The 123211-nt window shown below is 36.3% G+C and overlaps 1 protein-coding gene across 2 annotated transcripts; it reads right to left on the bottom strand.

Annotated features, from left to right (window-relative positions):
• Positions 1–2134: 2134 nt before the first annotated feature.
• Ugt8 (UDP glycosyltransferase 8) lies at positions 2135–74217 on the bottom strand. Of its 2 annotated transcripts, none has more exons than XM_020153350.2 (6): positions 73696–74217; positions 51052–51875; positions 13097–13239; positions 11818–11894; positions 9052–9271; positions 2135–4630 (listed from the first exon to the last, which is right to left on the bottom strand). In XM_020153350.2, the coding sequence occupies exons 2-6, from the start codon at positions 51871–51873 to the stop codon at positions 4267–4269; spliced, it is 1626 nt and encodes a 541-aa protein (XP_020008939.1). In that variant the 5' UTR covers positions 51874–51875; positions 73696–74217; the 3' UTR covers positions 2135–4266. The 2 variants fall into 2 exon arrangements, with proteins under 2 accessions (XP_020008939.1, XP_073897691.1); XM_074041590.1 differs by lacking the exon at positions 73696–74217 and adding an exon at positions 72972–73111.
• Between the last annotated feature and the right edge of the window lie 48994 nt (positions 74218–123211).

Below are 123211 nucleotides of genomic sequence, written 5' to 3'. Positions count from 1 at the left end.
TGGAATATGGACCTTAAATAAAGCAATATTATGAAAAACACAGTCACACCAAGGGAAGGTCATGTATGAGAGAGGGAGGGTAAAAGAAGAAAGTTAAGAAGGTGAAAATGGTTGATGAGAATGTAGAATTTTTAAACCTGTTGAAATCACCTAAGGGGACTAACGTAGAAAGGAGAAAAATAGAGGGGATGAACCAATTCGGGTTTTAATAAATATATACATGGAAATGTTACACGGAAACACCCTGTACAGCTATCTTAACCAAACAAAAATGCCATTTTTAAAATAAAAACAGGTCCTTTCTGGGGGATGTGTATCAGGAGTGGGAAGGATATAAGGAAAGGGGGTCAGAAGGTGAATAGGTAGAAACAGTCTGTACACATATATGTAAATGGAAAAACGAGACCTGTTCAAACTATTCCAGGAAGAGGGGATAAATGAAAATGATGGAGGGGGTGAATTTAACTAGGATATACTATAAGAAATTTTGTAAATGTCACAATGTAGCTCCAGTACAACAATAATAAAAAAACATATAGAAAAAAGAAATTATCTTTTGGAAGTATGGGTAACTATACTGACTCAATGAAACACAAATTAATTCTCTTTGCGATAAGGCATCATCACTTATTAATACGATTACTGAAAAAGCTAAAATTAATTGTAGAAGCTAACACAGGAATATCATACTTTTAATTCTGTAAAATTCAGTGAGATTGAGGTTTTATAGGTTAATAAACAAAAATGGTTTGTAATATCTGAGATATTTTACCAGCATCCCCACCTTAGTAATCCAAGTACCCAAGTCATTGGAAACCTGTAACATTTTGCAGGATTTGTAGAAAAATTACAATATGAGTATTTTAATTATGTGGATTTGTAAGTACTTTCTACTAAAATTTGTCAGAAAAAAAATGCTGTTGCTATCTGCCCAAAATATCAATAGTATCTTTGCATTAAATATATGGCTCTAAAAACTAGCTAACACTCTTACCACCTCAGAAGCAGCAAGAAGTTCTTTAATTCATATTCTGGAGAAGCTTCAACAGAATTCTGAAATTCTCAAAGTTCATCACGTAAGATTGAAAAGTTTTCTACTTCAATTCTCCAAGTTTTCTACTACTCAATTTCTGCTTCAGTTCTTGAAGTTCATTGTGTAACATTTAAAAGTTTTCTACTTAAATTCGATCTACTTTGATTATACAAATTACAAATAAACATTCTCAAACGTAACTCTACACTTATAAACTAGACGAATAACTTAGCAGCAAGAATGAAAATCAAATTAATTGTAGTTTCAATAAAATAGAGCACTGAATTATTGCTGGAAGTTGTTTTTCAACTTATTTTGATTGGGCTTTTTTTTGGGGGGGCGGTGGTGGGAAGTATCCTGGGGACCAGTCCCAAGGCCTTATGATGAACAAAATACCCAGCTTCATGGTTCTCTCATTTTTAAACCTTTCATTTTCAGAGGGGAGTCATTCCATTTTAGTAGCATTTGGGGACTTGGTGAGAAGCTGAGCTCTGAAGAGAGCTTCCAACTTTCTCCAATTACAATTATAAGCCACTTCTTCAACCCAAACATTAGCTCTCTCTAATTCTAGACATCCCAATCCTGTCCCTAATGACTCTTGGTGGGATATTAGAAGTTCCTGTGCTACAGAAATAATATCTCAGTTCTCATTTGTGTTTAACATGATAATGATTAGTTATGGAAATATTTAAGTAGTTTCAGAGACTCTTTCTAAAAATAAGTAAATAAATACCTTCTTGAAAACTTTTCTTTATTAGAGAATCTACCCCAAGTGTTGAAAATTTGAAATCACTCTATTTACCAAAACTGGCTAACAAGAAGCTTCATAAAACATCAAGAAACAAACAAACAAAAACAACAACAATCATTAAACACCTACACTTAACATTCTTAATTATGGGGCAGAATTTTAAGAACTATGTTGATGCCCTTATAAAGTAAATCCCTTTCTTCAATGATAAAAACACATTCTCACATTTAACACATTGTTTTCATACTCTATATATACACATACAAAAGTTGGAAGGCCTGTCTTAAAGCATGTCTATAATGAATAATATTGCACAATAAAATCTGAGTAAAAATTTTATTCCAACAACATTTCTCTATTTTAAATCATGTTTATTGTTTAAGTTTTTGTCACAGTGGAGATTAACTTATTTTTAATCATCCAGTCAGTGCTTCCTGTCAACTCCATCAAATTCCAAAAAAAGGAAAATCAACTCATTCATACACTCTAAGTACTGTTACCATCCCACCATTCATTGCCTGTGTCTTTTTCCCCTTTTAACGGCAATATTGTGGTAAGATTGTGAAAAGGTATAACTAATAGGCTTATATGTATAATACCATTTCTTCAAGTATTCAGAGAGCAGTGCATTTGTCTGTACATAAGAAAACTATTGTGACATTTGAGAGTGGCTCCTGGTGGGAGTGTAATGAAGTTGTATGTCATAGTGTATGACAAGGATTTATAGCATTCTAGAATTTTCACAACTCTTTCATATTAGTGAATGACATTAACTAAATGTTGTCTTTTTATACTCTCAGCTGTCAGACATGGGATTTCCAAATATAAATAAATAAAGCATACACTCAACATGTGTAGTGCAAATGCTAGGTAAACAGAATGACATGAAATAAACTTATAGTTGCCACTGAGGGAATGGTTCAGCAGAGAGGACCTGATTTTACAATGACTGTTCAACATGAAAACTGTAACTTTTCCATGTCAGCCACAATGACTAGGAAAGGTTGCTGAGTTGGGGCTGAAGGAGTGAGAAGGGAAACAGGAACTCATTCATACAAGCAGAAGGAGCAATTTCTCTGTCACTTCTGTATTTCTTGAAAAGTCTGATTTGTTAACAGAACCTCAAACCTTTGCAGACAAAACAGATACCAATAAAGAGAACCAGAAATGTTCCATTTGGAAGAATTAAATGTTGGCACCTATGTACTGTAGACTGTGTGTCATGGACCATACAAGGGACGAAAAGGATGATGTTTTAAGATTAAAATTTCAAAATTTACAGCATGGGAAAACCAATAAACAGTTACAGAAACATTTAAGCCACAGCCCTGTTTAAAAATGCCACATAACCAATAATCTTTAGTCCTGTGAACAAAAGTCAGAGCTTTGTTGCTTTGTCTTAATGTTTGCATTTGCATTTAACATAATGTCACTTGGTAAAATAAAGGAGGAAAAACTACAAAATCCTTCCAGAGGAAAATTATTGGTAGGGGGGAAACAAAAAATGTCATAACCAATTTATACATTTACTTAAGTGTTTTCCACTAGAAGTGTCCACAGTCTGTAAGAAACGGACAACAAAGACAAAAAACAAAACAACTATAATAAATCAAAGTACAAAATCTTTGCCATTCATCTTTTCATTTCTTCCTCTGCATTCAGTGTTGAAGGAAATATTGTTTCATGGTAATGCTCTGAGTTCATACATGTTAAATGCCAGAAGAGAAACATTTGGATCCTGTCTCTCTCCTTCATTCCTGAATGTGTTACACCCTCAACAAATATAACAAGCAACCAGTGAAAATTCTCTAGAGTAGGAGATACATAGTCAAACACACACACACACACACACACACACACACACACACACAATCTTATTAAGACAAAAAAAAATAGTACCAGTGTGTGTGGGGAGTATAGGGAAGGGGTGAATGAAGATGAATAAGGTAGAAATATAATGTACTCATGTATGGAAATGAAAAAATGAAACCTGCTGAAAATAGTCTAACAATGGGAAGGAGGGGGATAAAGGAGTATGATGAAGGGGGTGATTTTGACTAAGATATATTGTAAGCACTTTAGTAAATGTCACAAGGTACCCCCAGTAGAACAATCTGAATTTTCAAAAATTCTTAAAATGATAAAAAAAAAAAAAGAAAAGAAACCATTCCTTATCTGAGACACATACACATATCAAGACTTAAAACTAAAGTCTGACACGGTCCCTTAATTGTTTTAAATAATTAAGGCTTCTAAAATTCAGTGTCAACTCTGCATCAGTATTTGAATAAAATACATTTTTGCATTTTAGGTTTGTGCTTTTTACAGCCATCTTAATTCCAAAGAATTTCATTAGTAAGATCTGATAAGGGAGTGTTAAAATTGCTTACTAACATTTTACTTTTAGTAGCTGTTAGACTAAATTAGAGTGATCCAAATTCAGTGACTGAAGGGGTTTGTTTCCATTCTCTCGGCTGTTGGCTCATTTCACCTTCTTCTCATGTTTGATATGGCCATTTCTTTTGTATTGGCCATTCAGGATCCCATTGTGGTAATGTCCATTAACTGTGCTAGGCTGATTTCTAGACCACAGACTTTTGATTTTTCTGTAGATAAATTTTGTCACGCAGGACAGGAGGAAGTAAAACAATGCAGCACTGAGCAAAAGCACAAAGGCAATATCCAGTAAAAAATACTGACAGAAAGATATTTGATGGACAGCGGCACGGAGGTGATGGGCTCCGTTGTGGCGAAGAATGTAATCTATCCAATAGATAGTTCGATTGACAGGGTGGCCAGGTTGATCCTTGTGAATTTCCGACAGCTTCTGAGCCCTCTGCCGGTAGCTATGGAGTGGGGGCCAACACAAAAAGATCATGAGTGTATAAGGTTTCTGTATTTGTGGGCGTCTCAATTTAACAATGGGGAAAACAATAATAAACAACTATCTTTTATTAAGCATCCAGTATGTTCCAGGCACTAGAACTGTTACTGCTTCAAACATACGGTTTTAACCCAATAAAATACACTTCAAACTGGTGAGGAAAACCAAAAGCAGAGATACTAAGTAACCTGAACATGGCAACAAGGGTCATATTCAGATTCAAGTTCTTCTGATTGCAAATCTTATGCTATTTGCACAACATATCACACATAGCCCTTCTCTCCAGAAGCTATTAAACACTATTAATCAATGAGACTCAACCAGGAAGGGAAATACATTTTTTAGATTCTAAAACAAAAGGATAGAAAAAAAAATGTAGAATTTTGTCCCAACACTGTTTTTTAAAGCCATGGCATTTATTTTTTAATTTAAAGCAACATTAAATAATGGTGTGAGGATATCAGATGAAAGGGGTTGAGAATCACTACTATGAAATCACATACATATTACATGTAACATCATGTAACACATACATACATATAGACGAGTATATCACTGTATACAAATGTACAAAGAAAATGCTTTCTTACATGGTTAATTTTTAAAAAGACAAAGTGGTAAATATAATGTAAACATTTTATTTTAATTTAAAAAGATGTAACTGCACATTTTGGGACAATCTTTGGCAATCGGCCAGAACCCTTTTGAGCCTAGTTCTTGGATTGAAGTTTACATTGTTTCGATGTAAGAAATAGGTTCAGCCTGGAGAGATTATAAACTATATCATGGAGGATATGGTTTCTGAGTTGTAATTTACAGAGGAACAAAAGTAGTGGTAAAAACCTGGCAGGCTAAGGGAAAAGTGTGAAGTAATCCATAACAAAGGGAAAGCAAGAACATGCCCAATCTGTAGTACAAGGGATGTTTGGCTAAATTGGATGGGATGTAAGTGAATCTCGAGGGTGTTCTGAGTGACAAAATATGTAGCTTAAATCTCAGGACAAAGGAACCATGAGACCAGAGACATTGGTTGTTAAACTAGAAAGGAAGATACTGGCAGCGGGAAGACCATGCAGAAGGCTACATTAATGTCCCCATGATGGTAGTGAAATCAGCCAGATAGGAAAATGGTGCAATGAAAGAGGTGGCAGGAATGGGTGAGACCCCAGGTTAAATGTCAAAGGAAAAGGGTCAGAAGTAATGTAACATTTCCAACTTGGATGACTTACATAGTAGAGTCAAATAAAAAGATACAGGAACAGAACATAAGTCATACAAGGGGAATCAAGGATAACTTGTTTAGACCTATACACGAATCTTTTAATAAATACGACTGAACAGCTGAAAATGAGCAGAGGGCTGTCAGGACTCACAGAAAGAGCAAGCCATGTCTACCACTTGCAGGTTCTTTCTACAGATATCTAGGATGAGAGAAGGCAACTTTTAAAAGCCACATTTTCTCTCTCATCAATGCTTCACATCAACATTACTGCTATGTAAACATTCCACATACTAGAACAGTATAAAATCTCACCCAAATATTAAGGGGCCATCCTCACCTTGCTTTGTAATTTATCATGGTTTCTAATAGATGGCAAAATGGAAATGAGAAACTTTCTACTTCTTTATGTTACAAAAAATCCTTACGGGATAAAAGGGCATCTTAAAAATACAAAAATGAAACATACTGTCTTAGAAAATAAAACTCAGCCTTCTGTTTCTAACAAAGGTGAAAGAGGATAAAAACAATTTTTGTCTTCAGGTGCCTTAATTTCATTGTGTATATGATCTTTCCCTAGGGATGACGAAGCAGATTACATCTGATAAGGATTCTTTTGTGGGGAATCTGATTATTTGTACTGTTGAGTAAATGCCCACTTCAAAGATTCATTTGGTCTTTGATCACTACTTATCACAAGAGCCCTTGACCATCTCCCTTAGCTTATCTGAGTACAGAATGAAGATGCTCATCAACCAGATCCCTGCTCCTTTTAAGGAGCAAAGCCACAAAGTGGATGCTTACTAGTCAGTCTGAGTTTGTCTGATGTTTCTATTCTGAGGTCCCTGGTTCAACTGGAAAGAAACTGGAGACTTTGCAGGTAGATGTTTGAAGGGAAGATTATTTTCTATAGCTGGAAATGTTAAGTGGCACTTTTAGAATAGTTTGCTTACAGTGCAAAATCCTTACCAGAAAAAATATGAGACCAGGAGCTGATGGATCACATTTATAATCCTAGCTACTCGGGAGGCAGAGATAAGGAAGATCATGGTTTGAAAACAGCCTGGGCAAATAGTTCATGAGAACCTACATTGAAAAAACCCATCGCTAAAAAGGGCTGGTGGAGTGGCTAAAGGTGTAGGTCCTGAGTTCAAGTCCCAGTATCGAAAAAAAACATGAAGATTGCAAAATGTAAAAAAGTCAATAGTGTGATTTAAATGATCATTCATACCACCTTTAAACTATCCCAAGGAATCTCTTAGAGAAGCCTCCTTGTAATAACAACAATTACCTTGTAAGAGGCAATTACAGCACATTACATTTTTAAAAAGTATGACTTCTAGTGAGAGTTGATCTCAGGTTAGGTATGTGATGTTTCGATCACCAAATTCTCATCTTTCTTCATAACTTGCCTTAAAATAATAACATCTTCAGACTCTAAAGAATTCTCTCAAAGTAAGAAGAGTAATGGGCTTTCATTAAATAAACCCAAAGGATGAATAAGGGAAGAAGTAAGATATGTAATATTATTTAAGTAGTGGATTTACAACTAAGAAATACTTCTTTAGAAGTATTGGTTACTTGGCTTAAACTAGAATATCTTGGAAGGCAGCCACGCTCACTATTATACCAATGCCTCCCAAGTAGACTATCTTGGATACAATGTTAGTGAAGCCAATTATGCTTTCTAAATTAATTATTAAATGTGAAACATTACCAAATTTAAAACAAAAATAGCTTCAGTTTATAAAATGACTTTTAGCAAACAACATACTACACAAGACATTGTCTTTTCTACATTGAGTAAGACAACTTTCTATCTAGCTATACTTCAAGACTCTGCAGCCGGGATTTATTTAATTACTATGTAATCTAATGCCTGATCCCTCCCTTGATTCAGCCTGGCCCATAACTCAGAGAACCCAGCTAGATTAGTCTGAGTGTGTAGCTCAATGGTACAGTGCTTATGTCACATGTGCAAAGTCCTGAGTTTTATTTCCAGCACCACGAGAAGAACAAAAAAAAAACCTAGCCGAACTAACTTTGTATAAATACCCAGATTTTTTTTTCTTTTCTATATAACAGCAATTTTCCCACCCAAAAAACTCTCCTTCAAGATTTTAGAAACTTACATTATATTATATATATATTTTTCCCCTAGGAACAATATTTTGAGATGTGCTAGACCTAAAATGGAAAACTACAGATCATAGAAGAGGGATAAACTCAGGCACCAAGGGTCACAGAACATATTGCTCCAAGTACCAGAGCTGTGACCAAGACCTGTGGTCATTTCAGGGGCCAGAGCATGAAGGCCACCTCTGAGCCCATATTAAAGGCAGCATTACAAAACTTAGTTGAATCCAAAATTTTTTTATGCAAGCTGCATCATTTGATATAAAATATTTTTTCTTTTTGTTGGTGTTCCTTAGAATTTAGCAGTGTTTCTCAACCCAGAATTCAGCTATATGCCTGGGGTATAAACAGAAGAATTTACTCTTCTCTTCAATGTTATTTGAAATGCATGATAAATTAAACATTATGTCTTAAAATGGGGATGACTGCTGCTTTGTTTTAAAGCCACACAGACCAGCTCTCTACCCTTGGAGACTCATTTGCAAAGCGGGTTAACTCAGGACACATCAGAATCTAAAAGGCACAATAAAGAGTTTGATCAGTCATTCATGTAACCAAATAAATCTTAGCATTTCAGCAGCACCAGTGACAGGGAAAGCCAGTAGCACCAGGTTTACCATGCAGTACAAAGGGATCTAGCTTGGGGACCAGACAATTCTGGCTTCACATTTTTCTTTAATAGCTGTGTGACTGTGGGCAAATTACCAAAGCTGAGTTCCAAGTGCTTCATTTCTGTAACATAAATAATGAAACTATGATATGTGGCTGTGATGAATATTAAAATGAAATAAAAGACAATGTTTGATACACTGGAGGGACCTAATGATTGTTCCCACTGCTGTTTCTCCCTCAGTTTGAAGATTAGAGAAAGCATATGAAAGGCTTTATCACCAGAATCTGAAGGATGCTCATATGATGGGTTTATTAACAATTATTAACAACTGCCTGCTGATTATACTGTGGTGGTGGTATGTATGCATGTTGGTATATTTAATGTTTCATCTGCCTTCATATTAATTGAACCTTACCTGGGATTATTGATAACTTTCACCAGTGCTTCATACAGCTCTCCTTCAGTAACTGTCTTCCATTCTAGCAATATCCCCATGCCTTTTGCCTGTACCCGGGTCATAGTATCATAATGGTCTCCAAAGAGTGGGATTCCCACTACAGGTACACCATGATACATAGTTTCAAAAATACTGTTCAAACCACCATGGCTCAGGAAGGCTTTGATATTTGAATGCCCTAAAGAAAGATAAAAAAGAAAAAATATTATCACTTCAGATTTTTCAAGAAATGTCTTTAAAAAAGTAAACATATAGCGGCCAAATATTCTAGACATAAGATTTTTAAAGGCCTAATTGTACTGATTCCTCTCTACAGTAATGTATGTAACCTTATATATATAGGTTACATACATAATTATCTGACTTACGTATAATTAATAAAGGTATTTTTAGGTAATTGAAATGTATAGCACTAATCAAGAAAATATATTACAACTTCCTCTGAGACACAAACATCACTTGACTAGCAAAACATATTTAAATGGTCAAAAATGAATAGGAAGCCAATGAAAGCAAGAAAGAACAATCAATCCCAGTATAAGAGATCAACTTTCTGGCTATCAAGCATCATTTATCTTTATTAGGATCATTTAGCAAAAGAAAATGTAAAAATGTAAGACTGGATTTCAGGAGCCAGCAGAAAAATTTAATGCTTATCCAAGGAGGAATGGTGTATAGTAGCCACCATTTACAATTCAAGTTCTATCAGCATCCATGTTTCACAATTTTAGGGTTCAGTTTCACCTTTTAGGCCCACAAACAAGTAAAGACAAATACTCATAAAAATAATTTGTAGGAGATGGGAAACCATATAACAATTAGTTGCCACAAGATTAAAAGAAATAACTTTTCAAAAATTTTAATACTATACTTCAAAACTTTTAGTAACAACCTACATCTCACAAAAGGGATCAAAAATTTGCATAGGAAGTGCAAGAAAAATAATCACTGCACTTAGGAAATGTGTAATTGGTCAAGGAATAATTATAGCTTTCAGAAATACTAATATTTTAATATATACACATCATATGCAAAACTGATTATGTGTGTAAATTATGATGCCAGTGATGCTCTCAGAGCAACCCTGTCCCAAAGTCTAGTAGGGTTGGTGAGTCATGGTTTCTAACCCTTAACTTTAACTAAAGGATCAGCACTAGAAGTAAACGCTGAACTTTCTTTTTAGCAGCAGAACACTTTCAAAACCATGCCACCAAGCCTAGTAGTGAAAAATAAAACAGAGCTGGAAAGAAGGGGATTATTTCAGTGTGTGTGGGGAAACACTAATTTGGTTCCTACTTCTCATCCTGGAGGAATCTTTGATCATAGATGTCATCGGAGGAACTGCAAAGGTCATGCCTAGAGTTTACAAAGGACCCTAATCTTGGAAAAGTCAGAGAGCTGAGGCTGGAGGAAGCCAGAGGAGGCATAGCCTTGAGGATGTCTTCAGGCATGGACCACCAAAGAGTTAGAGTAGCTTCACCTTGCCAGAGGTCACACATGATACAAGTCTAGATGTTCTTAGACAACAGTGTCACACTGCTGCACTGAGACTGCTGATAGTCAGGTTATCTCATTCTATTTAACATTCTTGCTTCTTGCCCACTTTCTATGGAACCCAAAATCATAGCATTAAAAGACACAACAGAAAAAAAGGAAAAAAAATGCAAAATGCAAGTATCATGAAAGGGAAATTGTCTTGTGCTCATTCCTCCTCAGTTTTATCATTTACAAAATAACATTTATAATGAGCTAGATGAAAAGAAAATATATACAAAAAATTATTTACTGTTGCACAGTTACAAAATTAAAATTGCTTTTCAGGAACCACAGTAGCTTTTAGAAACTATGTTTTAAAATAAAAGTATAATTTTAAATTTTACTTGTGTTTTAAGACTATTATTAAAAATTACAGGCATTTTTATATAATGTTAGGTATTAGTATTATTGAATAAATGGTACTCAATATTGCCAAAACATAATAAATTTCTTATAATTTCCTTAATATATATTAAAGGACAACATAGCATTGTGTCGTCCCAGAAATTTAATGAATGAAAATTTTCATTTTTACTCTCTGTGCTTGTTGAACAGTTAAATTATTTGGATTCAAATATACTTAAAAGATACACATATAATAATTGTATTTTAATTTTGAGTTAAATATAGCAAATTTAAATAATTTACAAATTTAAATAATTAAGTGTTTCAAAACTGCCTCGTGATTTAGGAAAAATTTCAGGCAGATGATCCAATTGACGTTGAAATAAATGTACTATTTCTCTGGCTTTCTGCTTCTCCTTGTTTTCAAACAAATTAATAACTCCCAATTTATCTGAGTTCTCAGATACATCTATAATAAAACTGTAACTCAAGTTTGTGTTTTCATTGTTTTTAATTTTACCATTTTTACCCAATTAGCTTAATCATATATTGCTCTAGTCAATGCTAATTTATATAGTTTATTAAGTATATTTTCTAAAATATTAAATTTGGTGACTGGTTTAAAATTTTTAATTGTAAATCCCAATAATTATATTTTACAAATTCTTTTCCAATGAACAAAGATTTGAAATGTTGGTCTGAAATTAAAGAACTGGGATACTAGATAAAAACATAATGACTCCATCACAAATTATACACATAGTTCACAAACCACTCAAGTATAAAAATTATGTTTATACAATTAAACTCTAATAGCCAAGTAACCACATGTCAGTGACTTACCTAGCAGGTCATTTTGTGGTAACCACTCTATGAGCTTAGTGTTGTTTCCTAGATTCTTTGGTTTGGCTCCAGAAAACCTAAAATGTACACCAGAGAATGAATTGTTCAGAAATAAAGCCTTGCTCCTGGTATGAGCTCTCTGGTTAAATGTTTAGATTTACAATTAAGTGTCACATGATCATTTGCTGATTAAGAATAAAATCATGTTTTAGTATCGACAAAAATTTGATCATTTCTTGGTAATAAAAAAAACTTTCATTGACTGAGGGACAGATAAAATATAATTTGCTTGTATAAAGATCTGTTTTCCATCAGCTCTTCTCACCTATACATAGAGATCAGGGGAACCAACCAAAACGAACTTTCACTAGCAGTCATCAACACCAGTACCCAGAGCAGAAACAAGAAGGACTAGTGGGAGTCATAGTAGATGGTCACTAGCCCTAAACCTTGACAGCCAGAACCCAAAAGAAAGTGTAAGTTTTAGAAGAAAAGCAGGAAGCACTGTTCTTTAGCTTGGCCCCACAGAGTGGAACTCTGCAAAGCACAGGACAAACGTAGGCTGTTCCTTGCCCAGTCTTTAAAAGATGAACCTCAAAGGTGCTTAACAGCTAAGAGAATGGCAAGAGTATGAACTGAAGAGACAAATTTATCCTAAATAAAGGAAAATGGCTGCATTCTGAATCACAGCTAAGGAAGCTCAGTGGACTAGAATCTCAAGGGAAAAGTCCTGAACAGCTACAATAAAATATGCATCCATTTCCTAACTCAGCTACCAGTGACAGGCTAGCCGTACGCAGTGTCATAAAGGGAAAGCCTAGATGACACAGAGTACTTGGAAGAGTCCAAAGTCCATGAACTATAAACTATTTACTCATTCATTCATCATTATTGAGCCCATTCCAAAAGCAATTTGGAGTATATGTAGAAAGGCAGGAAATTACAACTAAATTTTTTTTTTTAAATTAGGAACAGAAGAATAAATGAGGATAAAAATTTGAAGAAATCATAAAAATAATCCAACACAGACTAAATCATTCAAATCATATTCATCCTACACTCCAGGCCAGAGGTCTCTTTACTTCTCAAAGACCTCATGAATTAATTTTTAAATTTAAATGCACTGAGAAACAAAAGGAAACCCAAGGGCACCTGGCTAAGCTTGTCAACAAATCGATGTGCTGTGCTTTTCGAGGACCTGCAGGCTGAACAAAGGGATGCTAAAAAAAAAAAAAAGAAAAAATCAACAGCAGAGAAGAAATCTGTTCTACCTTCTTACCTCCAGATCACTTTTTGAGGCAGTCTCCCCAGAGCTCCTGCCAGTTTGTTAGCGATGTCATCTGACAGATACTTTACACCAGCTCCGAAAGATACCAGGACGAAGCCATGTTCTTTAGCACCACTGACCCACCTCTGGAGATCCTATAAATGGAAACATGGACCAAGACCATTCACAGTCAGGTTCATCAACATCCCAGTTTAAGAAAAAGCCTAACATAATTAAGAAGAAGAGCGTATAGTATTTTCCTCTATAGCTGCTTTTGTCTAGAATGTGTAATCTGACAGCACTAACTGAAATAAAGAGGGCATACTTTTGAAAGCTAATCAGCAATGACAACCACCATAAAAAAGAAGGTAATTGCCTAAGATTTCATCACTCAAAAAATTCAAACTAATAGTACGTAAGCAGAGATAAATTTGTGTTGAGGATGTGAACAAAAAGATGTGGATTGGATTTATGACAAATCAATCATACTGGCAAAAATTTATTGATGCATCTTTGACAAATTTTTGCCAGTATGACTGATTTGTATTGAAAATTAAAGCAGTTCATTTTAAGGGTTACCATTCACCGTATTTTATTCTACAGATTTCAGCGAATCATCTTTGCAAATAGTTTTGCCACAGATGTTGAGTTTTAGTTTTTCTTATGAAAACTAACAGTGCTACAGCACTGTGAAGAATATACAGTTTCCCTGCTTGCTCTCCATTGATGATGCCTAGGTCATAAGGTAATCATGAAAACAGGGGCTTGGCCCATGTTCGAGGCAGTATTATGGTGTGCAGAGAGGGTGCTCAGTGCTGCTGCACCAGACCCTATAGTTACCTTGCTCAGGATCAGGGAGTTATTTGGAATGGCTCTGTTACCAATGTATTTTTAAAATTAGTATATATTAATTGTACAAGGGTTTTTTTAGTGATAATTCCATACATACATATGATGTACTTTGATCAAATTCACCTGCTGTACTAATATTAGCTCCTTTCCCCACTTTCAACAATTTTAACTGGTTTCACTATTCTATTTTCACACATGCATATGAAGTAATTCAAACATTCACCTCTCCTTTCTTCACCCTCTCCTTTTGTCCCTCCTCCCACTGCTTCCCATCCCCAGTCTCCCTGTTCTACATTTGTGTCATTCTCTCTCTTTTTTTAAGGTCTAGATTTTGCATATAAGAAAGAACATGTGATGTTTGTCTTTCTCAATCTGGCTTATTTCATTTAACACAGTGATTTTTAGTTCCATCCATTTCCTGCAAACAACATAATCCCATTCTTCTTTATGGCTGAATAATATTCCAGCGTGTATATGTACCACATTTTTTTTATCCAATCACCAGTTGATAGACATTTGGGCAATTCCATAGTTTAGGTATTGTGAATAATGCTGCTATAACCATGGGTGTACAGGTACAGCTATGTATGCTGACTTACATTTCTTCAGATACATGACTAGGATGGTATACCAGAATTATACACCAGTCCTATTTCTAGTCCCTTGAGGAACTCCCTTACTGATTTCCATAGTAGCGTCATTAATTCTACACCAGTGTATAATAGGTCCCTTTTCCCCAGGTTTTGCATTTTACAGCACTTTCCAGCATAACCTGACTTACAGTTCCTGTGCAGTTCTGCATAATGAGTATTATTACAGTGGCATCACTGCTCAGCTTAATGAAATGTTAGATAAATTTGCTTTTTTATCTGTTCCTCTTTTCTTCATTTAATGAGATTTGTATTAACTGGCTCTACTGCACTTATTCTCAGCAAGGGAAGAGAGGGACCACATTTTTATGCCCCCAATGAATTGGTGAATTGTGGCACTATTTTTACTAAGAGTGATGGGGAGAGGAAGTTTATGCACCTAGATATCAAGGAAATTATGCTACAATTATTTGGTAGGAAAAAAATCTTATCAAAATGCAATATTTTCTAGGAAAGTAAAAATATGCAAAAGAAACAAAGGCGATCTTAACTTTAGTCTAAAGCTATTAACTTATATTCTGTTTCATTTACCAAGCATATCACATATGCTGAAAATTTAATCATATTATCTGTGGGTTCAAAGTAAGAAACAAGATCAAGTCTATTTTAAAATTTAATTTTAGGCACAGTCTAAAGACAGATGTACTTAAAACAAATGCAAATGCTGCATGTAGAATTATTTGAACATATGGGATTTACCCTATAGTTTGTCTTCAAATAATTTGTCACCTAACACCTAATTCTCTAAAGCTTGTAAGTCAATTATTCAAAAAAAGTTTATATTCAGATACATGAGGCTTTATAGTAACGTTATTTAAATGGTCTTTCACAAAGACTTAAAATGTGAGATTCAAAGAAGTCCATGCAATAAATACTTTTTAAAATTTTTTGCATGATGCAAAATGAAATCCATATGCCAACTTTTCCAGCCTTTCCTACCAAGTAATAAGAATATATTTAAGCATTTACCCTTTACTGCTATGTAAGAGAGTAGAAAAAAATTATATTCACCATGATTTTATTCAAGAAAAGTACTCAGTACTTTCAGAAAATAACTCCACTTGGCTTAGAAGGGAGAGGCCCAAGGTGATACTCAAATGACTACTTCCTGGATGGAAGTAAAAGAGATGAGGGGAAAGGCTGGAGTAGAGATAAGGAGCCAAAGGACACCTGAACATAAACCCCTTCCCTATATGATCTCCAATCTCCAGCCAAAGTACACAAAGTGTTCAGTGTTACAGAGGTTTTCAGGGACACTGAGGGTCAGGTTTTGGATCTGGCTGGCAATGGTAGTGTGGAGGAGGTAAGAACAGATTCACAGTTAGCACTGAAGGATTGTTCTGCTGAATGGTGGGCAAAGACTTTGGGATTGGAACATCATGAAAAATATGCCAATGAGCTGAGAGGCACTAGGTGGCATCGCTCCTATGTACACATACACAGAGTTATTTTCTGGAATTTAAGCAGCCATCCATTCAGTGGAAAACACCATATTAAGCGAACTAAACCAGGCTCAAAAGGTCAAGGTCGCATGTTTTTCCTCACATGTGGAAGCTGGACTTATAAGTTAAATGTGTATAGAAATACATATATGATCACACACACACATATAGTTAGAGAGATAGAACAAAGTTATATTGGTGATTCTGTCTGAAGGGACTATGAGAGGCAGGAGAAGGAAAGAAAATGTTAGAGACTGAAAAATATTGAAACAACCCATCTATATATCTGAATATAACATAACATACTACACCATAAGCTGTTAAATATTAGGGGCACATGGTGAAAGAGAAAGACTAAGTAATGGGAGACTTAATTTGATTAAAGTATGATGTATACAAGGCTTGAAGTACCAAGGCAAAACCCCCTTGGACTATCAATGTACACTTAAAAAAAATGAAGGGCAGGAAGGTAAAGCAGGTCTTTTCCACTGAGGTGGGTACCAGTGCGGGGAATGGAGTGGGATGTGCACAAAGAAAGGGAGGGTGAGGGTGTATATGGTGGATATATTTTGTAGCCATATATGAAAGTAGAAGAATGAAACCTGTTGAAATTATTCTAAGAAGGGAGAGGGGATGAGGAAGAATGAAGAGGGAACAGTCTAATTAAGATATATGGTTAGCACATATGTAAATATCACAATGTATCTTCCTGTACAACTATTATATGCTAATAAAAATTTTAAAAAGAAACCATTCACTATAAAGTGCAATTTGATTTAGCAATAGCTCCTTTAGCAAACCTTCAGGGTAACTGTGTTCAATGTAAAAAAAAAAAATCCTGATTTCAGAAATTTAACACTATTAAATATACAGTACTTCAGAACTTGCCTTCTTCCAAGAAAATTACAAATTAAAAGATTAAAAATTAATTCATTTACATCAACAACATTCATAAATACTTAAGAAAGAACTTAACTGAAAGGTGTAAAACGTTCATGAAGAAAGCATGAAAACTTTAATAAAGGACAAAAAAAGAAGAACTAAGTAAATGGAGAGAGGTATACATGCCTGGGCACGAAATATTGACATCATTAAGGTGCTAATTTTTATAAAATTAAATTCAATGTATCCTCAGCATATACTCCGAGAAGACAGGTATGGAGCTTGAAAAGATGGGTCAAAACTTCATTCAGAAAAGAAAGTATCAAAAAAGGTCAAGAACATTTTGAAAAAACACAGGCAGAGCATGCTCTCCTGGATTATTAAAGTGAGCCCTGGAGTTCAGAGCCATTGCCATGACCTCTTGCATCTTAGTCTTCATGAAGCAATGAAGACGGCCATAGAGACACTGCTGTGCAGATGTGAACTCAGAATTTTCATCAGTGGGGAAAGGAGTTATCCAGGAACTGATCTCAAAAAAGTATGAAGTTCTGCCCTCCATTAGCACAAATTCCAGAAGGATTAAAACATTAACTTGAATTAAAATGTATGATGTACTTGAAGAAGACACAAAAAATTTTTTTATTGTATTTGAATGGTCTTCTTTAGAGTCAGAGACCCCAGAAGTAACAAAAAAAGAGAAACAGGTATCACTATAGAACAATTAAACTTCTAGAGTATGAAAGACATTTTAAAAAGCAACAGACTAACAAGCAGACTGGCAGAGATATTTACAACTTGTATAATAAGAGGCTAATAACTAAAAAAAACTGTAAGAGGAAAATGAGCACAACTTGAAAAAACAGTTCCCAGAAGAAAACCAAATACCATAAACATAGATGGTAAATCAGAGAAGCACAAATTCAAACTGTGTTCATGTAGCCTACAAAATTCTCAATATACTAGCATTAAAGAATGATTTAGTTCAGTATCTAACTCTTAAGTATTATCTGTTTGCTATTTTCTTTCAAGATTTTTTTTTTTTCTGGAAGGATAAAATGTCTTTTCTTAAATGGCCCCTGGGTTTACTGTCTTATCTAGCTAGCCTTTCCTACTTCAAGATAACTTTCAAGTGGTCTGTATTTTCTTTTTATAATTCAATAACATCAATTCTTTTATGTTTTAAATTCTCACACAATCAGAATTTATTTTGAGGCAAAGAATGAGGCTGGGCTCCATCATTATTTTTAACATATGATTATCTATTCTTCTCAGCATCATTTATTGAAAATTTCATCCTGTCTTCAATGATTTGAAATACCACCCTTTCATTCAACTTACGAATTTGATTCTGCTCCACTGATTTATCTGCTCATTCCTGAGCCAATGTCAGAGTTTTATTTACCATTTTATAATACATTTAATATTTGCAATGCTAGATTCTTTTATTACTTTTTATTCTGGAATTCTCCTAGCTGTTTTCATATTTAACCTAATTTAAGGACTCTTCTTTAATGCATAATTTCCTAGCAGTTTCACTTCTTATACACGTTACAGATATTTGTGTAAGAGTGGACACACACGTTCCATTTCACAGAAAACACAGATTTAGAAACTGCATCGGGCCCCTTCCATTCAGCTGTCGGCACTGCACGCACACTGCTCCACTAGGTGGCATGGTAGGTGCAGGGCAGAGATGTCTGCTTCAACCCTCAGCACACATACAAACCCAGAGTTCACATTATGGGCTCAGGGCAACCTAAAAACCAAGTGAAGGACTCTGATTTTTCAAAATAGAAATAAAAGAAATGATCAAAATAATGTATAAAATATTAAACAGGAAGTTAGTGACACTCTTAGGCAATCCCTCACTATATTAGTATGAATAATTCACTCCTATACAATTTAAGTTCTCACTTTAGATGCCCATATGTTTTCTTCTGAAGTTTTATATTTGCAAAACAATCAATCACTTTATCTTCTTGAAGGCTTGAGGTTGTCTTGTGTTCTTTCTGGGAAAATATAGCATAAGAAGGAAATATGGATAATCTATATATCAGATAGATACTACATATCTGCCCTTTATTTTTTTAATGATCATGACCTGTAAAGAAAGTGATTTGTTTTCTAATGTTGCCAGATTTCTTTTCCTATAGAAATTATACACCAAGTGCCTAAACTTGGACTTGGTCTGTAGGAAGAACAGAGCACTGAGAGGTGTATGGTCCTCTCTCTTCCTGCTGCTCAGTATGACAGGGGACAGTGCTGAGGGCTCTGTGACAGGAGATGGGTTAGAATAAGAACTAAGGTGCCTGCTAACATTACACGTGAGGAGCAAGTGCTCCAAAAGTGTGATTTTCAGGTAATACTTTCATATGATAGAAGTCAGGAAATGGAGAATGGTGAAAAATATTAAAAGCAGAAGTAAAAAAGTAACCTTTTGAGACTTTTGGAGAAGACCACCATTGGGTGATTTCTTTTTTTTTTTTTTTTTTTACATACTCAGCCCACAACTCAAAAACAAACAGAAACTTCCTACTAATTGTGGCCAATGTTAGACAAGTTCTAATTCCAGAAATGTAAAGTAGTTGTTTAAAAAATAAACACTACACGACCAAGAAAAGAATAACTAATTAAAGGCTGAATGGTACAGGTCCACTTTAGTCTTCAATAGGCTTGATTCTGAGGATGTCAGAATTTTCTAGACGTGTAGAGGAATCTTCAAGAGATCTGAGGGCTGGGATAGATGGAGCTGCAGTAGTTAGCCACAGATATGTCCTGAGGACACCCAGTGCCCCAAACCTACTTTCTCTCCCCCTACAACAAAGCCTTGAGAGGGGGGCAGCCCCGGCAAGAAACCAGAAACACTGCATCCTTTGTCAGCTCCATCTATTCTGAGAGAAAGAATGCCTGGACTGTGGGAGAACCCTCCACAGAGATGGTGATGGGAGAAACGGGGAAGGGTGCTGGGGCCACTCTTGTTCCCAACACAAACATCAATAGGCCTTTTTTCCTACTGTAGCATGTCTAGTATAAAGAGTGGTCTGCTCAAGTCAGGTGGGCTGTAAAGAATCGAAATACTCATTCTTCAAAATCTAGTAGGTCAAATAAGAACAGATATTTTGATACAAAGCATTAAGAAAAATCTTGTTCTTGATCTCAACTACTGCTAAAATAGGTCATCAACAAAGAAGGTCATTAAACAAAGAAGCACCACTGGAAATATAACAGTTACCATTCAGAATGAATGCACACCAATCACTGTGCTCACTGATTTGTTAGGCAAGAGATCTTTTTCTCCAAACCCCAATCCTGTAACTTGCTCTGTGATCTTAACCAAGTTGCCTATTCTTCCTGCAACTCAGCTTCTTCATCTCTACAAGTGCTGAAGTTATGTCAGAGGACATTATGAAGAATAAGTGAGGTCAAATGTGTAAAAGTGCTTTGTCAAGTAAAATTTAGCCTGTTCTTCTACCGAGCCAGGTTGTCTGATTATGGAGTGAAATGATATGCGTATGGAGAAAAAGAAAGGCATTTGTCCTAACATATATTCTATATTAGATTTAGCTCATCACATTCTAGAGTCTTCTGAATAAAGCTGGCTAGCACATGAGTGAAAAGTAGTATAAAAATGTTTGAAATGCATTATCAAATCTAGTCATTTTTCTAGAAAATTCAAATGATTTCCAAGATTATCCAAAGGAGTTCATATTACAACTAACCCAAAGAAGAAACAGAAATTAATGCCAAGGTGATGGTTCAAGTTTACAAAATCTCAGAAGATTGGTAACACTGTGGACATTCGGGAGAATGAGAAAGGAACAGAAGGATCTCCTTTCCACTGAGATCCTGTGTTCTTTTGGTTGTTGTTTTCATAGGCTTTTACTTTTTGCTATACAGGTGCAATTAGAAGAAGTAAGCAAAATTTGAAACCCTGATTTGACTTTGAAGAAAGTTATATTTTCAAGGTTCTTAAGCCCTTTAAGAAACTGTACACAAGCAGCTGGAACAACCCAAAACTATAAGCCTGGCAAGGTACCAAGGTGCTATGGCAACTACCCTGAGATACAAAAAAAAGACAGCAGTATTAGACAAATACAGATGAAACTCTCACCAGAAAAGAAAAATAAGTGTTCAAAAATGACATTTAGGCTGTGCACGGTGGCTCACACCTACCACACCAGCTAAGTGGGAGGCAGAGATTGGGAGGACCACAGTTTGAGGCAAGCACAGGAAAAAAGGTAGTGAGACCCCCATCTTAGCACAAAACAAGCTATGTGTAGGCATGCCTGTCATCCTAGCTATATGGAAAGTGTAAGCAGGAAGGTCACTGTCCAGGTTGGCGCCAGCATAAGGCAAGACCCACCCCACCCCCCTTTTTTTATGAGTGAACTAAAGCCAAGACAGGACTGGGGGCGTGGCTGAAGAGTACCTGCCTAGGAAATGCAAGGCCCTGAGTTCAAGTAACATAAAAAAAAAGACAGCTAAATCTTTCTTATGGTACAAAAGGAAATCAAGAACCCAGAGGTTTGAGGAGAATGCGAGAAATTTGAACACATTTATTTCAAAGAGGACAGGGGATGCAAGGGGAAGGACAGAATGTACAGACATGTCTTCTCTGCACATCTGAGACAGCATACAGCTCCACAATCCTGGAACATTCTTTCCTTAACAATCAGCTGTCAGGTTAAATATCAAAATTCAGCTAGACATAAAATGGCCATAGCTATACAACACTTAGTGAGCATCTGCTACGTACATACCTGACACCCTTCCAGACACAAATAAATAAACAAAAATACCTGCTTTGAGAGAGTGTGTTCCGCTACTTTTCTCTTCATTCCCCCAGGCAGCCTGTCACCTAGAGCCAAGCATCCCTTCCTCATATCATAATTTTGTCTTATCTTTCTTTCTTATCTTTTTTCTTTATATCTATCTATCTACCTACCTACCTACCTGTTTACCTATCTGCTTATCTATCCATCTATCTTATTACTTGCTCGCTAGGCAAGCACTCTACCACTTAAGGTACAACCCCTGCCCTTCTGTTTTCATTTTGTTTTTGAAAATACGGTCTTGCTAACTTTGTCGGGTCTAGTTTTGAGCTCACGAGTCTCTCACCTCAGACTCTCAAATAGCTGGGATTACAGATATACCCTACCACACTCCCTCGTACCATAGCTGTTTATCAGAACTGCCTCTTGTTCACCCTGGAAGACCTGTTATCTTGCAGACATCTAGCTCACTGCTTGTAGATATTAGGTCTATGCAGAATACTTTGTCTTCCCTAGTTTGTGGGACACCGTAGGTACTCAATAATTATTTCTTTTAATAAATCAATACAGGTAACAGTATTCTAAATCATTATGAGGATAAAAATACATGGCTGTATTTTTCTCTTCAGTTACCTGGAAAAATAAGACTGTGCTTTTCTTGAAATTTAAGAGAAACTATTGCTGCACCTTAAAGAAATGTCTCTTTTAAACTTTAAAGTTTAGTTTATAGATTATGTGATTTTCCTAGATTGAAGATAGGTCAGTCTGTCTTTCTTCTAGGAAAAAAAAAAGAACCACCAACACTTTCTTCATGATCCTTACAATGCTTTGCCCCAGAGACTAAGAGGTTGTTGAGGAATATTTTCATAGCTTCAAATTTTGACTGATTAATAAGGTAACATTAATAACTTGTCAGAGGAGAAGCCTGGTGTCATAACGCCTTAGTGAAATGATCAAAGTAGACAATATCAATAATGAAGGAAGTCAAAACTGTTCACCACTGGAGAAGATGTAAGAGGCAGAGCACACTATATTCCTCCTGTGATACTCTGCCATGGAAACAAAACCTGCATCCACTGGTGAGGAGCAGAAGACAAATCCAAACTGAGGGTCATTCTGTCAAATAGCAGGCTACCCTCTTCAAAAACATCACAGTCATTAGAGAATGAAACGCTGAACGAATGTTCAAGAAGAGCCTAAAACACATCTGATGCTGCTCTGGATCCTTTCCTTCCAAAAGGCACTATCACAGAACCTGTCAAAACCCCAGTGAGGTGTGCGACTTAGGTGGTAGAAATGCATCACTGTTGATTTCCTTATTTTGGTGCTTTGTGTTGAGGTTATACATGAGAATGTCCTCATCAGGCACAAAATGCAAAACGATGTCTCTAAGACAATAAGGTATCATACAGGAAAGCTGATCTCAGATAGCTTAGGTTAAAAAAAAAAACCTGAACTTTGAAAATTTGTACTTGAAAATTTTCCTTTCTTTAAAAACTGTGATGTATTTTGGGGATTGTTACAAGATCCAAGAAAAATGAAAAACAGAGATTTGACAATCACACATTAAGACTGGTTTAAAAAACAACTGGGATTTTGAATGCTCATTAAATGGACAAAATTTTATTGTACTGCAGAAAAAAATTCTAGACAATCTAAATTCTAAAAATTTATATAAAATTTTTATTTTAAAGTTTAAATTCACTCCATCAATAGCAGTATCTGGTACACACCTAACTGTCTTTTTTAACAGACTAGGTATTAGGGTATTAGTAAAGTAGTCTATTTGGTAAAAGTAATGTAGGAAGATTTAAATTATTAATCATACACAAAATTATAAAACTGTAATAAAAACATTAGAATCATATGGTGTGACAAGCTGTATTTTCCTAAAATGAGCTACAGTGCTATTCCAGTTTCACATCTGCTTTTCAGAACCTCCTCATCAAGACAGGCTGCCTCTGTCCATGCCTGGGCAGGCTGGTGACCTCTCTGATCAACGGAGTGTGACAGAAGTAACACTATGTGGTTCCCAAAGCTAGATCACAACAAAGGAGACAGTGTCACATGTTTTTCTTGGTCTTGGATCATTCACCCTCAATATCCAGCCACCACAGTATCACCAAATGTAGGCTCATGGGGAGGCCAAAAGCAGGTCTCTAACTAAGGTCTCAGCCAACCACTCACATCAGCCACCAAGCATGACTGAAAGAACCTGATGATAAGCTCAGCCTGGACTCAAAATCCTGAGTCTTTCGGCTGAGGTCCCCTACCACGTGGAGCACAGAAAAATCTTTTTTTCTCTGTTCCCTGTGGGCATAATAAATGGCTATTTAAATGTCACCAGGATAATTTTTATACCTCTGAGGGCTGAAACATCTCAGTATCTCTTCATTTGGTTCCTTTCTCAAGAGCATAGTTGATTTTCAAAATAGTGATAAGAGGTTCGTAAGAAGTCCCTAGCATTCTTTTCTCAGAAAAGATCAGAGGAATAGAAAGTGACCAACAGCCGCTGAAAACTAGCAGTTGCTGACCTTGTGACTTTAAATCCATCTATCTCTTTCAAGAAAATAGTAAGATTGTAAAGATGAGGTCCCAAAATACCTAAGAACCTAATTCTAAGCTATGAACCTCATCAATACTTCAATAAAAAATGTAATAACCTGGTATTTTTCCAAAAATAATTCTGATGGCCACATTTCCTTTTGAAGTCTATTGATCTTACCAAAAAGGAGAAAATGTAGCAGTGTGCTTAATCTGTAGGCATATTCATTTAATCAATAGCTCAATCATAATTAAACAAACTTTTATTGGTCACCTTTTATGTGCCAGGCACAAGGTACCAGGAATATAAAAGAACTAGATATGATTTCCTGTCCAACAGTTCAAAGTCCAGTTCAGACTTGCGGCCTTCAATATCAGGGACTCTGGAAGTAAATAATAAAATTTAAAAAGTACATTTACATTAAGTATCTGGAAATTATATCTAGTTTTCTCTTGATTTTGGAGTTGCATTCCAAAGAAGTAACTCAATGACAAGTAACCGAGGCTGTGTGCTAATACTTCCAAAACCAGTTAGAAACATCCAATTAAGTAAAATGTCAAAAAATCCTTGGCAACTAAAGAAACTCTTCATAAATAAAAAAATCTTTTCCTAATACTATAAATATTGATATTTGGTGTTTCCAGATTATAAGCCTATATACAGCAGAACACTAAATGCAGAATTAGGCTAAAACTAGTCTAATTCATATTATTAGTAGGGTTAATCAGTCAAATACATCTTTCTAGATTAATGACAACATCTAACTCACCTTATCTCATATGCCTATTGAAATTGTACATATGATGCTAGACAAAGACCAAAATATGCAATATAACCACATCCTATGGCCTTGTGGACATTTCTATTTGGTCTGGTGTTTCTATCTGATCAATGAGTAGTGGATTTAGTCAAGAAGTCAAAGAAGTCTTTGATTCACTTTTGTGGGGTGAGGAGCCATACAGACTAGAAAACTAGGACACGATATGTCCTTTCTTCTCCATCTCAATCCTCTTTTGATGATCTATTTCAGGAAGTAAACTCTCCTGTGCAACAAAGTCAGTGACCTGGAAGGGTCTGAGCCAACGATTCATTGATTCCCAGAAGAGTAGTTGGCCATCTCTGGGAAAGCATATGTACCTTAGGCAGAAACATGCACAGCCATGGTAACAACCTGTTAGGCAATGTACATGTCCACGTACTACTTGCACAAAGACAACTTAAAATAAACCTTGCTTTCTGCTTGGACAGTCAACAGGAAGATCAGGATAAGAGAAAATCCCTAGTGGGATCCAATGAGGACTACATAAATGGAGAATAAACACCAGATATCAAACATAGCTGAGACCCCTCAGGATTCCCTCTTGGAACCACTCTAGCAACAACTGTCCTTCATCATATGTACTATGGAATCAGTTCTGTATAACTAAAATTTGGATTTATCTGCCTTTATGTTCTAATACCCTGCCTTCTTTCTATTAGTACAATTTGCCACTATGCTCCTAAAGAAGACTATTGCAGAAAAATAACTATAAGCAGCTAAAAATGTGCTTTCTCTCCAGTTTCCTTTTCTCTTAGTTCCTGGCCCTCTCAAAAAAGTTCACTTCCCAGTCCTAAATAATATACTCAAAAGTCTTACTCAAGCACCCTCTCCACTCAGTTCCCAGTGCTCAAGTTCTCAATACTAATTCCTTTTTCTTTTTTACCTCATCTGTGAGAAACTCTTAAAACTATCATTGGTCCAACCAGTTGACATGCAAGGCTCATTCGTTTTCAGTCCTTACTCTGCACCACACCCCACATTGTTTTTAGTTAATTATACTCTTGCCCACTCCCTGTGACTTTATTCACTCTGATTTTCCCTCCTGTGATATCATTTCCATCTATTCAAATTCAACAGGTACTTCAAGGTCAGTTCACATACCACTTACTACATCAATCCTAGTCTAGTCTTGCCTAGTTTTACAATTTATTCTTTATTTCTCTTCTTTGATATAACTTTCTATGTCTATTATGGCACTCTTCATATTTAACTTGTTATAAAATTGTTTGCATACATGTCATTTCCTTTAGCCGACTATAAACTCATTGAATTTCAAGGCACCCAAAACAGTGTATTGCCCATAATTCATGTACATTCAATAAACGATCATTGAATAACTATCTGATAGCTTATATTTTCATTGTCATTTAACCTAATTTCATTATGCTTTTGTGAACCTATGCAAAAAACAACTTATAAATGAATTTGTTTCAAAGACTCATTTGAACATTTTCTCTGCAAAAACTGGTGTGCATTCTCCCCACATATTATTGCTATATATAGTAATTTAGGATAACGGAAGTTACACTTCAATACTTCAAGTATATTTCACTATATAGCTCCAAAGGACAATTGGCTAGGAAAATCACTCACTGGAATGAAAGGCTGCACAAAAGAATAAACAACTTTTCCTCCCTAAAGCAAACGCTATGAGGACAAAGTTTGCTAGCAAAGATCTCCATGTCTTACTAAGTTGTGAGAGTCTAAGTGTGGGCAATCTGAGAGCCATAATCCAGAAGAAAGCAGCAAAGAGATCAGATTCTAGAATCAACAGTCAGGAGTTTCCAGAGAGGTTTCAGGCAGGAAAATTCATGGCATTAGAGATAAGAAATGAACTTTTTAAAGAATAATTGAACATTGAAAAAATATAGAAAGAAATTGTAAAACCCAAAAAAATCTTGTCTATCTCCAGAAAAAAATCTTTTCCACCGAAAAGCAAGAAATTAATCTAACCAGTTAAAGAACAGGCACCAGAGGCTCAAATGTTTTTTTAAAAAATCCCTAAGTTTATGAGTTTATGCCATACACTTATAACCTGACTGTTGATTCCTACAAGCTATTTAAGCTCAAAACAGACTAAAAACCAGCAACCAAAAGTCAAAAGCACCACCAGGAAAGCAACTGTTTTTATGGAACTTGAAGATGTATTCAGAATATTAGACTAAGCAGTTTATAAAAATCTAACACATTTATATATCATTTGAAAAGTGACAAACTGGCTTTAAGATACCTGTGAAGTTGTAGTAATACATACATTGTTTCAAAGAATCTGAGTCTTTAAACTATAGCTCACATGGAAAAATTCAAGTACTATCTGCAATATTCCAGGAGGAGGACATGCAAGTAAAATGACTAGGAAGGGGGCTCCAAGGCCAGCCTACTGCCAGTCACTGTGAATAAAGCAATTTCAAAGCAACAAGTGTGCCTGCACAGCTAGGGTCATGGCAACGACTCCAGCACCTGGGCAGAGGGGAATCGGTGATCCTCACGCACGTCCGACCAAATGCAGAATATTCACTGGAACTAGGAGAAATCTCAAAGCGCAGAAAAACCAAATTGTACCAGAGAAATCTTTACTATAAAGTTTAAGATGAATACATTGTCCTAGAAGATTCATAGTTTAGTCCATAAGTAAAGTCTAAGTCCTTTTATCAATAACAGAACTCACAAAAGAATATCATTGTGTGGTAAAGTGCCAGTTGACTATCAATACTCACTCCCTCTTCTTCCTCAGTAATCTCTTCCAGCTCCCAGCTGGATATACGACAGCCCAAATAAAGACTGTATTTTCCAGACTTAACTGAAGCTAAATGTGGACATGAGACTAGCCAAAGAGATGTAAGCAAAACTGAGTTTCCAATGGCAAGGTAGGACTCAGCAGCCATCTTGACCACAAGGATGAGAGAGCACACTAGAGACTGTAGAGAGACATGAAGGAGTCAGAGTCCCTTCTGAGTCCTCAGACCTGCCACATCACGCTGGACTGCCTCTCTTGGAACTTTCTTGATGTAGCACAGAAATAAACTTCCATTATAACAACTACTTGTTCTCTTCTGTGCATTAAAACCTGTAAGTGATGCGTTCATGGAGTAGAATGGAAAGCAGGAGGATTCAAATAGATGTCTACACTTATCACTGACTGGGTCCAAACTTGTAGTTGTCTGAATATGACTTTCTCAGTGTCACCCAAATGAGCAAATTTGTTCCTCTTTGGTTTGAGAAGCAGTACAATACAAATTATTAGTATAATACTAATTCCTTGATTATTTGGATTGATGCAAACTAGAACACTATCCACAATAGCACAGACTGGCAATGTCCTTTCTCATACTCACTGACTCTTAGTAAAGCCCAAACATGTTATCACACTCTGATTGTCACAGAGTAGGCTCGAGTATGTTGCAATGGCATTTCCATCCTCTGCAGTGAAAAGGAATAAAGGGACTCAAACAAGGTATCTTTCATTACTTATGGAAAGTACAGGCTAGGCAAAAGACCTTAGAAGAAAGGCTGAATTGATTGGATGTCAGATTCTTTAGGGAAGAAAAAAATCTCCCCAATTGGCAAATATGATACTGAATTGACTAATAATAATAACAACTAAGAATTAGTTGAAACATCTGTTAATAGTCACAAAATGTCTTGCACGGTTCTTTCAGTTAACATGCAAGAACGAGGACACAATGTTGGAAGGGCATAGAGGACAGAGCTAGACTGATGCTTAAGACTCAACAGTGTGAGCTCAAATTCTGCCTCTGTCATCACTGGCTGTGTAACTTTGGGCAAATTACTTAGCCTCCTTGAACCTCAAGTTCTTTGTCTCAAACATGAAAATAAAAGCAGTCCTTGTCTGACAGGGATAAGATGAGGCTTAACTGAGCTAACTGATGTAACAGGTATACAAAAGCACTGAGTGATCATTAGTCATTATTATTTAACTATCAGTGTAAGTACTGATGAAAAGAAGAAAATCACAAGTTATTACAACAGATCCTTAGAAAAGATGCCTTGGAAACATGTTTTACACATCCGAGGAGACTACTTATAGATTAAAACTGTAATTGCTATAATTTATAAAATCTCTGCAGGTGCCAATACGACTGTATGAAAAGGATGAATTATCACTGAAATGATCAACCTGTTTCTAGTTGTATATTCTTTTACAACCAAAATCTTTGTTTTAGAACAAAGAGGTCAGAATAAATCCCAGGTACAGAAAATGCTGCTTTTCCCTAAATCAACAATCAAGCTTCTGAACTCCAAAGGATTCCTCTGACTAGAACTCTGAAACTTTTGCCAAAACCTGCTCCCAGTGATGGAGGACCTGCATTTCTGTTGGGCCAAGATTATGAAGTGAAGCTGCCAATGGGCCAAACTACTTTGACCAAATTTAACCTGAAACAGAAACACTTTCATTTCTGTGCATTTAAAATGGAAAAAAAGCCACATTAATTATTAGCATCACACAGCATGGAGATCTATTTCAAGAAGATACCCTTGATACAAACCCCAATCTGGAAAGTGTCTCACCCTGGGTTTTGTGAGGAGTCAATGCCTAATGCCCTCCCCCAAGGTATCCGTGCGTGTAATCAATTAACTTCTCTTGAAAAGCTGGGATGAACTAATTCTGCACCATCTCTAGAACTGAGAAAAGAACCATCACACATTTTCTGTAGGGTGTAATTCTCCCGTGGAACCATAGCAGAAGAATGTTATTTCTAGGAGACAATTTTGTTCATTAAAATAGAAATTGTGCCCATGGTATTGTTGATGCTGCTGAAGTTAATAGCTCTGTGTTTACTGCACTGTTTCCATCAATTGATTTCTGTTGAAGTGCTTTGTTTTAGAATATACACATATAATATGTGTGTGTGTTCCTCTAAAGTACTTAAATTAGTAGCTAGCTTTTTCAGTGTATTTCAAACAGTTTATATTATGCCTTTTCAACAAAAGACATTTGATTTCACATTCTTTTAATTAGCAATACAAATGGATTTTTCTATTAAAAGGCACTTTTGTTTTGTAATGAATACCACAGGATTTTTTTCTTTTTTTGGGACCAGGTCTTGCTTTATACTTATGCTAGCCTTAAACTCACTATGTAGCCCAGGCAGGTCTCAAACTCAAGATCCTCCTGCTTTAATATCTGAAGTGCTGGGATTACCAGTGTGTACCACCCAGCACAGCTCATGGAACTCTTTCTTTAAATATCCTATCACATGTAAATAATGCAAAACAGTGTATCTTAGTACATTTGCCAGAAGCACCTCTGAACTAAGTCACTTTGAAAGATCAAATGTGAATAATCTGCAATATTCTTAGTATCTTTACAAAATAAAATGAAAAAAATTATATTTGCATTTGTTTATTTATGTCTGACTCCCTGCTCAAGAATGTACATTCTTAGGGGGAAACTGTTTCATTCTTTCTTCTGTTCTCCAAACCTTGCAAAGCTTTGGTTTACAGGATAAGCTCAATAAACACTCAGTAAAGCGACGGTATCCTGAGAGTTTTAATGTCTCAACATTTCACTAAGAGATCCCCACCTAACTCAGACAGTACACATTGTGGATCACACATCAAGGCCCCAGACAGAACAAATCTAGTTTTTGTAAAATTGACTTTTTCCACGTGACACTTTATTGTGAGGCTCTTGGTGGATAACAAGTGGACAAGTTCTCCAATCATGGCCGTAAAAGAACTTTGCTCATTTCTATTTCTTTCTTAATTCTGTATAAAACATTAGAGAAAAATTCATTTTGGTATTTACTTACCATTGACATTTAGTATTTAGTTACCTTTTCTATTTCCAACATTCTGATGTGTAAGCACACCTATTATTATGAGTGTATGTAATATAGTCTGACCAAATACATAAAATCATGCTGTTTTTGAGGGTCTAGAAAACATTAAAAAGTACTCATTTTGCACTAGTTTTCTTTAATGGTTTAGCTTATTTGATACCACTTTAACTCTATAGTGACCAGAAATATGGCTAGGAGCAAAAGATTTTTAAAAGACCTGGGTTTGATATCTAGCTGTGTGACTTGACTGTGGGTTCTCATCTTTTCTTATCTGATAAAAATATGAAGATCTTATACTTCACAGGTGTAAGAGGCTACTGTGAGAACAAAGGAAATGATATATGTAATACACTCAGCACTATAGTTCTTCACAGTAAGCACTCACCAATGATAATCTCTGGTGTTATTTTAATGGATCTTTGGTGGTGAAATCCATAATGCTTATTTCCATTCAGGAAAGTCTACCATGGCTTGAAAACAATTTTTCACCAATATTTAAACTTGTTCATTCATTTGTTCATTGCATTTTCTCCAGTGAAAATGCAGTCTGAATTTCCCTTATAAAATTTTTTACCAACCTTTGAAGATGAATAGGAAGGCTATACCTCTGGGCCTTCTATGTAGTTATAAGTGCTGTAATTATTTAATCTTAGTAAAAGAAACTGGAAGTAGCTTGAAGGTACTAATAACCAGGTTAGAAATATTAAGACATTAAGACTGGAATAACTATTAATATGATGAGTTCCAGCTAAGAAATACATTACGAATGGCAACCTAGGAAACAAGAAGACCATTTTCAGCAGTGGGACCATGCAGAGAAACAGGTGTACTGCTAAATGCTCAGCACATCCTGCAGATACTAGGCACTCAATGAGCATTAATTGAATGAATGAAAGGGATATAGACTTTTAATCAGCCTAAGGCAAAGCACAGAACATTTTGGACACTAATTTAGTACATATTTATGAAAGACTTACACTACTCTAACTTCAGAATTACAGATATTGAAAGAAGCGGTCCTCATGAGGATGGATATGCTCACAGTCCAAGGAAAAGAGGAGTAAACAATGGGTGTGCTAAAACAGACTACAGAATTCAGATAAAAACTTCAAAGGGTCCTTTCAAAGAAGGGATGCAAATGATGCAGAACACATCCGCTTACCTGCAGTGAGTCACTGTGAGGAGAGTAACATCAGAAAGATACAAGTAAGGAGGTAGAACTGAAGATTGCTGAGAGTCTTGGCTCTTTTAACTTGATCCTTTACATATGGACTCCACAAAGAGTTTGTCAAGAGAGAAATAACAAAAGTGCTGCATTATTTGAAGATAAATGGGTCATAGTTTTTAGCATAGATTTGGGAGAGAGGGGTTCTGTGGATGAAGGGTGAAGGCTAGTAGACGCTATCATTGTTCCTGCATAGTCATAGCAGTTTGCAGAAAATGGGAACAGAAATGATGACCGACATTTCCAAGGAGAAGCTGAAACCAAAAAGAAGAATCCACGGGATATGTATTTCATTTTTGATATGTGACGGCTTTTAAGAGCTTTTTGTTTTGTTTTGTTTTAAGGTTTTAGCAAGCATTTATTTTAGTATAATAGGAAAAAGTATAGATGGGGGGGCAGAAGAAAAGAGAGAGAAACATTTCCTGTTCCCCACACAGGAAATGGGAGCAAAGACTCAAGAGCTTTAGATAGGCTATTAAAAAAGAATGCCTATGTTGGACAAAGTGATTCCCTCTCTATAACTCAGCTGAAGAGTACGCTTAAAGTCTTAGTTTATCCATCTGAGAGACTGATATGGAAGTTAGAAATGCACTCACTCACCCAGAAGAGCTTTACTGAGAACCTAGTGTATAAAATACTGAGCTCGGCACCAGCAGAAAGAAATACATGTTGAGTGATTTATCTTTTGTTTGTAAAATAGGACCTTACTCTAAAATAATGCCTGAAGCTATCTAAAGCCTTCTGAACATTATCATACTCACTCAGGAAAATGTGATAACAATTTTTTAACTCCCATGAGTTCAAGTTCTCCTTTATCAGCACCAAATGGAAGACCACCAAATGCATGAACAATTTCTCCTTGCTCCCATAGGCTTCATTGCTATTGCTCCAACTATGATTCAAGTGATTTATTTTTGTGTTCTATCATTCCCCATACTCGTGCAACTATTAAAATTTCAATTTATGTTTATATTTCTTTCTACCATCATGAATATGAGGGTATGTCTAGATAAAGCCACCATCATTGTTTTGCATGCAGACATGATTTTCATCACTTAATATAAAACAAATAGCAAAAAATTAAAAAAAAAAACCAGAGAATATGACTGTACCTCTTCAGTCCCGGGCTCTGTCTTTTCAGTTTGTACCTTAGTTTGTATTACAAACAAAATAATGCAAACTAAAATACCACTGAAATAACAAGAAGCAAAGAGGACTTTTGTTGTCATATTTTAAGGGACACTGTTTGTCTTACTGCAATATTTTACAGTTTAAATAACAGAGTGAGGACAGCACTTATTTAATGCCATGACAGCATATATCGGGCACTCAAATCAGTAGCTAAGTAGCTTGTAGCAAGGTGAATTACACGATTCTAACTGGTTAGAATTTTACTGATAGGTTCTTTCCAATATACGAGTCTATTCTGCTACACCTGTTCTTTCTATCAACTTCTTAGGCTGTGCATATTTTGCTGTCAGAGTTCTACTCCTGTATTTCCACTTGAATGAATGGCTGTATATTGAATCACCTAGCAAAGACAGCTGAATAAACCAGCACTATTGCTTCAGTCAATAAAACTTCATTTTATTTAGTTTACCATTCTCTCTCCTGGCTGTTTTAGGTTGCATGCAATTGGATTTAAGTTTGCTTTTTGACTTTCTGTTGACATATGATAAAACATATTTATTTCAAAAGGCATATGTTGTTTTTAAGGCTCTTTAAGGGATATGTCATAAAAAATAAACAGGGTGGAATTGTTTAAAGACATTTTGCTCTTACACTGAGAAATTCTTTTTAATACAAAATATGGAGCTTTTATTTTGTGAATTACTAACTTCAGGCCTCTAAGATAAACTGTGATCTCTGATCAGTACACTGAGGCAGGGTGGGTTAGGAATAGTCTGGGACTGCTCCCCCTCTTCCCACAAGGGCAACTCCCCCTAACCCACAGGTGAAAGGAATCAGGTGATGACATAACATCTCCCCACTTCCAAGTTCAAGGTGGTATAAAAATGACCTGCCAAGAGACCCTGGCCTCTCTTCTTCTTCCCTTTCCTCACCTGGCAGAATGGGTGACTCCCTTTCCCTCAATAAAGCTATTCTACCTCATCCTCATCCATGTGTTCTGCTTGGATTCCTCCATTTGGAGCACAAGGACCAAGATTTTCTGAGAACAATGATTGCTGATAACAATATATCAGTCAGAAAAAAATTAGAAATGGTTACTTTGTTCATTTTTCTGCAAAGTAAGAAAGTACTTTTCTAAGCTTTGAAAGAGGAGTTAATACCTCAAAGATATAAATGGCTAAAAAAAAAAAAAACCAACCAAGGTTAATAATGCAAGTTGAAAAAACACATGCTTCTTCAGCCAGACATTGTTGCATCTGACCTTATAATTCTATTAAATGCATGAGGGTCATGTGAACAATTTTAAGAAAAGGAAACTATTGCTCAGCTTATAGGCAGCAGCAGCTCCATCTCCAGTATCTGACACACATAATAAGAACCATTTCTTCCTTTTATTAATCATTTTTTCTATAATATGAACTCTCATGCACTTAAAACTATTAAATTTCATCTTTTAACATCTAAAATTCACTTCAAAAACTAAGCTGGGTGCCAGTGGCTGACGCCTGTAATCCTAGCTACTCAGGAGGCAGAGATCAGGAGGATCCCAGTTTGAAGCCAGCCCCGGTGGAGTGGCCTGAGGTGTAGGACCTGAGTTCAAGTCCCAGTACCACAAAAATAAATAAATAAATAAAACTAACAGCTATGTTAGTGCTATTTTTCTGTGCACAGGTGGATAGAAAAATGTAACATCTGTAAACCTTTCCCTTTTCTGTCACAGTGCAAGAGAATATGAAAAGACTAATTCAGACAGTGGAGAAATTTAAACATGATAATTTCTTCAAGTGTGCTTCAAGTTCCAAAAGTCTAACAAATACTTTTCATCTTCCTCTCTCATTTTCCTATAGCTGACTCCAATGGCTCACTTCACCACTGTGGTCAAGCTCTTATTTTATGAATCAGTAAATATGACCATAATGCTAGTCAAATAAAAGTATAAAAATAACCCTGTATCGAGACACTGGAGTTTGAAGACACAAAATAGTCTTTTTCTTTCTTTTAACTGGTATATTATGAAAGTTTTATAGGTCTAACGCTTTAAATTATGAAGCAACTTTCTCATTACTTCTGAGAACTGCAATCTATGTCTGGATCATACAGGGAAGTCACCAGACTCACGCTCATATATTTCAAGTTCAAGTACTGGTTTGTTTACCAGTAACAGAAAGTGAAATAGCCAAGAGGGGACAGATCTCTGACACTGTTGGGGAAAGTGAAGGAATGAATTAATAAGATGTATTTTGAGGTAATATTATCTATGAAGCAACCGTAGGAATTTTGTGGTTCTTTTTTTAGCAACTGATTCTTAATTGGCAAAAATTCTTTATTACAAATTAATTCAACTTCAGACCTCGCCTTTCTAAAGGCGATTAATTTTAGCTCCTAAATTTAAATTTTGCTTATCAGATTCTTTGAACACAGCAACATTCAAAAGTTTAGAAGAACTTTTCCACAAGAAATTACTCTAAGATTGATAACAGTAATACCAGTCAAAATGTCACAAAAATCAGGGCTCTACTTTTAAAAATCAGACTACACTCTTTTTTATTGATATTTTACATGAGATAGATCTTTGAATTAGACAAAATCCAGCAATATATGACCACAGAGCACCCTATTATATTTCCAAAACTTTTAACAGTTTGAAAAAATCTCTATTTATTTTGGATGACAGGCTAAAAATGTATTCCCCCTGAAAAATGTGGCAGAAGTGTGAACCTGAGGAATTTTTCTCTTATAAGAAATGTCTCTTCCTATGAAAATATCCTATGAGATCTTAACAATGATGAGGAAAATGCACTAAGTATCACATGAAACTGATCATCACCTGGAGTTCTGTGCACCTAGCAAAGCATCCACCTGCTCCAGTTCATGGCTTCTGTGTGATTCAGGCTGTCTCTGGAAGACATTGCTAGTCAACCAAGACAAATTAAGTCCACTGAGTGTCAGGTACTTAATACAATTTATTCTGTTTATTTTTACAATAGAATTATTATTTCTTATTTCATAGATAAAGAGGTTGACGAGCAGGGATATTAAATAACTTCCCCAATAACCCACAACTAGTAACAGAGAAACCACAATTAAGGCTCAGGTTGGGCTTCAGTGGTCTATGCTCATCCCTGTACTAAGCAACCTCCTTAGTCAATTTGGACAAAGATAGTTTCCAAACAACCATACTCTGGTATTATAGAAAAAGTCAAAGGACACAGCAAGGAATGGGTGTGCACATCTACAATCCCAGCTATTCAGGAGGCAGAGGCAGGAGGATATCCAACCCAGACAAGTTAGTGGAAACATATCTCAAAAACAAAATAAAAACAAAAGGACTGGGATTGTAGCTGAAATTGTACAGCATTTGCTTAGAATATATGAGGCCTGGGATCAATCCTAAGGATGAGAAGGGGTAGTGGGGAAGGGGAGGGGAAGGAGGACAGAAGAAAAGGAGGGAGGAGGGAAGGAAAGGAGGGATAGAGGGAAGAAAGGCCAAAGGACTATTTAAAAAAGGCAAAAGAAGGAAGTGGAAAATATTACAGGATAGAAAAGAATAGAGGATTCATTCTGAATTAGCAAAAGCCCAGTGAGGTTATCTTTCCTGGCATCACTCTCTGGATAAATAATCTGATTTGAGCACTTTGGTTCAACTGTGTCTGGGTTTAATGGGAATATGAACATTAAATCATCCAAGGTCATCTGAATGTCCACAAGGCCAGGCTTGGAGGTGATAGGTTCTGCCAGTACCTTTACAGGAGGGAATGGTTAGAACACCACTCAGCCATGACATTTGGGTCATAGCCTGACACTGAGTGCATGTTTGCTGATAATTGATGAAGAAATGACAGGAATGAATGGAGTCTGGTAAAGAGGGCAGAAGCAATCTAGAGACCCTTGTTCTTTATTTCCTCTTGTGGTTTTCCTTCACAGGTAAGACCAGCATTGGAATCCCAGAGAAGAAGAAAACATACAGATTGCATGTGAGATCCTTGAGAGTTTACAGGACTGTGACATTTTGTTTATCCAGTACCTAACAGTCCTTTGCACATGGCAGGCCCTCAATAAATATTGCTCAATACAAAATGCTTGACAGAATATACTAAGGATAGACAAAGCAAGGACTGAGCACTTTGTTTTATAAGAATGAAGCAATATTCTCAGACCAGACCCCCATCAGCTAAGGAAGTCTCTGGGACCTCGGGAATCCTCATAAAGCATGAGCTAGAAGTTAAATGTATAGTAAGAGATATGTAAGGATGATAGTCAGCCAAGTATGGATGAGCCATAGTGAACCTATAAAACCTAATGGAACCTCAAAATGACAAAGAACTCAAACTCGAAGCTATTGGGAGGAATTTACTTTCTAATATTGTGTCAGAAAGGAGAAAGGGGAATGAAGGAGGGAAGACAGATGAATGCTTCTAAAATTTGCCATGGCTGTAATTTTCCTTACTACTTACTCTTTTCAAGAACCTTTAGTTACTGAGTTTCCCAAAGGATCATGTCATGAGGTGTTGGTACAACCCAGTAAGCATTTCCATATCACAAAGCCAGAGGTCAAAGATAAAAAAAACTACAGCGGACAACCCCGTTACCCTCACATAAAAAGCTTATGATGGTCCCTATTCCTTATTCCCAGGCCCACATGACATTGTCTTCAGCCCTCATGACACACGTATTTTTCTTCACAGCACTTCTATGAAGAGTTTTGTTTGGGGGACAGTTGGCAATAGGGGGGTTTGAACTCAGGGCCTCATACTTGCTAGACAGGCGCTCTTCCACCTGAGCCACTCCACCAGCCTTCACAGCACTTCCAAATGTTGATTAATATGATTCGTAGTACAATGTTTGGCTCTGATCTTTGGTTCTGCAGTAAATATTATCTTTAAAATGCACTTTATATGGCTTGTAGAGTGGCTCAAGTGGTAGAGCGCCTGCCTAGCAAGTACAAGGCCTTGAGTTCAAACCCCAGTACCATGCAAAAAAATAGATGCAAATGATCTTAGAGCTTAGTGGATGAGATGTGTGATTAAATTCATAGTGCGTATTTTCCACATAAAGCAGCAATAATCTTTTACACTTATAAAATGTTCTATAATCTGTATAAATATCTCAAATGATCTACAATAAATGTTTTTGATATAGAAAAAAATAGTATTTCTCTGCTTTTACAAATAAGAAGCTCCATCTGAGAAATTCATTACATGAGTCCATAATGACAGAACCGGTGATAGCAAACACGAACATGCTCCCAGCTCCAGAACCCCAGATTCTGCTACTGTCAGACACAGGTTAGGCAACATAACTCAGTGGAGCAGACAGGCTAAGAACCAGAACTAAGAGAGTACTTGCTGAAGTTTAGACAATCACAAGCTCACTACTTCCCAAAATGTATAGTTCTAAACAAGGATACAGCTTCAACAAAATTTGTACCTTTTAAATATTTTCAATGCATTTAAGTATTTGCTCACACCCTAATTTCTTGGTTTGGCATGTGCTTGCCCGGTTTTCTTCTTGAACCTAAAAGGGACAGTCAAATAAACAGGAAATGCTGAACACACATTGTATGAGCACCACGTCAAGACCTATGACATTTGCTATTACCTCTGAACCCACGGTGACAATGAGATGTAGAGTTGCAAAAAGCTGAAAATATTGAGTTGTCTCCTTCCTCGCAGAAGTCTTTGAGGGCAAAACCCCCCATTGTGAATGGGCCATAGAAATTGATGTCAGGAACACCCAGCTCGAGTCCCCAATCCTCTGGAACCACAGTCCTTCTGACTTTCACTAACTAGACTGATTGTGTGGTTGGTATTGATTCTTCTGACTTATGCCTCACTGAGATTGTACCTGTGATTTCAGTACAAAATATTCACTACTCCTAGAGAGTTGCTCTCAGTCATTAGCATGTAACACTAAATGAATTTCTATTCTCATTCTATGCTACAGCTTACTTCATCCAAGCTTTAGAAATAAAGTATCTTTAATAAAAAAAAAAAACCTAATACAAATACAAGCAATGTTATAAAAAACAGGGGAGGGAGGGTAAAAGGAGAATGATGGAGGGGGTGAATTCAACTATGATATATTATACAAACTTTTGTAGATTTAACAATGTACCCCAGGACAATAATAATTTTAAAAAAGATAAAAAGGGATTCTGGAATATTAGGCAACCTGAGCTAAGGTTTTAACTGAGGTTGCTACAGTGGAGTTCTTGGCCACGGGGGTCCCAATGGAGGGTAATATAAAACAGAGGGCCAGAGAGTAGTAGACAGTGAAAGGGGGCAAAGTAGAGGAAAATGAAAAAAATAAAAGTTAGAAGGACAAATACAGACTTAGCATTTTTGACTAAGGCTGGCCATATTTTGAAGAAATTACAGATATTGATAAAATTATTTCTAGTGGGTTAAGATGTTTTATTAAAGATTGCCTGCTTTACATACTCAGCACAAATGCTTATTAATGAAACCATTAATGGGTAAAGATTATTTATTTGTTTCCAAACAAAAATGGTATTGTATCACCATCACTGGCTATGCTTTGTCTGGGTGATTTTCTAATTAGCAATTCTTAGCATGATTAAATGCTAAACGCACAGCTGTGTAAGGCCTCAGCTGGCAGTAACCAGTAGTGCCTAATACTGCCTCTTTAAAGAGAATAATAAAAGTACTCAAATGCTGCATATAAAACTTTGAGGCCCTATTCAGCTGAAAGAAGTAGAATTATCAATCTAAGCACCAATTATATAGAATCTGTGAATAAAACCAATAGCTATGTAATATTTGTCTTCTCTGTCATAACGTATGTGGGTTAGGTAGAAAATAACCTAAGCTTAAGAAACTTAACCAGTTGGAATCACATATAGAGTATGTTACATAGGATTTCATTGGATCAGAATTTTTTTAAAAATTTCCAATTTATTACTAAGCAAATGTGGAATAAACTATACCATCTACATTAAAACATTATCAGAAGCCCACAATTTTTGAAAAAAAGAATTTTTTTGCACTCAACTGGGAATAAGGTACATATAATATACTATAGAAATAAATTCTCTATCTTCACCTTTCTTCCTTGAAATCTTTAACACTTCTAAATTGCTGAAAACAACGGAACTTTTAAATTTTGATAACAGAAAATGGACCCAAATATCCCATCAGCATCCATTTCAACTCTTTAATCTGTAAAGAGTTAAACAAACCTTATTTTGAAATTTTATTATAAAATAAGTTACTTGAAATTTATCTGAAACAACTAAGAAAAAGAAAAAAAAATGAACTGTACCAAAATGAAATAAACTTTTCAAAGGCTTCAAGCATTTTCTTATATTTTTCAATTCTTATCTTTTAATGAAATATTTTATAAAATCTTATGCACAAATTTCTCTATCACAAAAAGCTGAAACACACTTTTTACAAAGGGCAAACTTAATTATATATATATGGTTTTTATGTGTTCTAAAGTTCTCTTAATGATTGTAGTTCAAGAAAAACAAAATCTTTGAACAGCAATTTAATTCTGTTCCCTGCAGGCAAAATGCACACTATCTATATTGTACAAAATAAAATGAAATGGTGGCTTGAATTTTGAATCATTAGTTTTTGAAATACAAATATTTGTCTTCATGTTGTCTTATTTTTCTTAATTTCTAGCTATTGTTTATGATTTAGAAAATGAAAGCTCCACTTGTACATAAATTATAAAACCAGCCCCTTTCTTTGCTATCTCTGTCCATCCTCTGCAAAGCTTCCAACTTTATGAACTACTGGAAGTTTGCTTGACTATGGTTCTGCCATCATAAATTCACCAGAGATAGGAAGATTTTAAGTTAAGAAGTCTGCATTTAAAATATGGAAGGTGCTCAAGATATTCTCTATCACATTATAACTGAAGTGGAAGAAACTTGAAAAACAGACATGAAAATATAGAAGGGTAATTAAAAAATAGGAAGAGGCAGGAGCACTAAGTGTGGGTAATGGAGGTATAGATATGGTCAAAGAATCTTATGTATGAAAATGTCATCATGAAACCCACGATTTTGTACAGTCAATATATGCTAAAAAATGAAACAAAACAAAAACCCAGTCTAAGCCTCACCACTGATCCATCCTAATTTAGTGATAATACCCTGGGGTCTAGAAAGGTAAGATGATCTTCCCCAAGACCTGAATTGAGATCTGGAATATATTCACCTGGTTCCCAGTGGGGCTCTGTCAACTTTAAAGTGTTCCATGGACATAAATGGATTGTCAAAGGAGAGTGTAAATATAGCCGCTAGTTGCTATCGATCTACTTAGCAATCAAAATTGCCCAGAGACACATGACCACATATATATGTGCCCAAGTAACAGATGGAAACGTCAGATTCAGCAGCAAAGGTAACTGTGGGGCTAAAACACCAGTTTCTCTGACCATCCTTAACTTCTAAGGTCTTGATCTCTCAGAATCCTTGGAGGCTTCTGTCCTTTAAATCAGCCTCCCAATGGTGGAATGATGGGGGTTCCATACTTCTCTGTAAGTAGTGTTATTTATGCCCGTGGTTTTGGTGCAATCTCTTAGAAGATAACTCCACACCTAAATACCCCAACTCCATGTTCCCATTCCAATGTCAACTTGACATTTTGCAATCATACACTCACAGGCTTCACAAATTCAATATGCCTCAAACTGAACAATGTTTTCCTCCTCATAAATGGGTTTATCCGTCAGCCTTTACATCAAGAAATTGGTATCTACCAATTGTTGGAGCAGAGAAAACTCTCACCTAACTCCATCCCACTCAATCCAAACATTCTTGAATCACTTCTCAGTTTCTCTGCAACCAGCAACCCCGTTCTGAGCTACTGCAACTTTCACACAATCAATCCTCCCTGCTGCTCTTATAGTATGTTCTTCACGAAGCAACCAGAACGACACTTCCTAAAAGCAAATCCAATCATGTGTAAGCCTACATAAAGCCTCAGAATGAAATTTAAGTCCTTTACAACATTCAAAGCCCTGAATGACATGGTCTCTGTTCACTCTCAACTTACCTGAGCCACCCTACCCTAACCTATGTCATCCACTATATAGTCCCCCTGTTGTTTCTTGGTCCTCAAAATGCTAGGTGTTTCCCATTTGTGCTTGGGGGAGAGCTCTCTCCACTGGCTGACTCTGCTTCTCCACCACTGTGTCCTGTTGGTTTCTTTCATAGAACTTCAGCATTGGAATTATGCATCTTATTAATTTGTTTACATCTTTATTGCATCCCCCCCCCCTTTTAGAGTAGAAGCAGCAAGAACAAAGAAACTAGGCTTGCCCTTAACATTGCTAGTTCAGTGCCTAGCACAGACTGGCACCCCATGAATCTGCATAGAATACAGAAATAAATGTCTGGCTATCCATTTTTTGAGCAGAATCCCTTTGTGGTCTGCAAAACTTTTTCACATATGTAGCAACGTTCTAAAAGCACATTGCAGCAAGCGTAAATGTCAAACCAGTTTAAGCCTAAAAACGGTTACCAGGAGATTCAGTTAGTTTCAGCATTTAAAAAATAATTATCAAGTCATTTTGGTTGCTTTTCAGTGGTAAAAGGTCTAGGAATTTATAGTGTAAAATGATTTTGTTCCATTTTTGCAAAGCAAACTGGGCAAGTACATTGGCTTTTATAACCTGAAATTATATTAATCTCAAATGTAAGTATTAAAACCTATTCTGGGCTAAACATTGCAGTATCAGATATGAAAGTGGTGGGTGGGATTTAAAAGATGATTCAGCTCTCAAAGAATTTTGTTTCCTCCATTATTCTTTATGAAATATCTAAAAAATTTTAGAACCTACTGCTTTTCTTAAAGATCTATGCAAATTAAATCTTTTCAAGTGCTATAAAAAGGCCTTTTCTCTAAATTTAATTGAGTATAAACCAATTCAATTCAACAGACACTTGTTAGGCAGTTGCTATATTCAATGAAGTGGAAAATCAAGTCAACTTACTGTGACAAGTTTATTTTTATTATATTATAGTTCCAGGTGGTTAAAAAAAAAACAAAAGCAAATAAAGGGAAAACAAATATCTACATCATGGCATTTGGTTTCCCTCTTGCATCTGAACATCATTCTCTTAAAAAGAACCTCCCCCATCAAAAACCACCCATATGGAATACTATAGTTAAAAATTAATGACCACTTTAGGTAAGGCACGGTGATATATGCCTGTAGAATCCCAGCTACTTGGGAGGTAGAAATAAGAGGATCACTGTTGGAGGCAAAAAAGTTAGTGAGAACTTATCTCAAAAATAAGTAAGACATAGTGGTGCATATCTATAATCCCAGCTAGGCAGGAGGTGGGGGTAGTAGGACCATAGTCCAAAGCCAGCTGGGCAAAAGTACAAGACCCTATCAGAAAAACTTAAAAGCAAAAGGATTGGGAGAGTGGCTCAAGTGGTAAAGCGCTTGCTTATACTTGCCTAGCAAAGGTGAGGCTCTGAGTTCAATCTCAAGTACTGCCAAAAAAGAAAAAAAAAGGTAATGACTACTTTAATAGGAAGTCTTCCCTGAGTAGAAAAACATTTTAGGAAAAAGAAGACATGTTATCTTTCTTTCTCATTTCTTTTAGCACCTCCTAGCACACCTTCTACAAGGGATGTTCTATTAATCAAGTAACTGACTATATTTATGTTGATGGAATCAGAATTCTTTAATCTCCTACTAAAATATGGTTCCAACATACTGCTTTACAAAAATACACTTTGACATAGAGCTGAAAAAAAATAAGGTGAATGAAACAGGGAGAAGAGCTGAACACTATTAGTTCTTAGCATGTATACACATGGACATTTCTCTTTAGGTCTACTTCTAAAAGCAAGGGTTGATAATTCAGTATCATCTTAATTTCACAAAACTGAATTTTACACTAACGAGCTGTCAGATGTACAATCCAGGGCTTTCCTAGTTCTTGGAATCTAGATATATAAACATTTATTTTGGTGTAATTTATCCAGAAAATAACTTTCTAAAACAAAGAAAATCTGTTATTACCTAGAAAAATGTTTCTCAAGTGAAAACTATCAAATAACACAATTATAATTTCTGGATCATATGGGTTGTTTTAGTCTAAATCATTGGTTGTCCAAGAGTAGCTGTTCCCCACACCAACAGCACTGCGTCATCATCATCATCATCATCAGGGCCATCCCAGACTTGCCAAATAACATAATGCCATACGACTCTGATCTGAACAATACTGAGGAGATTAAAAGTGATACAGAAGATACAAAAGGATATACTGTGTATAGACAGGAAGAAATCAAAGAAAGGGTTGGTTGCTGAGGGTGCCCCCTCATCTTGGCAGTTTTTTCCCAAGGTTTCTAGGTTACCTAGTCTAGAGTCAAGAGTCTGAGCATGGAGAACAATCTGGGTAGATCTCTGGCTATCAGAAAGGCAGTCATTCATCTGTCTGAAATTTCCCTTCAGCAACCACAGGAATGGGAAGCATCAAAACAGAATAATGGACAGGAAGGCCTGAAAAAACAGGGATCTTGTTACCTAAACTAAAAAAGCCAGCATCCGGAAGTACCATGGAGTTACTCCCTTCATTTTTCTGCCTATCCTTGAGAAGATATTTTTTGCCCATTGCCAAGACACTCCCGATGGTTTAAGGGCCACTATCTCACTTCCTTGTCAATTTCTTTCTACTTCAGTGAGAATAAGGAAGGAGAAAAGACAAAATTATGCAAGATGGAAGTAGAATGAACACAGCTAACGCCATCAACACTTCCACCACTTCTGTGTATACCTCCACCCACTCCTGTGAAACCATTCTTCTATTTACCCTGTGGAAAACAGGAAACAGTGATTCAGTAATTACAGTTCATCTTATATTACATGAATTATTACAGCAATAATACTACTACCAGGTATGACCCTGGTTCTCATCCACCAAAACTGCTGGAGTGAGTATTGCAGTCTTCACACTAATAAGGCTGACTTTTTTATCGAAGGGTCACATGAAGATCAAGATTAGAAGCCAGGACCATTTGGCTTGAAAAGCTCACATTTTTCTGTTTTGTTACTTTGTGCAACACTATTCAATACCTGAACTCCAAAATTCTGAACTCCCAATTAGTAAATGGAATTAAATTAGTAGTCTCTACCACGGTTCTCAATTTTCTGATCCCCAAATACGTACCAACATAGTAAAGTATTACTATACAGTGGAGGTTGGTAAAATATTCCACGAACAAACTAGGAAGTAGGTAGTTTGGCTTCAGTGCCAATGATTCTTTGCAAGCTCATGCTCACTCTACTCTCTGTCAAAATCTGCACTCAAGAATAGATTTGGCAAACTTATTGAGAGTAGCAATTTTAATTTCAAAAATAGAACTATTTTTTTTGGAATGAGAATATTTCTGAAAAATATGATACCAAAAAAGTGGTGCCAACAGCAACTTACTTGCAAAAGTTGTCATTTGTAGAAATGATCATTTAAAAATATTTCCCTTGACATTGCCAGTGTTTGAATTAATACTTAAATGAACAATTCACTAAGACATATTAAAGTTTGAAGACTTGACAAAGGAGGGGGAGAGGTATTTAAAAATCATGTCAGAAGCTGTAATACCAATTAGGAACAAGTTTACTTGAATCTGGGGTCTCATAGCTTATCAAGAAATCTTTTTAAACAAATACTGTTGAGGGGAAGAGGAAAAAGGAGAATAATGGAGAGGGGTGAATTCAACTATGATCTAAGAACTTTTATAAATGTCTCACTGTAACCCCAGCACAACAATAATATAATAAAAAATAAATAAAATAATACTGCTTACAGAAGCCATGAATAAGCTATGATGCTACTTGTAAAATTACCATTATCAGTGAACTGAACTAGAAGTTATATAGCTCTAACAGTTCGTGGTTTACTTCCTGGATAGATAACTTATTAGCAGGTAATCTGGCTTCTTACTACAAAATAAGGATAAAAATGTATGATCAATCTACAAAACTACTGCCAAAAATATTTGAGAGAACATTTTAAGTTAATGAGTTCTCATAAGGTGTGTATCACTTTTTCCCAACTATCATGATGTGAACAGCTGAATTCAGAATTAGTAAATGGAATTAAATTAGCAGTCTCTATAACAGTCCTCAATTTTCTGATCCCCCAAATAGTGTTGCTATATAGATGAAGACATTATATAAAAGCTACTTGTAAACTTGGGTTCTAAAATAAGAACCCAACTATATACATTTTGATTAAATAATTATTTATAAACTGTTAATCAATATGGTATAATGATTATAATCCCATCTTCATCTTTAAATTTCATAAGATAATTTGTTAGAAATATAACATATTATTAAAATGGCCTTAATTTTTCACATCTGCACCAATGCTGAATCAGTATTTTAGCTCCAAGGGCTCTTGTCCTATATCTCAACCTAGACCCTTCATTCATAAGTGTTGAGATCAGCTTTCAATCACCAATGTAAAAGTTAACTAATGGCTTCTATCTGAATCAATGAGTACTGAACATGGAAGCTACTGTTTTGTTTCTTGGTTTCATTCTTCTTATAACCTAACCTTCTTATAAGTGGCTAATCTCTTGAGTCTGTTACTCATTCCCTTATTTCCCCCAAGACTTATCTCTGTGAGGCAATTCTGGCAAATAAAAAACAGTGGATAAGTCCTGACCCTATCCTTGGTCCCGTGCTCTTTCTTATCTCCTATCGCTTATTTATATTTCTTCCCATGTTTCCTTAATAATATCTTCAGAACTGGTGAACCAAATCCATACCTGACAATGAAGTATTCAAAGTTGTCTTTCAATAGCAACAGCTAGTCTGTCTTGCACTACTCTCCTTGTACATGTGCACATTTGGAACAGAGAAGCATTTTAGTTCGTCTATTGGGTAATGTATGGTTATCTCCCTTTCTCAATATTAATAACATTTGATAACTAGAATGACTATTCTAGTTCATTACATAAAAAAGCTTAGCCTGGAATTTTTAGTTGTTTTATGGCCAGGATGATATGTGGGTATAAACTTAGAAAAAAACAGATAATGGTTATATATTAACACTGTGTTACTAGCTGAATCACTACATTTCTGGCAACTACTTTTATTAATATAGAAATAGTTCACTTAATATTAAACATTTATTAAGGACCTACCACTTTCCAGGCACTCACTATAAAAGTGAGTAAGTAGGGTCTCCATGCTTGGAGGCACCCATATCCTAGTTAGGAAGAGTGCTGTGAGGACAGCCAATAGTAAAGATACAATCTGTTAGGTGCTACTAGAATTCAGTGCTGTAGAAGTGTCAGAGATGAACCAACTGGTAGGGCCAAGGTCTTCAGCCAACAGAAAATCTAAAAATTATCATGTGAAACATTTTGATTTTAATAACTGATAGACTCCTTATCATTTATTTCTTTGGTGGTATTACTATTACACTCTAATAAAGCTATGAAAAGCTATGAAAACAATTCCACATTAGGTGTCATTATTTCATTCACATTGAATATTTAAAGGGCCTATTCAAATAGTGATCTGTGACCTTCTTGGCAAAACCAAACCATTTTTTAAAATATTTGTATCTACATTCCTTACGGATTTGCAGTGACAAAGTAGATAAACCATTTGGTAGATGTGATCCAACTGAGACCTCCTCCCCTTAAACCACATCTTTTAGGATCCAACTGAAAGGACCCAGGTAGCTGACAGTATGAGAGGTGGTTCTTCCAGGCACATTTCTAATTTGCATCTTAAAATGACTTGGATTTTCAAAGTACACAATATCTTCACTTATACCAGCACAAGACTTTGCAGCCAAAGGCATTTAGATTTGGGTTGAATTCCATCATCAAATCTCTAAAGCATAAGTAAGAGTCAAAATGGTTTCATCTGACTCTCATACTAAGTTTGCACAATCTTTAGTATCAATTAAATAAGATCAGAGAAATTTCTGTCTCTGCATGGTCTTGTACACAATTATATTGTGCACATGACCATCATGAGTGACAAGAGGTTCAGGCATCCTGATGTACTTAATCAACAGCAAAACAATCTGTATTATACCTGGGTTGCTACAAACTGTTTGGCCTTGAACAAGCCACCCAAGTCTTCATATCCACTATGTGACAAACAAATGTTCCATTCTCTTGTCTATTCTATGCATTTTGAGAGCAGGAAAATTGAATGAAGCAAATCCAGACATTCTAATTTCTTTAATCTTAGACATTATGAAAGCTGCTAAAAAATATCTTTTAGAAAAATTTTCTACCCTTTCAACCCATTGGGAAATTCAAATCCCACTTTCAAATCACTTCCAGACATCTAGAAAACTTAATCCATTCCCTGTGTAAGATACCATGCAAGTAACAATTAGGGTATTATTAGTGAATAGTGTGCTCTCAGCAGCTACTTGCTAGGCTCTCTTATTTTAGTGTCACAACCATGCCCTGTAAATAGCAGGCATTTGAGAAACTTTTTCATGAACTTTTAGAATCCTAAGATATAGTTTATTACCTCATAAATTTACTAGAAAAATCTCAGTAGGAACACAATGTGTTCATACCTAAACATATAAAACCTCCACATAAGAAGAGTTAAGACATTATCATTCCTTAAAATATTCTCTACTCAAGAACTGCGGATGGTACACTGAAATGAAAATAACCCATCACACTTAGAGTCCAAATTTTCAATGCTAATAATAGACATCTCTATGTTCTCATCTTAGATATAACACATGCACTATCCTCCTGCCATATGTATATGTCTGTACGTGTGGACCAAAGAGACACAAAGCATTTGTTGCAAATAACAACCACACTTTTAACAAAAGTTGAAAAAAATGCTTTCTGGAGTAACAGGAAGCCCAGAGAAAAAAGAATAGAGAAGCCCACAAAGTAGGTCAAGCCAGAGTCAAGCAAGAAATTACGGCAGGTCAAACATTTTGAGTAATATCTATGTGAGGCTCCAAAAACTACTCAAAGATGTTTTCAAAGAGAAATAAGATGGTGAAACTAATTGGACTGTCAATGCGAGGAGGGACACAAGGGAGAAATGTGTGGTTTGCAGGGAACAAATTCTCACATGCTATGCATCTTAATGAACAGCAAAGCCTAAAAAATGAATATTAAAAAAGTATTATTCTACACTTTTATCATTTAAGTTGCTCCAACTCAAAAGAAGGAAGTAGAAGAATTGGCGAGGGAAATCAGAACATCCCTTTTTCTATTGATTCTGCCCTCATCCAGGTGAGTGAAGAAGAAAATAGCATCCAACCACAACTGGAAAGAAGCTGGCAGGGGTCACTACTGTCACGGGAAACGATGAAGACTTGGAGAGAACAAAGGTGATCTGTGTGACATTTCAATGACTGTTAGGGTAAAGACAGGCTAGCTTACCAAACCTTTTAGAAGCTGTTTCTAAAATCTGATTTTGTCTACCTTGAGGAAGGAGAGCAATACATCACAAGGTGACACTGTCAGAGAATACTGAAGGATTTAAATTGGACCTGTATAGATTCGTGAGTGGTTAAGATGAGCCAGGGTTAATTCCTATCCTTTATAATTGTCACAGAGAACAACATGCCCTTGGTGCCTTTGGTGGCTGCATCAATTTCAAGTGTTAGCACTGTAGGGGACATGGATCTGGCCATTTCTGTTTCCATGCTACATGAAATATATCAAGGAATCTCTTTCTCTCGCTCTCTCTCCCTCTCTCTCTCTCTCTCTCTCTCTCTCTCTCTCTCTCTCTCTCTGTGTGTGTGTGTGTGTGTGTGTGTGTGTTGCTAAGGGAACCCACTGCCTCAGGCATGCTAGGTAAGTGCTCTATCACTGAGTCACACACCCAGCTCACAGTATTTCTTCATAAGCTTAACTCTAATGGTTGTACCAAAAGTCTACAGGTCACATATTCCAATCGCATAGTACCCCATAAGAAAATTCTGCCCATGAGAAAATCTGACACCTACAGGAGAAAATCTGGACTTATTCTTCTTCAAGGTCCTGAAAGATCTGTTTATATGTAGGCCCCAGAGTAGAAACTAACAATTTAGTAGAGTTGTTGTGATGGTAAGAATTTTCAGAAAATAGTTTTAATAAAGAATCTTCTGGAAAAATACCTAAGTTTCTTGGTAAATGGCATTAAACATTTTGTGCTTGGCTCCTGCTAGTCTAAGATACCTAATTTAAAAAGTAGGATGGAGAACAGAATACCAGGCATTTTGCCCATGGCTCAACCAGCAGAACGAGTTTAAGTTGGACAGAGAAGAGATTTTCCTGAGCTACCATTAATTCTGTCTTAGAAATGAAATTGTATAAAGGCATGATTTCCTTGAAGCAGTTCTATTTTCTTGCTAATTAAATCAGTTGACTAACTACTTTGATGGATGTTACTACTTCATTTCCACTGTAGAACATAAACTTTCTAGTGGTTATAATTCCCAAGACAGAAGTTTTTTTCACTCAGTTTGAGTTTACTAACGATAAAGACCTGTGATTGTGTTGTTTGAGGAGAACAGAGAGGACTGTGCTTAAAAGCAAAATCAAGTATACTCATTAAGACTAGCCATCTCACCATATTCTACTCACATTCTACAGTTATTACTTAATTGAGATTCTATTTCCCAGTCATCTGGCAGAGTGCATCTTGGTATTGCTGAAATACTCTTCAAAGCAGGATTATTCCAGAAGAGCAGCGGATCCACAAATAAAAGGAGCTTTAATGGGCTCTGTGTCCTAATTGCTTTTTAAGAGTAGCCTTGGTTATGAAACACTATCAATTCTATCTCTTTCAGAAATCAAAACTGACTTTTTTATATTTAAAAAACAAATTACCAAGGAGTTCAGCAAACCTTACTTCTGGTAGTGGGCTGGCTGGCTTGGTGAGGATCCCTCCTATGTAGACAACATTGGGCAGGGTGGGCCTGGGAAACTCCAGTGCTACGTCGGTACACAGCATCCACAGGCTGGACCCGTGAACCAAATCGTACATGGACTTCTCTGGTCGCAGACTGTACTTCTGCATTATCCTTTCGTATTTGGGAAGAACCAGAAAGCTGACCCCTAATCTGGAAATGAGGTAAACGCCGGTATTTTTCATCCTCTGCAGCAAGTTCATACGGTCTGTGAGGAGTGAGTTAAACTCTGGAACGTAAGCTAAAGGAGCAGGAGCACCCACTTCAGCAGGATACCAAAGGCCAGTGGAAAATACAGCATATTTAACCCCTAAAAGATGAGCTATCACAAATCCACACATATCATTTGGGTCCACCAGCAGCAGATCAAACTTTTCTCTTTTCAGACCCTGGATTAATGCTCGGTTGCCAACCATCATGTCACAGTTCTTAGTATAGTGATCCAATATGTCAAAGAGCTCGACAGCTGTCAATCTTCCAGAGAAAATATTCCGCATTTTGGACTGCAGGAATGCATCCGAGGTGGTACTGTTGAAGATCCCTGGGTAGCGCTGGAGGCTGTAGTGATTAGACGGGGCGATGTCTCTGCCTTCCGAGAGGAGGAACACTGTGTGGTGGCCTCTCTCATGCAAGGCCGAGGCTAGTGTCTTGAAAATGTACATATGGCTTTCAAACATAATTGGAGGCACGATGATGATTTTGGCAGCTCTTGCTATCCCAACCGCACTCCACAGGAGCATGAAGTACGGTGTGTAAGACTTCATAGCTGCAATGACAATCAGAAAACAACTTAAGCAAAATACAAGGTCGACCGTTCAAAACAATCACAGGGCTTTGATTGTCTAAAACATCCATGGATCCAATTCTTTTAGACATTATCGTATTTGTCTTCGTGAACCCTTCAGTTTTGAAGACAAATTGTGAAGTGGATCAGCCTAAGAGCAGAGGATTACCTCAAGTAATTCAATTTTTTTTTAAATGTGAAGTGAAAATTCTATAAGGTTAAATGACAAGTATCTATTTCATAGTATGAAATGGCTGTCTATCTCTAAGTGAACACCAATGCCAATTCCAGGAAGAAGAGCTGACATTTATGATTTCAGGTATATCAGCATATGCATGTCTCTTATTTAAGTCATTTTATTTTAGTAGTTACATTTCCCATTATGACCAAATCATGCAAAAAATACCAGCACACATTAGCAAACAATTATTTTAAGTAGTAATTCAGCAATTCTGTGGAAAAGACTTTATCATAGGAAAAATGGTCTTTAGTATGTATTTCCTCTTTTCTAAATACCATATGTATCCTGGCAGTCTGAATTTATGTAGTATACATCAACTTGCTGATGTATTTCAGGACATTATCCATGAGAGAACCCTTTACCTGAAAATGTCAAGAGGGCTGCACTTCATATTGAGAAGGGACTGATGTAAGACTATGTTCCAGACCACACTTCTGTTCCTCATTTAACTCAAATGTCAATGACAAGTCAGATGCTGGCTGTACAGGAGGAGGCTAACATTTTTCTTAGCCTTTCACATTAATGGATTATGTGTAAAGTCATCATCTATTATTTGTTACAAATACACATACTATTCATAGGGATCAAAGTGCACACACCCCCTAACCTACTCAATATAGTGAATATTTAGACTAAGTAGAGAAAAGTTCTAAGCAACTGTACATGCAAACTGAACAACTCAGAATGTATTTATGCATACATCATCAAATGGACATTGACTTTTACTCATTATCATATTAACCCTACCCTTCATGCAAATTTCCACCATCTAAATATACCTTCTCAACACTCAAACACTGCAAGCAACCTAAAAAGTAAATCAATAGAAAGAAAATGATGGATTTTTCTAATATCAAGAATGAACTATAAAATAATATTTCCAGATGCATTTTCTTCTCCCATTCCCAGAAGATATAATAGTAATGCACAAATAAACATATAATGTTAAATGTTGCTTAAATTATTAGAAAGGCTTTAAAAATAGACCTGAAGAAGACATTGTTTCTATAGCAACGTTTACAACTATAAGGTCAATAAGGGAAAGAAGTAAGTACCCAATCACGGAAATAAAACTTTTCTGGCTTTTATTCTACTATATTCTCTTGCCAACATGTCTTCTTGTTGTTGCCTTTGTTGATTCTGAGAAAGAAAAACTTAGGGATTTTACATGGACATGTTATGAATTCCAGGGATGAGATTTATGTAAAAACAGCTATTCCAACAGTTATTGCCCTCTGCTGTCACCACCTGCATTTCCAAGAAGATGCACCGCTTAATGGAGCAATGGTAAAAAGCTGCTCTCCCCATTGGGCTTTGGGTCTAGCTGGGCAGACAGTGGAAACACTGTCAGTAATAGTTAAAACCATGAGTTTATCATAAATAACTAAAAATAAAACAAAAATAATGCTAAGAAAACAAATCCTTTCATTGTCTTCCTTATTGCGTTCTTCCTTTCCTAATATTTTCAATAATTGCTACAAAATAAATTACACAAAAGGTTCTTTCTGCTTGAATGAACTGCTTATGTTCTAGAATAGCACTGTGCAATAGAACGTGCTGTGATGATTAAAATGTGATATGCCTTTTGTCGAATACGGAGTATTCCCTCCTCATGTAAACTATTATACAGTTGAAACGTGGCTGGTATGATGGGAACTGAAGAGTAAATTTCATTTAGTTTAGTTACATGTGGCTAGTCACTATCACACTAGACTAAGGTTAAAAAAATACATAGATTTTGTACATCAATTCTAAAAGTTACTATTCAGAAATACAAATACTCATGTGATAAAATGCCTCCTAAGGGTAATGTCCACAAGTCTTCATAAAAAAATACTACCAATACATGAGTATGTTCAGATGCAAAATTAATTCTGAAAGATACACCCCTTTAATGTGAACATCATCCTCACTGTGGTGCTAAGAGAATGAGCAGCAACTATGATCTTCTAGAATAGTATACTGAATCACACCCTAATGTTAAACATTGTTTTTTAAAAAAAAAAAAACCTTACAGAAAGGAGATTTACTTACACAACAGAATTCATACCAACATTTTTTACCCAAATATAAGCATTCACAATTTTGTGTTCATCAAATGTCCAAATAAGCATTAATTGATTCATACATTGGAACTGATGATTTTGGGTATCACCTAAGGCTTTTAAAACTTTAATTATGACCCCTCGTGTACAATATATGACATATGACAGCACTTGACGTTTTAAAGTGCCATGAATACTTACTGTCTTTTTTTGACATAAGGTAAAGAAACCACCACTGCTACTTCTTTACTTTCTTACATAAATTATTTTAGGTCAGGGTTGGATGGGGCTGTAAATGCAGTATCACCCAGCAATCAGCAAAGGCAGGGGACCATGCCCACTTATGGTGTTCAAACCCAGGAAGGGGTGGCAACTTACGAATTCCCCAATTATGTCTACTGTTTAACATAATTCTGAATGTTCAAGGACGTAATAGAAAACAAATGAGGTATGATAATTAGAAATAAAATTAAGATTTACTGAGAATAATCTGGCTTTCTTCTTGGAAAATTCTAATGCATCAACAAAAGTCAAGACAAACTGATAAAAAAATCAAAATTCCCACTTTACACATATGTGCATACACACTTACATACACACACATATACACAAATGCATAACTGTGCACACGTGTGTACATGCATGCACATATGCATAACCTACATACATGCAGAGATGCATGTGCCCCCACACACATACACACAAGCATACACATAATACACACATGCACACAGGTCAAGTATTAGAACCCCTGACTAGTAAGTTTTAACCCCTGAATTCAAACCCCAGTCCCTCCAAAAAAAAACCTTTTTATCAAAATACAGACTTACAAAAATCATAATCAAATACCTATACCAGATCCTCCAAAGGTAATAATGATTCTTAAGTATACTTGGAAAAATGAAATTATAAAAACAGGTAAGAAACATTAAAATGGAAGAATAAAGAGGAGCCTTCCAATTTCAGTTATTAAAACATACTACAATGTTATATTAAAAATAATGTTGCATTAAAACAATATAGTAATAGATGCCCCAGAAGAATTTCTCTTCCCTAACAGAGTTGGACCAGTACAAAAGAAAAATAGCCAAGGACTGTGATGTCAGTGTGTAGTATTTTTACAAATTATACAATAACTCAGTCATTTCAAGTCAATGGGGAAAAAGTGAACCATTCAAATAACTTGAATGTCACTCTTCAAATAATTAGAAAGCAAGATAGAATCTTATTTTGAACTGGGAAATAAAACAAATTTCAGATAAGCTCAAAAGTTAAATGAAAAAAACTATGAATGAACAGAAAACATTAGTGAAATGTAGCTTCCTAAAGCAAAATCACAGAATTTAGACATGAAAGCTGACAAACCTGAAACTTATTAAAATACATAGATGACAAAATAATGAGAAGATAAGCCACAGATGGGAAAATATTTGCAAAACACATTTCTAATAAAGTACTATTATCCAAAACATACAGGGAACCCTTAAAGCTTAACAATAAATAAACAACCAAACAAAAAAAATGGGCTAAAGATTTAAACATCTCACCAAAGATGCACAGATGGCAAACAAGCAAATGAAAAGCTATTCAACATCCTATGTCATAGGACATGGCAAATTCTAACAATGATATATTACTATAAACAAGCTAATCCAAAATGCAGGCATCAAATGCTAGGAAGTGTGTGGGCCAACAGGAAATGTCACTCATTGCTGGTGGGATTGTAAAATGGTGCAGCCACTTTGGAAGGCAGTTTGTAGTCTCATAAAAAAGAAAGATCCTTTGACCATGAGATCCTACATTTGTGCTCCTTGGTATTTACACCAAAGAGTTGAAAACATGCCCACACAAAATCCTGCACAGAGATATTTATAGCTGCTTTAACCATAACTGCCAAGATGTGCAAACAATCAAGATGTCCTCCAGTAGGGGAGCAGATAAACTGTGGTGCATCTAGACATTGGAACACTATTTAAGCACTAAAAAAGAAATGAACTATCAAGCTATGCAATAACAAGGAGAAATCTTAAATGTGTATTATGACATAAAAGAAGACAATATGAAAAAGTTACACACTATGTGATTTCAACTTGACATTCTGGAGACAGTAAGCAATCAACAGTTGCTAGGTATTGGGTGTGAAGAACAAATAACTAGGTAGAGCAGAGAACTTTTAGGGCAGTGAAAGTATTCTTTGGGGGAAAATAATGATGGACACATATCATTATAGACTTCAAAACCTACAGAATATCCAATACCAAGACTGAACCCTAAAGTAAACTATGGGCTTTGAGTGGTAATTATGTGTCAATGGAGGCTCACTGACTGTAATAAATTTCACACTGCTATGCAGGACATCAGTAAGTAGGAATACAGGATGTCTCTGTACTTTTGGGCCAATTTTGCTATGAACCTAAAACTGTTCTAAAAATAAATTTCATTTTTTTGTTAAAAATGGTCTCATGCAGGCAGCCTATACATTTATCATCTAGTTTAATATAATTATCTTATATGAAACATAATTTTTTCTAGCTATAATTTTTACACTGTATAATTTATTAGTTACATAAGCAAATTTATCTTGTATTTTAATATAAATTTATAATAGCCCATATTTATATTTAAAACAAACTGAGAGGAAAACTTAATAAAAAGAAAATAAACTGTGCAAAATAATAAACTATTTAGAAAAATGAAGTAGATAAGCAAATATACCCATTGTCATTGGCACCAGAGGTCAATCTCGACGCTCAAATACTGTTAGAGAAACTTCCCTCTGCAAAGCACCCTCTACAAGGAAGCCGTGGAAAACGCCACACAGCAAAAAAAGAAAAAGGAATAATGACCAAGTGGCCATCACAGTAGTGCTTGTTAAAAAAATATAAATTTTTTGTAATGATCTACTTTTCTATTTTCCCCTAGCAAAATTTAAGCTCCACAACTTAAGAGATATTAATAAAATCTGCCAACTATTTTATTCTCTTTGCCTAACCATGCAGAGTATGTGCTCAATAAACAATAAAGTGAATTAAGAGAATGAAGGCAATTGTGATTTTGAACCAAGATATGTAGATGGACCATATATGCATCCTCATGAAGAAATCCATGTTTTCCTTTCTTTTTAGTTGATGAAACCTTTTTTTCTAATGGTTCTGGGGTTTGAACTCAGAGCTTTGCAATTGCTAGGCAGGAACTCTACCAACTTGAGCCACTCTGCCAGCCCTTGCAAAGTGTCAGATGCCATAGACAGGCATATAAGAAAGAGGACAGCTGTGGCTCCTCTTCTCTTACCCAACAATGGAATACTCTACTTTAGCCCAGCTCTTAGCCAAAACAGATGACATTTTTCAGAATCTCTAGCAACTAGATTTAGTCATATAAATGTGTGACAGAAACAGAAGTGCTGCGTGCAATTTCTGATTTATGCTCTGACAGGTTTCCCTTTTACCTCCCTTTTACTGTACCTGCGGGCTGGAAAGAGGAGGTGGTAATGATTAACAATCAGACCATGCAAGCACCAGTATAAACCAGGAAAGGTATGACCACAAAGACTCCTGGTCCCAGAACACCAGTCCTCCTGCTTATGCCACACTTACTTGTCAGGCCACTAAACAACCTATTCTAAGCCACTGTATTTTGTGCACCAAGGTGACCAAGCATCCCAAAATAGAGGGAGTTACCAGCATGTGAGACTTTCCGTGCTAAAACCACAAAAGTGCTGGGCCAATCAGGTAGTCAGTCACCTTACAACTCTGATGCTGTAACTTTCCTGCATGACACACTTGATAAGCTTGGTTTTATTTATACAGAGTCCAGACAAGCCAAGAACAGTTGTTTCCATTTTACAGGTCAGATTGAGAAGATAAGAACTCAACAAAGACCTAGTAGCTAGTAAACTAATCCACTTTTAACTCACTATGCAAAGAGAAGAAAAGGCAAATAATAATACATTTATAAATATGTATATAGACACACACATATATATATACACACCCATATAAAAACTGGGGGAAAATTCAGGTTTATTGTTATATAGTTGTTAAATAACCTAGTTTTTAAACATTTATCTGTCATATCCAGGCAATGCCTAGTGTTCCACAGTTAATTGTAAGTGGCTATTTTCAAATAAACTACTTAAAAAAAAAGTCTCCTAAAACCACAATATAGAATGGGTAATTCTTGACTTGGGACAAGAAGAGGAGAAAATTTAGTAAATTATGGTCACCTGCTATTGGTTAACTTCCATCTCAAAAAAAAAAAGTCTTAAATAGATTATACTTAGGATGAAACCATACATTGGGAGAAAACCAGGTGAGTTGTCAATAGTTACTATGTAAAGACAGATAACTCTAAATTTTCAAAATCCACCATTGCACTAAATTAATGGTTTGGCTTCACTGATAAAAAGTAAAGGCACTTTTTTTTTGCATGGATGTGTACAATATAACTACTGAAATAAAACTGGAAGTGCTGAATGCAAAGGAAGAAGAAATTTGTTTCCATTTCACAAACTTAACAGAATAAATTAACCCAAAGCTCCTTATCAGAAGTTTTGGATCAAAATTTCCAACAAGTCAGTTTTTTTCTTTTTAAAAATGTTGTCTTTGTCTAATAACAAAATCATTTAAAAGGGCATGACAAAAAATATTGTATTCATATTACTTCATCCCTTATACTACATGTTCCATTATAGAAAGGAAGACTAATATAGATCTCTAGAAGTACTACACAGGCAGACCTTGCTTTACATACGAAATACTGAAAAGAATAGACCATTAACAATCCCACTCAAACAATGCAGTTCTGAACCTGAGACACTGATGAATGCCAAAGGCATCAAAATCCTATTCTTGGAGGAGAGGTTGTGAAGAAGGCCACGCTTCTGTCACATCCTGAGCTAGCTGCACTCATTTCTCCTCCCTACACCCATCTGAGTTATCTCCTTTCTGGCATCTACAGTACAGGTGGCGAAGCTGTAAGGCGAAATGCAACCCTACTCCTTATCAGTGATAGCTGGCTCTGGCCCACCCGCGGAGTTTCTCCACCCTCAGGTGGAAAGCCATGAAGAGGCAAAGAAAATGGGATAATACAGACATCAACAGATACTGCTCTCAGTACCCAGTATTCAATTCATTCTTGATGGTGGTGATTGATTTTAACTATTTAAAACACACAAATTTAATTGCCTAAATGAAGGGATCCTCAAAGTACAGACACTAGGGTCTCCTCTGCAGATACGCTGTTGTTTGGGGAAATACTCGTGAATCTGCATTTTTGAAAACTGTGCTTAAGAATGACTTTAGCAGCTGGGTGCAGGTGGTTCACACCTGTAATCCTAGCTACTGAGGAGCAGAGATCAAGAGGATCTCAGTTCAAAGCCAGCCCAGACAAATAGTTCTTAAAACCCTAACTTGCAAATACCCAGCAAGAAGCTGGTAGAGTGGCGCAAGATGTAGTCCCTGAGTTCAAACCTTAGTACTGCAAAAAAAAAAAGAATGAGTTTGGCAAGGGCTGGGGAAATAATCCAGGAGTCCAGTAGTGTAATCCGATAGTGGAGCACTTCCCTAGAACACTTGAGGACCTAGGTTCTACAGAAAGCACTAAAAAAGAAATAGGTTTAATGAAACTGATCTGATTATATTCACAAAAGTAATCAAGACCGAATCAATGGGATACTAAGGGGAAAAAAAAAGATGTAAAATTCACCTTGCTTTTGAAGTTTAGGTTATAGAGAATCTTAATATGAACACAAATTTCTTAGGGATAGTATTAGAATATAAATTGAGGTTCCATAGTTCTAGGGTGGAAGCCCCAAATTACTGCTGAAATAAGCTCTTTGGGGCTATGGAAGGCAGAGCCCCAAAGAAGTGAGTGCATGAAGTGAGTGCACTCTGTATAAGCAAGGATTTAGAGTAAAAGCAAAGCTAAAAGAGTCATAAAACACAATCAACCATGATCGAGCTGTCAACAGCACCAGCCTATTGAAAAACAAATTATTTGTAACCACACATACACAAAAGACATTTGCTTAAAACAATAAAAACACCTAAAGGACCTACTGTGCATTTTCAGTGGACGATGTGGGGCAGGTGAGCCACTCTTTAAAGACATGGCTGTAATTCAACTCTTGCTGCACATTAGTATCACCTGGGGAGCTCTTACAAGCTAAAGATGTCTGAAAAACTGTCACCCCCAACCAAACTCAATTAAATCAGAATTTCTGGAGATGAAGCCTAGGTCTTAGAACTTTTTCTCTTCTAAATGCTTCCCAGGTGATTACAAAATTGAGGACCAATAGGCTACACTTAGACAATGCCACAGCAAAATACACAAAACTAACAAATCTAACTCATTTTTAAAATTAATTTAGGAGTATGTATGTGTTGACTAAACTGAGAAGACATGGGAAAATCTAGCCAACCAATTAGTAAGTAAAAATACAACAGCATCAGTTTAGGTTATAAAACTAACCAGGGAAGGTTTAACCAGAGAGGCATTGTGAAATTTCCTTTCATCCTCAAAATGACAGGAATTTTTCACCACATGAGAAAATGAAGTCACCAGATAATTGGTGTCATAGATTGGTGAGTCTCAAGAGTAGGACATGTCAAAAGCACCTGGTAGGCCTGTGAATACAAACCTCTGGGTCTGCCTTCACAGGTTCTGATTTCATAGACCTGAAATGGGCCCATGCATTACATTCTAACCACCTCCCTTGCTGACAGTGCTGGATCATGAACCACTTGTGAGAATCACCAGTAAGGATAAAATGTGCAACACAGAAACATTATGATTTTCCTTTTTAATAAAGAATGTGGTATCATGAAAACACTTTCAGTCTTTAAATATATTTAAAATTCATTTATGTACATATATACATATACATACACACGTGTACATATATATGTAAATACATATACACACACATACATAATACAGTGCAGGTTTCTTTCTCTGCAGTTCCCCAAGACCAGTTATCTCCATGCACATGCATCATGGGACCAACACCCAGCAAACAATATGGAAATTCTTTGTTTCAAATCTGATCTTATTCTTAAACAAATGAGAAAATTCTAGGTCATCCCACTGGGGTTGTCTGAGGCTTAAAATTCTGACAGATAGATGCTTTCTTTAAAAAATAAATCATATTTCAAAATACAGTGTTCTAGCTTTTTTAAAAACTCTCCTGTTGGGGTTTTAATTAGTGGAACATAACAAGTAAATCTGGGGAAACACAGATCAAAATTTTCATCTCCCACTCCTTCACAGGTAGTGAAAACTACTTTTTCAGAATACCATTACTTAGAGGTTTTAAGGACACAGAAATTTACTAGAAGACAGGTGTGTTGGCTCAAGCCTATAATCCTGGCTACCCAAGAGACAGAGATCAGGAGGATCTTGGTTCAAGGCCAGCCCAAACAAAAAGAGATCATAAGACCCCATCTCAACCAATGGCTAGGCATGGTGGTTCATGCCTATTATCCCATCTAGGCAAGTAAGCACAAATAGGACGAATACAACCAAGACCAATCAGGCATAAAGCAAGACCCTATCTCAAAAATAATCAAGGCATAAAAAAGGTGGTGGCGTGGCTCAAGTGGTAGAGTAACTAGGCCCTATGTTCAGCATTCAGTAATGCAAATTTTTTTAAAAGTACTAGAATCACAGAAGATCATTAAATGGATTCTCAACATTAGCTCCATGAACACTGAGAATCACAAAAAAAAAAAATTTCCATGTAATGTTTCAAACGTGTTTTGGGACCAAAAATAACTGCCCAAATATTAACATCGACAAAAAAAAAAAAGAATCTAAACATTTTCCTATTCAATTCCTTGGAAGTCCTCCAAGGTGAACAAGTAACAAAATTCCCCATTGTTGTGTCCTAAAATTCCTGCACAATCACTACATGTATAAACTGCTAAATTAAAACAACAACAGGAAAACAAAAAACAGAGCTGAGTGTGGTAGCCCATGACTGGGTGGCCTAAACAGGAAGACTGAGGTTCGAGGCTAGCCCTGGGCAAAATGCTAGAGCCCCTACATGAAAATAACTAAAGCAAAAAAGGGGCGGGGCAGAGATGTAGCTCAAGTGTCAGAGCACCTGCTTCGAAAGTTCAAACCCCGGTACCACCGATAAAAGATGAAAAAAACCAGCAAAGTGATACTAATTCTCAGGTAGGTTCTACAGAAAGACACATGAATGTCTTACTAACAGGTAAAAATTTACAGGTTTGCATCTTCTAAGCATCTAGGATTATACCAGATATTCACCACAATGAAGCAAGTGCATACCAGTCTTCTGTATATCATTGCCATTATTAGTTTTGCAAAAATAATATACCTATAGTTAAAGATTGACACTTAATATATTTGTTACAATGTGATGGCAAGTATGTCTTTAAAACATGTACTTTCATTTAAAAATAAATCAGAGTCACAACTTAATCACCAAATATCAGAGTCCAAACCCTATCATATGGAGAAAGGGACAAAGTCTCCAGGGAGTGGTTGCCTAGCAACCCAGAGCTAGTCCATGGTTACTCATTGGCAGATTAAAACCAGCACTCAAGATTTTCTGGGTCCTCACCCAAGTATCTCTTACCTGTCATTGTCACATGTCAGATAATAGGTCAACTTTTTCTTGAAAAAGGCTTTTTCTTGGAAAAGCCTTAGTAATGACCTTCTTAATCCTTTATAATACAAAACCCTGAAATATTTTTACTATAAAAAAATCACAATGCATCTTGTCACCAAAGCAAAATTATCCTGTCATTTAAAAGGCTGCTCATTCAAAAGATGGCTGAATTACTCTCTAAATGTTACAGATGCCTACTGTGCAGCCCTCCAGGAAATCAGCATGTCTGGTTCAGATGTCTCTCCTTCCACCCTCTTTTGGTCAGGGTGGCCAAGTCAGGAACAAGAATAGGACTGCATTTGTAAGCAGTATTAAAACCTAGATGCCTGTTACTTAAGATCTGGCCTCTGAATCCCTTAAAAAAGACACAATCTATATAGAAGAGCAGACAAGTATATGGGGAGAGAAAGAAAAGCAAGAGAAAGTAGGACAGACAGAGGAGCTTGTTTCTGTGTTGGAGATAGTTTAGAAATCAGAAAAATATATCGATCTATCTATTATCTATCTATTTATACATACATATACATATACATATATATATGTATGTATAAATACCAAAGCAAAGGCTCAGATAAAGTCTAAGTCAGTACCTTCAAGAATGATCTAAGACTGCCAAATAACACAGACAAGCATCACTTTTTATTAATAGTCTTCATATTTCATTTGTTTCTCTCCCCTAAATAAACTTATTTACTGTAGTCATTACTTCCTTTTATTATCCTTACTGGAAATATCTCTGAATGTCCTTCCATCTATTAGAAGCCCCAAACCATTGGCTTCTAAAAACCCCTAAACCATTGTAATTTCATAAAGAAGAGTTCTATGGAACCATGCCAGGACCTTTCTACAGAACAGACTTTTCCATTGATGCATCAGTCTCTATAACATGTGTTACTCCCATAAAAAAATATTTCACTTAAAAACAAAACGGGGGGAAAAAAAAAAAAAACTAAGGGGCCAGGTTACCAGTGGCTCACACCTATAAACCTAGCTACTTGGGAGGATGAGATCCTTGTGAGGATTGCATTTCAAGGCCAGCCTAGGTAAATTGTTCTGGAGATCCCATCTCCAAAACAACCAGAGCAAAATGGGCTGGAAGTATGGCTCAAGCAGCAGAGCAACAACAACAACAAAAAACACCAGGGACACATTTTCAAGTTTGGATGATGCAATTTGAGGGGAAAACAACAGAAAAAAAAACATCAGCATACATACAGAAACCTGGGGAACTTCCTACCCTCACTGCCTTGTGAGAAACTAAAAACATCATTCAATGATGTTTGAATATCATATCTCTGGTAAGTACTGTTTGTCCAAGGAGGTATTTGGAGAGACAAAAAGGAGACTCCACCCTCTGGGAACCCACAGGAAGGATGTGAACAGAATTACTTGTTAAAATGTCATAAGCATCTGTAAAAGTGGAAGTCACAGAAAAGGAAGTAGGAAACTGTAATCTGAGATGGAACTTCAGTGTCAAAACCTTGAAAGTACAGACATGTCAAGGTAGGCATATCCAGCTAGACAGTGCAGAGTTCTGAAGGCCGGGCCAAAGATTTCCGATCCCCAAGTGAAAGTGAAGGTTAAGGTCAAGTAACACTCAAACAAGGTAGGTGAGTCAGCAATGAGGATAACTGACAGATAGTGATTGGAAGGCAGGAAGGGCAAGGGAAAGGTGAGAAATAGGCAGTCAAGGTCAAAGTCAAGGTCAAGGTCAAGAAGTGACCAAAGATAGTAGTACAAGGTGAATGGAAAGTGTCAAGCAAGAGGGAAGGTCTTCATGAAGAAGATGGCCATCAAATCAGGGCCAGATTAGATATAAGGAATAAGGGAGAGGAAAACTCAAAATGAGTTCAAGTCTGTCACTTGACTGATGCAAATGGAGGTGCCAGACTTGAGTGTGAGTTCTAACTCAATGCTTTTGAAAGTAAGTAAGAAATCCAGTCTGTAAGCATGAATAACCTCAGCAAAGAGACTGAGGATAAAGACAGAAGAATGGGAGTTCATGGACAAAAGCTGTTCTTAAAAACACCCACAACGGAAGCAGAGGCACAACTTGAGGAGTAGATGAAGAGCTCTGTCACAAGTGGAGAGGGGGGCAGGACAGGCCTGGGAAAGGCATGGAGAGTGTGAGCAAGGATTAAAGGAAGACTATTCAAAGGTAATATCCACGAGGTTAAGGTCTCAGCATTACAGAAAATAAGCAGATGGCTCACTGCAGTTCAAACACATTACTCTAAGCAAAAAGCCCAGATCCTAACACTAAATCCCCCAGAGATTGTCCTGATAACCTCAAGAAGTGACTTAACAACTGTGCACCCCCAAGTCATGGTCTGTGAAATGCTACAACCTACTGATCAGTGCTCAGGGCAGAAAGAATAAAATGACAGTGCATGTGAAAGAGATCTGCAAACTGTACTTTAAAAAGCTATGCAACATTTTATTGCTGTTTAGGGGAAAATGAGTATTTCTAAGATAAGGTTAGTGTCAGAGAAGGTAACTACATTTTTCCATCAATATTCCTAGTATACTAATAGATATCTCACACAAAAACACACACACACACACACACACACACTCTACGTGGAGTATATCCTGACCTGGAGTACTGGGCCCTATTTTGGATGCTGAATACCACAGGCATGGATTTGTTTTAATTACATTCATTCCGAGATCAATACTCTCATTTCCTGGTATAAGACACCCAGCTTACACAAAGCCTACATATAACCCTGAAACACTGTCCTTTTCTTCCTGAGGATTTCATTTTTCTCCACCATTGTTTTTCCTTCCTTCCCGCCTTGTTTGTATTCCCTGCTTCTGTCTTTCCCTTGCAGTCTCCCTTACTCTCACTTTATGTCCATCAAGACATATTCACACAAATGTCTCCAGAGTATTTTCAAAGCCAGAAGAAAACAGAGTTGGTGATCAGCATTAATATTCCTTACAATAGTTTCACCCTTGCCCTTCCGCATAATGTTCACTGTTTTTCCCCCTTGGTGAATGGACAGGAAACCTGTTTGACCAGTTTCCTGCAAGGACTGGCTCTGTAAGAACAACTGGACAACAGGCACTGCAACACAAATGCAAAGCTATGGAAAGCACAAGGGCTTCATTCATGGCGAAGGTCGCAGGCTTACTGCCTAGGCTGTAGCAGCTCTCTTCAAGCAGGGGGACAAGATCACAGAATCACTCATGTCTTTCACAGGGAAACAACAAAAAAAAAAGCTTTCCCACTGATACTCTTCTAAAACAAATGTTATGATGAGAAGGAGGTAGAATCAGATTAAGCCTTTATTTTAAGTAGAGTTTTAAAAATTTCTGATGGAGACAGGTATAATGGCTCACGCCTGGAATCCCTAGCACTTGAGAGGCAGAAGTCAGAAAATCTTGCCAGTCTGGGCTGCACAAGACTTTATCCCAACAAACACACAAAAAAAAGAGAAAAAAAAATTTGTTTTAATTGTGGAACATGTGACTATGCTCAAACTATGGTTATAGAGGAGCACCCACGTTTATTTTCCTTGGTGTATGTTTCCTTGTGTATATTTATGTGTGTTTACTTAAGCAGAGTAGAAAAATTTGAATTTCCAAAGTGGATTAATCTTTCTATGGAACTTTGATGTTGCTCTAAATAGCAAAGAGTTGGATATATTTGAAATATGGCCTGCTTTAAAATCATTTTCCAAAATTTTATTGGAAAAATATTTCTAACCTACAGGAAACTATGAAATTAATATATAAATATCTGTATACTCATCAACTATATTTAAAAAGTGATAAATGTCTGCCTATTTTCTTCACGTGTTTTGAAAATTTTTTTTATTTCTATTTTTTTATTATTCATATGTACATATAATGCTTGAGTCATTTCTCCCCCCTGCCCCCACCCCCTCCCTTACTACCCACCCCACTCCCTCCCTCTCCCCCAACCCCCTCAAATAGCAGAAACTATTTTGCCCTTATCTCTAATTTTGTTAAAGAGAGAGTGTAAGCAATAATAGGAAGGAACAAGGGTTTTTGCTAGTTGAGATAAGGATAGCTATACAGGGAATTTACTCACATTAATTTCCTGTGCATGTGTGTTGCCTTTTAGGTTAATTCTTTTTGATCTAACCTTTTCTCTAGTTCCTGGTCCCCTTCTCCTATTGGCCTCAGTTGCTTTTAAGGTATCCGCTTTAGTGTCTCTGCGTTGAGGGCAACAAATGCTAGCTAATTTTTTAGGTGTCTTACCTATCCTCATATCTCTCTTGTGGGCTCGTGCTTTTATCATGTGGTCAAAGTTCAATCCCCTTGTTGTGTTTGCCCTTGATCTAATGTCCGCATATGAGGGAGAACATATGATTTTTGGTCTTTTGGGCCAGGCTAACCTCACTCAGAATGATATTCTCCAATTCCATCCATTTACCAGCGAATGATAACATTTCGTTCTTCTTCATGGCTGCATAAAATTCCATTGTGTATAGATAATACATTTTCTCGATCCATTCGTCAGTATGTTTTGAAAATTTTAAATACCATAAATATGATTCAATTTATATAGCTTTCCAGGAAAATCCGATTACAAAAAATACAGCTTATCTGTACATGTGATTCTACTTTCTAAACACATAGGCACATATTACTTGTTTATCTCACTTGGAGGAAAATTAACCTCATTGTTCCTGCTTACTAAAGCTAGGTATATCTAATGCAATAACTAAAACAAAATATGCCTTGAATTCTTGAAAAATATTTCCATTACTAAATTTTTTCAAACCAGAACTGAAAAATGTAAAATGATTTTCTACATATTTTATTGTGTAATATTCCCAAATCAAGCAAAAATTTAACAAATCAGTTACAGATGTGAACTTTTTTTAGTGAACTGATCTTGTGGATGCATTTCTGTTAATCTATATCAAGTCAACTGGAAACTATACCTTTAAAATAAACTTGATTATTATGAATTAACAGTCCAGATATCAAAGAAACAAGATGTCTAAATATTACTCTTACACATTCTTCCAATAGCATGTAAATGCTTTAAAACTTACATACATTTCCAGCCTGAGACTAGGACCGGACCTCGGCCATCCTAGACACCTTACCATTCATAAATACAAAAGCAGAATCTGCTCAAGCTACCTGTTCCTAAATGCTTACCTACGTGTGGCACTCCTGTCTAAGTAATTTCACCTTAGCATTTGTTATGTCTGTAAAGAAATGCTGAGCATGACAATATATCATCGAAAACTGAGTTGGTACACACACAATACAAAACTGGAGGAAATCCTAAACTGAGAATCACCTGCACAGATCATTGTGCAAGTAATGGGACTACACACTGTAAGGTAGTCAGCACAGAAGACAATAAAACACCGAAATTCAACTCCAGCGTAGACTGGTGCTGATAACAGTGTGGCTAGAGAATTTCAGTTAAAGAACATGAAAGAATATTAAAAGCTACCTATATAATGGACTGCATTTAGACTTTAAAATATAAAACACTGAATTCCATTTACTCAAGCAATAGTGGTTGGGTGTCCTAAAAGCTATGTACTACTCAGAGTGCTATGTAAGCAAATGATAAGCAGTAAATAACAAAACTGAGTATTTGTGAATATTTCACTAATATTGAAATAGAAACACTGAAAATAGAAAACTGAAACAGACATACTAATCTGAACTAAAAAGGAATAAATATTATATAAACCAATTAACCTCTATTATGCTTTACAAACAATTTGTAAACAATATCCATTATATTCAATCATTGACTGATGATCAAGCCAGTTCAAACAGGTAAACATTATCTCAAAATGGCCACTAATTATGAGGTAAGATATCCATATTTTATATTAAAATATAAAACTAATTTTAAATTTTTATCACTTATATAAAGTATCACTTCATCCAGAGATAATCTTAAAATAAAGAGAAAGTATATTTAAATATTAGCATAGTAAATAAACCTCTATGAATCTTTCTTCAATTCACATGCTAATCATTACTTCTCAAGGGTTGATTTTTAAGACCCTATAAGATTTAGAAATGTCTTGTGAATCATTAAATATTAAATTACAGTTTGTTAAGTTTTGTTGCCAGCTATCTCTTTTTGGGGGATGGGAGGAGTTGGTTTTGTTTTTGGTTCTATGAAAATGAATAATCAATGCACAAGACACTTAAAGTCTACTATTTGATGACCAGGTGCCTTTTAACCACAGTGTATAAGCTGCCAGCTCTCCAGGCCGGGCCAAGCGTCCTCCCTGAGCTCTGTAGGGAATTCCTACTCTCTTCAGAAACCTTGTTCAGTTGGCTTCTCTGCTCCTTACAAAATTTTCAATTACTGATATTCTACTGGCTTCTAACTCAAAAGGCTATAAATAAAACCAAGTTTTCATATTAAAAAATGTCTTTTCATCCACTCTCCCTGAACCCTGACACCTAGCACTTTGGAAAGCAAAAATCACTAAAGGTCTCCTAATTACACTTCTAAGACCTGCTTTCATCAAAATAACTCACATTTGTAGAATACAAACTGGTAACCTTCTAGACATTGTGCTTGACAGACTATCTCCATTGATCTTCACAGTCACCTATGACGGAGGTGTTACTTTTGTAGATGACGGAAAAGAACTAAATGATAAGCTTATGGTCACAGAGCTATTTGGGGGCAGAACCAGGACTATATTGCACTCCTCATTTTAGTGTCTGACCTCTCACTTCTTGAAATTCTCTCCTCCAGCTACTAAAACTCTGCTCTTCCTAAACATTATCCCTGTCATTTTTGCTACTTCCTATTTCTTTATGCAACTCTAAAATTTTAGGATCTTCCCAGGTCTCTATTTCTATCTTAACTCTCAGTATTTGTCCTAGAAGACATATCAACTTTCACTATTTTCAATTATCTATACACTTAAAACAGTTAAATCCATCATCCATCCATCCCAATCATCCATCTATCCATCAATCAATCCATCCATCTATCCATTCAACTACCTCCTATCTAACCCAGGACTAATCTTCTCAAAACTTCTGTGCAATGACTCACTGGACACACATCTTCAGCTGAATTTTGTAGGAGTACTTCATATTCTACATGTCCTAAACTGAACTCTATCATTCTCCTTGTCAAATCTGTGTCTCCTTCAAGGTTCCTATCCACCTCCTCATGTACCACCCACTCCTATTCCACCATCTAATCTGTTACCTGATCCTAGAGACTCTACAACTTGAACATCTTTGTGGCCTATCCTTTTTCTTCATCTCCCTATTACCACTTTGGTCTCTTACCATGGTCTCCCAATACTTTTGAGACGGCCATTCCAGTCCATATCTCTCAGATGCATCCTTTGAGATTGCTGTGAGTGCTGACTTTTCACTGTATTACCACATCTTTATGTAAAGCAGCACTGAACAGAAAACAGCCCATACTACTCCAGATAGCAAATAGCCCTCCTGATCTTGCTGGCACCAAATCATATTTTATGTCACTTTCTATGAAACCTTGTGGGTCTTCTGCTTCCATGTACAATGCGTAACTTCCAAACCCCTGCTCACTCACAGTACTCTGAGAATAGCTCTATCAGCACTATCCCATACTTATTGAAAGTAGTTTCCTTATCTCTCTCCACCCCTTAAGCCCAATACCCTCTCAGATCTTAATTGTCTTCACACACCCCAAAGCACAGAGCCTGGCACACAGAATGCTTTTAATAAATATTTATTGGAGAAAATAATGAAAGTTTGTGAAATGCTTCGGATTAAGAAGATATGCTTGCTGCTGTTTTCAAGACTAATTTAAACTACTGTATTCAAACTGATTTGCTTATGTAGTTCCTCCATAGGTAGGTATGCAAAATAGTATTTAAACGATTGATCCAGGCTCCAGTACGATCAGCAGTGTTATCCAATTATGCCACTCCTTCCTCAATTCCAGAGTAGGGAAACATCGTCAACACTACATAAGGTTAATGACTTTCAGTTTCAGAAAGAGGTGTATAAACTATCGAAGCATACATATTCCTAAGAAAAACCAATCTAGCCCTACCACAGGACAGCAGACTTTTTTTTTTTTAATAGCTGCTTTCATTTCTTAGAAAAGCTAAGATTCTCTACAAAACAAAACTGTGTAAAATTAAGATATTCTTCTAAATCTCTCACACACAAAAGTTTCTATAAATAAACATATGAAAACTTTGACTATAAAGCCCCTCTTCTGGGAACTTCAACCATTCAGCTCATCATCTGGCCCAGAAAAAAAGGCATACAAACAGAAGGTATCTGTCACAAAGTCCACTGGCTTTATACTCAGGCAATAGTCCACATCACCTCATGGAAAAAAAAGAAAACAGATGATACAGCAGCAGGGTCCACTCACAGCCTGACAGCAGTAGAAAGTGATAGCTGATAACAGAAAAAGAACCTCCCCCCTTCCAAGAAAAAAACCAACATAAAAAAGCAGAATGGTACTTCTGTCTCCACTCTAGTATTTCAACCCAGCAGGCTGAGATCATCTCCTGTAAACAAACACAGCTCTATACACCTCAACGAATAGCACTATTCAATTCTTTATGAATTCATGTTATAAACACAACCCAACAACTTCTATCCAAATATCCTCCAGGACAAACTATAACTTAAAAACTGCTTATTTTAATGCCTAATTTTTTTGAAATTTCAGTAATTAATGGTGTGAAAGGTGGACTATTCAGAAACTGTACTTATCTAAACAAGCACCAACCCACATGATATCATATAAGTGACACATTATATATTGTATAAACAATTAAAAGTTCTTATTCCAGTGTATCTTGGCAATTTCCAGGTACACCTTGGGGATCTAGTGTGAATTAAACAGCAAAAAATCAGTATTATTTGATAAACAGGCACACGAATAATTTTGAAGAAGAGGTTGAGTATTGGGGGGGTCAGCAATATTTAAATGGAAATTAAGCTGATCGTTGTTGATGGGTACCTTGAAAAGTCCTCACTTGAATTAAATTATGGAGAAATATGAAGGGTCAAACTAATCAAAAATTAAATTTTACAAAAAATAAACATTTTAATAAACATATTAACTGAATTTGTTTATTCTAAAGAGTGCACCAAGCATAAATAAAAGCACAAACCTCTGAAATTGTAGGTTTAGAGAGAGTTTAAGCCTACAGTAGTGTTACCCAGGAAAAAGTCACAAGTATAGCATCTGCTCAGTCACATCCAAGCTCCCGATGGAGGAGCAAACTGCTTTACTTGATGTCAAGGCACTGTGGGTCTCCATAGTTTTTAAACACTGAGACATCACTAGGTCACAACTTAACCTTGTTGGTGGCAGGCAAATCAGTTTTAGACTATTTCCCTCTGCACTATTTAGAATAGTTGCTGAACACAAAGCAAAACCTCAAACTACCAAGAGTTAGTTAGTGCAGTAGAGAAAACTAAGCCCTGCAGGCTCAGATTTCATTCAGTTAATACAGTGTTCTGGTCTCTCTTAGCATATAGTGAGGTGCATGATTTTTCAATTCATTTAAAAATCTCTTAGGGACAAGTCTGATTACTCCTAAAAATATTAAAATATCAATGGAAAAGCATTTTCTGTCTTTCCTACAAATGGCAGCCATTTTTCCTGGGCTGTAGGGGACATAAAATATCAGAAGTAGAAACAATAGCAGCACACTTGGCAACGAGCCAAAGTGCTACACATTCCTGTCATTGATCTTGAAAAATTCAGTTGTGCAAGGTGACACTGTGAAGAGGCTGAAACTTTTTTTTTTAACCTTTTCAATGGGAAACCACGTGAAATAAAAGCCAGTCTCCACTGCTAACAGTGGCTCGTAATAGAGGTGCCTCTCCAGGTAACCCCTGATTGGAAAAGGCCACCCAACCCTTTACCTGGTGACAATCCCTATTGAGACCGCCTAGTGATCACAATCCAGCCTTCCCTGCTAGTTTGTGGGACTCTCAGGAGTTTTTCCATCTTCTCGTCCCTCTGTCCTCCCAAATGCTAAACGACGAGGAGAACCCTTGGTACAGAAGCGATCCTGTCCCTAAGGAAGTCTGCAGAGTGGTGCCTTCACCAGACTCAACTTTACAGACCCCCAATAACGCCAGGGGGGTTGCACATACAAATCAGCCCCGGCTCCCGCCACCTCTGGTTGTCCTTTTGCCCGACTTACTGCACGCGCTTGCGGGTTGGCCTCCTAGGACTCCACACCTCGCCGGCTGCCCCGGCCGCTCCTCCCGACCAAGGAAGGCGCCCTTCTCCCTCAGCGCAGCGCGTCCCCTACCCGCACCCCCGTGCGCTCGCCTCCTCCCCAACCAAGGGCGCCCCGTCCAGTTCCTCCGACCCTGTCCCTTCCCGAGCGGTGGGGGTGAGGGGCTCGCCGACACTGACACTTGCGATGTGGGTACAGCCTGAAGCTCCCTCATCCCCGACGCGCCCGCTCGCGTCAGGGGGGAACACTAAGGAGAACTGGGGAGGTCTCCGCCGCAGCACCTCCAGCTCGCACACCCCTGCCCGGTCCAGCCTTCTGGCTGCGCCGTGCCCATCCCTCTAGGGTCAAGTACAAGGTCCTCGGCCCCATCCGCGCCCCGCCATCCCCTCCCTCCGCCCGCGCGCACGAACGCCAGAGGACCCTCGAAGAGGCGCCATAAGGGAGGGGCAGGATTTCTAGATCAGCCTAGAAAGATCTCCTTTCCCCTACCCCTCACCCACCCACCCATTCCTAACTCCCTTAGGCCAACCCCATCGCACTTTCCAACTGCTACCCCCCGCCCCTGGATCGCAGCCATTCGCAGGCACTCACCTCAGGGAGCAAACAACGCCCCTCTTCTCCTCCTCCTCCCAGCCCGCCCCCCGTGCCCCCGTCCCCCTGCTGGCCCGCGTGGTCCCTCGCTCACCTCGTCTCGCAGCTGCTGCGCCTGAGTTTGAGTGTGCCTCTGCCGCGTAATTGTATCCGGGACAGAAGGGACCCGTGTCGGTGCGCTGGATCAGGTGTCGCCGCCTCTGGTGGGTCGGGGGCGTGAGGGAGGCTGCAGAGTCGGGCTCTCTGGGCTCACGGTCGATGGCAAGGCTTTAATTTAACCGTTCCCTCCCTCGGGTCCGCAGCGCGCCTGCTCCTCCGCAGCTCCCCGCGAGGGCCACGGCCCCCACCCCAGCCGCGCCCCGCCCCGCACGCCACGAGCAGAGCTGGAGGGCGCCCCTGGCCTCCCGCGCCTGGCTCAGCGGGACACGACGCGGGCTGCTAGGTGCTCAGCCTCACCTCCCGCGCCTCCGGCTGGGGCATGGATGCCGACGCGCCTTCGTGCCACGCCAATGGGTCGCAGGCTAGGCTAGGCGCAGCTTCGGGGACCCGGATCCTGGCCCGCGGGGCGGCGGTCTGCTGGCGCGCTGGGATGCTGGCAAGCGCTCGAGGAGCGCTTCAGCTGCGAGCTCTGGGACTGGCACGTGGCCCCGCCTACCGGGTCCTCGCCACCATCGCCCGCCTAGTCCTGGCCCGCCTTTTTAAACCACGTTCCTGCAAAGAACTCTGTGTGTGGTTTCCTAATTGTCCTGACCCACTCACTCTTCTGCAACTCACCCAAAAGTTGTCCTTGAGCAAGAGGGTGAAGGAGATGAGGAAAGAAAAGACCCAGGTGTTTAGGTGAACAGGCACCTGAGAAGCCTTGAACCCAGGCTTCTCTTCTGGAAAGCATCTGAAAACGTGGGTTTGGGGATGTTGGAAAAAAGTCACTTGGGACGCTGGGCTCAGTAACATCCCTCCTTTTGGGTTCCTGCTGAAAGGGCCATTTATGCTTTGCTTGGTTGATTGTGTGGCTACTTTATTCTGACTAATTCTGTGTTTGCCAGCAGCATATCCTTGCCAAGTTGGCGTCTAGGCCAGGAAGCAACTTTACCCAAGGCCTGTTAGAGTAGCCTCACTGTGGTGCCACAGAGAAGCCAAGTACCTTTAAGTGTCTGGTGGTATAGAGTACTCGCTTCATGAGAACCAGGAAAGTCTAACAGTTGTTCGCTTTTCCTCAGAGCCCGATAGGCTTTGTAGTCTACTTATAATTATACATAGATGTCATATGTACATACATACATGATGCAAACATTGTTTACATTCCAACTTTTAGAAACAAGTCATGTGTACATTTCAGTAACTAAGATGCCTCCACTTCATGCAAATTGCATGTTAAAAGTTGGTAAATCAAAAAATGCCAAGCCAGGCTCTTCTTTTCTTACTCCAAATCGAGATTCAGAAATAAATTAAAATTTTCAGCCTTTAAATAAGAGAACGGAAATCGTATGTACTATTACTTAATGATAAATGAAAAAAAACTAATATACGCTGCTCATTTTATTAGTAGTTTGCTTAGTAAGGGCTGTTCACTTATGGATAGAGGGAGTTTCAAATAAGAAAATCCACTTTCCTTCCTTTCAGATTAGAAATCTTTGTGCCTGATTTTAGGGAGATTACCGTATTATATATTCACTTCTTATTTAAATTGTACTAGTTCAGCCTAAAGTAAGCATTAAACAATATAAATAAAGATGAACAAATAATGTAAAGATTTCTTTAAAAACTATTTTATAAAGCATCAAGCAAGTTATCCTTCTGGTTATGCACATGTAAATTCTTGAGGAAAACTTGATCCTTACAAGATAAAGCAATAACTTTAGTTCTGTTTTGTTTTATAAAAATTTACCACTTGTATAACATCCATATGCTTAAAAAAAAGCCATGGGAACGGATCACCAGATAAGATTTATGTCAGACTTGTTGATATAAAAGGCATGACTTATATATGATGTGTCGACATGTCTATGTTTATTCTAACTATGGTCGCCATGTCTTTATACAATCCAACAATTGCACTGAAAGGACATTCTGTAACTTTAGTTAGTTGAATTATATTTTTGGAGTTTGAAACACTTAAGAGCAAGAAATCGTCCCCTTCCCCTTTAAAATTCACCAACAACTCACACTTAACATTATTGACAAAGTGGTTGGATCAAGTGAATAATGATAGCATTTGCTACTTGTCTTTAAGGAAGGATGCATAGTTTCCATATTTAATCCACCCTTCAAGTTCTCATCCAAATTAACACAAAATTATTACTGTCATTTTTTTTAATAGAATACTGACTTGGACAGCATATCTGTAAGGAAGTTTCAGCCAGGACAGAATAAAATTTCCTCATTATTTCTGTATACCATATGTATGGGTTTACTCAACTGCTAATTTTTTTTAATGCTCATTATAATTCTTCATTCTGTGGGGGCCCATATGGTCTTTGGGGAAAATAGCATTAACAATATGAGAGATAATAAACATTAACTTAGGAAACAGACTTTTGTTTTGAGGCAGCACACCATAGTAGAAAATGTCCTATTTGGAGGTTCCTTTCTTGATTCTAGGACTTACTTTTTGTACAATGTTACAAAAAGATCCAGTTCTTCTAGAGATCTTTGCCATTTACTATAACAATTACCTTCATATTTCTTAAAAACAGCAGTTAGATTCATTTTATTCATCTAGTATTTGTTAAGCCTCCAACTTATGTTCCACTTACTAAGCATTGTAGATGCATCCCCTCAACACCCCACCAAAGTTATTTCATGGATCCTGCCCTCAACTGGGGGAAAAGTAACTTACAAACATTTAGAAAAACATATGAGTATACAACCATAATCTTCAAGTGTCCAGTACATCACAAGGACAATAAGTAGTGAGGGAGAAGAAAAAGGGAAATGATTAACATTAGCTAGATTTGTTGGAAAAGGGACATTGGAAAAAAGATATTGGACATGGAGAATAGACTGGATTTTTAGTTCTTCAGGAATTGAAGGGTACTTTGAGAATAAAATACCTTATTACTAATTCTTCCTTGACCATTCTATATGCCAAACAAGTAAGCCTACTATCTTAAAGTATTAAAAATAAAAAGATAGCTTTTATGTCTTAAATTCGAAATATGTTATTTGTTCAGTTGTACTTTTCGCTGTTTTAATCTGGCTGAACAGATGATTGAGCACCTTCAGGTACAGAGCCTGCTACACAGTGCACAAAAACAAATGTGACGGGACCCTTTGCCCCACAAAGAACTCAGAGTTTTAGAAGAGGCTAAGTTACGCATGCAACCACAGAAGAACAATGAAAACACAGAAATAATACAGAAAAAATGAGGTAAATGTAAGAAAGTCTAGGAAGACTTCACAAAGAAACACAGCTTAAAGTGAATTTTGAAAGATGAATAAAAGTTCAATAAGTCAACAACTAGGAGGAATAATTCAGTTATTCTCTCTCTCCCTTTTATTACATTTATCCATTGATATCCGTAGCCACATTAACATATTTGCCATTGACTCTTTTACAGTCTGCAATAAAAATCACTTTTTCCTGTAGAAATCATACAGAAATAACCTGTTGGCAAAAACAACACATGAAGGAAAGAGTACAGCATAAAGTTTCTAGATACTTACATCATACGTAACATGTTTAAGGAAAGAAGAAAGCAGAGATGCTGACAGATTTTGAAATGAAGATCTCTTGAAAAAAGAATGCTAGAGAAGAAAATGTGCTCAAAAATCCATATGAGTTTTAGGTATTTTGTAGTAAATGGCTTAAAAAGATTTTATGTGGATATTAAGACACATGCAATAATGCAATTATTTAACTTCATGATTGATTACAAATTTGAAATTAGCATATTATATAATTTTCCACTAAAGGATCTAAAATGGTACCTCCTAAAAGCAATTTTAACATGGATTTTTATATCATTGGGCCCAAAAATGTAGACCATGTAACACAGAACACAGCAGAATGAATTTAAGTTCAGTTGTGGGCAGAAGTCCTGGCAGCTGCATATTCTAATTCTACATTGCTAATAGTCTTAAACAATTGAATATATCAGTTAAGGGCAATTTAAGGTCTGAGAACATTACTGACTTCACCAACTAACTTCAAAGTGGCTATCTGTTTGGATAGCTGAGGATCATAACCTGAATGTCCAGGAAGACTCACAGGTGTAATTCAATGCTGCTCTTCATAATCACTGTGGAAATTATGACTTCTACCTTGAGTCCTCAATAATATGCTAGGCTCAATATTAATAATGACCTCATTTATTTCTCATAAAAAAACTGGAGGTAGACACTATTTTTATCTCTGTTGAAGGTATAGTAATGGAGGGTTGAGCAATAAAACTTACGCAGGGTCACATCCAAGTAGCAATACTGACAATTGAATTAGGATCTCTCTGAATCAAAGATCATGCCCTGAAGTGCACTGATGATTAGAACATGTCATGAATGAGACCTTTCTTCCTAATTTTATGCTTCGTTGTTGAATCTTTTAAAACCATTTCAAAATCTTCATGACAAACCCAGCTGAGTTAGTTGTAGGAAATGAATAAAAACATCAAATCTATCATGTATAATCATTATACCTGTCAAGACTGGAAGGCTCGTTATACTGGAATGGTTTTTCTTGGCTATTGTTTTTGTGGTTTGTTGCTGTGGTTTTGAGACAGAATCTCACTGTGTAGTCCAGGCTAGCCTCCAACTGACAATTCTCCTGCCTCTTCCTCTGGAGAGCTGGCATTTTAGGCATTCCACCACACATAGTGCTGTACTGGCTTCTTGTGCAGTCTGTAATTCTCCTGGAAATGAAGACCTTCATAATATATGATAACAGTAGCATTATAATTCACTTTGTTTGACCTAAACATAGTGCAAGCTCCAGGCAATACTAACTGGTTCCAATAACTCACTGCTAAATGAATGAGGTCATGTGTACCACATCTTTATATTTTTATTACATTTTAATAATCAGGTCTTTATTAGTCACACATCCACAGCAGGACTGAGACCCATTGAGCCTAATTCTAAAATATCATATATTTGGGGTCTTTTCTTCACATCTCCCTAGTGTCATATGATCAAGAATAGTTAACATTAGCTTTCCTGCATAATCAACTTCCTCTTACTGAGGTTAAAGATCTCAGAATCCATGAATCTCTTTAGGATAATACCCACTGTCTTTTAACATAAAGAACACATTCTATTGGTTTCAAGAAAGAAGTAAGGGGTTTTTCCCTAGAAGCTGGTATAAGCAGTATTCTGTCATCTGATTTTTAAGCTGTTACCTTAAAGTTCTCATGCCTAAACAGTGCCTCTCTCAGTTCAGGCTTTAGATCTCAGATGAAGCTATTAAGTGTCTGTTTGGTTAGAGTGTCAGACCTTGCCCTGACTCTTCCAATCTGCAAAGAAAGTAGGCTTTTAATCAATGAAAAACAAAAAAAACTAAGGACTTTGTACCTAATGTTCAAACTTCTCATTGTTTTATCAGTGTATATTTTTCTTTGTGGTTGGAATCATATGTTGAGTATCTCTATTGCCTCATTTATAAATAAACTGTCTAAAGTTCTATTCAATATAAAAAGGTAAGCCAAGTGGAAAAACTATGGCCAGTTATGCATAATTGTGTGATAGGAGGACATCAAGCTCATGTGGGCCTCTTAAAGTAGAGTTAGAAATTGAATGTCTTACTGTAAACTAGATTCAGACCACTCTTACAAATTGTTTTAAAATTGTGACGCCGAGTAAATGATTCCACTACTTATATTTGCAGATTATCTGTTCTTCTATACCAAAATAACCTTTTCTACCAGATCATCTTCCCTAAATCATTTCACTAAATAATTGCCTAACATTAAACACAGCTAGGGTTTCAGAAGCCTTTCCTAACCCTTATCAAGGAAAATTTTTTTGCAAAATGATACAATGAGGTGACTTCATAAATTTATGCTTTCATGTAACCTTTCTGTTCTGAACCAAAATGGTAAAATGTAAAAGGAAAAAATAAAACAAAGAGGAATGAAAAACAAAGTTTACATTTTCATGAACTAGAAATAGAACAGAAATGCAAAGCATGTAGCCAAGCTGGAACCAAATGCTATAACCTTGGGGACTGGACATGGATGGGGATTGGGACTAAAGGCATTTATAGTAGACAGACCCCAATGATCCCATGATTCCCAACTCCTGGCATGGCATTCCTGCTATCTACAATTCCCTCCGTGAGTGTGTGTGTGTGTGTGTGTGTGTGTGTGTGTGAGAGAGAGAGAGAGACAGAGAGACAGAGACACAGATAGAGAAACAGAGAAAAGAGAGAAAGAGAGAGAGAGAGATCTGTGATTGCCTCTTGGTCACCAGAATCTGGCAAAAGTGAATGAGTTCAATATCTGGTGGTGTTGAGTTTTCAAACAGGAGATAATTCGGAGTGGATATGCTGTAATTAGGCCAAAGCCTTAAAAGAGTAATTGGCCTCTGAAAAACAGGCTCTCCTTGCAAGCTTGATGATATAAGCAGCCATGCTGGGGAATTCCTTGTGGCAAGGATCAATGCATAGCTTCTCAGACCTGAGGGTGGCTTCCAACCAACAGCCATTTAGCCAGTGAGTTCATATACCAAGGGAAAACAAATTCTGCCAACAACTGAATGAACTCAAAAGGTTATCCCTTCCCAGTGAGTCCTCCAAATTTGAATGCAGCCTGGCCAACTCCTGGATTGAAACCCTGAGCAGAGAACAGAGCAAACCCATGCCCAGTATCCTGACCCATCAAATAACTGTGAGATAATAAATGTGTGTGGTTTTAATATGATACTTGTGTTTTTGTGTCTCAAAGTGATAGGTAATATAACTATTGCTACTCCATATATACTATATATATATATATACCTCCAAAAGCACAAGACCTGTAGTGATAAGAAAGGCAAGCAAGCAAAAGCCACAATGCTCTGAGCATGAATTCTTCAAGAGTGAAATTAATATTATGGAATAGTTTAATACAAGTTTTTAAATGTACTTAATGGGGGCATAGCACCTATTAAAAGTCCTAAGAATTTGAAAGCAAAAAATATGTCCCAGAAAAGTTTGAACATGAAAATGAAACAGAAATCTTAAAGATAAAAATCTGTTGTATGGGATAAATTCTACACATTTGTGATAAGTCATAAGTGAATCTGAAAATGATTTTGAAAAAGGAAATACACATACACACACATACTCATGTGCACATAAAAAGGAAGACTTAAAGAATATATTGACTCAGTGATACATGTAATGGTACTTTCCAAAGGAAGGAAAGGAGAGAATATCAAAAGAAATAAAAGTATTAGCTAAGAGTTTTCCAGAAGTGAACTACTAGATTCTCAGATCTTATGTGGTATCTGGTTGTCACTAGATACAGCAAAGAGTACCTATTAGAAGAGACAATGTCATCAATGATATCTGAGGACATTTGAAAATTTTAGAACACTTTGGGCCAAACATCAGGGCCACCAAATTAAAAACAAATACAAAAATGTGTACTTAAAATGACCCGCTACTCTTCCTCCTTAAAACTTGTAATCTCAGTTTAATCATGGAAAAAAATCATCACATAACCCCCAATTTAGGGACATACTATAGGATACCTCAGGTCAGTCAAGATCATCAGAAATGAAGTATAAGAAACTGTCGCAGCACAGAGGAACTGAAGGAGAAACAATAATTAAATGGAATTTATCCTGGATGGGGTCCCATAACTGAAAGACATTAAATAAAAGGCAAGAAAATATAAATAAACTATTCAGTTAATAATCACAAGCTAGTATTGGTTAATTTAATTGTAACAGATGTACCACACTTACAAATAACAAGATGTTAATAAGGGGCAATGGATGTGGATGTATAGGAATTCTCGGTACTGCTTTTGTAAACTTTCTGTAAACCGAAAACTATTCCAAAATGTTACTGTTAAAAATAAAAACTCCAGTCAGGCACCAGTGGCTCATGCCTGTATTTAGATATATTTGTATTTTGGCATCCTTTCCCTTTTGGTATTACCAAATACCCTTTGGTATTTTTCTTTTATTTTTTAATTTTTATTTTATTCCTATGTGCACACAATGTTTGGGTCATTTCTCACCCCTTACGCCCATCCCCTCCTTTACCCCCCCAGCTCCCTCCCTTACCCCCCTACCCCCTCGCTACCAGGCAGAAATATTCTGCCTTTATCTCTAATTTTGTTGAAGAGAGAATATGAGCAATAATACGAAGGACCAAGGGGTTTTGCTAGTTGAGATAAGGATAGCTATACAGGGAGTTGACTGGCATTGACTTCCTGTACATGTGTGTTACCTTCTTGGTTAATTCTTCTTGATCTAACCTTTTCTCTAGTTCCTGGTCCCCTTCTCCTATTGGCCTCAGTTGCTTTAAAGTATCTGTTTTAGTTTCTCTGCGTTGAGGGCAACAAATGCTATCTAGTTTTTTAGGTGTCTTACCTATCCTCACCCCTCCCTTGTATGCTCTCGCTTTTATCATGTGCTCAAAGTCCAATCCCATTGTTGTGTTTGCCCTTGATCTAATGTCCACATATGAGGGAGAACATATGATTTTTGGTCTTTTGGGTCAGGCTAACCTCACTCAAAATGATGTTCTCCAATTCCATCTATTTACCTGCGAATGATAACATTTCGTTCTTCTTCACGGCTGCATAAAATTCCATTGTGTATAGATACCACATTTTCATAATCCATTTGTCAGTAGTGGGGCATCTTGGCTGTTTGCATAACTTGGCTATTGTGAATAGTGCTGCAATAAACATGGCTGTGCAGGTGCTTCTGGAGTAACCTGTGTCACATTCTTTTCGGTATATCCCCAAGAGTGGTATTGCTGGATCATATGGTAGATCAATGTTTAGATTTTTAAGTAGTCTTCAAATTTTTTTCCAGAGTGGTTGGACTAGTTTATATTCCCACCAGCAGTGTAAAAAGGTTCCTTTTTCCCCACATCCTCGCCAATACCTGTTGTTGGTGGTGTTGCTAATGATGGCTATTCTAACAGGGGTGAGGTGGAATCATAGCATGGTTTTAATTTGCATTTCCTTTATTGCTAGAGATAGTGAGCATTTTTTCATGTGTTTTTTGGCCATTTGAATTTCTTCTTTTGAGAAAGCTCTGTTTAGTTCACTTGCCCATTTCTTTATTGGTTCATTAATTTTGGGTGAGTTTAGCTTTTTGAGTTCCCTATATATTCTGGTTATCAGTCCTTTGTCTGATGTGTAGCTGGCAAATATTTTCTCCCACTCTGTGGGTGTTCTCTTCAGTTTAGAGACCATTTCTTTCGTTGACCAGAAGCTTTTTAGTTTTATGAAGTCCCACTTATCTATGCTATCTCTTAGTTACTGAGCTGCTGGGGTTCCATTGAGAAAGTTCTTGCCTATACCTATTAATTCCAGAGTATTTCCTACTCTTTCCTGTATCAACTTTAGTGTTTGTGGTCTGATATTAAGATCCTTGATCCATTTTGAGTTAATATTGGTATAGGTTGATAAATATGGATCTAGTTTCAGTTTTTTGCAGACTGCTAACCAGTTTTCCCAGCAGTTTTTGTTGACGAAGCTGTTTTTTCTCCATCGTATGTTTTTAGCACCTTTGTCAAAGACAAGTTGGTTATAGTTGTGTGGCTTCATATCTAGGTCCTCTATTCTGTTCCACTGGTCTTCATGTCTGTTTTTGTGCCAGTACCATGGTGTTTTACTGTTATTGCTTTGTAATATAGTTTGAAGTTGGGTATTGTAATACCTCCAGCATTGATCCTTTTGCTGAGTATTGCCTTGGCTATTCGTGGCCTTGTGTTGCCATATAAATTTAATGGTAGATTTTTCATCTCTTCAATGAATGTCATTGGGGTTTTCATGGGAATTGCATTAAACATGTAGATTACTTTTGGGAGTATAGACATTTTTGCTATGTTGATTCTACCAATCCATGAGCATGTGAGATCTCTCCACTTTCTATAGTCTTCCTCAATCTCTTTCTTCAGAAGTGTCTAGTTTTCCCTGTAGAGGTTGTTCATATCCTTTGTTAAGTTTACACCTAGGTATTTGATTTTTTTTTTGAGGCTATTGTAAATGGAATTGTTTGCATATATTCTTTCTCAGTTTGTTCATTATTAGTGTATAGAGATGCTAATGATTTTTCTATGTTGATTTTATATCCTGCTACCTTGCTATAGCTATTGATGATGTCTAGGAGCTTTTGAGAAGAGTTTTTTGGGTCTTTAAGGTATAGAATCATATCGTCTGCAAATAGGGATGATATTCCTTCTTCCTGCCTAATTGCTCTGGCTAGGAATTCCAGTACTATGTTGAATAGGAGTGGAGATAGTGGGCATCCTTTTCTAGTTCCTGATTTTAGAGGGAATGGTTTCAGTTTTTCACCATTAAGTATAATGCTGGCTGTAGGTTTGTCATATATAGGTTTTATAATGTTGAAGTACTTTCCTTCTATTCCTAATTTTCTTAGACCTTTATCATGAACTGGTGTTGGATCTTATCAAAGGCTTTTTCTACATCTATTGAGATGATCAAGTGGTTTTTGTCTTTGTTTCTGTTAATGTGATTTATTACATTTCTTGATTTTCGTATGTTGAACCCTGCATTCCTAGGATGAAGCCTACTTGGTGGTGGTGAATTATCTCTTTGATGTGTTGTTGAATTCAGTTTGCCATTATTTTATTGAGGATTTTTGCATCAATGTTCATTAAGGAGATTGGCCTATAGTTCTCCTTTTTGGAGATGTCTTTGCCTGATTTGTAGATAAGTGTAATACTGGCTTCATGAAATGTGTTAGGCAATTTTCTTTCCCTTTCTATTTCATGGAACAGTAAGGAGGGTTGGTATCAGTTCTTCTTTAAAGGTCTGATAGAATTCAGCAGAGAATCCATCAGGCCCTGGACTTTTCTTTTTAGGATGACTCTTCATTGCTGCTTCAATTTCATTTTGTGTTATGGATCTATTCAGGTGATTAATATCCTCTTGGTTCAGTTTTGGATGATCATATGTATCTAGAAATCTGTCCATTTCTTTAAGATTTTTTAATTTATTTTAATATAGGTTCTTGAAGTAGTCTCTGATGATTTCCTGGACTTCTATGGTGTTTGTTGTTATCTCCCCTTTTGCATTCCTGATTCTACTAATTTGGGTTTTTTCTCTCCTCATTTTAGTCAGGTTTGCCAGGGGTCTGCCAATCTTGTTTATTTTTTCAAAGAGCCAACTTTTTATTTCATTAATTCTTTGTATGTTTTTTTTTTGGTTTCTATTTCATTGATTTCAGCTCTTATTTTTATTATTCCTCTCCTTCTATTTGTTTTGGGATTTGCTTGTTCTTGTTTTTCTAGGAGTTTGAGATGTATCATTAGGTCATTGATTTGGGATCTTTCAGTCTTTTTAATATATGCACTCATGGCTATAAACCTTCTCTCAGGACTGCCTTTGCTGTGTCCCAAAGGTTCCGCTAGGTCATGTTTTCATTTTCATTGACTTCCAGGAACCTTTTAATTTCCTCTTTGATTTCATCAATGATCCATTGTTCATTAAGCAATGAGTTATTCAGTTTCCAGCTGTTTGCATGTTTTTTGTCTTTATTTTTGTTGTTGAGTTCTAGTTTTATTACATTGTGATCAGATAGAATACATGGTTTAATTTCTATTTTCTTGTATTTTCTGAGTCTTGCTTTGTGCCCTAGGATATGATCTATTTTGGAGAAGGTTCTGTGGGCTGCTAAGAAGAATGTATATTATGCAGAAGTTGGATGATTGTTCTGTAGACATCCATTTGATCTATGGTATATTTTAGATCTAGGATTTCTTTATTGATTTTTTTGTTTGGATGACCTATCTATTAATGATAATGGAGTGTTAAAGTCTCCCATGACCACTGTGTTGGAGTTAATATATGCTTTTAGGTCCCTCAGGGTGTGTTTGATGAAATTGGGTGTGTTGACTTTGGGTGCATATAGGTTGATAATTGTTATTTCCTTTTGGTCTATTTCCCCTTTTGTTAGTATGGGATGTCCTTCTTTATCTCATTTGATCAATGTAGGTTTGAAGTCTACTTTGTCAGAGATAAGTATTGCTATTCCTGCCTGTTTTCAGGGGCCATTGGCTTGGTAAATCTTCTTCCAGCCTTTCATCCTAAGCCTGTCCTTATTTCTGTTGGTGAGATGGGTCTCCTGTAAGCAACAAATTGTTGGATCTTCCTTTTTAACTCATTTCATCAAATGGTGCCTTTTGATGGGTGAATTAAGTTCATTAACATTAAGTGTTAGTACTGATAGGTATGTGGTGATTCCTGTCATTTAGTTGTCTTAGTTGTTTGAAGGTTTGATTGAGTGTACCTAAGTTGAGGTTACTCTCTACTTTCTTGCTTTTTCTTTTCCTGTAGTTTGGTGCTGCCTGCCCTTTCATGGTTATGTTGGGTTTCACTTTCTGTTTGCAGAATCCCTTGAAGAATCTTTTGTAGTGGTGGCTTTGTGGTCACATATTGTTTTAGTTTCTGCTTATCATGGAAGACTTTTATTGCTCTATCTATTTTGAATGATAGTTTTGCTGGGTAGAGTATCCTAGAGTTGAAGTTATTTTCATTCAGTGCCCAGAAGATCTCACCCGGTATTTTTCCTTATAGAAAAATACTATGAAATTGTCCTCTTGTCTTCTTAACAAAGTTTTAAGGATGCACATAGTTTAAAGGATTACTATCATTATTTCTCATTTATATATGGATCCATTCTCTTATTTAACGTTGATCTTATTTAACAAACTGGTCCCCCAGGGAAGATCTGACAGCTTTAAAAATGTTGTCTCACTAAACACATGTAGAGTCTTTGTAGCCTGATAATAAATAGCACATATATTTTACAAAGCAAATAGTAGTCTAGAAGATGAGTTAACTTGCTCAGAGAGTAATAGATAATTAAAAGTGTATCTGGAATTAAACTTAAGAATCTAGGTTTCTTAGGAAATAATGTGGTATAACAAATAACATCATGTGTGAAAACATAACACAAAAATTTAATTTATCATGCAGAGCATGGTGGTTCCCTTGTGTAATTCCAGCACTCAAGAGACTGAGGCCAGAGGATCTCGAGTTAGAGGCCATGCTAGGCTACATAGCAACTTCTAGTCCAACCTGGGCTACGTATTGTTCATAAGTGATTTCAGTTACAAAAGGAAGTTGGGAACTGATAGACTCATTTCATGCTGAAGTGTTAACTCTGCAGAGATGTTCATAACAATAGTTCTTTCATGCCTGTAACACAATGGTTATCTAATGAAAGTCAAAAGCAACAGGGGAAAATGTAATGCAACAGTCTTTGAAGCATCAGTCCATCACTATTGTATGTAAAAGTGCACAGCTATTAATTAAAATAGTACATGTAATACATATGAGATGCATATATATGATCTATTGCAAGATTTTGACAGTGTATTGTACTCATGCAAGCACCCACACACAAACAGGATGAATAGAATGCAACTCACTTCCTTTCTCACTTTGTGATCTCTGTTCCAATGTCAAGCTTAGCTGTTAATTCCAAGGCTTTGATGTGTGGTAGATAGAAATCTCACCTGACAGACCCTGAACCATAATAATGAAAAACTATAGACCTGTACTTTGAACAAGTTTATACTGAGCCACTGTTCACCACCTCACTGAGTTCTATAGAAGGATTGAAAAGCATGTGACATTGCCTTACTCCTTTCAAGAAACAGAACTAAACATTTTCACTGTGTAATCCAAATATGTTCTTTAACTGTTCTTCCAATGCTAGCCTTTCCATTGTCACTAATGTCAATAGACCTTTTGTTTATATAGTCTTCATTTTTAGTTTTTAAAAAAGTATTTCATAAGTATCTCTTATCTCAACAAACTTTGCCTAGCTAACCCACTTAGGTCTCAGTTTAAGTTTCTCTTACTCAGAAAATATCCTCTAAGCCCTTGCTGCATTTGAGTGTCCATCTTTATTACATCCCTTTACTTCCCCTAACCTGGTCCTTTTACTATTTTATTGCAGTTCTTCAGTTGTCTGTATCCTCAGCTAAACTGTATTTTCTATAGTGACAAGCACACAATGGGAAAATGATGAATTAATGAATGACAATAGATGTACTTTCAGAATTCTGTTATTTGAAATGAACATATTAACTCCAAGCATGTTACTGTAAATCCAAAATTTCTGAAGTACTGGAGTATCATAAATAGAGAACCATTGAGCTACAATATAATCAAGATTATGTTTAAGAAAAAGAAATCAGAGTTCTATCACTGCATAATACAAACAAAATGTTTATTAGCTAGCATTGGTCACATACTTCTTTTGTGCCTAGCAGTGTACTCAGGAGATTACCACATTATCAAATTTCCTTTACACCACAACTCCATTACCTGAGGCAACTGATTTTATCAAGCTTAAGTAGCCAAATGACAAAGCTATTAAGTGATGAGGTCAGGAACTAAATTTAGGCAACCTACCAGCTCCAGCTCTTACTACCATGGGTAATTCTTATAACTACTCCACCTAAACTAGTTATTAACTTATCTTCTAGTTCCCAACTGCCTTTCTTTTCTTCTGTTTTGGAATTCTGAGTCAGGGAAGCCACATTTGTTCTATTCTAGCTGTGTCTCTGTTGGGCTCCACCAAGAGGGGGCAGAAGAGGCTGGTGGAAGAAGAAAGACAACTCTCCTAGTTGTGAGTTCCTGTGGGGGCCTATAATCATCCTGTCTGTTCTGCTTCCCATGGGTAATCCACCAGTCCTCATGGTTCCTCATTTCAACAGCCAACGCCCTTTGTAAGGTTGCACAACAATCTAGTTTGTAGTTGTCTGACATTTACAAAAACAGTCTCATCAAGATCAAGTCCTCGGACTGGCAAAGTGGCTCAAAAGGTAAGAGTGCCTGCCTAGCAAGTGTGAGGCCCTGAGTTCAAACCCTAGTACAGAAAAAAAAAAATCAAGAATAAGATCACATCCTCAGAGGTCTGAGTCTCACACCCATGGGGGCCCTTCCACAGAATCCTAAATTTCAGTAAATCCATCTCATTGATCCCCTACTACAAGGGATGAAGGTTCCTACAGTTGCAACCTCTGTGAAAGGTAGAGTCCACATTCAATGACCTAATTGACAACTTAGGAACAGTCTCTCCTGACTGGACCTTTCCTGTAAAGGTTAACTCATATAGCTCTTTGGTTACAAAGTCAGCAAGTATAATTGGACCAGTCTACTCTTATCTACTGTGAAATACTCTTATCACTATGCTAACCTATGTGAAAACCCATTTTCTTAGCTTCATCTAAATAAATAAATAATTGTAGTAGTAGTAGAAAGTAGAGCAGAAAAAATTGTAACAAAAATGGAGTTTAAAGCTTATAAACTGTCAAATTTAAATTTACATTTGGTTATGCAATCATGTGAGCTTCTTTCAGTTCCAGTATAGGTAGGTGGATAAATAACCATATAATCAATGTATATACATAGATGGAGAGATATGTGGATCTGCTAGCAAGTAGGTAGGAATGAGGAAATACCCACACCTACTTCCCTTTGAGGGGACAGAACAATAAAACCCTAATGACCTATGCCTGAACCAAAAATTGACATACTAGCCCCATTCCTGGACCAATGATTAACACAATAATCCATACCCAAGATCTATAATTAAGATAATGCCACTGTTGCCCCTGTAGAGCCCACTCCTTATCCAGGTTAAATTAAGAGGGGCAAAGAGGACCAAATGTGCAGGCATAAGACTTTCTATACCTGGGCAATCCATACACAGTAGCCAGAACTTTGGTTGGATATGTTTATCCAACCCCCTGCCTCAAGTCCTTTGAGTTGTACTGCCCTTGTTTAGGCAGTTGGGTTTATCCATCTCAATCACCTCATGCCTAAAGATGTATGTATACTCTGTTAATAAATCACTCTCTACTATCCTTCTATTTTTCAAGGTTCAGTTGGTGCATGATACTTTTGCTACATTTGTAGCAGCATCTTAATGCAACCAAAGTTTTAGGCCCCTGGCCCAAACTCCTGGGGTTCCACTAATCTTACATGCTGTATCCAAAGATGGAAGAGTCATCTGGAACTTCTCATATGCCAGCAACATAACTAGGTAGCTAGCTACCAAATTTGACTTTGAGGTATTTGATGTGGTAGTCAGAAACAGAACTTTTCACATCTAAAATAATAGATTTGTACTTCCTGTCTAGAATAAATGCCATAAATAAATTTGTGAGCTTTTATTTCCAGACTTACATTTACTAGATTGTTGCCACTACATAGTACATGTTATTCTTTCCCATACACTCTAACTGTATATATAAGTGAAAAAATTTTAAGTTTTCATATTTGGAACATTTTTAATGAGCGATGGATATGTCTTTCATTTGATCACTTCTATGCTAGGTAAAATATTACATGCTAGTTATACAATAACAAGACAATATGCTTCTCCTATTCTGTCCTTAGAGTCTAACAGTATAGATACAAGATAAATAAATGGCTACTTGGGAGGATATAAGCAAAGGATGCAGGAGGGTGAATATGATGAAAAGATTATTTATTGGTGTATGAAAATAGAAATATGAGCCATGTTGAAACTATTCTAAGAATGGGGGAGGAAGATAAAGAAGAATGATGGAGGGGATAAATTTAATTAAGATATACTGTAAGTGCTTCTGTAAATTTCACAATGTATCCCCAGTACAACAATAATATGGTAATAAAAATAAATAGGTTCTTTAAATAAAGTATTCAATTTCACATCATTCATTTGAACATTTCAGTTTTTTTTGATGAAAACAAGAAAATGCATTTTAGTTTACAACTAAAAATAATAATAATAATAATTATAAGATTTCTTTTTCTAACAAATGAATTCATGATCTCAATCAAGTTTACAAGTTATATGGAAACCTTAGAAAAACCAAGGAGTTACAAAGTGACTATGTGTTGGTAGCCCTACCTTCCCACCCACCCACCCACACAACCTTAATGTCTATACACAGTTGGTTGTATTTGTTGAGTAACAGCTCACAATTACATTGACTCATGAGTCATATCCACCTTTCACCTGTACAGTTCTCACAATTCACATGCTAATCCCTGTGAAAAGTTTTCTTCAGTGTTTCTACAGAATGGCTGGGCTTCATGTTATAAAGAGTGATGTAAGAGGTGCTCAAACTGCTTTTGCTAAAAAGCCGGGACTCAGGCCCAAGAATTAACTAAAAGCAGGAGAAAAGCAAAACATCTCTTCTTCATTTTGTATCTATCTTTGCTCTAACTCATTCTCTTTGCAGTCATCTTGAAATCACCTTGGATTCCAGGAAAGCCAAGATAACATCTTCATGACAAGGGACCCAAACTATCCCTCAAAGTAAAGCCTCCTTATGATGGACCACATGCTAGGTGACAGTGACTCTAAATTACAACTCCCTGAACCTCTCCTAGAACAAGGACTGAGATAATGACCAACCAAACCATATCTGTGACTAGGACTGCTTAACCATGCATACCTTTGTTCCCTGCCCCCAGTTCTTTGTCTATTTAAACCTGTAGCTCATGTCCGTACCACAAAGATGGCTGAAGATGGGCTGAGCGCTTATTCTGCCTCTTTCCATGGCATGTCCCAAGCCATGTAATTAATCTCCTTTCTCTGCCTTTACTATGCCTCTTTATTTGGTGTATGGTGGTGAGTGGCCAAAACTGGCATGGGGTTCTTGTGTCCAAAACTCCAGTTTCATGGTGATTTAGAGGAAATGACAGCAGGATGTTAACATCTGACTCTTGGACCAATACGAGTATTTCATTTTTTTTTTCACTCTACATTCCACACAGATTTTAAGCTGCTTGGTGTACCCGAGAATCACCCAGGAGGCTTGTGAGAAATGCAAGTTCCCAAGCTCCACCTTCAGAAATGGTTGCACAGTACACTGGGGTATAGCTCAATCATCTGCATTTTTAAAAACAGCTATAGGTTCAAGAGCTCTGACGAAACAGAATTTTTGTTTTGAAGATTAGCAAGGTACATCAGAATGAATGTGAATCAGGATACAGGTAGAAGGGGGGGGTCAAGTTCTACAGCATAATGTGAATTAAATCCATGGAGGTTCTAAGAGTATCTCGGGAAAATCATTGCTCTACAAACTTGCCTGATGACCACCTTGGAACTTTGTCAAACAGATAATTTCCAACTTAATTTCCTAGAGCACTGGTTGCCAACCTCATATCCCTGATATAATCACCTGGGGAATATTTAAAAATCCAGATCTCCAAGCCACACTGTACATTGAATCAAAATTTCTGGATCTCAGCCCAGGCATGAGTAATTTTTAAAAACCCTCTTGGGATTTCAGAGTACAACAAAGACTTTGAGCTAAGAAATTAATTCTCAAAGTCAGATGTGGTGACCAAACATCTGTGCTTTTTAGTAAAAACTCCAGGTGGCTCTTATAAACACAAAGTTTGGAGACTATTACATTTGATATATAAATATCAAATTATTTAAGAAAAGTATCATTCATGCTTGACTAATAAACAGTATAAGAAGATGGATTTCTATTATTGGAACTGATGATTATGACATTCTTTAGCTCAAAGTGCCTGTCTTTAATTGCCACCAACAATTGTTTTAAATGTGTGTTTGTGCGTGTGTGTGTGTGTGTGTGTGTGTGTGTGTATGTGTATGTATTTCTGAGGCTTCTCCAGAGGAACAGAACCAATTGTATATATGTATATTTTATGTAAAAGGAGATATATTATAGGAATTGGTTGTGTGCTTCTGGAAGTCAAGAAGTCCCATGAGCTGATCTCTAACCAAGAAAGCTGATGGTGTTGTTTAATAAGAGTTCAAAGGACTGAATAATCAGGGGCAAATATGTAAGTCCTGGTCTGAGACCACAAACTGGAGAACATCCTGCTAATGTTTAAACGTAGGAGAATGTGATGACTTAGCTCAAGCAAAGAGGGTATATTCACCCGTCCTCTGCATTTTGGTCTATTTGGGTCCTCAAGTGATTGGATGACACCCATTCACACAGGGGAGGGCCATCTTTTTTCCTCAGTTCATCAATTCAAATGTTAACCTTTTTCAGAAACACTCTCACAGCAAAAATATCCCAAAATAATATTTTACCAGCTATCTAGGCTTCTCTTAGTCTATTCAAGTCTGCCCATTAAATTAACCTCCATTGGTAGAGAGAGGTAGAGCATTTGTGTCCTTATATTGGGAAATAAAGACCTAACCTCCAAGTGACTAGTATCTTAGGAAGATTTACTGCCACTTTAGTAATGTAATGAAATATTATTTACCTGTAAGATTATTTCAGGATATGGAGCTAAAATTGCTCCCTGGTTTATCTCCACCAAACTTTTTAAAATTCAAAGTAGAGCAATTTTTTCCTAACAGGAAAAAACACCAGCTTCACCTTCCAAATAAACAAACAACAACGGAACACAGTGTACATTCTTCTGAGTGCAGCAGAACATAGAGAGGTTACCTCTTTGACCTTACCCAAGAGGGCAGAGAGTTACAAACACTTCAATGATACCAAACAATACAGATGCTAAGTTAGCACTGTGGCTACATTCTAGGAAATCTTATGTACAATTTCCTCCATCGTGCCCTGTCATCTCACATCTGACCTTAAATCAGAACTGGACAATAGTCTGACTCAAGTCATACAATGAGTTAATGACTAGTTTGATGCCTATTGACTTTTAACTCCACCTCCCTCTGTCTTCTCTTCTGGTCTCAATTCACCTTTATGGTAGTTGTTACTAAACATTTTAAATTGTAGTAATCTGGGGAGATCTAATACTCTTAATTCACCTTGGGGAAGTAGGAGTACTGAGAGGTGAAAATCAAACATACAATACCCTACTAATAGAGTTTTGTTGTGAATATGAAGGGTTTTAAAGTCTTTGTGTTGTGCTCTTGAATGACTTTTCTGTGTGTTTATTCTTTGAGTGTTTTGGAAGTAGAATTAGGGCCTAATTTAGAAGGTAAAGACATGAACAATTGATTGAGCTGGGTTCTAGTGAACACATTTCACTTTCTTTTGATCCTCATTTCCTTACTTCTGTTTTCTTGCTTCTACTCTATCCTCCATGATGTTAAGACCTCTTGAACAGGGTGTATGCTCCTGGGAATGGCCTGTCCCTTTCAGCTAGGTCAGAGAATCTCCAAGTGGTATGCAGTCTTTGGTACCCTAGAGTAATTTATGAGAAGTTAAAATTAATTTTAGTGCATTCTATAGCTTTGGACGTAACCTTTTATTACTTGGTTTCACAACCCACATTTATGTTTGTGTTCACAAATGTATTTCATTAAATGAGGATCAAATAACAGAGGATGCTATAGGAAGAAATGTTTTGTAGTAGTTCCACTAAATAAAAATGTGAGGATAATTAAGTCAAAGAATACAAAGTAGAATAGTCCTTAGTAGTCTATCTTTGTACTCTAACTGGATATTTTGTTGGTTTGGATCCAAGAAGGAATAATAGGCTGGAGTAAAGAATGATTGAGGGGTAATGGTCTTAAAAAGAATGAGGGTTGTGTTTACTAGGAGACTTGAAAGAGCAAGAGGTTACTGTTCAAATTTTCAGTACATAGAGATTTTGGTTGTATCATGGATTCTGTGTAGATGTTAGTGAGATCATTCTTTTGGCTTTTCTTCCTTCAAATCCACAATCCTACTACTGCCAAAAAGCTCTTTCTAAAATGATTATCTGATCATATTTTTCTGTAGCATCAAACGCTTTCCTGATTCCCTGATACCTAAGGTATGTTAAGACCCTTACTGTGGCATTGTTCTCTTTTATTATTTCCTGCAAACATTACACACTTAACCACCATACTACCTACTTTACTTATTAATGCTCTGCTCTTGATTATGAGTTTCCTCTATAAAGTCTACCTGGCAAAATGGCAAGCCCACTTTTATTTTTTAAAACATTTTCAGAACGATTGATTAAAAATATACCACTTTCCAAAGTCCAACTCACATATCAGTTCATCTTTTTCATTTCTATACCTCATACATGGTTTTGTTGTTGATATTGTTACTGTAGAGTAACAAACCAAATGTTTACTTAGCATAGATGCCAGAAATAGGTAGGATGAAATTCGTACTAAGGATTGTATTGTAACTAAGCATAACATCTATTAAACTGCTTTTAAAATATTGTTGGAGTAATAAATCAATCAGACAAAAACTTTCAATGTGCACATGGTCCTCCTTTCTACACAGGTCATAGCACACCTAAAAGGAAAACTCAGTGTCCAGAAGAAGCCAATAAGATTCTTAAGCAATTAAGGTGTGTTCACCAGGAAAACAAATTCGATTTGAGGTGGAAGGCAATTATACATGTAATCACTATATGGCACTATGAATTCAGTATTTTAGGATAACAATGTCTACTGTGTATGTTTCTTACTCAAAGAGACACAGAGAAAACAAGGGATATAAATTATTCCCTAGTAAGGAGCTGAAAGTGAACTTTGTACTGGGGTATAAAGATCAACAGAGTGCACCTGTCACTCTTTTGCCTCTCCCATCATATTGGCCTTTACAATGCCTGAAAAAAATGACCAGGGAATTTTCAGAGCTGTAAACCGTCTTCTGTTATTTATATCTCAATTTATGAATTGTTTAAAGTCAGCCTGGAAGACAGACTTTTCAGAGTTTGAAAAAGGAAGTTGGTTTTGTAGGAATTCTTCTAGCTACAGCAATAAAATAACTAATTATTACCTGCCTTCTGATGCCTCACAAATCTCCATCTCCAACCATGATTTTTCTTATGTATATTCATAACCTCCTGGACATCCCAGAAAACTATAGGCATATTACACTTAATATGCTTATACTCAAATTTCTCCATCACCAAAACCAAAAACAAGACATTGCTTTTCATGATTCATTTACCTTCCCAATGCAGAATCCTATGGGTGATCTCAGAAAATTCCATTATCCTCCTCCTCTTGTCTGACCAGTTACCAGATCCTACTGATTTATTTTCTTAACTATCTCTCAAATCTCTTAAATGATATAATCCCAGTTCATGCAGGTAACCGATAGATTGACTCCTGGCTTTTCTAATCTGTTCTTTACATTGAAATCAAAATCATCTTTATAGAATGCAAACAGTAGCTTTAAGCTCTTCTCCATCTCCTCTGAATTTTAGGATCAAATTAAGAACTTAATATAGCCAAAATTTACAGCTCCTTTCGATGGAGACTTAAGAGTTTTCTGCTTAATTTATCTTTGGACAACTAGAGTCTTCTATGTCCTTCTTCACCTTTGGACCATTTGTTCTTCCATTAATTGAATAAACATCAAGTGCTTACTAGGTACAAAAAAAGGGAGTGAACAAAACAAGAAGTGGGGAGACAATACTTTTAAGTCACATAAATGTAAAACACCTAAATATAAACACAACATATACTTAGTGAAAGAGTCTTAGAGAGTAACATAATTTAGATTGGTTATCCAGGGAAACTCAATCTTGATACCCCAGCATAGCTTTCCCGAAAAGAACTGTGTTCTCACACCTGTGAGATTCTTCCTTGTTCATCAGTTCACCACCACCAGCTCATGTGTGGCTCAACTTATACAGCAATTCTTATAGGAGGCTATCCCTAGAAGCTCAGAACCTGGGTTTGGTACTTTTCAGTTCATGCATTTTCTTTATCATTGGTACTGTGGTTGTTACTTTCTTATGGTTTAAGGATACAGGAACTTTCTGATTTTGCTTTGTGGAATTTCCTTAACCTAGCACAGATGCTGTTGTGGAGCAGGTTTGCAATAAATATTCCTCAGGTCAATAAATGGAACAATGTCGCTGTCACAGACAAAAATCAAAGAAAATTCTAAGCAACTAATCCTTGTAGAAACTTTGTCCATTTATTAATAGTACCAAATGTTTAAATTTTAAAATCTTTCTCTTGTCCAAATTTGTCCACATATCAACCCTATTTGTGTTAATTATTTGATTAATTATGCCTGGCCTTCCCATCTCTCCTGTCTGACAATTGCAAAAGGTAGAAAATTTGAAATTACTTAAATAGAACTAACAGGAATATGAGACCTTATGCCTCTATTATAAAGATAATCTTGCTCTGTCCTGAGCTATTTCATCTTCTAGAATCCATCTCTGCCTCACCCTACCCATGAGGGACAAGCCCTCTATGTCCTTATAATTTGTTTGATCTCACATTCATCAACTAGAAATATTGCAATAAAAACCTACTGCACACTTGTCATATTATGTCATAAACACATAAGCAACTTTGTAAAATGATATTTTGAAGATTTATGGAGACAAGGTAAAATTTAGCAAGGCTCCTTCATAGATAGGCCAATAAGTAAAGTCAATTTTTCTAAAAAGCCACAAAGTTCATAACTCAGAGACCTCATTTTTGAATCCAGGTATGTCATAAATAGACAATCTAATGCAAAGTAAGGCTACTTACTGAAAACAGATTAAACAAATTAATATACTCAGTCTGTTTCCATTTCTGTTACATCCATTTCTTGTTTTACTAGGGCTAGGTGGGCACCAAGCTTCCCCATGATAGGTAGCCTTGGAAATCCCCTTGAACTATGTGGGACTCCGTAGTGGATAGCCCTCACTCTTTGACCTTTCTCCTCCTCCACTGCACTTCATTCCCAAGTAGAAGATCCAGCTCAGCTATAAAATGAGGTTAGGAGGAATGGCCCATCTAGGCTTTCTCTCCTACTTAAGGCATTTGTAAGACCTTTGATTTATCTTATAGAATTTTAATGTAATTTCTTGCTAAGAAATTAGGAAAGAAAAAGGCAACAAGGGTTTGGCAATGATCTCTTGAATTTTAAAACTCAGAGGCATTTTAAAATAAGAATTTCAAATAATACACTATTGCCTGGTGACATCTCTATGCCTTTTATTCATGTTACTTCCTAGCATGCCTCTTGGGCACCCCTTAACATTATTACTTTTTATACGTCAAAACACTTCTTACTCTAGTTCAAATGCCAACTGAATCCCAAAACTTTCTCATATTTATTCAGGTAGACAAGATCTTTCTCTGTTTGCATTAGATCCTAACTTACAAACTCTCCACATAGACTAAATTTAACATTTATTGATTGTATAAATAAATGAATTACATAATTGGCAAAATTATTCAAGTTTTCCAGATCACTGAGTTAGACTCTTGCATTTGGAAATGAAAGTATTCTTTGTGACTTTCTGTTACATTGATGAATTCATAATTTGAGTTTCTACTTGAGAATGATAGACTTCACAGAACTACTCTCATTCCCATTTTTCTTTAATGGTACTGTTAAATAGTGCTTTTTATTGAACTGGTTGGATTTGTTCCCTTCTGAGGTGATTTGTACTAGTTCTGCCCTATGCTATGCCTAGACTTCCTTTCTCCGAACCAATGGTGCTGTTTTGAATGTATATGTTCTTTCAAAATTTATGTGTTTAACTTAAAACCCAAGGTGATGACACTAAGAGGTGGAACAATTGGGGTGGTGATTAGCACAAAGGTTCCATCTTTATGAGTGATATTAATGCCAATATTGAAGAGGCTTCAGAAAGCAACCTCATCCTTCCATCTCTTCTACCATGTGAGGCCACAGTAACAAGGCACCATCTAGGAAGAACAGGTCCTCAGATATGAAATCTGCTCACACCTTGATCTTGGTCTTCCCAACCTCCAGAACTGTGAGAAATAAATTTATGTTATTTATAAATTATTCAGTCTGTGTTATGCCAGGGAAGTAGCAGTAATGGATTAAGATAAATGGGTATGGCTGTGTTCCAATAAAACTTTATTAATGAACACTGATTTTTTTGAACTTCATATAATTTTCATGTGCTGCAGAATATGATTCTTCTTTTTTTTTTTTTTTTGTGGCACTGGGATTTGAACTCAGCCTCATGCTTGCTAGCCAGGCACTCTACTTCTTGAGACACTTTGCCAGCTCTTGATTTTCATTCAAGTAGAAATCTAAACACCCTTCTTAGTTTGTGTGTTGTACAAAAGCAGGTAGTTGGCCAGGTTTTGCCCTTGGACTATAGCTTGCCGACCTCTGTGTAGACCATTGAAAGCCTGAGATTAGTAAAGACTGGAAAGAGATACAAGAGTGAACACATGGATATTTTGAAGTAGAGCATTCTAAACAGAGGGGAAAGTCATTGCAAAGCTTCTGAGACAGGTACATGTTTGCTGTGTTCGAGAACAGACAGTACACCAGTGTGACTGTAGCAGGTTGCCTGCAATAAAAAGCATAGGCTGAGTGAGCAGAGACCATTAAGATTGCATAGAGTAGGCCATTTAAGGACCATGACTTTTTCTATGAATGAAAAGTTGAGCCACTAGAGGACTTTGAGCAGAGGAGTGATATGATTTATCTACAACCTCAGAGAAAATTTTAACTTCTTACATATTGAAGAAAGAAACCGTAAAAGATTATTTCTAGTGCCAGACTTAAATATGTTCAAACTAAGAGAGCCAACTCTGACAGGGTGCTATGTTGGCAAAGATTCTAATACTGAACACTGTCTCTATCAGTCCTTCCATGATCAATTAGCAATCCTGCCCAAATGAAAAAGTTGCAGGCTGCCATGTGTTTCCGCTTCTCCTCTAATCTCAGCTTTACCCCTTTGCTTTTAAGAGGTTATTCAACATCATCACTAATTAATGTCACCTAATTAGTCTGATTCCCCAGGTTAGTTTATTGTATCTTGATACTTCTTTTAGTTTTTGCAAGTTGAGCAGTGACCAAAGCATGTTTTTCCTAGAAGGTAAAAGTATATTAAAATCAAAAGCTATGTGGCAATAAGTTTTCCCAAGCAAATTTTATTCCTTTAAACTTAGAGAAACTTTCACAGTTTCTAAAACACTTTCTTCTTTTTTTTTCTGAATGAGCCCTAGATGGCCCTACTATAAATAACTAATAATCCCACAGAACGATCCTAAAGCCCAAGAAAGATCTGACTTCCCAGGTTTACCTTAATTTGCCTGTGATTACTGAACTATTTTTTAAATAGTAATTAGGTCTACAAAATTTATTTATAACCATACTTATTTTATGATTGTTACTAAAATGCTTCTAAGAGCACATAGAACAAAGAAGAACCACGGGTTCCAAATGTACAATGATAAGTTTAAAACCAGCATTCTTTCTGTGCATTGTGGGGGAAAAGGAGGAGGAGTTTGTGCTGGGCTACTGTGATGACTAATGAAATTTTTATTCTTTTCAATAAGAAGAGCTTTAACAATTAGGCTGTGTTATAATGAAATGTTCATTTGTCCAAAGTCTGATTCCTGGTCCATCAATACCTCTTTGTGAGAGGTACATCCCTAAAATATGCCTTTGTCTGGAGTGGAATGCAACCAGAGGCGTTTAGTGCAAGGAGTCTCAGTAGATGAACAATGGGGCTTCAGAAAAGCTAAAATTAAAATGTATATATGTTTTTCAGTACCATGTGCTATTCATTACCTGACCAAAAGATTATCTCAAACAATAGGAATAAATTTCACAGTTAATAAAATCATAGAGAAATATTTTAAAAATCCAAATTGTAAGAGAAATAAATTTTAAGTCCTCATTGGCAGTGTTAAGGACATCTGAAAGCTACTTTTTTGTTGTGTATTGTAAAATAATCTAGATTCAAAACTATCTAACATTCTAATTGACTCTGCTCTCCTAGAAATACTTTTGTTTTTATATTTTGATGAGAAACATTTATTTCTCCCCTTATGTTTTTAACATAACCCAACCAGTTGGGTTCTATCTTTATTACTTTCTTGTTCTTACAACATTAATATTTTACATTTAAGAAGAATGAACAAAATGTGGAATCCATATTAAATATGACTTTAGTCACAGTCACAATGGGTTCATATTTCCAATATACAGGAAAGACCCATGTACTTTAAAGAATTCTTATAGTGCAGGGAGTGGGATTCTCCATAGGTTGAGATGATTCCAAATGCCAATGAGAACGCTAAAGGGAAACATTAACCAAAGGTGGCACTTGCCTGTGTGAAGTGCTGTGACATCTCGGAACCTGGAGGGAAGGGAACAAGGCACAAGCAGTGGTGAAGCAGTGCACATCAATGACTACAGGAAGGGTACACAACTCTACAGATTTCTTTTCCCAATGTTCTATGGAGGACTTCTGGACATAGGGACAACTAATGGAGACTAAGGAGTCCCTAGTCCCTGCTCTACTGTTGTCCTCATCCTATAACCTACATTAAAGCTTCCAATGTGATACTGGAATCATTGTTCCCATTTTTTTCTCTCATAGACAATGCAGATATCTGCCGATGTTCTGGTTCCCAGAATGAGTTCCCACTTTTCCTGCCTAGTTAATTTATAACCAACACATTCTCCCCTTTACCCTACCCTCTTAGAAATTAAACAGAAAGTTGCCTGCATTGGAAAACTTCTCTGGCACCCACAGTCAGAATTCCTAGTACCTTGGGCACACTTCTGTTCTTACAGGATTACTTGTCGGTTCTTTGTTTCAGCTTTTGTGAGGTATACTGAATGCTTGAATCACTCTATATAATTGCCCTTTTATGTGTGAGAGATGAGAATAAGCTTCCTCGCTTAGACAATTTCAATAGATTATTGAAATATGTATAGAAATATAAATAATGCAATATATTATTATTATTATTACCTGTACTCACCATGCAGGACAATAGATCTACAGAATTCATTCATCTCTCATTTCAAGTTTGTACCCTTTGATCCATTTTCCCATTTTGCTTACCCCTCAACATCAAGCAACTATCCTTCACTCTCCATCTCTATGAGTTTACAATTTTTTTGCCTTTTTTAGGTTGCACATTAAGTGATGTAGTGCAAGATTTGTCTTTCTGTGTCTGAATTATTTTACTCAGAATAATAGCCTCCAAGTTCATCCATGTTATATGAACTGGCATGAGTTTCTTCTTTTTTAAGACTAATTTTCCATTTTATTGTTATTCAGTGTTTTCTCTATCCACTCATCTGTCAACATATACTTACGTCATTTCCATATCTTCGTTATAATGAATAATGCTACAATAAACATGGGAGGGCAAATGTCTCTTTAAAATAGAGATTTGAGGTGCCTTGGATATATGCCTACGGGTAGAATTGCAGGGTAGATAATAGTTCTCTTTCAATATTTTGAAGAGCCTCCACATTACCTTCTATAATGGCTAGCCCAATCTACATTCCTACCAACAGTGTACAAGGGGTTCATTTTTGTTTGCACTCTCACCATCACGTGTTATTTATTGACTTTTAATGATAGCCTGTGTAGCAGGTGTGAAGTTATATTTCATTGTGGTTTTGATGTATATTTTCTTGTGATTAGTGATGTTGAGCACCATTTTTTTTAATCTGTTGGCCATTTATATATTTTCTTTGGAAAAAATGTCTTTCAGGGCTTTTGCCCACTTTTATTCATGTTATTTGGAGCATTTTTGTTTGTCTTTAATATTGTATTGTTGGTGCATTTATATATTTTACATATTAACTTTTATCAATATATGGTTTGCAAATATTTTCTCCCATTTCTATGTTGACTTTTCATTTTGTTGATTGTTTCCTATGATATACAGAAGCTCTTTAGTTTGATATCACCCACTGTTTTTTTTTTTTTTTTTTTGCTTTGGTTGCCTGTGCTTTTGAGTGTTATATGCAAAACCTATGTCATAGAGCTTTTCACATATGTTTAAACCTAGAAGTTTTGTGGTTTCAGGTCTCATGTTTAAATGTTTAGACCACATTGAGTTATTTATATGTATGTTGTAAGATAATGATCTAATTTCATTTGTTCTGCATGTGGATATCCAGTTTTGCCAACACCATTAATTAAAGAGATGAAGTTTTCACCATGTGAATTCTCATAGAAAAATTTGTTGAAGGTTATTTAATTGTACTGTGTTGGTTTATTTGGGATTTTTATCCTGTTGCATTGGTCTAAGTGTCTGTTTTTAACACTAGTACCATTTATAATATAATTTGAAATCAGTAAGTATGATGTCTACAACTTGGATCTACTTGCTCAGATAACTTCAACTAATTTTAAGTTTGCTATTTCCATGTCTGTGCAAAATCCTATTTAAATTTTGATAGGTATCACATTGAACCCATAGGTCATTTTAGGTAATATGAGCATTTGTATAATATTGATTGTTCTAATCCACTAACACAGATTACCATTATATTTCCATTTATTTGTGTCTTCTTAAATTTTTTTCTTCAATGTGGTATACTTTTCAGTGTAGATATACTTTACCCCTACTGTTAAATTTTTCCTAAGCATTTCACTGTTTTGATGCAATTATAAAGGGTATTATTTTCTTAATTCACTTCTCAGAGAGTTCATTTAGGGTATAGAAATGTAACTGATTTTTGTGTGTTGAGTTTGTATCCTGAAACTTTACTGAAATTATTCTATGTACTTTTAGAATATAAAAGATAATATCACCTACAAAGATAATTTACCTTATTCCTTTTTGATGTGCATGCTATTTATTTCTCATTCTTGCCTAATTTCTCTTGTCTATTCACAAGATTATTGTGAATAGAATTGGAGAGATCAGGAAATTGCTCTCCCATCTTGCTCCTTGATTGAAGTTCAGAGAAGAACTTCAATCTGTTCACCACCAGTAATTGTGACTTTCTTTGTGATATGTGACCAACCCTACTGACTTCAGAGTGCAATACTCCCTATCTTGAGTAGCTAGGATTACAGGCTTGAGCCACCATGCTCTGCCTGTTTGTAGTTTTCCTTGGGAAAGGATGTTAAATTTTATTAAATTTTTTCCTGTATCTACAGATATGAGTGTATGATTTTTATCTTCTTTCTATTAATCTATCTGCATATGTTAAAAAATCCTTGCATCTCAGTGATAAGTCCTACTCGATCCTTTTAATATGCTGCTACATTAGGTTTGCTGGTGTTATGTTGAAGATACTTGCATCTATTTTTCATCGGGGATATATATATTTTATTTCACAGTGTCCTTCTCTGGCTTTCGTATGAAGATGATGCTGGACTTATAAAATGAATTTGGAACACTCACTCCTCTTTAATTCTTTGGAAGAGCTTGAGAAAGATTGGCAATAATTTTTTTAAATGTTTGATGGACTTCACCAGTGAAGTCATCAGGTCCTGGACTTTTCATTAATGAGACATTTTTGATTACCAATGCAATCTCCTTATTTGTTATTAGCCTGTTCAGATTGTCTATTTCTTCTTGATTTAATCTTGGTAGTTATGTGTTTTGGAATATTTCCATTTTTCATAGTTTATCCAATTTATACACTTGTAATTATTCATAGTAATCATTTATGATTCTTTATATTTGTATACTATTGTTTGTCATCTCTGATTTTGTTTGGATCATCACTCTTTTTTTTCTCAGATTAACTAAAATGTTTGTCAATTTTATCATCTCAAAACCAACTTAAAAAAATCTTTTCTATTTTTTTCTAGTGTTTGTTTCATTTTTTGTCTGCTCTAATCTATTTCTTCTTTCTACTAAGTTTCGGATTAGTTTGTTCATGTTTTTCTAGTTCCTTCAAGTACGAAGTTGGGCTGTTTAGTTGAGATCTTTTGTTTGGTTGTTCTTGCAGACGTTTATTTCTGTAAACTTCCTTATGGGAACTGCTTTCATAGAATCTCATTAGTTTTTGTATGTTGTGTTTCAGTTTTTGTTTCAACTTTTGTTTGTCTCAAGTTTTTTTTCTTTTAATTTTTTCTTTGACCATTGGTTATTCAGGAGATTATTGTTTAATTTCAACATTTTAATGAATTTTTCTACCACTGTGGTTGTAAAAGATATGATTTTAGTCTTATTATATTATACACATTTTTGTAGCCTATCATACTGTCTATCCTTAAGCATGTGTTAAGCATACTTGAGAAGAATGTATATTCTAGTGCTGTTGAGTAGAATGTTTTGATATATCTTTTAGGTGCATTGAACCTAAATTGTAATCTAAATTCAGTGTTCCTTATTCATTTTCTGTGTGGATGGTCTGTCCATTGTTGAACATGTGGTTTTGATGTGTCCTACTATTTATTAAATTACTGTGTCTCCCTTACGATTGATTCATTTTTGCTTTTTGTATTATATTTAGGTGTTTCAGTGTTGGGTGCATATAAATTTGCAATTCTTATATCCTCTTGGTGAGTTGACTCCTTTATTATTATACAGCTTACTAAGAGTCTATTCTGCCTCATAAAAAGTGTAGCTAACCTGCTTTCTTTGACTTCTATTTACAGGGAATATCTTTCTCTATTTTTCCACTTTCAATCTATTGTGTTCTTAAAGCTCTAAGTGAGACTTTTGTAGGCAATATAAAGTTAAGTCTTGCTTTTTTCATCCATTCACTGACTCTGTCTTTTGTTTGGAGTACTAAGCCAATTTAAAATCAAACCAATTATTCAGAAATGCAAATTTACTATTGTCATTTTGTCAATTGTCTGATTGTTTTCTAGATCTTTTGCTCCTTTCTTCTTTTTCTTCTTTCCTTAGTGATTTCATGACATTCTATAGCAACATGCCTTGATTCCTTTCTATATCTTTCCTGTATCTACTGTATTTGTTTTGTGGTTACCATAAAGCCAACATAATAAGGCAGAAAAAAAAAAGCCTACATAAAATATCTTATATTTATATTTATAATAAGTTAACTTCTGTCACATACTAAAACTCTGTACTTCTTCTATACTGCCCCACATCATATCGTGTTTAAATTATTCACCCATTAACAAATTGTTGTAGTTTACAGATTATTTTTAGTATTTTTTCTTTTAACCTTCATACTGCAGTTATAAGTAAGTGATTTACACACCATGATTAGAATACCAGTTTGACTGATTACTTACTTTTGTGCATGAGTTTTATATTTTCACAAGTTTTTTTGTTGTTGTTTCCTCTTTTTTTTTTTTTTTGGCAGTACTTGAATTTGAATTCAGGGCTTCACGCTTGATAGGCAGGCACTCTACCACTTGAGCAACTCTGCTAGCCCAAGTTTTCATGTTGCTAATTATCATTCATGTCTCAGCTCAAAGAACTCCCTTCAGCATTTCTTTAAAAGTAGACATAGTGGTGATGAACTCTCAGCTTTTTTCTTGAAAAGTCTTTATCACTCCTTCATTTCATTTTGCCAGGTAAATTAGCATTTGTTTGGCAGTGTTTTGTTTTGCTTTTCAACACTTTGAATATAACCTCCCACTCTCTCCTGGCCTGCAAAATTCCTGCTTCAAAATCTGTTCATAACTTTCTGGGGTTTCCTTGTATGACAAGAACTTCTTGTCACTTGCTGCTTTCAAACTCTTTCACTGTCTTTGATTTTTGATTTATCATTTTTGATTTTGATTTATCAAAATTTATTAAATTTTGATAATTTAATTGTAATGTATCTTAGAGAACTCTTCTTTGGATTGCCCTTACCAGAGATTTTTGAGCTCCAGATACCTGAATGTCCTTATTTTTCCTTAGATTTAGAAAGTTTACAGCCCTTATTTCTTTAAATTGACTTTTTGTCCCTTTGTCTTTCTCCTCTATTTTTAGTTCCTTATAACATAAACTTAGTGTCCCATTACTCCCATAGACTTTTTCATTTTTTCCCCCTAACTAGATATTTTCTAATGTCCTCTATTTTGCTCACATATTTTTTCTCTTGCTTGGTCAACTATGCTGTGGACATTCCCTGCTGAATTTTTCCATTTCATTCACTGCATTCTTCAGGATCTGGAAGTGCTTAGTTGGTAGCAGTGGTGGCTCTGGTGCCTGCCAGGAGTGTGAATGCAATTTGACTACTGAGCATGAGTCTAGAGTGTGAGTATGAGAAGAGCAGAGTGGTGCTCCAGGGTCTGGGATGTGCATGGAGTCAGGTGTGATGAACCAAGTTGGGAGCTGCACAGGACAAGTTCCTTCTTTGAGTTGGCAGAGCAACATCATCACCCTCTCCATAAGTCTGGGTCAGCAATGGGTTTGCTCACCTCAGTGGCATATGTCGCCATTGTCCTCTGCAGAGAAAACTACTGGGATGATGGTAACCTTCTGCACGGCCAATACTGATAGCATCCCCCCATCTTTGTGCTTAGCCATCTCCTGATGTCTCATGTTTGCTGATCATTTCTCTGTGGTCATTGTCCATATTTTGTTCCACTTTCTGCTGCAGGTTCTTCTTCTTCTTATTATTATTGTTATTATTATTGTCAGTACAGGTTCTTAATTGAACTCTTGATTCTTGCTGGAGCTATCTTCTTTCACCGAAAATTCATTCTGTGCTTCTTTCAAAAGATGATAAACTCATTACAAGGAGAATATTTTATTTATTTGTATATTTCTAGTGCCAATGACAGTCCTCAGTGTGTGAAAGGCACTCTATAAATGTTGATTGAACAAATTCATGAAAAACAGAAGAGTGATCATATTTCTCATTCCATATTTTTGTTCCTTTCAGGTCATTTTTGACTGTTGGCAACATGTTGCAGGTGTAAGTTTCAGATTTTCAGATAATATTTCTTTGCCAAAATTTATATAAAAGTAGAAGTGATTCTAATAGGATAAAAACAACTTGTTGCTTTTATCAGTATTCTGTGTATGTTAGCAACATCTTCTGTAAGAGTTGGTTGCAGTGAAAAACTAGAGGAAGTTAAAACTAGCTTGTTTCAGCAGTGTCTTTTTTGTAAAGCTTGTGTGTAAAACATTTTGTTAGGCAGAATTGACCTAAAAAAAGGAACATGTTTTATCCTCAGAGGTAATTTGCTTGCATACATTGAAAAAATAAGTGATGCATGCATATAGTGATTTATGTTTTCCTCAGAGGCTCCTAGCTCCAAACATGTCATTCCTTTGTTTGCCACAATGTTGAAATCATGGTGAATTTTTTTACTCTGTTGTCATATACAGTAGAAGAGATGACCTACAGATGTTATCACTTCTTACTCCGTAAAGCTAGTGTTTAATACTGACTACTCCCTAAGAATTCTTTGATAGAATTAGACATGAGTAATAGATTGTGCTTTTTTCAAAATGAAAATTACTGAAACCACAGAGTTTTCAGTGTATCTGATAGTAGCACTAGCTAGAAAAAATGTATATGACTTTGAGGGACCTTCTCAATTATTTGGGGCTACAATTGATCATCCACAAAATAAAAAGACAGTGGTCCTAGCTTAGTCTGGGTAAAAAGTTAGCAAGAACCCCGCCTCCAATCCCATCTCAACCAACAAGCTAGGTGAGGTGGCTCATGCCTGTGATTCCAGCTATGCAGGAGGCCTATATAGCTAGGAAGCATAGGTCCAAAGCCAGCCAAGGGCAAAAAAGCAAGGGACACTCTATGAAAAATAAACTAAAAGCAAAAAAGACTGGAGGTATGGCTCAAGTAGTAGAGCACCTGCCTAGCTAGTTCCTGTTTTTAAGAAATACTGAACCAGACACATTTTTATAATTTAGAGAATAAAAATTAAAGATCCCCATTAGAAAGTTCTTGAGTAGGATACTTCAGTAAAGAACAAAGACAGGCAAATAGAAACATTTAAAGTCAATAACTTGTAGTATGAGATAATATGGTTAGGGTTAATGTCTAGTGACACCACTCATCTCATGATTTCACTTAAAGTTATAATGGCTACCATCAAGAACACAAACAACATCAGATGTTGGTGAGGATGAGGGGAAAGAAGGACCTTGTAAAATGGTGGTGGGAATGTAAAATAGTACAACCACTATGGAAAACATTATGGAGTCTCTCAAAAAATACCTAAAAGTAGAACTGCCATAAGATCCAGCAATATCACTCCTGGGGATATACCTGAAAGAATGTAAGTCAGGTTACAATAAAGACACCTGCACACCCATGTTTATTGCAGTATTATTCACAATAGCCAAGCTGTGGAAACAGCCAAAATGCCCCACTATTGATGAATGGATTAAGAAAATGTGGTATTTATATACAAGGGAATTTTATTCAGCCACAAAGAAGAATTAAATTTTGTCACTTATAGGTAATTGGATGGAACTGGAGGACATCATCATAAGTGAAGTTAACCAGATTCAGAAGGCCAAAAGCCACATGTTCTCTCTCATATGTGGAATATAGACTAAGTACAAATATAGCAATATTATGAAAAACAGGTTGCCCTAATGAAAGGTAACTTACAAGAGAAGGAGGGTAAAAGAAGGAGGTTAAGAAGGTGAATATGGTTGATATACTCTCTATACAAGAATGAATATAGACTTTTTAAACCTGCTGAAAATACCATAAGTAAGGCAGAAAGGAGAAAAATAGAGGAGATGAACTAATTCAGGTTCTAATACATATATACATGGAAATGTCACAAGGAAACTCCCTGTATAGTTATCTTAAACAAATAAAATGTAATTTTCTTTTTTTTTCACAAAATCACAGAACAGGAGGATGGAACAGGTCTTGTCTGGGTTTGGGGGGGTGGTTAGTACCAGTGGGAGAGGGAAGGAGGTGCAGAAAGGTTGTGGGAGGATGAATATAGTGCAAATACTGTGTACACATGTATGTAAATGGAAAATGCTGAAACTACTCTAGGAGTGGGGGAGGGGAAGCAAAGGAGAATGATGGAGGTCATGCATTAAGCTATGGTATATATGATGTATAGTAAGACCTTTTGTAAATGCCACAATGTATCCCTACCCAGCACAACAATAAAAAAGGAAAAAAAAATAAAATGTTCTTTTATGGTCTATGATTTTAAACCAGCATAATTTAAGATAGTTTTATGTAAATAAGACTCACAGAATCATAGAGTTATAGAGCTGAAAGTTTCTTAAACATTTTAGCAGTAAGCCTAAGATTCAGAGAGTGAATTATAATAACCCTCAATGTAAAATTTCCCAATTCCAACTTCTGTGTGCCACATTGTCCAATATTGTCTAGGAATTTTGACAGCAGATAAGCTGAAATAATAACAGAAGTAACCATATAGAGTCTGTTAGATCATTTCAGTTTCAGCTAGCAGTATGGCATTTAAAAAAATATTCCTCTCTCCTATCAGTCACCTTTCATCTATCAATGACATCATTCTCTATAGTGAGATACCTAATTTCCTTATGGGAATACTAAACAAATAATCTTGTAGAAGCCATTACAGAAAAAATTTTCAGTTTGGCTTTGCTTATAGTCAGTTTTATATGTGCCTTTGTATCACATCATTACCTGGGTCCTATCTCACCAAATTTTATTCTTAAAAATAAAGACTGCAGAATAGCTCTCCAGGTGACTTTGGACTGACCTGGTTTTCCCCTCTTTCTCATTTGCGGTTCTCAGTAATAACTAGAGAATGTGCTGATTACGTAACATCTTGAGATAAGGTGATATTAGAGGGAACAGCCCAGGCTATGCTCCAGGTCCCCACCCCCAGAACTGCCCGCCCTGCCCCAGAACAGGTATCTTCCAATGCTTTAGCTCTATGACCCCAGGATATAAAACCTACAATGGGCTGCTTTCCAAGGGCCTCAGCCACAGCACAAGCACAGAACACATTGATAAAACTCCCTCTGCAGCTTGCAAAGCCTTGGGAACTGGTTCACAAGGAATCCTAGGACTCCATTGTCCCTGTTACCTCTGTAAGTAATAGAACCTCTTCATAGAACATGTTTCATATACGGACATTTTGTCTCACTAGACTCACACAAGTTAGTGACCAAAGTAAAGCAAACATGCACCTGATGACTATACATATATAATATTCCATTTCATGAACCTCTTCATAGAACATGTTTCATATACGGACATTTTGTCTCACTAGACTCACACAAGTTAGTGACCAAAGTAAAGCAAACATGCACCTGATGACTATACATATATAATATTCCATTTCATATAAATCTCCCCTTAAGGATATGGTGATATGGTGTCTGTGCTTGAACAAGTCCATGAATTCCTGAGTTTCTTTGTCATAGTTGTTTCAAAATTTAACCTGCAAGACAACCTCCTCACAATACCAAAAAACACCCTGCCATTCTCACCACACACACACACACACACACACACACACACACACACAAGCTCATATTCCTCTGCACTTATATGATGCCTAAATGAACATCTCAAATTGAGGCATTTGCCCCGTAAGGCTATAGATAAGTCATTGCTTTATCCACCTTGGCAATTACTTACTTCAATGTGGTCCTAAGCCAGTATCCTACTGAAAGAACTCTAGCAATCAGATCTTCAGAAGAATGTCTTGGGGTTAATGGAGCTCAGTGCTCCCGCAGCTTAACCTGGGCGACTGGTAACATTGTTAGGACCCGGAATCCTATTCCCCCGAGAGACAGAGAGCCAGGCGTGAATGCAATCAACAAAGCAGAGTTTATTGGGCTGGCTAGCCAGGGTCGAGCTCCCACACGGACACGCAGGACCGGTTAGGAAAACACGACCCTGAGCCTCTTTAGGGGAAATCTTATATAGACCGCGGTGGCGTGCATATTTTCGTTATCAACATTGGGCAAGCAGGCAGAGCACATCTTGCGCGTACCTCACATCTTGCACGTACTTCACATCTTGCATGTACCTCACATCTTGCATGTACCCCCCGCTCACATTCCCCACATTCTATATGCCCTAACTGAGCCCTGCCGCATTGCTTATCTTATCTACATGGGATGTTTGGTACTGGTTTCTCCAACAAGGGGGTTGGGGCCCGCTGAGACCTCCTATTCCTTTCAACATAAGTCACTAGTCACACCCTAAATAAGTCCTGTAGATCTCCCAGGAGATGAAGTAAGATTCTGTGTGGTTAAGTTTGAGGGACAAAAACAAGAATTCCTATTCTGAAGTATTTCTTTATTCACTTGCAAATTCTGCTTTACCTGCTTCTAAGTTTTATTATTTTGAACGAAGCAATCAATATTCATCCATTACAATTGCATTTAGAAAGACACAGTTATTAAAATTAGCTATTTTTCGCTTGTTGTTCTTTTATCATTATGATAGCTCAGTGGTGGCATAAAGTTAAGTGAGGACAATAATGACGGATAAGGGAATGAAGGTGAGGAGGGAATTGAAAATTGCTGCAGAGAGTTCTCACCTTGAAATTTTCCTTAGGAACAGGTGTGTTTTGCAGGGTTTCTAGAGCAACCAGGATGTAGGTGTTCTCTGCAGAACCTGAAAGAGGGCTGTAGGCAAGTCATTGGCCATTCAATATCTATCTGCAGTCAGAGTCTGAATTGTCAGGAGTCACACCAGATCAAGAACAAGATTAAGCCATCCACTTGCGATCCAGTCCAAAGAGACATAATACATTTTTTTCAAAACAGATTTTTTAAAAGATAGTATGTGCTCTTTGAAGGGTATCACAGATAATTTGGATTTTTATATACTTCAAAAAGATTATATATATGGCCACAAATGTATTCAAATGATTTGGACAATAAGAACATCATGCAAAGAAAGATGTTGTTTAGCCTAAAGGAACTGAATGACTTAATACATTAATAACAGTGAAATGAGACACAAATGGCTTATTATAAAGGTGGAAACTACCCATCAATCACTACTTATGCTGTACTTGCAATAAAAAGAAATAGATTAAAATTATAGGAACTGTATGAAATCTAAAGAAAACCATTTTTCTGGTGGTAAGGGGATGGCTGTAGCTCCTGTTTTTCTTTTCTTTTTTTTTTTTTTGTGATTCTGCAGAGTATAATGGCAATTTGAACTACAAAGATATAACTGTTTCCCACTATTCTATAATAAACTAACAATCTATTTTGCAATGAGCTGGTATTAGTGAAGTGCAGTGATGTAAAAGAATATGGAAAATATATAGCATACATATGTATACAGGTCTGCAAATGTGTGTATTCAATTTTTCTATAGCTTCAAGCGAAATTCAGAAGCATAGAATTTCTGACAGAGGTCTGATATACCATTTAATAATCTCTGGATCTACAGCACTCTAGAAATTCTGTGCTTATATTGTCCATATCATTCTTCAGTTTAGTCAAAACTTAAAAGAGTTCCAGTTAACTGTAATAATATTTGAATCCTAATTTGCTTTCACCCAAACTTGAATTCAAAAGGAATTTTTGTTCAGAATTTTCCATTATGTTTTCATTCCTAATCATTTCATGCTGATTTTATCCTTTTTTTTTCCTGCCTTTTCTATGGAGGGAATCATCTGCTCTAATTTACTTTTAAATTGCAAATTCAATAAAATGTTTTTCACAGATATAATAATTTAAATTCCTAACTTAAAGTATATCTGAGGGATAAGGATCTATAAAACAATAAGTTGGGGGGAACAGGAAAATTTAAATGGTGTACATTCAATTTAAATTACATTTAAATGTAAGCCATTAAATGGCTTCCTTGAAGCCATTACTATACCTGACTGAGTCTTCACAGGAATAGTAGTGTTGAGTATCTGAGTGAATACAGAACTTACTCATTTAACTTTTCTTATAGGAAAGGGTGATTTCATTATTTGTCATAATTTTTTTAGCAGTATTGGGGTTTGAACTCAAGACCTCATATTTGCTAGGCAGGTGCTCTACCACTTGAGCTACTCCTCCAGCCCTTGAATTATTTCTTGATAAATAAAATTAATTTCCTTCTCAGAACTTATTCATCAAAGAGCATTATCATAACTAAGAAATGATCAAAAATTACCTAACAATAATCCAATATTGTATTCACTTGGTTATTTTTCCCTCTTTCAAGATTATAAAACTCAAATTGCGTTGTTTTCACACATTTAGATATATGACAAAATCAACTCAAAATGCCAGGGTTTATAATTGGTATGACTAAGACTATTCATCCTTTACTATCTGTTCTTCCCTGCCTCCATAAGAACAAAAAGTTAAAACCATAGCTGGCCACTCAGCCAGAGTCTGTTCTTCCTCACTCCTCTGACAACCAAAGGAAAGATTTGACTGAGTTCTTATGGGCACAATGTGAACTGAAGGGCTAGTGACACCTGCAGATTGGACCTTGTGGCACTGTATCACTGCACGAGTGTTTCTCTCTATTCTTCCCCCATTCTGTAGGGGAAACTGGATGTGGTGATGACTAAACTTCACTATCAGGATGGGCACAGTGTCCTGTAGAATGGGACAGTCAGTCTCTAAGCGATGTTATGAAGCCTAAAGAAACACAAATGCAACAACTACAAATGGAGACTAACATAAATTCATTTGAGGCATTTCTAGATATGTTACTGAAATTGGTTATTAATTCAGTAAGCTAATTGAATTAAGTTGAGGGATCCCTCCCTAAACTTTATGTATTTACTTATTAATTTGTACTAACCTTGTTGGCTATAAATAAACAAAATCCAGAATTAGCAGAGATTAAGAAAAAGCATCATATCAATCTGAAAAAAAATGTGTAAACAATGCAGTTTCTCTATGTAAATGCTTTCTGGTTTGTTTAATGTAAAAATATATATTGTAAGAGTTAAATAAAAAGCACTATGATAATTTTATCATGCTTGAATAACAATGTTTGAACTTTACATCTATGTTCTAAGTGCAATAAAACTCCCTTAAGATTAAAATATCTACAGGAAAATTTTACTTATTAATTTTTGTAGACCTTAATACCCTTCCTATACATTAAAAGTTATTTTAAGTTAACTTTTGATAATACAGGGTTTCTTTGGTATTCAATATTACATTCTAGTAGAACAGAGTCGTGAAAAATTAAGTATATTTATAAAAGTTACTGAATGATCTAGAAACCAATGTCCATTTAATTATGGCCAGAATTTATAGAAGGGATGGATAAAGTTCCTATCTATTAAGAACTAGGTTGGTGTGAAACAGTTGAAGAGCAAAAATGACTGGTGCTACAAAAAGTAGGGCATATTTTTCCAGTGGGACAGGAATTGAGCTCAGCTAAGGGGAAACATCATGGTTTCTGGACAAATGATTCAATCACTGAAAAGTTTGAGAGTGTCCAGACCATGCTATCAGATGGAGGACTCAGCTTACAAGATGGATAAGCCTGTACAGTGCAAGAACGCAGGGAAGCCTACCTTGAAGGGCAGCTCATGACATCTTAATTGTCCCACTGACATGTGTCAGGGCAGGAAATGCCCATTTACAAGTACATCTTTGAACTTCTTGATCACATCTACTCCTTGGCCACAACTTTTGACAATAAATTATGTCATCAGAAAGTGTCTTTTGTACAATACTTTATTACCCCTCTTATATGCAAACATTTCCCTTTGGGGATGTTATAATGAATGTGCTGTTTACTAGCCAGAGTCTATTGTCTTCTTTCCAAAGTGAATCCTAATATTTAAGTAGCTACAAATCAGCCATATAGCTTAAGAGCCCCCATAAAAACTTTTAAGACTATGTCTGATAATTTTAATTCAAATCCCACTCCCATTTTCAGTTTTTGAATCAGAGACAGGCATGTATGTGCTACATTCAGGATACTGAGAATCTCACAGTGTTTATAGGGAGCTGATGGGAAATTTCCTTTTCATGATTTTGGGAGAAATTTTAGAAGGACCTACTTTTAGATTCACTGTGAAAAAATATGCAAGTGTCTTCAGTTGCTACTCTTAGCTTCCTAGGACCAAGCAGGTGATTAATCTTAGAAGGAAAATGACAAGAGAAGTCACAGCAGAGATTAATAGAACTTGGGTCTTGATGACCCTCTTAGACTGGAGGATTAGGCAGATGCAAAGTCTCTGCCTTTGGATTATCAGTTTTATTAGCCAATACTTATGTTTAATCCAGCTCCATTTATTAGTTTGTTTTAGTTACTTTTATGGTATTTATGAAAATATGGTTTAATTGGGCAAAATGTGGCCCACAACCTTTATCAAACTAGGGTACATAATAAACATTTTCAGAGATGAGTTGATGATGTTTATTGCTTGAATCTGTCCATATTTTTGACCTTTCTTTTATTTATAAATATGAGTAAATAACATTTTGCATCTTGAGTAAATACTCCATCTATTGTTATCATTATTATTAGTAGTAGTATTATTATGGTTTGTCCATCTGTTGTGGTCTGCCAGCATTCAGTAGCTAGATTTCACCTCTCTTAGATAACATTTATTTTTGATTATAGTAATTCAAATTTATGCCATTAGAAAGGGTATCCTGATGCTATACAAGTTTAGCTTATTATTTAAATTACATTACCTTGGTAGTTTTATATGATTCAGTGTTGGTGTGCCTGTCTTAACATTCACATTAGGAGTCATTTATCAGACACTGATACCTGATAAAGTCCAGAATGCTTTGCACAACTGAAATGCAAACAATGGCTAGGGTAATATAAATTTGCTGTAGAGATGAGCCCATATTCCTTATCTACCAGATTCTTAAAAGTGTACTGGTCTTTTTCTTTTTTGTTTATATAACAACCATTATTGAAAAGTGTTTCTAAATACTTTATATTATTCTAATTCTTAGATACATCTTTAGCCAAGTCTTCAGGAAGCATTTGTTTCATTGTACAGGATCATTGTGAATACACTGAAGAAAACTGAGAAATCAACATAATCCCAATTCATCTAACACATTTTGTTCATTAATTTTTTCCATATGCCTGTGTGTGTACATAAAGCCCTAACAGTCATGTATTTGAAACATACCATTTTGTACCTGATGATTTCTACCAACATATTTCATTCAATCTTTAAGTTTCTACACCTCTGTAGAAATGTGACTTGATTGATGATAGCAGAAAAGTCATTTGCTTTATATTTTATATAATAGTTTTATAAATTAGTGGATTTTGGATTATCATGCATTTTATAATTTTTTCAAATTAAAAAAGAAAAAGCACAATAAGCTTGCAAAGATTCTATGAGGATAAACAAATAAGAAGGCAAAAAACAAATATGCCCTACATTTTAGGTAAATATCAATTTTTGGTAATTATATTAATTCATTAGTTTTTAATATGTGTATTTTAAGTTGCCTGCAAAGCATTCAAGTCTATAAAACATTGCATAAACTAGATCTTGTAAGTTCTCAGTTGCCATGCAAATTAAATTGCTTTAATTTTTCACTACTATACTTAACATGATATTAAAAATGTTTTTACATAGGGCATTTGCCTTATTTTGGATAAATTTGGCAGTGAAAATTCTCAAAGAAAGAATTGCTGGGTTTGAAAACTTATTTTGTTTATCACAAATTTATAACAAATTGTAATGAGGTTATCAATTTCTAAAAGAGTTGAATTGACTTGCATTGCCATCAACAACATAAAATTTTATTGCAGTACTTAAAAAAATATAAGATAGGGATAAATCTTTATGAAGTGTTTCATTGCTTTTTGCTCTTACAATCACTTTTCATGTATGTTTATTTATTCATTTCTTCATCTGTCTTGGTTTCACTCAGGCTGCTATATTAAAATGCCATTGTGATTTTTATTGTTGAGGTTTCTAATTTGGTCTTGATGTCCCTCTCTTGAGCAGGGCCTGTCCCTCTCTTGAGCAGGGCCATAAGCCAAGACAGTTGTTCACTCTGTAGGAGAGGCGTGACCCCGGGAAAGTTAGGTCTAGGTGTGTCACTCTGGTGAGTGAATCACAATGAGGAAGTGAAACTAAAATGCACGAAACAGAAGAAATTTATTATAAGTCTCTCCCAGAGAGTTTAAGTGTACTGAGGGGAAGGCTATAGGAAATCCAGTGGTATCAGGGACCTCAGTTGATGGATAGGGAGTGAGGTGAGACCTGAGGGACTATGGCTTTATTGCAGTCAATGGTCATTTCCCATAGGCTTTCCTATGGAGGTTGCAGATTGGCTAGTTGAAAGAAAATACCTTCGGGGGGAAATTTATTAACATGATCTTGATGTTAAACACTAATCTTTATCATGATCAACAGCTATGGTATGTGTTGGGTTTTGGGTCAGTGACATAAGAAACAAGTGAGCTATTTCTCAAAGAACTACTTGAGGAGAGTAAGTTTTTACTAGGTCAAAGATGACAGTATATGACTGGGTGTCATATAACTTATGCCAGTTCTAAAAATGGATGTGGAAGCAGTCACTCTATTAAGCAAAGTTGAAACAACTTCAAACTGGTAGCTTGTAAACAGTAGAAGTTTATTTATCACAGTTCTTTAGTATCAGAAGTTGCAGATTTATGTCTGGTGAGAGCTGGTTTCCGGAATCACAGAGGCTTGTTATGGCTGCATCCTCGCATGGTAAAGAGGCAAATATTGCTCTGGAACCTCTTTTATTTGACTACGAGTCCCACTCAGAATCTTCAGAACATCATCATCTCCCAAATGCTCCACTTTTAATACTAACACATAGGTGATTAGGTTTTAACATGTGCCTTTTGGGAGGACACACACACACTGAATCCACAGAATCATTCATTCATTCAGTTCACAAACATTGGGTGTGAGTGCAGTTAGGTTCCAGATTCTGGTAGCCACTGCTAAGAAAAGACAGGAATTCTTGTATTGTTATTTTTTTCCCATAATCTCAAAGAGAAATACTTTTTATTCCCAAGTTTGAAGAAAAGAAAAAGGGACTCAGGGTCCCTTTTTATTTATTAAAGATCACACCCAACAGAAAGACCCAGGATTTAACCCAGACTGTCAGACACCAAAGTTTATGTTCTTTTTAGTCTCCCTAGCCACCTCTGACTATTATCACAGCAGAATTTTAAGTTAATTTTATTGTTTTAATATGCAAAGTGAATCTTATTTTTATTTTCATTTTCTTCGGTATCACAAAGTTGAAGTTTTTTTTAACTGTTTGTTTACCAATTATATTTGTTTATGTAACAATTATCTGCTATGTACTGTAGTATTTGCTACTATTGTGATTTTAAAGTTCTTACTAACAGGTAAAATACATATAGATCAAGATAGAAGTATAAATATTAGTTTCTCTATTGTTTGCTTAAAATAAAATTTACATTGTTATTGTTTGTTTTAAACTTTGGATATGAGTTAAAATTCAGATTAATTTAATACATTGCATGTTACCTTTACATTTATTGATACAAACAATGGAGGCTATTAAAAATAAGACCAACGGCAATTTTAAGGTGTGAAAAAGTTCCTTTTGTGCTCAACAATACTATATTGATGATGTAACTGTTTATAATTCATGTAAAAAGTCACAAGGTCTTTTGCTGTATAAATATTGATCAATCAGGACTTATTTGTTTGGAATACAAACTAGCTTTTTATAAAGAACATTTTAGTTTGAAATTAATGTCTTTATAGACTGCTTTAGGGCTTTGCTTAATCTCCACATTCAGAAAATATAATCCTTACCCCATTATCTGTTAATATTTTTCTTTTGTTGTCATTAGGTGAATGTACATTTCCCTAATAAATGAGAGTATATGGCCCTAGGCTTGTTTTATCATTGTCATTTAGTTTTATCATTACGACTAAATCAATTAAGTTATGTTTACTCTCCTCAATGAGTCATGGTTCCTTAAATACTTATTAACGTACTTCATAAGATCACTTTCACCATTTATGTCTCTAATTGCTCAAATATCTTTTGACAATAAGTTGAAACATGTTAGAAGAATTTCAATAGAAATTAGTTTAATGTTAGTTTCAATTTTATGTAAAGAGGTATAAATACAAATGAATACAATATTATATAGAACAGTATTTGTGATGAAAATATCAATGACATCCATGACATGAATAGATACAGAAACATAAAAGCTATTCTCTTCTAACATGGCTATGGCTACTAACTGCTATTCAGTAAGCACTTACTAAGTGCTATACACTAGCTTAGTACATTTATTTTTTAAATTTATATGTCACAACTATTCATAGATACAATTCCTATGAAATTATTATACACAGTATGAAAGAGTTAGTTAAATATCTGATCCAGGTCTTAGAGGTAGTAAATAAGTAAGTGTGAATTTAAATACAGTTTCAAATTTATCTGAGCATTAAGACATTAATTTCAGAAACACCTCTGTCTTAGTCTGTTTTCTGTTTGCTATAACAAAATTTCCGTGACTTGGTTATCTAAAGAAACGAAGGTTATCTTGGCTCAGTTTCTGGAGACTGCAAAGTCGATAATTGAGGTGTCACACCTGGTAAGGACTGTTCCAACTCATGGCAGAAAGTGACATGAAAAAGTGCAACAAGAAAAGGAGCAGGTATGTGAGACAGTGGGGTGCCAGTCTTACTTCATTCTAATCTGCTCTCTCCAGAACTAATCCGTGCCTGGGATAACTAATTTAATCTCAGGAGAAACACATTAACTCATTCATGAAAAAGATGCTCCCCCCCTTAATCAATCAGCTTTTAAAGAGCCCATCTTCTCTTAGCCCCTACATTGGTAATCAAATCTCAACATGAGTTTCGCCAGAGACAAACCACATCTAAACCATAACAACAACTTGCAACCCTGGGGACAGCTTTGTTTATCAAAACACATTCTAAAAATGTGACCTTTGTGTTCCAGACTTGATCAGACTTGAGTCTGAATCATTAAAATAAAGTTCAAGAGACATATATAAAGAAATTAAGATACTAATTTTAATAATGTACAATAAGCATGCATGCTAAAAGAATTAGACACTTTGTATCCTCTTGTCAGTATTTCTTTCCCTATAAGCAAGTTATAGGAAACAGTTTCTGCATCTTGAAAGAAAAAAAATCACAGCAGAGCGAAGTTGGTAATTCAAGATGAATACTTGTAGGCAGCAGGACATATAGCTTATCTCATAGAAGTCACATATCTGCCACTGGGCTGGACAGCGCAAGTGCGTGGACCAGGGAGTTCTCTTGGATGTAACTCACTAATGTTTGGCTCTTTGACCAAATGTGTCAAACATTACACCATTAGACTGGTCTATGATTTACTACTGAATTTCATTTGAGCAATACTCTAATTAAATTTGTTTACCTTTTGGCAAAAATGTAATAGGCATGAAGGAGAATTTACCCCTTTTATATTGTTTTGTATATCCTCATATTGTGTTCATTTTCATAGATAGATCTTGTTTCCAAGGTGAGTGGGTAGGGGATAGCCTGAGGATTGTAGGCTACCCCTATTGTCATGACATAAGAAGCATTCATAAATATTGTTCTATAATGAATTAAAAATGATTCAGTAAACAAATGATTCCTTTTTTTTCAGGACTGGGACTTGAACTCAGGGCTTTGTGCTTGCTAGGCAGGTGCTCTACATTTAAGCCACACCTCCAGTCCTTAGTACTGGTTTTTGATGGTCTGCAAATTCCTTTATTGTTTTATATATTGGAGAAAAATGAAATGAAAATAAATTCTTTATAATTTTCTTTCTGGATAAATTTTATTATCAATATCATATACCAAGACCTGACTATTGATTTCTTTTTGTAGAACAATCATATTCTGTTTCTGCACCTTGAATAGTAGAGTCACTATGTACTTAAATATGGAGAGGATCTTTTGATTTTCATTAGACAATGCTTTGAACACGTTTGTTTTTCCTCTGGCTCTCAGTCATATAAATGGCTAAAATATAGAATTTAGAAATGCTAAATTCTGGCAGAGAAAAATCTCTATTCACAGTTCTCCAACCTATCATAAATTTCAAGATTTCAAATTTCCCACTTTATCATGCCCGTTATTCTACATGTCCTTCTTCCACAACTCCCACTACTTTTATGAATTTGTAGTTTTCAATTTTACAAGCAGAGAACATTATCAAGAGTGCATGAACTATTTGACTTTGACCATGATTTTGTCTCTGGTTGACTAGGTAGGTGGGAAGAAAGTGAAGGAGAAGGGAAGAAGCACATGTGCCTCTGGGATGTCAGGGACAGACATTCATACCCTAAAGTGGATTTTCATCCATTTAACCTTGCTGACAACCCTTATGTCCACATTAGGTTGTAATGGTTTCGGCTGTTGAAAAAAAAAAGACAGAAAGAAAATTAGCAGAGAAAAGGTAAACCTTGGGAGTCAGGAGATTTGAACTTTATGTGCCTTGTGGAGAAGAGAAGAGGATTCAGAAGAAGAATTAGAAAAGGAAAAAGGATATAACAAAAATAGCAAAACAAACTTGGAAATTGAACTAACTGGCCAAATTAGCAGCTATAGTCCTGGGGAATGTGCTTGAGAGCTTTTAAGAGATGTCAGGAAATCAGCTAGTCTTTGTGCTGACCAAGGTCTCTTCCTTGAGTTAGCCCAAACCAACCACTCCAAGTGTTCCTTTTGCCTTGCTACTCAGTTTTTATTCATCCTCTGAGAAGAAGAAAAGGGAAGAAGCACAAAGAAGAGGAAGACATGGACTCATAGCCTCACCAACTCACTTTCTTTTTTTCAAGAGTTAGCAACATAAAATTTCCTGGGATTTCTCTACAATAAAAAACATATTCTTTGTGAATGATCAGTACTTTCCATGGTGCTTCTAACCCTGCCACAGAGTAGATGGGTTTCCTACTTCACTAAGTTTTGGGGTACCACCACTACCAGGATGCTCATTTGACTTGATTTTCCTCCATGGAGGAAGTGATACACCAAACACATCCTCTTTTCAACCCCTTTGTATATAATGAAAGAAACAGTTGCTTGGGTTGATAAAGTTACCAGACAGACCAACAGTAAGGTTTTTTTTATTTTTTATTTTATTTTAAAATTGTCTATTAAGTCCAGTGTGGTGGGGCAAGCCTGTAATTCAAGTTCCTCAGGAGGTAGAGGTAAGAGGATCATGAATTCGAAGCTAGTCTGGGCAAAAACAAAGAAACAAATTAACAAACAAACAAGCACAAAAAAACACAAGAACTGGGGCATAGCTCAACTGGTACAGAACTTACCTAACAAGCATGTGGTCCTAAGTTCAATCCCCATTGCCAACAACAACAAAAAAAGATATAAAGATCACTTTCTGATTGTTATTTTATATAGTTAGAAAGATTTTATATTTTATTGTTCTATAATGTGTTTACTATTACATGTATGTACATCTGTAACATGTATCTGTACACACACAGATGATTCTCTACTTACAGTAGGTTAGGTCCTAAAGAACCCAACAAAATGGACTGGGAGAGTTGCTCAAGTGGTATAGCACCTGCCTAGCAAGCATGAGGCACTGAGTTCAAACCCCAGTATCACAAAAAAAGAACCCAAAATAAGTTAGCAATATCCTGTTTAAAATGCATTTTATGCACCAATCTACTGACCGTCATAGCTTAGGCGAGCCTACATTAAATGTGTTCAGAACATTTACATTAGCTACAATTGGACAAAATCATCTGACACAAAATCTATTTTATGATACAGTCTTGGCTGCCTGCCTACTATATTTATTGAATACCTGTATCTCAAGAACACTAGTGACGCCATGCACCGGGTTGATTTGTTACCCTCACTATCATGTGGCTGATTGGGAATCGTGCCTGACTGCCATTGCCTGGCATCCTACAAGAGTACAGTACTGTATCATTAGATTAGAGAAAAATCAAACTTCAAAATTTGAAGTATGGTTTCTACTGACCGTGAATCACATTCACCATCCTTAGTAAAAGTGAAAAATCAGAAGTCAGATTACTATAAGTCTGGGACCAT

The sequence above is a fragment of the Castor canadensis genome, chromosome 9 (assembly GCF_047511655.1).
Source record: "Castor canadensis chromosome 9, mCasCan1.hap1v2, whole genome shotgun sequence".
Classification (NCBI taxonomy): Eukaryota; Metazoa; Chordata; class Mammalia; order Rodentia; family Castoridae; genus Castor; species Castor canadensis.
The sequence above is the reverse complement of the archived record's forward strand: the minus strand, read 5'-3'. Positions and strand labels throughout refer to the sequence as shown.

Coding starts and splice junctions, on each gene's coding strand:
- Ugt8 (XM_020153350.2), bottom strand. CDS start 51,873: ATGAAGTCTTACACACCGTACTTCATGCTCCTGTGGAGTGCGGTTGGG. Junction 9,272..11,817: donor ACCACAAAATGACCTGCTAG/GTAAGTCACTGA, acceptor ATCTTTCTTTAG/GGCATTCAAATATCAAAGCC. Junction 4,631..9,051: donor AAAGTTATCAATAATCCCAG/GTAAGGTTCAAT, acceptor CCCACTCCATAG/CTACCGGCAGAGGGCTCAGA.